Source organism: Bradysia coprophila, chromosome III (assembly GCF_014529535.1).
Source record: "Bradysia coprophila strain Holo2 chromosome III, BU_Bcop_v1, whole genome shotgun sequence".
Taxonomy (NCBI): Eukaryota; Metazoa; Arthropoda; class Insecta; order Diptera; family Sciaridae; genus Bradysia; species Bradysia coprophila.
In genome coordinates, this window is record NC_050736.1 from 3,814,029 (window position 1) to 3,933,296 (window position 119,268).

General features: G+C 35.4%; 6 protein-coding genes and 2 long non-coding RNA genes across 13 annotated transcripts; 4 read left to right on the forward strand and 4 right to left on the reverse strand.

Annotated features, from left to right (window-relative positions):
- Positions 1–422: 422 nt before the first annotated feature.
- LOC119078279 lies at positions 423–1,522 on the reverse strand. Its single transcript, XR_005087974.1, has 3 exons — positions 1,056–1,522; positions 779–1,003; positions 423–717 (listed from the first exon to the last, which is right to left on the reverse strand). It is a non-coding gene; the product is annotated as an uncharacterized LOC119078279 (long non-coding RNA).
- Positions 1,523–4,452: 2,930 nt separating this feature from the next.
- LOC119075450 (host cell factor) lies at positions 4,453–13,989 on the reverse strand. Of its 2 annotated transcripts, none has more exons than XM_037181901.1 (11): positions 13,084–13,989; positions 11,493–12,005; positions 11,238–11,429; positions 11,014–11,159; positions 10,232–10,496; positions 9,936–10,165; positions 9,098–9,872; positions 7,749–9,031; positions 7,441–7,683; positions 7,017–7,374; positions 4,453–6,707 (listed from the first exon to the last, which is right to left on the reverse strand). In XM_037181901.1, exons 1-11 carry the CDS (start codon positions 13,241–13,243, stop codon positions 6,544–6,546), a joined length of 4,329 nt encoding a protein of 1,442 aa, XP_037037796.1. In that variant the 5' UTR covers positions 13,244–13,989; the 3' UTR covers positions 4,453–6,543. The 2 variants fall into 2 exon arrangements, with proteins under 2 accessions (XP_037037796.1, XP_037037787.1); XM_037181892.1 differs by having other exon boundaries at positions 11,008–11,159.
- Positions 13,990–15,526: 1,537 nt separating this feature from the next.
- LOC119077808 (synaptophysin-like) lies at positions 15,527–19,659 on the forward strand. Of its 2 annotated transcripts, none has more exons than XM_037185121.1 (5): positions 15,527–15,767; positions 16,375–16,484; positions 16,555–16,740; positions 16,815–17,090; positions 18,649–19,659. In XM_037185121.1, exons 2-5 carry the CDS (start codon positions 16,425–16,427, stop codon positions 18,766–18,768), a joined length of 642 nt encoding a protein of 213 aa, XP_037041016.1. In that variant the 5' UTR covers positions 15,527–15,767; positions 16,375–16,424; the 3' UTR covers positions 18,769–19,659. The 2 variants fall into 2 exon arrangements, with proteins under 2 accessions (XP_037041016.1, XP_037041021.1); XM_037185126.1 differs by lacking the exon at positions 15,527–15,767 and adding an exon at positions 16,009–16,260.
- A 2,792-nt stretch (positions 19,660–22,451) lies between these two features.
- LOC119076458 (major facilitator superfamily domain-containing protein 12-like) lies at positions 22,452–25,518 on the reverse strand. 3 transcript variants are annotated; one of them, XM_037183227.1, is made up of 5 exons: positions 25,182–25,518; positions 23,959–24,390; positions 23,564–23,886; positions 22,793–23,502; positions 22,452–22,730 (listed from the first exon to the last, which is right to left on the reverse strand). In XM_037183227.1, the coding sequence occupies exons 2-5, from the start codon at positions 24,380–24,382 to the stop codon at positions 22,580–22,582; spliced, it is 1,608 nt and encodes a 535-aa protein (XP_037039122.1). In that variant the 5' UTR covers positions 24,383–24,390; positions 25,182–25,518; the 3' UTR covers positions 22,452–22,579. The 3 variants fall into 3 exon arrangements, with proteins under 3 accessions (XP_037039122.1, XP_037039138.1, XP_037039130.1); XM_037183243.1 differs by having other exon boundaries at positions 25,159–25,511; XM_037183235.1 differs by lacking the exon at positions 25,182–25,518 and adding an exon at positions 24,760–24,904.
- Positions 25,519–33,642: 8,124 nt separating this feature from the next.
- On the reverse strand, positions 33,643–37,975 carry LOC119077131. The gene is made up of 6 exons (XM_037184311.1): positions 37,762–37,975; positions 36,036–36,132; positions 35,608–35,957; positions 35,321–35,541; positions 35,137–35,254; positions 33,643–35,066 (listed from the first exon to the last, which is right to left on the reverse strand). Exons 1-6 carry the CDS (start codon positions 37,908–37,910, stop codon positions 34,988–34,990), a joined length of 1,014 nt encoding a protein of 337 aa, XP_037040206.1. The 5' UTR covers positions 37,911–37,975; the 3' UTR covers positions 33,643–34,987.
- LOC119078359 lies at positions 37,047–37,867 on the forward strand. Its single transcript, XR_005087999.1, has 2 exons — positions 37,047–37,129; positions 37,189–37,867. It is a non-coding gene; the product is annotated as an uncharacterized LOC119078359 (long non-coding RNA).
- A 1,651-nt stretch (positions 37,976–39,626) lies between the features above and the next one.
- Positions 39,627–41,811, forward strand: LOC119076718 (lysophospholipid acyltransferase 5). Of its 2 annotated transcripts, XM_037183645.1 has the most exons (5): positions 39,653–39,955; positions 40,179–40,436; positions 40,505–40,975; positions 41,096–41,703; positions 41,763–41,811. In XM_037183645.1, exons 1-4 carry the CDS (start codon positions 39,868–39,870, stop codon positions 41,674–41,676), a joined length of 1,398 nt encoding a protein of 465 aa, XP_037039540.1. In that variant the 5' UTR covers positions 39,653–39,867; the 3' UTR covers positions 41,677–41,703; positions 41,763–41,811. The 2 variants fall into 2 exon arrangements, with proteins under 2 accessions (XP_037039536.1, XP_037039540.1); XM_037183641.1 differs by lacking the exon at positions 41,763–41,811 and having other exon boundaries at positions 39,627–39,955; positions 41,096–41,712.
- Positions 41,670–118,449, forward strand: LOC119080070. Its single transcript, XM_037188290.1, has 18 exons — positions 41,670–41,811; positions 60,618–60,639; positions 94,838–94,891; positions 95,611–102,990; positions 103,077–103,925; positions 107,341–107,612; positions 107,829–108,035; positions 108,098–112,322; positions 112,389–114,767; positions 114,835–115,239; positions 115,295–115,570; positions 115,642–115,877; positions 116,015–116,308; positions 116,370–116,439; positions 116,506–116,770; positions 116,833–116,938; positions 117,005–117,082; positions 117,448–118,449. Exons 1-18 carry the CDS (start codon positions 41,809–41,811, stop codon positions 117,478–117,480), a joined length of 17,154 nt encoding a protein of 5,717 aa, XP_037044185.1. The 5' UTR covers positions 41,670–41,808; the 3' UTR covers positions 117,481–118,449.
- Positions 118,450–119,268: the final 819 nt, after the last annotated feature.

Genomic DNA, 119,268 nt, shown 5'->3' on the forward strand with positions numbered 1-119,268 from the left:
AGATTAGCCCATCGCCATGTCAACCTACATTGTTATTATAAGTTGTGTATAAATAGTTATTTATCTACCTAATAGCAGTGAAAAAGTGCTATTATTTCATATGGAGTATGTAATACAATGCTTTATTGCATGAGAGAAAACGAGACAACAACATGTATCGTTAATGACAGCTACGAGTAATTTATCATTTAGAACTCCAGGTAAGTAATTTTTCTGTCACAACAACACTCGAATGCAATAAAATAGCGTATTCACCTCTGTCCACATGTTTATTTAGACACTTGGGGTTATAACATTCGCCTTTGGCTCATGCCATAACTCCCCAAGTGTCTAAATAAACATGTGGACAGAGGTGAATAATCTACTATTATGACATCGAGTGCAAAGTACTTTATTAGGCTCTAGATGCGTAAAATTATGACACGAGACCGAAGGCCGTGTGTCATAATACATATTGTGAGCCTAATAAAGTATACTTTGCACTGAGATTGATACAACGTTTTATGCAACAGAGACATCTATAGTTCACAATTTTCGAACATTGTGATGCTGATTTGCATAAACGAATAAAATGCATCACAAACACAATCTCAATTTGAAGCATCGTTCCATTCATGCTGACATAAGATTTTCAAATGGAATTTCCTTATTCCGCGAGGTTCGCCTGGCTCGACAAAAGCATAAGTATAGGCTAAGAACAATGAGGACTGTCAATATCTGCAACGAAAATGATTAATTTTCTAATATTAATCAACGAACAAATTCAAAGCTTTCTCACAAAGGCAATTATGGATGTATCGATTCCGTATCGTTCCCATACCCAGCAGCCCATATCATGTTTAACTTGTAAGTTTACACGTCTTCCATATTCGGTTCTTTGCGCGCACCGCAAAATGCTAATATTATCATAATCCTCACCATCTGTACCACAAAGCATCTCCATACTGTAAACTGTCTGACATAGTTCTTCAGTCATTGTAACGATGTGCGAATTTATAGTATCCTGAAATGAATGAGACTCTATCCACATCTAAGGTTCACGTAAGAAAACTCACAGTTGCATAAATTCTCTATTTCAATTTTCGGCTCCTTTCCTTACTTTTCGTAAAAATCAATGAACTTATAATGTAACACTCAACAATTTGATATTTCCACAATATACGCGAAGAAAACAGTAGATGCGCATGCAACATTTAGAAGAGTATATCCCAATCAACTCAATGCAACGCACTTTCTTCACAAAAATATGCCCCTTTTCCGCTTCTGCAACGCACTTTATGTACACATTTGATATTTATATTGTGTTATTCGTTGCGCTATATCACATTTTTAAAGCTGCACTTGAAGGAGAAAATTGTGCATTTCAAGACACTCACTCAGCTCTTTCCCGTCTGAAATAGTTATTTCTTTACCAAGCAAACAAAATAGGAAATTCCAACACGAACGAAGTTTGCCTAATTTGCTCGGATTGGAACTTCCCATTCTTCCTAGAGGTGACCAGAACGGTTATCTACAAATTATATCACTCTACTTTACGTGCTAAGTTGCGGAATGAGGTTGTTTTGTCACTAGATGTGATACTAGATGTGTGATACTAGATGTGTTACTTTTTTTTGTATATGAAGGATGGACTTTTGCGCGGAGGGGCGAATTGTTTTTTTTTTGCGTATGAAGCATGGACTTTTGTGCGGAGGAACGTTTTGTGTATAAAGTCGATGGACTTTTGCGCGGAGGAGCGAATTGTTTTTTTTTGCGTATGAAGCATGGACATTTGTGCGGAGGAATGTTTTGTGTAAAAAGTCGATGGACTTTTGCGCGGAGGATACAATTGTGTGTGAGAAAAGTCTATATAAGCCGGTTGCAATATGTGTCTGTACTGTAGTTACTCGTTGACTACAGCCCAATCAACTGCAAAAAAAAAATTGTTTTCCGTAAATTCAAAGAGTATAACAATGGAGTCACACGAAAGTTGTGACCACAACGTATTTAAAAGACATTGCGAGTCTTGCCGGACCAAAAAATACCTTGAACAAGCCTTTAAGTATTCGAAGGAAATCGTGGAGGCTTCGATTCGAATCCGGCGTGTTGGCATAAGAACCAAAGTCGATCTGCACACCGTATGCACATCCGGGAAGACCCACGTTAGATCCTATGAAATCTTACGGCGATACAACCGTGAGATGCCTGATCAATTTGATTGTAATTGCAAAGGAAACTTGATGACCAAACGCAGACGGCAAACATTAAATTTTGATCGTGTAGTTTGCTTCCATTGCACGTCAAGAATCAAGAGTTGCACGGTTTGCAGAAGAAAGAAGAAAATTGAAGCCGTTTTTAAAAGATCGAAGTATGTGGTGGAAGCATGGATTACATCGTCCAAAAAAAGAGAGTCGATCTTACATACCATCTGTCAGTCGATGAATTTATAAACCTTTAATTGAAATCCAGAAACGAAAGTTCCAAACCTATTAATTAGTCATGATGTTTGTGTTAGACCCATAATGTTAGACGAATAACTTAACAGGAGGGTATACCATGAATTTGTAAATGTTTTTTTTTCCTCGGAGCTGAGCCCACCCTGAAAATCGAGGCTAGCTACGGCCCTGGAGGTTGTTTTGTCACTAGATGTGATAACATCGTGTGACAAAAACAACCTTATTTCGTAACGACTTGCATACAACGGTTTCTGCAATAAGTCTGCGGTTTCTGCGAAAAGTGAAAAGTGATAGAGACATAAAGACAACTTCTGAACCGTCACAGGCTTTCGCCCAGCTGACTGAGTGACGTTACAAACTTGTTGTTCATAGTGCAATTGCAATGATAGGTAAATATACGCGCGATTATCATTTGGTAATCTGGCTCGAACTACACTATACTGCACCATGTTATAAAAGGAGGCGTTTCTCATATTCAATTGATAACAAATCACCACATTTGTTTGATTGTGGAAACCATTTACATATTTCGTTAGTTCATCGGATGATAGGAGAATCAGCATCATTTTCCAGCGTTCGGTTTTTTTTTAGATTTCGACACCTTTCTCTAAATAAGTGGAGACATTCAGACAAGTTATTTTTAATCGACTTGAAACATTCTTCAAAACAATTGTTCTAGGAATACCGAAAACGCCCATTTTTTTATAGTACGACGAAACGTACAGCCGCCAGTAAAATATACTACCGAGCAGACCGAGCAGACCTATATTTGTGATTTTACATCGTTTATATTCTACTGATGGAAAATGTCGATAGATATATAGTCCTAGCTACTGGGCAATTCAAACCTGTTTATAGCGTCTACAAACGGCCCAATCAGGTTTTAAACGGCTGACAAAATGTATTTCATGAAAAAGCTGCATATTTTAGAGACATACTAGGACAAAGTTTTGCTTAGCAAAACATTCTGCTTCGAAATGGTTGAAAAAGTCGTAGTTATTGCATCTGAATGGGGAGTGTCAGTGAATAGAGTTCCACGTAAAAGCCAAATGAGGTATCACTAACGCTAAAACCACCATAGCAGCAAATGTTATGAAAATAATTAAATTTTGACTCTATAGATTTTGACCAAACAAAATGCCAGTGCGTGGCGTAAAGTAATTAGTTTTTCAATCGAACTAATGTCTGCCATGCAATAAGACTTTAAAATCATGGGGTGAGTAAGTCTAAAGTCTTATCGCTCGGCAAGTATAAGGTCAATCGAAGGTCAAAACTGATTACTCTTTGCCGGAATCCATGATCTCACTACAGCGCTACACACTGATGACATTTTATTTGACCAGGGTCTTTAGAGTCAAAATTTAACTATTTATATAAGATTTGCTGAGCAACTTGTGTCTTTTCAAGAAACACCAACATTTTTTATATTTTTAATCGATGCAGCTCATAATTCTAAACAAAAAATTGTTCTAAGACATGTCTCAAAATGCATAGCTTTTCTTATAAAGCTCATAAAATGGCTAAATTGCTGCCTCCCGATGCATTTTTTTGACATTTTCCTAAAATATAATTTTTAATCGGTAGACATGTTCATTCCAACTTAAAAATTGTTCTACAACTGTACTCGAAAACTTAACGTTTTTTTTATAAAACAAATTGAAGATGAGGAAGATTAACGATATTGGACCTTTACATCATCCTCTTAAAATAACGGTACATTTTCAAGACATGCCGTAGAACAATTTTTTGTTCAGAATGATAAGTAGCATCGAATAAAAACTGTGTTTGGATTTAATGTGGAACTCTCTGACGGTCCCTAATAGGGAATTACGGAACTATACTATTTTGAGTGGGGGAATATTTTTCACAACTCGGATACTTGAAAAGGTCAAACGCTTCTACGTCATTTGCGTGGAAGAAAAATGCAATAATTTTACTCCAATTTAATTCTCTTTTTTATTCATTTTTTTCATAATAATAATATTTATAATTTTACTTTATTTAATAAATTTATTTGTTTTTTTAATTTAAATTTTTATTTATATGAGCAAGCACAACTAGACATTTTTTGCTTGTTACAATTTTATAATTATACTTCTTCAAAAATAAAAACTTTTTTTTTCTTGTTAATGCACCACTTCATCTTTTTTCATTTATTTAACGTTCTGTACTGATGATGTTTTGTTTTGTTTAGTTTATTAACGAGTTCAGCTAGTATAATATTTATAGGTTTTTGTTTTCTTTTTTAGTAAAAGTTAAAATTAACTATTTCAATTTACTCGAATTAATATTTTTTATAATTTCGTTTTCTTGTTATCAAACCGTAAATTTGGTGTATGGGGGTGTGTGTGTTTGTTTGTTTGTGTGTTGTAAAATAGTTAAGTATTTTTATTGTAAATATTCACTAGTCACTAACTTATTCCCGATATTGATTAGTTTCATAATTCCTTTCAATTTAAATTATTTTATTTAACACAAAAAGTCCGAATAAAATGTTTTTTTTAAAATGGATTTTAGAACGAAAAAATCTTGACAAAGAAACAAAATGAAAAAAATAATAATCGCATTTGTCCTAACCTAAAGAAGAAAAACATAAAATAAAAAGAGAAGTGAAACAAAATCTATACATTTATGCTTTCATTTAATAATTTTTCTTTTCTTTTGTTTTTCTTTTTCATTTAATTTTTAATTTCTAATATTAAATTTTAGCTTTAAACTACCTTCATGTCCCTTTTCACTGTTGTTTTATTTTTTTTAAGTTTATTCAAAAGTCACATTTTGTATTGGTCTTTTAATTTTATACACATTGCTTCTGGCGCTTCTTTTCGTATAATTGATTTTTCTCTACAATTCACTACCTTCATACACGGTTATGTCTTGGCTCAACGGAACATAACGTCCATCTACAAAAATTCGATAATTTTCTTTGTTTCATTAGCGTCAGATTTGAATCGGCAACGGATAGGTTTTCAATTTAAATTGAAAATTGACAACAAGATCTCGTACAGGAAATCTGATCGATGGTAGATGATAATTGTATTTTCATGCTTCTGGGACGAAAATTAGTGTAATTTTGGATTTTTTTCGGCCCTTTGCATGAAAAATTACATGTGTCTCTGTTTGGGACGACCAAAAAGTCTTTCTCAGCACGAGTTTTCATGTGCATTTTGTTGATCCGAGGCGTAGCCGAGATTAATAAGCACACAAAAACGAGACTTTTCATTTTTATTCCGCGTGATGTAATGGATTTTACATGCTGGGGGTGTCGAAGTAGTGCTAGAAACATGAAATGTACGCTTTTCAACGTTTCTAGCTTGTAAGAATACACAATGACCGCGAAAATAATGTCCCATGTGACATCGTCAAATTTTATATTATTTGATTGAATTGGTCTCAGAATCTCAGTAAATCTCTTGAACGATTCGTTCCGACAATAAAGTGCTGACAGAAACGCTGCAATGTAACTGTATACGCTACTAAGCCAGTTTGGCATCTTGGCATTTCAAGCGTTTTATATTTGTTAATTCTGTGTGGGTTTTCGATATTAGAAAAGTACAAAGACTTCGATAAAATTTATTCTTTTGGTTTCGCATATGTAGGGAACATTTTTTGTTTAATTTATAAAATGACGCCGAGTGTCAAATTCACTCAATAGGTTATTTCTTTCTTCATCTTTTTCTAACGTTATAATTCTCTGTTTACTCGGTATTTTACAAAAAGGACTGGCCATGCCGGTCTACAATCCTACAATTGGTAAACAATAAATTGATTGGTGTGTAGTTAACAAAATTTAATCCTAATTTCTCTCTCATTTTTCTTTTCATTTTTTTTTTAACAAGACACGATATCTCTATTTTTCAAATTACAAAATTTATCATTCAATAAAATTAAAATATTGAAAACGCGTCGTCACACGAACGGCCTGTGACTAAATATGTATAATAATCGTCAATGAAAATTCAATTAAAATTAAATTGTTTCTTCCCCACACCCCTCGAAACAGGGTGTGCCAAGATTATCAAAACAAAAAATAATTAAAATTTTGTTTTTAAAGCATTACAAAGAAATCAGCTATGTTAAATCATGCGTCGATTTATTGGTCCTCCCATTATTGGGATGATTGCGATTGATATTTTTGTTTGCTGGCCGATGCTTTAGTACGTTTGGGTGGAGCGTGTGCAGATTTTTCCACGCCACGTTTCATTGCCATTGATGAGGGTGGCATTGCTGTTGCACCTGGACTTGCTGGTGTACTTTTCGCCGCTTGTGGATCTATGCAATGAGATAATAAAAGTTGAGAAACGCAATGGTTGACATCAATTAGAATTACACCGATGGACACCGATTTTATGGACATAAGGAAAAGAATTTCTTGATTGTCATTTCAGTGCGAGTAAAATGACTTTTGTAATTGTTTCGACATTGTAAAATTGAATAGTGGGAGAAAGTCTTGCGTTTTGGTATAAACTTCCCACTCCTCAATCACTCAATCTGCCCAAACAAGCAAAGCATTCGCGCTAATCTCAATGGATCAGTTTCTAATCAAGAATTTCTATGTCAAAATATTGTGTGTTGACTTACCTTGAAGCCACCTAACTTGTGTCGCAGGTCCATAGCCCTTGTCATTACGAGCTGCTATTCTAAATATTATAGCTGGTTTCGATGTATAGTCTACATGAGCCGATTGTAGCGACGAATTTTGTACAGTGCATTGATTATTCGGCCCACAGTACACTCGGACGAATGCCAGTTGGGCTGGAGGCGTTTTATCTTTTGGCGTTTGTGATTTGACAGCCAGATATACCGAATATTCTAATATTTCGCCCTGTGTACTCGGCGGAGGTTCCCATGATAAGTGTGCGCCTTCCGGTGACTTAGAGATTTTGATTGCTGATGGTGCACCGGGGAAACCGGGCAAGCACGTTTTGAACGATGACGACTGTTGCAGGGGAAAATTATCATAAAATTTCCGCTTTAGAAACATAATTTGCACATTTGAAATTACCTCTCCGAATTCACCAACTCCACAACTATTTATGGCAGCTAAACGGAAACGGTATGCCGTACCCGGCTCTAAGGGTGTCATTGTCAGTTTCGACAGATCGGGTAAATTATCCGATGTCAATGGTTCATCTAACATAGTCAAGTTCCATTCGTCGTGAGGAATAAAACCAGTTACGGTGTGTGTCAGACCTTTGAATATTCCGACTGTATGCCACTTACGTCCTGCATCTGCAGATGACTTGTTCTACAGCAGAAAGAAGTTAATTGAAATATTGAATGCGATACGAATTGCATGGCTCAAAGACTTACCTCATCCCGAGATTCTATTGTTGTTCTACGATGTCGAATAACACCACGTTGTTTTGTTGGTGTCGAGGCATTAAATTCGGTCGTACCGCCGGATGTGGGTGCATTTTCAGTAGTTTCATTTGACGCTTGCAGTGCCGCCGAAGCCAGAGCATCTAAATGTCCAGTATTCGATGTGAATCCAACAGATTTTTGAATAGTTTTTGTATTTGTTGAAGACACTGGCGATGCACTAACACTACTTCCTTTGGTTGTATGTGGTTCATTATTAAACAGAATCGTTACGTTACCATCGCCATTCGTTTGTCCAGTGGTTGCTGCTGTTGTTGGTGTCGTTTCGTCATTTCGGGATAAAAGTAATTCTCCACTTTTGATTATTGTCAGAATATTGGCTGCTTCCGTTTCGGACGCAGTGGGTTCATTGTCGAAACGTTCGTTTGTTTGATTTTCGCTTCGCTCACCGGTGCTACTAGTCATTGGCTCATTTACGTCTGATGTAGGCAACTCTTGATGCTCGTTTGATTGAGCATTTTGCGATTCTTGACTTGCCGCGTCGAATTCAGATTCATCTTGACTTGGATTTGTCGATTCTTCACTGTGATCGATATCACTAGACGTCGTGCCTTGACCACCGGTCGTTGCAACTGATGTTGCTGTAGTGTTCGATGCTGGTGTCGCTGGTGAACCACCAAATAGTCCCATTTTTACGAATCTCGGCTGATGTTTCTGCAGCACACCAATTTTTTTACTTTTCCGTGTGGCAGTCTTCTTCTTCATCAACCCGACAACACCCGGTTCGATTTGGCCGATAACTTCTTCATCGTCATCAGAATTTGAACCATGTTCATTGACGGATTCACTAGTCTCTTTAGCTTCAGTCATTCCAACGTTATCATGAGCGCCGTCCATTTGCTCGATTTGCTGTTCCGTGCCAACACTGGAATCCAAATTATTATCCATCATGTCAGCGTTGTACGCATTCAACGGTTCCGATATTGTCTTATGTGTAACCACATTAGATCCATCGTTTCGTTTCGGCTGTATCATGACAATTTTATGGCCAGGTGGTAGATCAGCCTGTGTAAGAGTTTTTTGGACGCCAGTCGCGGCTGCCGATGACAATATGGTTACTGTTTTCTGTCCTCCAGTTCCAGGCGCCAATTGAACGGTTACGGCCTTACCGCCAATTGTCAATCCTTTTTGTGGCATTGAAATCAGTTGCTGTCCGCCAGCTGTCTTGGCACCTTGAAGTCCACCAACAGGTAAAGTAAAGGTAATCGGTTTACCTGAGAAAGATACAACAAATTAAAGAGTTTGCTTTGATTGAACATTGGTTCGACGGTTAGATTTACCTCCGACACCAGCACGAATCATTTTCACGGTGCCACCTGGACTTGATACCGAATTCAATCCAGTAGATGTAGCCGAAGTCAAGGTATTGATTTGCGATGTTGATACCAATGAGACAAAGTTATTGCCCGCCGACGTGACAATCGATCCAGCTTGAACAGTACGTAATCCACCAGCAGTTGTAACAAAGATGATTTGCTGATTCGTACGAATTTGCTGCCCTTGTTTGTTTGTAATAACAAAAGCTGGTTTCCCGGCAGCATTTGTTGTCATTTTTCCAACTTGCATTAGATTCGAATTTTTCATAACAATCTTATTGCCGCTGACAGCAGCCGGTGACATCAATTTGACAACATTACCACCGATCAATGCAGTTTTCTGTCCACCGCTTGTTGTTACTAGTTGTGCGCCACCTCCAGTTGCCTGACTCAACGAAGTGCCAGTTTTTTGAAGTACTGTCATCCCTTGGCTAGTTTTAACTAGCTGCAAGCTGATTGGCTTCTGTATCAAAATTTGTTTTCCACCAATCGTTGCCGATGTTGTGGTCGTACCACCCGACACTTGTGTTATAGCTGATGTGCTCATGATACTAGTTTGACCTCGTTGCAATATCGTTGCAGCTCCCGCACCCGTTTGCGAAGTTGTCAGACGTACGGTTTGACCGCTGGATAAAACTCGGATTGGAGTATTGCCTGTTGTCCCGGACACAACACGCAATGCCTGTTGACTACTCGGTGTGAGCGAAGACACTGTTTTCATGGCCTTGTTTGTCATTGTCTGGAAAGAGAACCAAAATTTCTTAGTCAATCAATTCGACGATCTAATTAAATTCGAGCATACAACTTGCTGAGGAGTTGGTACTAAAGTAGGTAACGGTTGACTCTGTGAAGCTATTACAACCGGTGCCGGTGACATGCTAGAAGAATCTATAATTGACGCAGCCGATAGTGTACTAGAAGCATTTGTCGATAACATGGTATGTTGAGCCCCAACCAATGTAATGGCATTCGTCGATGAAGGGGCTAGGGCAGTCATTGCAGCACTCACTCGAACTGGTATGGTCATTTTAGCTAAATAGAAAAAATCGGAAAATAATTAAAGGATCTTCCTCCGGCAAAGCATCAAATGTATTTTACTTTGTAACGGTGTTATTGGTTCAATTGCTTGAGACTCAGATGTCATTAGTGATGTAGACAGTTTCACATTGCCCGGCGAAAACGATGTACTGGCCGCCGGTGATGGCAACGGATCCATGATTTCGCATTGAAGTAAATAGACGGTAGAGCAGGGTACGTGTACCCAGCATAGCTCCAATGTTTGCGTTGATGCTCGCACCAAAGCAACGCGTCCGCACACTCCCGGTCGGTCCACTTCCAAGTACCATAGATCTTTACAACAAACCTAAATTTCAAATGGAATCGGAGAGTATTTTAGTAAAGACGACCACATGCATAATGCGCTGAAGTGTACAAAATTCACTAAAATATTTTTATTTGACAACTGACATTCGACGGGTTCTCCGCTACAGACTCTGAGCGTTCAGTTCATGCATATAGTACCGTAGAAAATGACAGACAAATGAGGATTGCTTGAGAGTGATGCGTCTGATATTCGTACAAATAGCGTAACTCTACATAAACGTTCGTATACAGCAAATAGACATCGGTCGATCGTGTAGAAGTTGTGATTTCAAACACAATACACATCACAACGATGCGAAATTCATGGAGTTGTTGTTCTACTAAAACGTGCCAAATCAAATCGTTTTTACATTAAAAGGCTGTGGCTCGGTTGTTCAAATATTTTGAATCAATTTACGAGGAAAATAAAGAAATTTTAACGAAAATAATAAAGAAAAACGTAACGGAAATGCCCACATCGATAATCAAATTTGATAAATAAAAAAGCTCACCCTGACCTGGTTGTTCCATGCCTTTCGATATCCATCACGACCGGACCACACATACAAGCGAGAATGTATAGCGATGGCACAATGACCAGCTCTGGCTCGTGGCACAAATTCGTCAGCAAAATCCATCGTCATCTCTTCCCAGGTCATCGATTCTGAGTTACGGAAAATTATGAAAATTAGACATGCAACTCGGTACACCATAACAACAGACTGTAGAGTCAATGCCTTACCCAAATTTAAACAAGCTAAAGAATTTGTACATTGCCATTCCTTTTCATGGGTATCTTCTTTAACGTCGTCTATTGTGTATGGAACCCATCCACCGAACACAAACATTCTATGTCCCACCAATGTCGAACTGTGTAACGATCTCGGCAACGGTGTCGGGCCATTGGTTTGTGGACGTGTCCATACCTTGGAATCTAAAGTGAAAGTTTTCCATTTAGCCCTACGTTAAGAAACACTGACAGGCCAGTTCTACTCACCAATATCCAACAGCCACAAATCACCTAAACGACAACCGCTCATACCGCCATAAATCACCAGATATGACGTTTTCGTCTTTTTACACACATACGCAACGGCTGTATGCGATTCCCGCGGAGGTGGTGCCTCACCATACGTAATTGGCAGATCCCATTGCTGTTGCTCGCCCCGTATTTCCAATGTATACAAATCATGTAAGTACTTCGGAATGTTGTTCTTCGGGTCATCGCTTTCGTTGGCCAGTCCGCCAAATAAATAAATTTTATCTCCAATCATCGTAAAGGTATGGCCGAGTCGTGGACACGGTTCGTTGCCATCTTCCGGCGGCAGCGGATGCAATTTCCGCCATTCCCATTTGGTCGCTTGTAGCTCATACAATTCGTTTGAGTATTTACCGTATTCGATCATACCGCCGAATACAAAGATTCGGGTTCCATCTACAACAAATCCGTATGCAGCACATCCTGGAGGAATTTCGCCTTTCGTTGCTGGCACACACCATTGATTTAACGCTGAAAAAGTCGGAATAATCAAATTAGCAAACACTGGCTTCAAGTTTTCGATCACGGCAATATAACGCGAACGAACTTTTACTAATGGAAATTTAAGAGTGAACTAAACACGGACATTCGTCTTAAGTTTTTAAATTTGGCGCGTATTTAACAGAGAATTTTTACGATTATATTCATTTCAACGACCGAAACTACACCATATTCAGTGATTGTGAAATAAATCCCAATTTAAATAATCGTATTACGAAATGCATTTAATCGTCGTCTATCCTAAAATAAATAAAAACTTGAATCAAGTAAAATTGCCAACTGAAAACATTATTACAGAAGCCTGAACCAAACTCGCTCAAATACATGCATACCGATTGCGCATACAGTGACATTAAACAGCCATGTTTGAAATCCACAAAAAATACCAGCAACACAATACCCAGGTGTTAAACACTTCGAACTCAATATCTTTTTTGGTGTAACGAGTCGTTACTAACGATTTGTAGATTTTTTCGTTTTTGTTAGGTTGAAATTTCGTGCACTAAGACAGTTTTTAATACATTTCAGATTATTACCAACCATACCACAAATTGAGCGAAATACTTTCGAACCGGCAGCGGATGTTAACATTACCGTGCCATAATTAACGTCAAATATGCTTCTAGTTCTCCAAATTAATTAATTAAAATTTGATTCGTTTTGTAGAAAAAACTACATGTAAATTCAACTCGCCAAAGCAAAAAAATCAAAATCTACGTTTTATTGGTTTTGTTGCAGTTCGTTCAAAGTGTTATACCCCTGACACAAAAAATGCCAGCAACACAATACCCCATCGGTGATAGAGACTATGGTGTATAGTAATACGCATGTCAAAAATTATATATACAATATTCACGACGCCAAACATAAAACTGAATAAGAACGTTGAGCAAAACAGAAAACGAGATTGTGTGAGAAAATTCCGACGGCCATCTTTGAAAATTAATTTTCGCAAATGAATTTTTTTTAATTTTTTTTTTTCAAAAATCCCACAAAATTCAAAAATTAAAAAATGATCCAAAAAATGCTGAACTAAAGTATATTGTACCTGTATTGTATACATGAAGTTCATCGACAATCCCTTCATTTCCGCCGCCAAAAACGACTATCAGCTCTTTGATATTTATCGCTCTGTGACCGTGTCTTGGTCTCGGTTGTGGGCCTGTCGGATTATAAACTCTGTTCCACTTGAGTATAGAGCCCGCCATTACTACATCACACAGTTCCTCCAGAAAAAATTAATTGTCCGTTTTGTTTTTCTTAAAAAAATTGTTGGTTAAGCGTTTGATGTTACACCATCTATTATGGTGTATTATGTGTGGTGATGTTATGTATAAGCGCGAGGACAAATTCGAATTGACGAAGTCCGTCACTGTGGTAGCTTCTAGTTAGTTTTTTAATATCTTGTGGAAACACTTAGATATTTGACTTAATGATGGCAAGACACAGTCACTTAATAAAAACACTGTACATTGTGAATATCCAATTAGAATTTCAACTGATTTTACGCAATTTTCAAGGAGGTTAAAAACAAAAAGTCACAGGGGGCCGGCTTTCAAAAAAAATTATTTACAAAATTCGAAGCATTTCAATTAGAAGAAAAGGATATTCAGACTCCGAAACACAGGCCCAAATAATAAATGAAAATATTTTCACATTTTTTTTAAAACTTCAACCATCTACTAAATACGAATGAACCGCGAAACCGGACAGAAAAAATGGACTATTTTCTTCACTTGAAAATCGGTTCGATTGCAACACACTGTCGAAGTGTAACTGATGGAAAAACACAAGTTGAAATGTGCAGTTGATTAATTTTTTTTATTAAATTTATGCCCGATATAGTTTGATGTTCGATTTTTAATTTAAATTATTTTTAATGTAAATGGCGTCAGTCAAAATTTGTTTCTTTAGTAGCGCTAACTTCTTCGTCCAAACACCAGTATTGCCAATAGGAAAAATTTTTGTTTTTTAGTGTTATCGTTGTGGCGTTACTTGTTGTGCTACAAACATTGGCTGCATACTTCAACATTACAAACGTTAATGCTACAATCGCTACATATATTACGCAGCGATACCACATCGAAGTAAATATTTTATTTTTGTTGGATCTGTAAAGTGTCTTAACAAATGAAAATTAAAATAGTTGTGCCAATTTTCGACGAAGACGATGTATAATGTTTTGAAAGTAATGTCAATCGCCATTTTATTAGATGGCCCACAAATTTTCATATGAAATGATTCAGCTCAGCCCTAACGTCGTTTCACTGCTAAGCTACTCTATCAATACACGCCTCTAATACGACATAAGCCTAAACTAGACAATGGACAAATGAACTAATCTCAGAGGAATGTCTTCTTTATTGATGTTGATCTTCTCATTCATATGGAATTTGAATAATGTTAATATAAAAGTTTCTGATAAATGTGTTTCTTTGAGCCTTGCACCTTCGTCTCCACCAATGGCATCAAAAATAACAATACTAACATAATGCAAATAGCACTATTGTCTACTTGAACGAAATAATGCTCAACACACACGTCAAGGTGTACTAAAACTATAGCAATCCTATCCGATCTGAACAAAATAGAGCCAATGATTCAAATGTGTTGACAGAAGATGTCTAAGCCAGCTGTCAAATATTTTCGTGTAAGATGTAAATCTGAACTAAGTACTGCTTTTTCGGGTGCATTGAAATGTCAACATTCAGATTCAGATTCAGAAAAAGAGGCAAATATAAAAACCTTTGTTTCATTTCTTTCACAAACAACATACCTTCCGAATACTATTAACCCCCTTGCAGTACTATACTATACTATAGGTATCAACAAAATATTTCGACGATTACATACTCACTACATTGTCGAAGCTGCACACAAAATTATCGCTTACATCAACTTTACATCCCGCATGAAAGAAATTTGACAGATCGCTCATACATTTTCTGTCAAAATTTCTCAATCATATCGCATTGTGTTATTTCTTACTCGTCTTATATTTAAAGAAAAAAAAAACTCTCTCCCTTAGCATAAACAAATGAGAAATCCATCAAAATTAACTTAATTAATTAAACCATGTTTTATTTGGGAATCAAAATTTTTAAGACTAGCGTTTCTAAAAAGTATGCAGGCAAGTATAGTCATGATGCTACTATACACTATACCCTTGGACCCCTTGGACATGCTCTGAATGCTTTTTTATAAATGCAGCGTTTCCCGAAAGCCGTTCGCTTTGAGTTATTTTGTAGCGCAAAACTAGGATATGTTTGATATATTTTCGAATTGAAATTATTATTAATTAAGACGTAATATTGTGAATGCGAAAGTAATTAACAAATATATGTTACAGAACAGATAAATATGAAAGGACTATCAGTTGGAATCACAACCAAACCAAATTTCACAAAAGCCGCAGCCGCTTCCCAAATTAAATGTCAGATTCAAATATTTTTTGTCACATTTACATTTTCACATGATCTGTCAATGTGTGTGAATTTCATTGAAAAAAAAATATACCAAAACAGTAAAGACGTTGCGTCTTATCTTCCCAAATATTTCGATAATTTAAATTGAACATTTCAGAGGATACATTGTCTGTGTTTTTCCGTTTGTGTTAGCAGATGAAATTTATGTACTTCAATCGAAACATTCAATTACATCGTATAAATACAGCTGGATAAAATAGCAAAGTGGTTTCGGTTGAAATCAGAATTTGAAGGAATTTTAGGCGTGGTAAGCAATTTTTTTTTATGAAGATGATGTGATCATATTTGTGTGTAATTGATTAAATTGGTAAAAGTGCAATATTCATTGATTTAAATTGATGAAGGTTGAAAAGTTTGAGGGTTTGATTTTTGATCTAAGTGTATGTCATCTTGTCATCTGCACATGTGTGAAACGCGCTATTTTCTGAAAATTCACATTCACGCACACACATACTATTTTGGTTTATATATAAATACCTGATTGAAGGGGTTGCGATTCGGAGCAGTACAGACCAACTGTTATTGATATTTCCCCAAGCAGAGAACCTGCGCAAACATTCCTAAATTTCTAAATAGTTTCATTTCTCGGGACAGTGTAGCACAAAATCTGTTCCCATTGCAATTGTCATTTTTAAAAAGGTCTGCAAAAAATTACTCTGCTCGAATAGAAAAAAAAGGTGTTTTGAAAACGGCACTCACTCAAAAAGTCATATCGTATTTCGATTCGCTACAGTAGCAAGGTAACGATAACGCGATAATTATTTATTGAATTTATTTGTAAATCATGACAAACAATGGTGATTGTGAGTTTAAGAAGCCAAGAATAAATTTTCTTTTTATCAATTGCATTACAGGTGTGTTGTTTCGAGAGTTTCGTGTTAGAACTAATTCGTAAAACGTCACAATGAATTACTCGCTAACCGCATTTCAAGAACCCAGGGGGGTGATGAGAATATTGCAGTTTGTAAGTGAATGATAATATTCTAATGAAACACATATTTGGCACACTACTGACATTTCCATTTCCGAATCAGATATTTGCAATAGTCGCCTTTTCGACAACAGCCAATTTTTCGGTAGATGTTACGTTCACTTGTGTTACAACAACAAATTCTACGAGAACAGTAAGCTATCCGTTTCGGTTTTCGGAAAATGTCTGCACTGAGAAATCCTCGAATACCGCATTCTGGATGGCTGCTAATGTCAGCTCTGATGCCCAGGTAAAACAGCTAAGAGAGCATCTACTGGATACACTTTTATTCAAATTCAAATCTTTTTTTCTTCTTCTTATCAGTTTTATGTGGCCACTGGTGTCCTGTCCCTTTTATATTGCATTTTCATCATTGCTGTTTACGCCTTCCTGGACGAAGTTTACAAAAGCAAAAGTGAAGTTCCGCTAGCCGACTTTATGATTACTACAGTTTTGGCTATATTTTGGTTGTCTGGAAGTGCTGCCTGGTCGAATGGTACGAGCGCATTGAAGTCGGTGACCGATCCCATGTACTTGTATAAGACTTGTGACGCGTGCAACGTCGTTACTACCAGCTTTTCGCGGCTCAACATATCATTGGTAAGTTTTTCGGACAATTTTCATTGATTAGTCGGTAACGGGTTTGATGCAAAGCATATTCGTGAGGCTTGCCGGTAAAAAAAGTCCGTTCAGTTACCATATTTGGGTAGATTGATCTTCAAAAAACAGCTCACAATGATAACCAGCATTGTGCTTTTTGTACGAGGAACAGAAAGTACTGAGCTCTCGACTAAATTGTTTTTTGTTAATAGAGTGGACTACAGATCCTGGACAAGTTCTGAATAATTTTTTTAGTAACTCGTATCTGAAAGACCACCGTAGCTATGGATTGTGAGCGATCTGGAAAATATTTAATGAAAATCGATTCTAGTGCACCTTCGATTTATGTTGAAATTGCGGTGCATAGTTACAAACAGACTGTGTTTTTCGTCGCGTAGAATTTCTCTCTTTTTTCGGTTTATCTTATCTTATCTGAAACGCTTATGTTAAACGGCTCCACAATGTTGATTTTTTCTTTTTGATAAAACTCAATTTCATTGTTAGCCATTAAGTTCATTGATTTCGAGTACAATCAATTACAGCCAACAAGACTATCACAGAGACGTTTATGATTCGATTCGCGTCTCCGTTTCTTTAAATGCCAAATATTATCCACTCGCCTCGAAGTACTAGATTGAGTGAATATGAATATACCATCGTACACCAAGTCCACGTATTAACAAATTAAATGGCACGTCTAGGTCGTGTCTATGTAAAGTAAAAGTTTCTGTCGTAGTTTTGTTGACTGTATGGTTAATATGTTTACGTGTTACGGCATGTTTCATTTTCATTTACATTGCCTAATCACGTAAAGCATTGTACTTACGAGGTTCCAAGTTGTTATTTGACAAGTGGGGAATACAGCCCTCCCCTTCGGGTCGGGCTGTAACACCCCACTTATCAAATACACAACTTGGAACCTCGGAAGTAATATACTATTATCACATACGCGCGGTGTTCGAATGTCAAAATTACTTCACTAGAAGTTTAATTCAAAAATTACACTTCAGGTCTATGTTGTTGTCTCGTTTTCGCTTATGTGATAAAATAGAGTACACTCTTGTCACTATCAGTCTCGGCAAGCCTCGACTTCTTCGTGACAAGTGTGTAATATATATTACATGCTGAGGGCGTCGAAAATCTTACTTTTCATGTTTCAAGCACTTCTTTCGACGCCCTCAGCATGTAATATATATTACACACTTGTCACGAAGAAGTCGAGGCTTGCCAAGACTGATAGTGACAAGAGTGTACTCTATTTTATCACATAAGCGAAAACGAGACAGCTATGTTGCTGAAGTGTAATTTTTCAATTAAACTTCTAGTTGAGTAATTTTGACATCCGAACACCGCGCGTATGTGATAAAATCCATTACATAACTCGGGATAAAAATGGAAAGTCTCGTTTTCATGTGTTTATTGACCTCGGATCAACAAAATTCACAAGAAAACTCTACTTTTCATCTTTTTATACCTAGTCATGTAAAATACTATTGTTGCCACGATCTATGCGAGCTGGGAATAAATCAATAAATCACCTGAAATTTGTCTTCTTCAGATAATCGGCTTCCTGAACTTCTTTTTATGGGCATCGGATTTGTGGTTTTTGTACAAGGAAACAATTTGGTTCCAAGGCAGACAGGCAAACACCGCCACTGTAGGTACACCAACGGTGTAAATTGACGGAAGGACTTTCGAACCGATCTGGTCAAACCAATAAGGGTGAGGTAATTGAAGGGAAGTGTGGGGAGAGAAAACAATTGATTAAATAAAGTTATAAAATGGTAAAAGAAAAACGTATTCGGGTAGGAGATTATCATCAAATATAGTTGAAAGAATTAAAAAAAATAAATTTACAAATTTCTAGCAAAGATGAAGCTTATTTGCGCAAAAAAAAAACATAATAATAATTCGTTGTCCCTATAGAGTACCTACCAAAATATAGAAACTAATATTGTCATGTTTGTCGGTTAAAATGAGTATCAATAAGTAATACTAAAATCATTGTACTGTACATACAAGAAGGAACCAAAAAATAATTATTATCGAAATTTGTTAACTTATTGCCTGAATAGGTTTTTGTATTCTGTTTGTTAGAAACTTTTGTTCTTTGATTTTGTACCTTCCCCACAAGTATTTTTTGTTGTTATTTAATGTTAATATAAATTCGTGAACGAAACGTTCAAATTAATAATTACTCTGTTATCAAAACAACTTCTTTTCCTCTAATTTATTTGAAAACTTAAATGGTCTGATGCGCAGCTAGTTGACTGAATATGCTGGAAGGAAATCCCAATACGAAAAGTGCATAATTTTCGTACAACAATTTATTGACTCTTCAGTTACTTTTTCCTTTTTGTGAGACAGCTACATGCTCACTGACATTAAACATATATTTCAGTTACATCGTTCCAGTAGAACCATATTAAAAAACCACAATATCGGTGGATACATTTGCAGTATTTTCCCTTTCGTTAATTCCTTGCTCAAACTATAGTTCAAATAAACGGCACAACCGAGTGAAATCATTTCAATCAACATATCGTGTCCTTAAAGATTTGTTTTTCGCTTAGATGAAAAATTACCCACAGTTCAATTGATAGTTTTCTTGAGGTCGACTAACGGTCGTAATATTAAATTTAATCATTTACGTACAGATGGATGGATATTATATTGATTAGTTCAACACCTTCTCCTTCTTACACCTGAAACAAAGCCCAAATCTCAATCCAACTTATATACCGAGGGGTGACATGATTCTCTGATTTTTTTTTTGTGTGATGAGGTCAAAGATTTTGAGTTCCTTGCGATTAGTCCCATAGTCGTTTACTCGATTCGTTTACCCCTCGTTCGTCAAAGTATTTGCATTTTTTTGGCCATTTTATTTCAACATAAATTTAACCGAGAAATGTCTGATATGTCTTAATCAGTAGCTCAAATGTCTGCTTTTGACAATTGAGGGTCATGTTACATCTGTTGGCATCCGCTTGACTTGTTTAAACATTACCATACTCTCTCATATATTCATTGTCTTGCACAATATCCATTAAAGTGTGCGCCTTCTGTCGATGATATGCTCAGATATATTCAGAATATTGCCGCTTAACACATACAAAATAATTGCGGCTTGTCAACTTTCGGCACCCTGGACTTTACTTAAATAGTTGTGGAATACCTCCAAATAAATTTCTAAAAATCTAGAATTCAGTTTTGGATTTTTAGAAATTTATTTGGAGGCATTTCTCGACTATTTTAGTAAAGTCCAGGATGCCGAAAGTTGGCAAGCCGCAATTAATTTCAATGTGTTAACTTTGATGAAATGTATTCAAAGCGAAGGCACCAAAATAAAGATTCATTTTTTTAGGTAAAATTTTATGTTCGCACAAATACTAGCCGCTCGTATAGTAACAAAGGTATTTTTTCTACTAATTGTATGCATTCCTTCGACGGAAACTGGGTCAATCGTGAGAATACGAAGGAATAATTAAGGGCTTAAATTACGATATAATATTTTGCTGAAGGCTTATAGTAAAGGAACTGTTCTTTGTAACACAATTATTCCAAATTTAACATCAAACACAAATTTTTCTTCGTCGGAATTTCCACTTGACTTATTTTCTTCAAGATGAGATAAGTGTCACAGGAATTTCTTGATTTGAATTTTTGATGATTTTATCAAACAAACAAACAAACACCATGAGTATAATACCAAGACATTAATCGAAGTGCTAACATACAACCAAAACTAATGACCAACCAGATCCAGCCGACGCAACCAACTTCCGTGAAAGATTTGTATTTTTTCAAACCCTTTGATATTTCGTTTTCTTTTAGATTTTAGCGAGATTACGTCACTAAATTATCAGACAACTTATTGATGTCATAAAAACTGTAGGTCATTGAACTTCCTATAAACTTTATAAATTTCTCTTGATTATCCGTTTTGTTGAATCTCGCTATTAGCTCAGGATTTACAATTGTTGTTCTGTTAAACAATTCGAATCAATTGCAATGTAGTCGGTTGGATTTAATTAATATTTAGACAAGTGATGAGATTCATGAAGTGTTTATGTCGCACTTCCAACAAATAAATAGCGAAAATCACGAAACAAAGTCAATTTACTAATTTGATTTCGAGTTTTTTTGTTTATTGATATAAAAAAAACACAAAATTGTAACAATATCATACAAGCATTCAAATCAATTTTAATGAGATTGAACATATTATAAAAAAAATGAAATATTTTTGTTGAAAGATCTGTACATAGAGTAAAATTGGGTAGTTTAAAAAAAAGAGAGAAAAAAATGTTAAATTGATTAAGATGGTTAATTCTAATAGCATATTAAAACGTAAGGACAAATCATGTAGAGATAATTTATGTGAAAAATAAAATTGTGTCATTGAAATGGTCATCTGAGGACTTTAAAATCATTTTATTACCTGCGGCATGCGAAAGTTGACCATTACATAGCAATTTGCCTAATGCGAAAATGATGCATTACATATGGACTGTTTTCGATTCATTTTTTTCATATTCTTATGTGAAAGTGGAAATCAACTTTCGCATGGGGCATTTAGTCAGCAAGATCACATTGGATGCTGCTAAGTACTTCATTACTCCCGAAATAAATTTGTGATACTCGCAAACTCATTCGTGTGCTTTTTTAGCAACTTGTTTCGGGAACTGTTTTTCGACAAGTGCAATTATATACTTCGCAATTACAAACTGTACATTTGTCGAAAAGACTGTTACAAAAAAAAAACTTTTTGCGCAAAAACACACTTACGAATTACAGAATTGTCACCTCATGTAATGAACTACTTACGCAGCATCCAATGTAACCTACGAAAAGAACTAAAAAGAAGAAAATATAAAATCTATGAGCTCTGCTCTTCCGAGCCGTACAAATTCGTTCTCGGAATAATAGTGTTAACTGCTTAGAGCACAGCTCGAATCGAATAATTCTTGTGAAAGTTGATTCTTGTGAAAGAGCTCTCCACAAAAGCACTCCACAGGAATGATTCATCACCTCTAATCAGATATGCGGTAACGTCTTCCGCTGGACCTTACAACTAATACTACATTACTGTCTTGCTGAAACAGTTTTTGTTGAGGCGTGTGGGAAGGCTGTATTTCCCAGCAAGACAGTACGGTACTTTATTGTCTTGAGGTCAGAAAATGCAAAAAACTGGTTTTGTACGAGACAGAAATGAGTCGTTTTCTGGCCGCAAGACAATAAAATAAGTTACGTTGTTGGAATCTGCGCCAAAATAAAATTATCCAAACAAGAACGTAATCTACCATTGCACTAGTTCTCTTAACATACTCCCACACATAATTACACTGGTTCCAATTGACATTCTTAAGTAATTCCTTTTATTAAAAACCATATCTTCTTTGGGCAACAATTAAATAAAATTTGAATCTCTCAAGAATCATTCACACATATCGGAGTTAATTGTGACAAAATGACACTATAACTATAGCTTACGTAGCTAGCACCCGTTGCCGCGACGGTCGCCTCCTATTGCACTGTAATGTTGTTAAAATAAATAATCCTAAAATGCAAGCCGTACCACATGCGTACGCCAACACATTCTTATAATACTCTGGACACTGAGTGCGTGTATCACATTTGCTGAAACAGAAAAATTTGGAATTTCAATTCAATGAACTAAGTCTAAATCACAAAATACTCACAGTGCCTCGATGACGACAACTACAACGCCAGTGATTAATTTGTCCGTGAAAGTAACAGCTGAGTAGATGAAACCACTCTGATCGGCATGTCTCCCTATCATATCAGCTGTTATGCACAGACTGCTAATCATTGTTACTGAACTTCCAACACCGAATAGAATTGCAATGCAGTAAAGTCTAATTGAAGATGCGGTCGGTGGAGCGGCCAATGCTACCCAAACACAACCGGATATGCCGATAACAGAACCTAGTAGATACGAAACACGGTGTCCTATTCGATTTGAATATTTCATAGCCATTGATGCCAGAAATGATGAAAGAAATGAAACCAGCGGTACTGTAGCGATATGTTCAACACTTTTGTCCTCAGCATTAAAGGCCACTCTTGCTTCGTTTGTGCCCGTGCGTTCATCCAGCCACAAGGGAATGTAGATCAAAGCCGTGGTCATGAACAGCCGAGAGAATACGTAAAGGAACGCGTTCTGGTAAAGAAGCGGAGATTTTAGGAAATTCTTCTGTCGTCGAGGTGTTTCCGTTTCTGTAGAATTCTCTGATCGCTCCACCGGATCTCGCGTGTCTGAGGACCTACGACGTCGTTGGTTATGATCTAGAGCTTGTTGACGGAGGAGACTGTACCCACTCACAGACAATGAAAAATGAAAGCACACCGCCATTGAGATTCCAACTAATGTTAGGATCAGCGACACGTCCTTCAAAGAAATATTTACCGGTAAATAAAATCGTTCGGCGTAAGTATTAATCATGTCTTACTCTAAAGCGATATGCATCCCCCGGTCCTATGTTTGAGTCATTCTGTGTACGCGATTTCAGAACCAGCCATGTAACAATAAATACAATCACATTCGATGTAACCGATGCTGAATATCTAATTGCAGTTAAATCAGCTCGATCTCTTGCCGTTTTACATAGTTCTGGTATCATAGCCAAATGACTGATTTGAACCGTAGCCCAGCCCAATTGAAACAATAAAATAACCGCTGCGAAATATGTTGGCGTCCACCACACTGGTGCTGTTGTACACCATGGGCATATGGAAAATATGAGTGGAAACGTCAAGAACACTAGACCAGTACCTGTTGAATAGAGATAGTATACAATGTTTACCAGTTAGGCTAAACCAGCAATTCAAATGTCAGAAAACGTACCTGCTATGTGCCACTTTCTCTTTGTACCAAACTTATCAGCTAGAATACCTATTATCGGTGTCGCAATTGCATCACCCACCTGTCCAACCATAACCAGTGCTCCAGCTTCAGCACCTGGCATTTGCAATGCGCCTTGCATAAACAGCAATGTATAGCTAAACCAAACGCCAGCACACAGGTCGTTGTAAACATGGCCCAATCCAAAACCGCTTTTCTGCAGAAACGATAGCGTCGACTTCATTTGATCTATTGGTATGTTGCCGTTGTTCGTGTCGACTGTTTGTGAGTAAGTTCCAGTGTCACATAGAGGATCTATGGAATTTGGGTCTGGAGGATGTTCTGTTGTGGATGTGGACGGAGAACTTGTTGAGCCGTAGTTTTGTTTTTTATTTGATTTCAGGAGTGGTTTCTTATCGGCAGGCATTTTTGTTTCTATGGAAAAAATCGAAAGAATTAAGTGCAGTGGGTAACTATACTAACTTCGTTAGCGTGATAAGTTGTCCATCTCAGTTCAAAAAATTTTACGTAAATTCAAGCCAAGAAAACATTCGTGTTGCATTTGGCTTGCATTTGAGTCCAAGATCGGTATATGAAAAACTTTCAGCCTGAGAGTGACTAAGTTATTGTGAGGATAGACTGTGCACCGGAAGTTATTTAATAAGATGCAGAATGCACAATAATGACCTGACTATTCTTGAAAAATGTTTTGAAAATTAAAATTTGCATCAAAGTTATTTAAAGAACTAAGAAAGAAACGACCTACACGACTATATACAAAACAATGAGTCTTGAAATTCTTACATGTCATTTTCATTCGATTGCCAATTTTTGGCCTAACAACGCAAAACATGGAAAAATTAGAAAACCGATTCGAATGACCAAATAAGACAAACTATTTAAAAGTCTATAACTAAAGTCTCGTCTGACCGCAACATACTTGAGTGAAGATAATGTAACTATTGCATACGTATTTGTGACCACTTTACACGTGCAGGTATACCTGCAACGCATTGTGTGTAAGTTGATCATTTTTTGTATGAGAACGTAAAAACGATAAACCATTAGTGAATCAGTCCTACATGTACATAACAGCACAATTATTGAATAAACGCCCTTAAATTTGTAAAGCTCAGAGAATTATGCTGTTTTTTGATGACGCAATCAAGTTGACGTGTGTCTCATAGCAGACAGTATACGTACAGGTAAACTATACAAACTGTTACCTGAGTATGGATTAAACAGCCTTTCACTTTATAAGCACAAATGTTTGTTTATCATTGCCCGAAGGTACAATACACATTTATTATCACAATTTAGTAAACCATCACAGTATGAATAACAAATTCAATTTTATTTACTCTGAAGAATTTGGAATTTACGCTGCTTTATTCGAATAGTACTTCGCAAATGAATTGCTCGTCATTAGGAAGTATAAAACTTGCAATCAAATTGTAACAGCTTTAGTATATATTTGTTTACTATCACAAATTTGTAAGTTGATACTAAAACATTATCGTGCATGTATGAATGGTGTCTCCACACGAATAATGATCGTGTCATATTATTCCCTTGACTGAAAGTCAGGGTCTTATGAAAGAAAATACCCTTAAATGTCCGTAACGCTAAGTTCACTTTGATATTTTGAAAATGTTCTACATTGGCAAAAAACGTTAAATACAGAAAACGTCCGTACACTTGTGGACTCGATAACTCGAGTAATTCTTTACCGATTTGCAAAATTTTGGTTTTAATCGAAGGAGAATGAAAATCATGAGGTTAAGTTCGTAGATGGGCAATATTGGGGTAATGAGATGGGAGTAATTCTCAAGAGAATGTTATTCCTTGTTACCGCGATAACTTCCCTAATTCTTATCAGATTTTCAAATTTTGTGTGTTATTCGACGAAGATTGAAATTCTTGAGGTTAAGTTTGCAGATGGATAATGTTAGAACAACGAGATGGGAGAAATTCTACACAGACGCTTTTCCTTGTGGACTCGATAACTCGAGTAATTCCTTACCGATTTTCAAAATTTTGGTTTTAATCGACGGAGAATGAAAATCATGAGGTTAAGTTCGTAGATGGGCAATATTGGGGTAATGAGATGTGAGTAATCCTCAAGAAAATTTTTTACTTGTTACCGCGATAGCTTCCATAATTCTTATCCGATTTTCAAAGATTTTGTCTAAATCGACGAAGATTGAAACTCTTGAGGCTGAGTTTGCAGATGGATAATGTTCGAACAACGAGATGGGAGATATTCTACACAGACGCTTTCTCTTGTTACCGCGCGATAATTTGAGTAATTTTTACCCGATTTTCAAATTTTTTGTTTTAATTGACAGAGAATGATATTGGAGTAGTGAGTTTGGAGTAATTGTAAATATAACTTGTTATACCACGACATTTTTGCAACGGATTTCCAGAAAAATTTCTTATTTGACGAGTTGTGAAATTCTGGATTTCTGGTCTAACAATTAAGATATACTTCCCAAAAGAGTTTTTGCTTGCTTGCTTGAGAAACCGATAGCTCTAGTAATTCTCAGAGGCTTCAAAAATCAATTTCGACCAGTAGCGTAATTCATGTGGTTAAACTCGAACATTGGAATTTAATTGGACTAGTATACGACAATTTTTGCGTGAAATCCGTATTCTTAAAAGAATTTTTTTCGTTCCTAAAATGTTTGAACGAGTGTGAATTTTGCGGCCAGAGCGAAGCGAGGGCCGTAATTCACACGAGTTATATTTTTTCAAGAGGTAGGCAGGAAATACGCCACCTTTTCAGCGCTTTTTGTAGACTATATCGGAGACTAATATTGGGTGTTAAATGTACCTCGCTGGACCTTCCACTCATTGCCTCATTGCACTTTTAAGGAGACAATATTCAATCGTTGTAAATATTGTTTATTTGTATTCTTCTCAGTATATGTATAACATACTCAAAAATACCTCTCCTGATCACATCGTGTTATAATTTCCTATTTTCCATGCTTAGGCTTATGAATATTTGAACGAGTGTGAACTTTGCGGCCAGAAGCGAGGGCCGTAATTCACACAAGTTTAATTTATTCAAGAGGTAGGCAAGAAATATACCACTTTAAAAGCGTTTTTAAGTACTCATATTTATTGGATGTAAAACATCGCTCGCTGAACCTTCGATTCACGAAGCTCCTGAGAAAATTAAATTAATTTTGAGTTTCTAAACGCCCAGTGAAAATAAAAGAGATACTCAATTAATGATGTAGCAAATAGACCATTCTTGTTTCGCTTTTTCATCTGACTATAATTTTATGTTCTTAAAAACACCAGCTTTTTTAAAAATGGTAAGTCAAGGGAAATGACCCACCCAAGTGGTGGGGCCTAGTAAATAAGAAAGCAGATGTAGAAACGATGATGAAGAGTCAGCTGATTCATATCTCGAAATAATGGTAATGGTGCCTATTACTTCATACTCTACCGGTTCATTGTAGAATGCCTCTGTAATTGTATTGGGAATAATTCAAAGCATATTTGTTCTAGATTTTATCTTAAGAATTCAGCAGAATTTTCGACACAATGAACTAGTGAGAATTATTTCATTTCTCTTTAATCATATCGAGTTAGATTATATCCATATCGTGTCACATCAGGCATATCATGGCCAAAAATTACTCAAACTTATCGGGTGCTAGATGAATCGATTTGTTTGAATTCTGTGTCATCCTTTGTTTTCAATGTATGTAAATACGTTGCTATTATTTTGAATATAATTTATTTTGAACTGATAAATCGGTCAACGACAAAATTTACATGCTGTTTGAATTGTTATCAATAATCCTTCCCATCGTTTCTCTATAAAACACCGTATCAGTCATATTAGCGCTGACTCAAGTGGGGGTGTAAATCTCTATCTTTATCTGAAGAATTTTTAAACGTTCACTGGTTTAGTAATTGCAACCAAGTTTAATTATTAAAAAAAACTTAATTAATTGCTAAATTACATAAATCACTTCACCTGAATCTATCATTTCATGCAGATCTTTATAGCCGTACAAGCACTATGATCACTGAAACCGTGATGACTTTGTTGACTTCCGGACTTAATAGTTTACTTTTAACGCTTTTCAAAGTGGTAATAACAAACCACGGTTCAGCTTGTCGCTTCTCGCTGTTTGTAGGTACTTTTATTGTAACCACTTTCATACGGAAAACATATCACCATTATAATTATCGACTTTGTTTACTACTTTTAAATCAAACGGTTCAAACAGTTTGATATCGTTAAATTCAATAGCAACAGTGTTTTGTTATACAAAAGAACATTAATCGGACCTTGACATTAATGCTTACTTCGCATTCACTTTGTCGGCAACGGACGACTTACCCTTCTGTAAAGGTCGATGAGTGGAATCATAAAGCGAAGCCTAATATAAAGTGGTGTATGTGTAGACATAGACAATTAATATGTATCACTACCCTAAAGTGTCTTATAACAAAATTCAAAATTGAAATCTCTGTGCGATTTGTCGACCGTGGATATTATTCGTACGATAGTTCCCACTGATAAACAAATTTGGTTGACATTTTTTATAACGAAACCACCATGACTAATGACTATGCCAAATCTGATAAATTTGGACCCACGCGACACGTTACACTGGTCGATTAATTGTAATGGACAGCAGTATGGTGAACATTTTCCTGTCTGCACAACATGTATCAATTTCAACAGAATCCATATAAAAGACGGTGACTCAATACATTGGCGAATAATCGTAGAAATGAAACAAATTTGCAAATAGAATTCCTTTAGTCGAAAACGCACCATGAACGTTACAGTAAGTAAGTATATTCAATCAGATATTTTTCTCTGAATCTTTCTTTAGAATGACTGTAGAGCACAAAATTCTACGAGTACTCAAAGTGGTTCAATATAATAAATGGGACAGAATCTTAGCAATAAACCGTTAGGAGACAGCTAGTCATCTGTTGACAACGACGACACAAAATCGATGAGTCATCTACAAATTAAGTTAGAATTTTCCAATCTTTAATTGTTTTTCACTCATAATTTGGGTCGTCATTAAATAATTCCCAGAGAATCTGAAACTTCTTTAGCGATTGTCAATTCAAGTGTTTCATACAAAACCCTTTACTATACATTCGTTTGAACATTCGCTTATTTTTGTCATCGTTCTAGATATCAGATCGTATGATCGTATCTGAATTCAGTTCGTAAGGATTCATCATTTCAGTTTTCAAAATATTTTATTTTCTACCACTATGTTAGCACTCTCTCCAGTCGAGAAATGTACTATCGGAAAAAGTTGTATAAACCGCAAGAAAGACTTGTTCAAGAGTATATTCAAATACTAAATACTCACGGGCAATTCAAAATCAGTTTCAAATCTTCTTTTTTTTATAATTTCATGTTTGATGTTACAAATTTTGATAGAAACGAATTATCCATCCTACATCGGTATCGGTAGGATACCTGCCACAACAAGTTTCTATTCTTACAGATGGTTTATGAAGACGATGTGTGTGTTTACCAGAAGTTTGTTAATGCGTAGTCCAGGCCTAGAATTTAGCTCATTTTTTGTGACCCTTGTCGACGTAAAACTGCTAAAAATAGAGGTTTTTCAACGAACGCTCCGAATTTCACTAGATTCCTGAATTCTTGTTCTGTCAATCTAGGAGGGTAAGATGATTTTTTTCAATCACTAGCATTCATCATAATATTATTCCCTGAGTGAGTGTTGAAGCTTTATGAACATGATCAATAAGATCAGACATGCTGTCTGAGACAGCGTTTTCTAAATTCCCATCGAAGTTACAATAAAACATCTGTAAGTCAGGGTCTATTACTGGTAAATTTATTTACCGAATTTAGTGAAGTTTACCAAAACTTACCAAAATTTACTGAAAATTACCGAATTTATCAAAACACAATTACGCTAAGTTTCAATAAATTGGGAAGATGAATTTACCAGTAATAAGCCCTGCTGCAAATTACTGTGAAATTTCTTAATGTTATTAGTTGGTGAATCATGTGACAGACAAACGTTTCGCATGATTGACGTATTCTCTCAGCGTTTTCCAGTTGTAGAATAAAACGAATCATTTTCCACGTTATTTGAAAATTTGTTGGTATTTCCATTTTTTGTTTTTTTATTTTTCGTTTATTGTTTATTTCTATTTTCTTCTTTTTCATAATATAATAAAATATATATTGAAGGCTAATTGTGGCTTTACCATGTGTGGTTAATTACTAGAACATAAACGAAAAAATGAAATTTATTAAAATTAATTTTGAATCTGGATTCGAGATATTTGTTTTGCAGTTTATTTTTGTATATAATATATCTATTTATCATGTAAAGTTTCTTTTTAAATTACTTTTTTTTGTTATTATTTTATGCATCATTTTAGATATATAACGATGTTCTTAATCTTTTAGAAACGGCAAGCACATATCGCTATAAATCTGTTACTTATTTTGTTCAATGTATCGCTGATGTTTCGTACAAAATCGAGGAATTCATTCATTTTAACATACATTTGGTATATGAGTCAATGAGCCGTACTTAAGAGGCATCGATGCTTTGCTGAAAAGCATACATTTAGGCGTTTTTTAAATACTGGATATTAGTTTGCTTTTGATGCAATATTTACACCAGGATCCTTTTTCAAAAAAATAGTACCGCAATAACGACTACGAATGTGTTAGTTTTCAACAGAAAATAGATTTGGTTGTAACAGTTTGAACAGCTCTGAGAAAACTGAGAAGTTTATGAAAATTTCGTTAAATTGCTCACTTTTCTCAAAGCTGGTCAAACGACTACAATCTGGGAATTATAAGAAGTAACATTCACAATCCAATCGACGATATTCATTCCACATGCATTACCAACGTTCCAACATTTACGTACATATGCATTATAACGTGTAAATCGCATGTGGAATGAATAATTTCGATTGGATTGTAATTGTTGAGAATGTAACTTCTTATAATTCTTTCACCATACAACCAAAATTTATTTTTTATTTAAAGGTAACACATTCGTAGTCGTTATTGCGGTCGTACATTTTTCAAAAATGATATCATCAAAAATAAAATACGAGACACACAAATGTAGACTACAATTTTAGCTAAGTACCGATGCCTCTTAAACAAAGCTCACAGATTACTTTTGTCAACGTTGTCGATGAAACAGATGACTAACCGTTTCTAAGAGGTTAAATGTACTGGATATTAAACTCCATTATTACTTATGTTACAATGTTTTTATGTAGCACGTACAAATTTTCAGCTGTTTTTTGTCTGGATACTTAAAAAGAAAAGTAATGGACTGGTTTTTCCTCCTTTCGTAAATTAATTCATTTGTCAAATGATTATTTTACAAATGCTGATAGTGTATGATGAGTCTTTCCACTGCCAATTTATTATAAACTTGTTCAGGTTCCATTTTGATTTGATTTCAGCATTCTGAAATTAGGGTAGGATCACTGAAAATACGAAAAGCATTTTTACAACCACCATCCTTAATGTCTGTGATAAGACATTACCGGATTTTCACTTCCATTTGTCTTTGAAAATGTTGATGAGTGTGTTCGAAAATTAGGATATTGGTACGAATTTCAAACGTAACATTCCGAAAAGCTTAAAAGTCGTTTTATTGAACCAGCAAATCAATATTTATGTCTTGGAGCAATAGTACGAATTTCAATCCCATTAACATCAACACGCAACTTTGGATCGATTTTCGATAAGTCACAGTATCTCTACCTAGACATGCATGTGCTTGTCATTTTTTATCAATATTATGTTGCAAAGACACCGTTATCAGTAAAACATTATCGTCATATTCCGGAAAATGTGATAACAAACGAAGTGGTTCAAGAGTTTGATTTATTGTTTAAAAAAAAGTGTCGCATCACTACAATCTTAAATTAGCTATCCTCCACGGAGTGTGGGAAGACCAATTAATTCAAATCATTAGGTCAATAGATTTTGAAAAATCCCTTTAAAATAAATTGGCGATGGTTTCTTTTGCAAAACCCGAATGCATTTCATACAAAAAAAATGTACACGAACAAAAACTAGCTTTTTCGAAAGGATGTGGATGACCTGTCAGCTACATATAAGTTACTATAAGTGGAGCTAAATTACAATTACAGATTACATTTTAATTAGAGCATTACTTGTAAAAAAACAAAATCTTAACGGAAATTGAGATAGACAACGGTCATATCATATCATTTAATTGGTGGTCGCATTTGTAATTAATATTATTTATTGATAACAGTATTTTGTTGCTTGATGGGGATATAGTTTTGTTCGGACAGCTTTCTTAGTGTAACTATATGACCCGTCTATCTCACTTTAAATAATTCGAACGGAGAATGATAAAAATAGATTGTGAGTATTGTTGAGTGATCAATTCGCTTACAGTTTATACTTGTGTGCACGCACAAGCAACCGTTCGACACGTTCCCCTTCAAAATAACTACTGTTTGCATATTTGTTACTTGGAAATATGAAAAAGAATTTGTTTTGGTTGCCTTGGAAGCGAAGAAACAGTTGAGTTATGATAAGGAATTGCAAACAATTTTGATTAGAAGTCAATTTGTTTGAAACTGTAAAACTTTGTTTGCTAGCTACTTGCTACTCACTAAAAGAACTTCAACAACTTAAAACTATAAAAAGTAACTTACATTTGAAAGGTTTGATGCAAACAGATTGCATTTTCCCGACTAAATTCTGTTCATTTTAGAATAATTAATTCATTGTCCGGTATAAGGAAAGTCGGTAAAATAAATTCAATCAGTGAATTTCAGAAAAGTACACGACCTAACTTCATGCAAATATTTTCACGAATTTCGGTAGAATTTTGATAGAATTTAGCGAATTTTCACGAACAGGAAAATGAAAAAGTGTAGAAAATCGCTGAAGTTCGTGTAAATTCGGAAAAAATTGCGAACATATTTTCAATGTATAGACCTCGCCCGCAGAAGTTTCATTTCAAAACTTTTGTCGCCATTTTATTCACTATGAATATATGTTGATTGTCTGGATCTGCAACCCGCACATTACTCCAAATCTGAACCGAAAACCTTATGAACCACTGAAAATATTTAAGTTCCCTTGGAATGTGATGGAGTCGAGGTTGAGGTTACATCTTTTCATATCTATAGTCCATATTTTACCTATAGTAACTGCGTACCCAAAATTCGGTTTTGATCACATTGATTACCGAGAGACACACGAAAATTCGGTTCCACTTAGAGAACAGACTTTTTCGTTAGAAGAGGCCAAAATCATATACATGGAAAGTAACAGGGTGGAGAAATAAAAATACAACCAATTGAGGCAGTGACTAGCAAGGAATTGAAATTAAGTAACAAAAAGATTTTTTTTTAACTTACACGTAATGCTGTTATATTATTAATTGAAAATATAGAACTTATCCAAGTAAAAAGTTTTCTTTCTTTTCTTTTTTTCTTTTCATCATTCATATTCATTCGTTCATTTTTTGTAAATGTTTTTTTTTTGTTTACTTTAAATTTAACTTTTGTTAATTAAATGTAAAGAGTGAAGATTAAATAATAAAAAAAAGTTAAATTAAAAAATAAGTTTTTTTTGTTGTTGTTTTAAAAGTAAAAATCATCAAATTACTACAAACTAATAAGTAAAAAAAATTGTTTTTCCTTTAAATTAAATTGTTGTATAACTCCCGTCGGTAAAACGCACTAATATTCTGTGTTGTCCGAAACAATGTAATGTTTCGATTTCGAAAGAAAGTTTTTTCTTTCTTTTCGATTTGATGAGAAAATTTTTATGAGTCTGTTCTATCCATAGAGTTATGTGGGAGAGATGACATGGTGGCGATGGTGGCTACTTTGGGAACCATAAAATTACATGTTGGAAATAGTCACTGAGAGATGACACGGTGGCGTTGATGGTAATCAGCACATATAAAATTACATAAACACCCAGAAATGGGGGAAAATGACAGCGCCACCATAATCATCTGTCCAAAAGTAACTCTATGGTTCCAACGAACGAATTTTGATGAGTCGAAAATAACCGGTCATCCATAGAATTAAAACTAACCGCAACATAAACGAATTTTCATTTGTTTTTTTCTCCGTTAACTGTTCAAAGTGAGGTTGTGTTGGCTTCTGTGGATGACGTTTCGATGGATCTTGGAACAGACTGATATGCCAGAAGATGGTTTTTCTGTTTTTCATTTTTTTAAATCTTTTTTTTTTTCATTTTATCTTACATTCCTTTGTTGAATTTTTCTTTTGTTTTTTTATTTTTATGTTTTTTTTTATTTAAATATATTTATATGATCCTTAATGAATAATTTCTTCTTCCTTATTTTTCAGAAACGTAACGCCTTGTGTTTTCATGTTTTTTTCTTCTTTTAATTAATTAAACTAATTGCCAGATAAAGAGACAAAAGAGAAAAGACAAACAAACATAAGCTTAAAATTAATAAATAAAAAGTTAAAATGCGTTATAAATATATTAAGAGAAAAAAAAATGTTTTTTTTGATAAGAAAATGATGAACTGTGTGGGGTACGGGATAGAAATAAAAATATTTATAATTACGTAATTAATGATCTAGGATTTTGGGTATAAATTTTTTGTGTAATTTTTTCTTTTCCTCTTTTTTTTCTCATTATTTTTTTTACTTTGAATATAAAATTGTTTTATTGTTGTGTGTTGTATCATTCAATTAATTTCTATTATATATACCACTTGTAATCATAATTATTTTTCATTTTTGCTTTCTTCTTTTTTTTTTTAATGGATTAAACCTTAGAGTGCTTGTTTTAATTTATGTTTTCTTCAACTGTTTACTCGTCTAAAAACCATATGTTTAGTATACAACATATGTTCGGTCTAAGTTCATTTGAATGATTTCATTATATTTCTTTTTCATTTTTGTTATTTGTTTGTGTTTACTTGCGAATTTTTATTTTGCTTCTATTGAAAACTCTTAACATCATTTCACGTTTTCTATGGAAGCCTAAACTTCATTCGTCAATTTTGAGTTTTTTTGTATCCGGCTCACTAGTCTCAGTCTGTGATTCTGAACTTTCGCAATCCAGCGATCTGTTGAAAGAAATATTTTTATTGAATTGATTCATTCTACCACAATCAACTCTCATCAAAATCAACATACCTCTTTGCACTGCTCTGTGAATCACTATCGTTTGTCTCATCATTGGCTACGATTGGAGTAATTGGCTTTTCCAAGCTGTCTTCAGATCTTGTGCTCTCATCTAAACTGTCGCTGACGCCTGCAATAATCAATAAACAATCAAATCATTTTGCTTACACAATCAGCGCATTTGTTTCCACATTACCGTTGCCATTGTTTCCATTCGGTGCGGTTGGTGGTTCCGAATTACTTTCGTCTGACGGCTCGGATGGTTCAAGTGGTGCCGAGTTACCATTCGTGGTGGTGGTGGTTGTTGTTGTTATAGTTGCCAATGGGCCAGCTGATGCGGTTCGCGGCGGCAATCCTTCCAGCAGATCCGGTTGTAACTCTGAAGCTACGCAATGTGTCCAAACGGCCAATTCAACGCTATGTTTGTAAAGAGAAAAACGGTGATTTCGATTCCACTTCGTTTGAAAAATTTTGCACACTAACCGATGCGCTGACCACGACGAATTGTTATTGTCCTTTTCCATATTTAAACGCGTCACAGCTGAATTTACGTGATTAGCAAAGTTCAAATAAACCTTTGTCGTGTAATCGATGCCTTCGATATCCGGAATAGCCATCAAACATTCGTCTGCCATAAATGGTGCATTGTCTGGCGCAGCGGCTGTTAACAATGCCGAAGCCATGGTGGTACCAACACCTTTCAGATTTGTCAATGCCGTTAGAGCTTGTTCTAAATTCGGCAATTTACGGAATGCACGTTTTGTTTCTTGGACGACAGCACGAGGTGTGTTAATTTTGATCAGATTCAGTAACTGTTTGGAGAATTTTCCACGCTGCAACCGAAAGGGAATAAAAATTGGCAATTTAGTCATTTGAAATTAGTTGTACGCATTAGCCGATGGTTAATTTACCGATTGCTTCCATTTCATCGCTTGCACCAGTTCTTCGTGTAGCATATGAGCATCTTTACCCCGCTGCTTTATTCGTTCGGGTAGTTCATTTTGGTACCTGATAAAACAAGAAAGAAAATGATTGAAGATCTAAGTCTCTTAAAAAATGAGAAATTTTATAGGATGGTTCAACGAGAATCTCGTCCTTCGCTCCGAAATTAGTGACCTGTTGTTTATAGTGGATTTTCGTTTCTTCAGCCAAATTGTAAGAAATGAAGTCGTATCCTATCATTTCTACTACAGATTGAGAATTAACAGGTAAATTCAATTCAACTTATCCATTCCCTATACGATATCCACGTATACATACACTTAGCTTCGTACATGTCGTAATAATGCATGTGGAACGTACAAAGAGAATTGGATTGTATTTGTTTGAAGCTATCCATTCGGATAATTCTCAAACTGTAGACCCAGACGATGTTGAAAATTCAGAGTAAAAGAAACATGTGAAATTCCCTAACCCAATTTAAGATAAAACTGTATTGGAAGAAGAATGAACGAACGTTTCCCAGCTATATGCAATCCATTTAAAAATTGTTTGACCGACAAAATATCAAAATTCATCTCAGTAATTAAGGATAATCAAAAAATTCGGTTCGATGATTTTCAATGACATCAATGTTTGAACCTAAATCTGTTTATGTAACGTCTACAAAAATCTCGTACAGAAGGATGGACCGGAATAATTCAATTTAATTGCAGAATGGGGAAGCTACATATTAAAAATTCATTAGAAAAAATCGCAATTAAAAATAATTCTTTTTAAACAACGGAAAATTTTCATCTTTTCGCTCCAATTCGAAATGCCTTAATTGGGTCAACGTTTTAAGTAACAAAAAGACGAAAGTGAAGAAGAATATTTTCGCCTGTCAAAAGAAAAAATAATCAAAATTTGTTAATTAAATTGAATTGAACGACGTTTGAACGAAATTGAATTATAATTTATATTCAGTCGTGAATGACACATGATGTTGTCGATGTTATTTTTTTTTGTATTCCATTCGTTGTGTTGGCAAATGCTAGACGTATAAAATTTCGTATATGTGTGCTTCGTATGTGGTGGTGCATTTTAATGTTAAGTCGTGTTCAAACAATTTTTTTCTTGCTCTAGAAGTTAAATATATTGCTACTAGTCTTGGTCACGGATGAGATGCGATGACTTACAACGTCCTATCCAGCCTACAAGGTTGATTCACAGATTTTCGTTGGAACTTAATTTTTTTCGAAGTTTCTCATTCGCTCGAAAGTCACAAAATTTACGAAATTAATAGAAATTTCAGTAATTAACATCATTGACACGGTTACAAATCGAAAATCATGAACAACAAACACAACCATGGAAGTCTCAATTTCTGGGACGCTCTTAAATGCCATACCACATACACAGGGAAAACGTTCTCGTCACACAACACCACAGTAAGCACAAAAAAATCAATTAAAATTCTGTCGAAACCGAGCCCGACTAACAACTCCATTTTCTTTTTGAATTGATTTCTCTTTAAATTTGGGTTTTTCAATTGAAATTCCTACAATCCGTATGAACGACTCCCTGTAATCATCCGGCAATGCAACGTCCTACCACCGGCCTAGTGAAACGAAAATGCACCATATTTTTGGATTACATCGCAAGTCACACAAAAGCGAAGCCTTTCATTTCGGAGACCATTTTTTTATCACAAATTACCAATCATCCAATTTGATTAATTCCTCCGGTTTTTTGGTACGCGTTTCGGCCTTTAATTTTAACACTTGAGGATACAATTGCAACACATAATCGAACTGTTTAGAATTTCCATTAGCGAAAAACGATGCGGTTGTTTCAAGGGAAGCCATTTTTTGAAGTAAAAATTTATATATATGCGAGTTGACCAGGTTTGTGACACTTCGAACGCAATTGGTTAGATTTTTTGTTTTTGTCAGGTTGAATTTACATTTACAAACTGTGTAGTACCGGTAATACCTTTCAGACCGTTACCAACAATACCACAAATGTACCGAACTGTTTTTGAACCGGTGGCGGATGTTCCATTACCGTGTCACATAATAAACCCCGAATATGCTTCTAGTTCTCCAAATTAATTAACTAAAATCTGATTCTTCTTGTACAAAAAAAAAAAATTGGAACGAGTAGAATTATGTGTACGAGCTGAAATTTTGATTACCCACCGGAAACCTAGTCAAATAAATCGGCAAACATTTTAATTGCAACTAGTACAGTTTTTTGGAATATAATTGGAAATTTCTAATAAATATTATTTAATTCATTTCAAAGTTCTTTTTTAAAAATTTAATTATTAATTAATTTAATTGGAGAAGCCGTTTAACGAGTATTGTTCGGAAGACTAGCGGGTAATGGGTCCAATGAATTGGTACACCACACAGTGTCTACATGGAAATTCAACTTGACAGAACCAAAAAATCCAACAAATTTATTAATTATGCGAGTTGACTCGGGTCTATACCTCCTGTGCATAAACGAAATTAATGCGAAGAAGCGCCATCTCCATTTTCGTTCTGCTGTTCGTGAACAAACTGTCGGAAATATTCGAAAAAAAGCGCGGAGTATGAGTCAGCCACATAATTGAAAGCGTTGACTTTCGATTTATAGCATTTGAAATATGTTGTTATGGAAAGTTGACAAACTTCATATAATTCATAAAACATTTTATGCACAGTAGTACGATCAAAGTAGAGCGCAAATGGATTTTCAGATCCCACTACTGTGCATAAAATCTTGTTGCTAAGTTGTGCCTAAACTGGAATTTTGTGCACGTGTTGACAACCTCGGCTTCGCCTCGGGTTAATAATTTTTACATCTATTGGGCAAAATTTCCATTTAGACACACGAATTCATTTCGTATCTGGCTCTGAAGCTGGTATCTAAATTCGAACAGTGAAATTATATTTTATTTGAAAATCATTCACAGTGGAAACGGGTTGTTACGTGTTACGTGTTCGAACAGTTAAGTGGATATTTTCTATATAATTTGTCAGTACAATGAAAATTACCGTCTACGTTCGTAGAGGCGCCACTAGAAAAATTTTGTAGTTACTACCTTCGTGATCAACTTAGACATGTCTGAAAGCTTGCTTTATTCAAGGCTGTATACAGCCTTAGCTTTATTCGCAAAAAGGGTGCCTGTAAAGGAGGAGGTAAAGTCCATCGTTTATTCGAATGTAACGTTGCTCTTTTCGAATTTTATTACAATCTCATCATTGTGGGCATTGATTTACTAACTTCAGTATTGTGCTCTATGGGTGATATGTCAAAATGGGTGATATGTATCACCCATCGAGATCAGTTAAATAATCTAGGTTTTCCCCCTGTTCTTACGCTCTTTTAAGTTTTAATATAACCAATGAAAGTGTAAAGAGTTTTCATTGTTTTTAACACTGTATATTGTATTTATGCAGTAAAAGTAGCCCTGATTAAGTCTAATTAAATGTACGAATGTACGAAGCATGACACTACGTGGATGCGACACTACTTTATATAGAAAAAATCATGCGGATATTTTTGTGACACCTTGCACGGCCGCTCAACAAAATCGAATGACAAGAGTAAAAACGGTGCAACAACAAAAAATAAAATTCTCTACTGCCGCAAGAGTCGAACATCAAGAAAATAGATAGAACAGCAAAAAGTGCGTTTCAGTGAGCGATATCGACCTCCTATCAGTGCAAAATAGTACATATAGGACACAGTTGTGATTTGGACTCAGTTGTGAACAAATCAAATGAAGGCTTAGTTGGAAAATATTGGAAAACGTGAAAATTGTATGGCTTAACCATGGTCGTAGGAAATATCATCCAGCAACTGGCACAGTCTATTGGTGTAGGGGAACCTGCTTTAAGATTGATCTTGTCGATTTTCCTAGGTAATTGTTGTGTACTGAGGGTCAACGGTCGAATTATATAATTGTGATGTTTGCTGTTATCATCGTAACGTTTTATGGTAGTTTGTGATAACATTTATGCAAACAAAGTCAATGTTACAACTGATAGAATCGTTGACATTGATAAGAAAGTGATATTATTTGACCCACATTATATAATCGAACACGCGAAGTTCCACGTTTAATTGCGACAATTTCTTATCAGGTTATCCCTTGGCCTGTATTTATCGTCAGTTTATCTTCTCAACATCTAAGCTTATCAATCATCTGTTCATTATAATCACTGGACTGAGTATCCTTTACTTCAACTATGGATTCGATTTGTACCATGTCGTGTTGGCGATTTTTGTGGAATATATTCTGGTGCACGTCCTACGTGGAAGTGTGCTGACTACAGTCTCGTTTGCGTTCCACCTTGGGTATCTGTTAATCGGCTATTACTTTACTTCATCTGATACATACGGTATGATGGGCTGAATGAATTCTTTAATGCCGCAGTCAGGGTGACAATAGTTGGTTTCCTTGTTTCAGATATCAAATGGACTATGCCACATTGTGTTTTGGTCCTTCGACTCATTGGTCTATCGTTCAATGTTGCCGATGGACAGCGACCAGCCGAGAAACTATCCACTGAGAATAAGAAAACCTGTCTCGTTAAACCACCAGGGCTGCTGGAAATATATTCATTTGCCTTGTTTCCGGCTAGTTTGCTGATTGGACCACAGTTTCCATTCCGACGATACGATTCGTTTATCAACAAAGAATTCGCTCAATACACTGGCAATATGAGGGCTGGTCTCATTCGTGGTGGAATTGGATTAGCTTATTTGATCGTACACCAGGTTGGAGCAATTTTTGCCTCGGATGATTACATACTGTCTGAGGAGTACGCCAACAGCGCTTATATAAACAAATTGTTTATGCTTGGACTATGGGGTAGAGTGTCCCTGTACAAGTACATCTCCTGTTGGCTGTTAGCTGAAGGAGTCGCATCATGTTTCGGTAAGTTTTGCTGAATGTCTCAATAGCTAATGTTGTAATGCCACGTCAATGTGTGGTCTTTGTGCAATAATTCTTATCAGTCGCATCTATTGCAACTTACAAAACGTATCACGGTTACAGGTCTTACATTTGTTGGCGTTAAAGATGGCAAAGAAGACTGGTCCGGCTGTGCTAACATCAACCTATACTTGTTCGAGAATTGTTCCCGATTCCAGGACTACATTTCTTCGTTCAACATAAACACCAACCACTGGGTGGCTGAATACGTGTTCAAACGGTTGAAATTTTTGAACAATCGCCACATCAGTCACGGTGCTACGCTACTGTTCTTGGCCGTATGGCACGGATTCCATTCGGGCTATTACATGTGCTTTTTGATGGAATTTATAGTCATGAACTTTGAAAAGGACATCGAAACGGTGTTCAAGCGAAACGAACCGTTTATGAAATTCTGCTCAACGCCACCGATCAGTTGGATCTGCTTCGTTTTACTGAAGATCTACACCATAGTCGGTATGGGCTGGTCCTTAACACCGTTCGTTCTATTTGATGTGGAAAAATGGTGGCATGTTTTCTGCACGGTACGAATGTTCGGTTTTATTCTGTTTGTGCCATGGCCGTTGTACGCCATAGTTTTGAAAACTCTGTTGCCACCAACGAAATCGTCTAAAACGACTTCGGACAAACCGAAGACTAGTTAATTGGAATTGTGAGAGATCGAGAAGAATGTAAGTAGCGATGAACCAAATTAGTTTTCTCTGATCGAGAGAAGTTTTATTTTGTACAGTTCAAATGAACAAATTGTATGTTTGGTTTCGTAGGGAGAGATTGAGATGGTGGTTTGGACTAGGGTTCGTTTGTTATGTACTGTTAGATTCATCTTTTTTTTTACTTTCATATAATTTATACATATAAATGAGATTGAACGTCTAAATATTTTAAAATTATTCGACCAAAATTGTGATTATATTTTGTTAATGATGCACGCATGTAACCGAATATTGCTCACGAGATTCATCATTTAAATAAAATAACAAAAAAAAAGTCTAAAATTAGAATAAAGATTTTTTTTTTAGTCGCTAATCGTTGCTGTCGACTGATAATCCATAGGATTCGGAGAGTTGTTTTGCCCTCTACGTATTTTAAAATCTATGACAAACAAAATTTAAAAGTTTACTCGTCACCAGACCGTTGTGCTCGAGCATGCATGAAAGTTACTTAAAAGTCACATTTTAAATGGTGGTCATTCAAGTATTAAGTAACTTCAAAGTATGTTTTCGCTTAATCAACGACATAAACATAGCTAACGCCGACCCGTACGAAACACCTATTCGTATCAAAAGCCTTTAATGTGAAACTCTTCATTTCTCTTACTTCATTTTCTTCTCTGCTGAAAAACTATTCTCCCTTTAAAATCACTTACATTATCCACTCTTTGCCTTGTTATCATATACAACTAAATTGCCGGAGGCAATATAGACAGCCCCGTACGAAGACAAATTTCATAAATTCCTATTTAAACAGCTATATACCGCTATATTTAACTATATTTCACTATAAATAAACATTTCACAGATAAATACATGCTATTATATAGCTCTATATGCCTGTATATAGCTCAATATAGCTGTATATAGGTATATATAGATGTCCGTATATGGAATCCCTGAAACCCCACACACATAACAAATTATTTCCATGTTAACAGAAACTCTCTAAGTATCATTTTTCCCAAGATATTTCTATTTTACTAAAATCGAATATGGCCGCCGGCAGCCATTTTGTTAGGAGACCGGAAATAGTACCGACGCTTTACATTCGTTAATACCTTTCAAACAAAAAAAAATTCATGAAATTCGGTCAAAATTTACTCGAGATATTGTCAAAATACACCACGTTCACTGTACTTCCGAGTAGCCAGATAAGAGCTCACTCCAAGAGACCTAGCTCACGCTCCGGAGAACATAATTTCATAAAAAAAATTTTCCCTGATTGGTACGGTCAATACCTATCTAATAAAGCTAAAACAGACGAAATATGTTCAAATGTGGCCGACCTACAAGCAAAAACTGCTTGCCGCCCTGTGCCTGTTCCACACCAAGGGGTCTAACTCACGAGTCGGTCATCCGATTTCCATAAACTTTTTTTTGTCGATCGGTATTGTAAATACCTTTTATTTGACGTATCACTTACAAGTTTAACGTTTAAATGTCCGGAGATATCTTCGAAAAACCGTAAAGCACTTATTGGGCCACAGCTCGGGAGGGGTCGATCCAAAATCACTCATCTTCGAACTTAGCCTGTCTTTTGACATTACCAAACGGGGAAAAAAAGAATTTTCAAAATCGGATGCGTTTTACTCAAGTTATCGTGCAGACAGACAGACGGACAGACGGACTTTTTTTTCGCGGATTTGGCATCTCTAGACAACCACAATAGGTTTCCCCTTACTCAGGGAGTCCAATTCGACGTGTTACAAACGTATGCGTAAACCTATAAGACCCCAGTACTTCGTACGGGTCTAAAAACGTTTCGATGTCTCCGTCGCTATGTTTGAACCAACCCCTCAAGTGAATTTGTGTGAGCATATGAAGGTCTTGTAGTAGAGGTCCTTAGCATAAAAATAGTTCACTTTATAGTAGAATGGTGAGCTTTGGACCAGTGATTGATATTGGTAGCCTGAGTCCAAAAAGATTAACACCCCTCAAAAAACCCCACCCCACACCCCAACACCCCTCACCAAAGATTTTAGTGTAAGGGTCACTTCAATGAATTATTGTGAAGCGCCTGTCAATGCTAGACTGTCGATATGGGGCTTAAACGAAAGGTAAAGGTTCATACTTTTTTTATATGACCAAACGCTTTTCAATTTTTCATTTTCCACATCAATTTTCCGAGCTTTCCATGAAAATCTATGAAATCTCAAATATAAAGGGTGGTGAATAAGTTAAAAAAGTTTTTGTGCATACTTCCTTCTGCAATATGGTTATCCAAAGACTTCTTCGCTAATTTGACGAAAAAGAATTAAATAATGTGTCATAGACTTGGAGATAAGCTCAGTTTTCCACCGCCGGAAAATTTCATTGAAATACTTTTTTACATATAACTGATGAGATATGCGAGCTGTGTCATTGAATTTGCGAGATTATCATAGGATAGTTTATTGACGCATTTATTGAACTCTAGGAGAAGTCAATACACCATTAACCTCAAGTCACCCACCTCCCACTCTCCTATTATTGAACAAATTGTAGAAAAATTTTAAAATAGAAAGCAGACTATTTTTGAACTTACAAATTTACGCTGTAAATGTTTGGAATATTGCCTGCAATACCTTTTTCAAGTGGACAGTGGAAATAATTAAGAGTAAGTATGTAAGGTAAGATACTACATTTTCAAATAAATATTGTTGTGCGATTACACTGCAAAAATGCTCCAGAGGCAGTTTCTGTCTACGTAGTAAAAATGATTTAAATGTCCCACATTCAGCAATTATCACTCACATTCCACATTATGTGGTTTAATTATTTTGATATCATTTATGAGTCAATATGTTAGATTTACCAATCATTTTTGATCGATGCACACAGATCTTGTGATCTTTTGTACTACCCTGTCATCCTAAAAATCTTGAATCCGTTGGACATTAGATAGTGAGATTATAGGAAGAGTGTTTTATCAAAAGCAGTAAAGTCCACCATTCTCTTAACTCTTCTAACGTAGGTAGAGGAAATATAGTTGTCCCTTTCTGTCTCACGGTCTATATGGGCAGTGGACTTAACTGCTTTTGAAAATGGTAGATGCTTGGAGATGATTATAGCGAAGTAGAACAATCAACTTTCTTTTAAATTTTGCCGCATCAGACCAATAAACAAAACCAACCATGGAGATGATTCCATCAAACTTTCTATGAACAAAATAATCTACTCGCATCTCCAAACATCTGGTGTACCACTAGTACCCACAGCTCATCTCAAACTAAAACCATTGCCTTACTCCAGGCGAGCAAATGGGTACGTATGACAGTCATACTATGACTAGCTAATCTATAGGACCTTAAAAGCATACCTCGCAGTCCTAAGGCGATGGCTGACGGCTTAGGTCTTCACTATTGATAGCTGGTAAGACAAGATTGTCCCTATCATTGAAATTGACACAGCCTGTAACATTTAGTCCAGTCTTATATTTCAAAAACTAGCCTGTCCGAACGTAACGTTTCTCTGCATTGAACCAACATAACAGCCGAAGCCTGGCACAAAAGCCACTGGCGAGAGAGTGACAGAGTGTCCAGAATCAAGATAATCTAACGTATTTTGTTATGAAAATGTAGATACTTTTATTACGATGGGTATCAGACGAGTATTTTTGATTGTAGAGCAAATCAGATAGTAACGAGCTTCTCAATGGTAATGTTCCAATACGTCAGTTGTAAATAAAATAAAGAGGATGTTATTAATACTTATAATTAAAAAACTTAAAAATTAAACGTGAGCTCTCGACATATGAATCTTTTAGACGCAAACACTTCCTAATTCTTGAAGAGAATAGAAAGGGAGCTAGGCTCACCGCCACTAAATTGCAGTAGTGCTACCAGAAGCTTCATTTACAAAAGATATCAAAATAATTAAACCAGATAATGTGGTATTTATTTCTGCGTCTCAAAGGTTGGTGTCGAATAGCATCAGCTGTGTTGCCTAGCTAATCGACACCAGTGTCAATTAGCATCTACTGTGTTACGTGGCTAATCGACACCAGATGCAAATAGCATGCACTGTGTTGTCTGGTTATTCGTCACCGGTGTCAAATAGGATGCACTGTGTTGCTTGGCTATTCGCATCCGGTGTCGAACAGCCACACAACATGCATGCAACGGTGTCGAATTGCATCGGCCTAGACAGAAACTGCCACTGCAGCATTTTTGCAGTGTAATCAAATATTCATTTGAAAATGTAGTATCTTACATACTTACTCTTAATTATTTCCACTGTCCACTTGAAAAAGGTATTGCAGGCAATATCCCAAACATTTACAGCGTAAATTTGTAAGTTCAAAAATAGTCTGCTCTCTATTTTAAAATTTTTCTACAATTTGTTCAATAATAGGAGAGTGGGAGGTGGGTGACTTGAGGTTAATGGTGTATTGGCTTCTCCTAGAGTTCAATAAATGCGTCAATAAACTATCCTATGATAATCTCGCAAATTCAATGACACAGCTCGCATATTTCATCAGTTATATGTAAAAAAGTATTTCAATGAAATTTTCCGGCGGTGGAAAACTGAGCTTATCTCCAAGTCTATGACACATTATTTAATTTTTTTTCGTCAAATTAGCGAAGAAGTCATTGAAGAACCATATTGCAGAAGGAAGTATGCACAAAAACTTTTTTAACTTATTCACCACCCTTTATATTTGAGATTTCATAGATTTTCATGGAAAACTCGGAAAATTGTTGTGGAAAATGGAAAATTGAAAAGCGTTTGGTCATATAAAAACAGTATGAACCTTTACCTTTCGTTTAAGCCCCATATCGACAGTCTAGCATTGACAGGCGCTTCACAATAATTCATTGAAGTGACCCTTACACTAAAATCTTTGGTGAGGGGTGTTGGGGTGTGGGGTGGGGTTTTTTGAGGGGTGTTAATCTTTTTGGACTCAGGCTACCAATATTAATCACTGGTCCAAAGCTCACCATTCTACTATAAAGTGAACTATTTTTATGACTTTTGTTCTACAAGGACCTCTACTAGTAGAGGTCCTTAGCATAAAAATAGTTCACTTTATAGTAGAATGGTGAGCTTTGGACCAGTGATTGATATTGGTAGCCTGAGTCCAAAAAGATTAACACCCCTCAAAAAACCCCACCCCACACCCCAACACCCCTCACCAAAGATTTTAGTGTAAGGGTCACTTCAATGAATTATTGTGAAGCGCCTGTCAATGCTAGACTGTCGATATGGGGCTTAAACGAAAGGTAAAGGTTCATACTTTTTTTATATGACCAAACGCTTTTCAATTTTTCATTTTCCACATCAATTTTCCGAGCTTTCCATGAAAATCTATGAAATCTCAAATATAAAGGGTGGTGAATAAGTTAAAAAAGTTTTTGTGCATACTTCCTTCTGCAATATGGTTATCCAAAGACTTCTTCGCTAATTTGACGAAAAAGAATTAAATAATGTGTCATAGACTTGGAGATAAGCTCAGTTTTCCACCGCCGGAAAATTTCATTGAAATACTTTTTTACATATAACTGATGAGATATGCGAGCTGTGTCATTGAATTTGCGAGATTATCATAGGATAGTTTATTGACGCATTTATTGAACTCTAGGAGAAGTCAATACACCATTAACCTCAAGTCACCCACCTCCCACTCTCCTATTATTGAACAAATTGTAGAAAAATTTTAAAATAGAAAGCAGACTATTTTTGAACTTACAAATTTACGCTGTAAATGTTTGGAATATTGCCTGCAATACCTTTTTCAAGTGGACAGTGGAAATAATTAAGAGTAAGTATGTAAGGTAAGATACTACATTTTCAAATAAATATTGTTGTGCGATTACACTGCAAAAATGCTCCAGAGGCAGTTTCTGTCTACGTAGTAAAAATGATTTAAATGTCCCACATTCAGCAATTATCACTCACATTCCACATTATGTGGTTTAATTATTTTGATATCATTTATGAGTCAATATGTTAGATTTACCAATCATTTTTGATCGATGCACACAGATCTTGTGATCTTTTGTACTACCCTGTCATCCTAAAAATCTTGAATCCGTTGGACATTAGATAGTGAGATTATAGGAAGAGTGTTTTATCAAAAGCAGTAAAGTCCACCATTCTCTTAACTCTTCTAACGTAGGTAGAGGAAATATAGTTGTCCCTTTCTGTCTCACGGTCTATATGGGCAGTGGACTTAACTGCTTTTGAAAATGGTAGATGCTTGGAGATGATTATAGCGAAGTAGAACAATCAACTTTCTTTTAAATTTTGCCGCATCAGACCAATAAACAAAACCAACCATGGAGATGATTCCATCAAACTTTCTATGAACAAAATAATCTACTCGCATCTCCAAACATCTGGTGTACCACTAGTACCCACAGCTCATCTCAAACTAAAACCATTGCCTTACTCCAGGCGAGCAAATGGGTACGTATGACAGTCATACTATGACTAGCTAATCTATAGGACCTTAAAAGCATACCTCGCAGTCCTAAGGCGATGGCTGACGGCTTAGGTCTTCACTATTGATAGCTGGTAAGACAAGATTGTCCCTATCATTGAAATTGACACAGCCTGTAACATTTAGTCCAGTCTTATATTTCAAAAACTAGCCTGTCCGAACGTAACGTTTCTCTGCATTGAACCAACATAACAGCCGAAGCCTGGCACAAAAGCCACTGGCGAGAGAGTGACAGAGTGTCCAGAATCAAGATAATCTAACGTATTTTGTTATGAAAATGTAGATACTTTTATTACGATGGGTATCAGACGAGTATTTTTGATTGTAGAGCAAATCAGATAGTAACGAGCTTCTCAATGGTAATGTTCCAATACGTCAGTTGTAAATAAAATAAAGAGGATGTTATTAATACTTATAATTAAAAAACTTAAAAATTAAACGTGAGCTCTCGACATATGAATCTTTTAGACGCAAACACTTCCTAATTCTTGAAGAGAATAGAAAGGGAGCTAGGCTCACCGCCACTAAATTGCAGTAGTGCTACCAGAAGCTTCATTTACAAAAGATATCAAAATAATTAAACCAGATAATGTGGTATTTATTTCTGCGTCTCAAAGGTTGGTGTCGAATAGCATCAGCTGTGTTGCCTAGCTAATCGACACCAGTGTCAATTAGCATCTACTGTGTTACGTGGCTAATCGACACCAGATGCAAATAGCATGCACTGTGTTGTCTGGTTATTCGTCACCGGTGTCAAATAGGATGCACTGTGTTGCTTGGCTATTCGCATCCGGTGTCGAACAGCCACACAACATGCATGCAACGGTGTCGAATTGCATCGGCCTAGACAGAAACTGCCACTGCAGCATTTTTGCAGTGTAATCAAATATTCATTTGAAAATGTAGTATCTTACATACTTACTCTTAATTATTTCCACTGTCCACTTGAAAAAGGTATTGCAGGCAATATCCCAAACATTTACAGCGTAAATTTGTAAGTTCAAAAATAGTCTGCTCTCTATTTTAAAATTTTTCTACAATTTGTTCAATAATAGGAGAGTGGGAGGTGGGTGACTTGAGGTTAATGGTGTATTGGCTTCTCCTAGAGTTCAATAAATGCGTCAATAAACTATCCTATGATAATCTCGCAAATTCAATGACACAGCTCGCATATTTCATCAGTTATATGTAAAAAAGTATTTCAATGAAATTTTCCGGCGGTGGAAAACTGAGCTTATCTCCAAGTCTATGACACATTATTTAATTTTTTTTCGTCAAATTAGCGAAGAAGTCATTGAAGAACCATATTGCAGAAGGAAGTATGCACAAAAACTTTTTTAACTTATTCACCACCCTTTATATTTGAGATTTCATAGATTTTCATGGAAAACTCGGAAAATTGTTGTGGAAAATGGAAAATTGAAAAGCGTTTGGTCATATAAAAACAGTATGAACCTTTACCTTTCGTTTAAGCCCCATATCGACAGTCTAGCATTGACAGGCGCTTCACAATAATTCATTGAAGTGACCCTTACACTAAAATCTTTGGTGAGGGGTGTTGGGGTGTGGGGTGGGGTTTTTTGAGGGGTGTTAATCTTTTTGGACTCAGGCTACCAATATTAATCACTGGTCCAAAGCTCACCATTCTACTATAAAGTGAACTATTTTTATGACTTTTGTTCTACAAGGACCTCTACTATACCGTCGATTTTGAAAAACCGGGAAACGGGAAAAACGGTAAATGAGAAAAAATGAATAGTACATTCTGTACTCGTTTAGACATTTTTTTTGGATGAGTTGGGAGTTTGTAACTTGCACCGATGACAAATGCTTTTATCCTACCCCTACTAAGTGGCTTATTTTGCTCGCGAAGCCCTTCAGAAATGAGTTTACCGTTCCTTTATTTGCATTTTTCAGGATGATTAAGAATTTCATATCTACATATTTCAACAGAAATATCGGAAATCGATCATGTGAACTAGTTTCAAAATTTCTGTTGGACAGTGTAAAGATTGAATTTTTTACTATGCTGAGCGAGATGCTGAGAAAGGAAATAATGAAAGGTAAGCTCCTTATTGAACTGTTTTCATGAATTTTTGACGGACGTTGCTTCAATTGGTTTCTTAAAAATGTAGTAACACGATCTTCTAAACTTCGAATTCTGTAGACTTTCTAAAGAACATCAATTTCAGAGTTGCAAACTTAAGACTAAGTACAAATGACACATTTTGCGTTGCTCAGATCGACAATTATGCTGCCTTTTCTTTTGTTTGGACTGTGGTGAAAATTCAATTACAATAGAAATTACAGCATGATTGTCCAGCTCAGCAACGCAAAATAAACTGATCCTTTTTTTTCAGTCTAGGGCTGATCTTGAGGTGAAAATGTTCACCACGAGTTCAAATCAGATGTAATGCTGTAATGCAACCAGAAGAATAATTCAATTCAAGGTATTATTGCAAAGGAAAAATGTAAAAATCATTCAATTTTTGAAGGTCGGTTAACCGGTAAATGAAAAAAAAATTCCCGGGAAATGGTAAACCGGTTAACCGGTTTTTCCCGGTTTTTAATTTCCCGGTTACATTCCCTAAGCATCTTGCAATAACCATGTTTAAAGACATTTGACCCAAAACATTTGTAAAGGAAATTTTACAAAAAGAAATTTGCGTCACATTTCAGTACATTTTTTAACCATTTTCCTATCAATAGGTTCCTTAACATCTGCCACTTGTGAGTGTTGTATGGAGACTTTGGGGAGCTCCACCTCCCAAGATATGGATTTTTTCCAACTTTAAAAAAAAATTCTTACAGTCGAAGAAATTTAGTTTTCGGGTTTTCCAAAGGTATTAATCCTATTTAACCCACACTTTATCCCACAACAATGGAATCCACAAATTTAAATTTAGTTAACACAACGGTCACAATGACGGCGCTGCAGTCACGATTTCAAAATGTGATATAGGGTGGCTAAACTAAATTTTGGTTTTAGCTACATTTTCTCTTGGTTTTTAATTATTACATCAGGCTTTTAAATTAAGAGTAAGGTAAGCGAGGGTATAGCTGACCGTGCAGGTGTACCTGACCAGCTACATTATTTATCTGTTTTGGAAAATAATTACAAATGAGAATACGCAAATTAACGTTATAATTAATCTTTAGAGCCTAAAGATTAATTTTTTCATGAAAATAATGCGATTATTATGTTTACTTATTTGATAAAACCATAAAATGAAACCATATCAGTACAAAGTTGCACAATTCTTAAGAAAATCGAAAGATCGGTGTGGTCTAATTTAAGGTTTTTATTGACAAAAGAATTATTAATGAACAAAGTTTTGGTGTTTTTAGGTAGTAAATAGTTCGACAATTAATATTATTAACATAAATAGCGTCTAAAAGTTAATATTTGATTAATTACATGGTGGTCAAAACATTGCATCAAAAATATGCCATGTTTGTGTAGTTGACCGCACCAAATTCCGTACATTTTTCTTCATGTGACAAATTCACCTTCCATGTGCATTGTTGTGTACAAAATGATGTGATTAAAATTCGTTGATATTTTGTGTTTTTATGAGTTTTTATCATTGAAATTGGTTAATATCAGTGAATTAAGAGTGAAAATGTGTCGAATAATGCGAAATTATTGCGAAAAATGTGAAAAATGTCTTAATTTTGTAGCGGTCAACTACTGCAACAAGACTGGTCAGGTATAAAAACATCCGTTTTTTAGTGGTCAGCTACTGCATCAAAAACAGTGCTTCAGTAAAATCAGTTTTTTACAATAAAAATTAATTAATTGTCAATATTTCTGATATTCTACGGAATGGGAACAGATCAAATTAAATTCTGACGAAGGAAAAACTTAGCTTCATCGAAACCATCTTGAGATACTGATGACCAAAGTTGAAAAATTGCTTAGCCGGTCAGCTACTACCTCGCTTACCTTATCTTTATGCAATATAAACTGTTTGAGTTTGAAAAAAGATGTTTTGTATCAGTGAACGATATAGGAAAGCGTTCAGTACGTCTTAACAAACAAAAGAACGTAAAACATATTTGTACATTTAGCCACCCTACGTCCGTCATCGCATCTATTGTCTTCAAAAACATATTGTGTGGTTGTCATGATATGTATCAGAAGTTTGTTTATTTATGTGTCTCATCTAAAATGCTCGCCAGCAAAATTTTGATCATTAAATTCAACGGCAAAATTGATCTAAATGTTAAAATAATTGTGAATAATAGTGAAGTTACTGTGGTTTTGTTTTCTCCTCATAAAGGAATTTGCATCAGTTCGCTGTAAAGTGCGGAGCACCATTAGAAAAAAAAACTTATCGCTTAAGAATGATCAAAAAGTTGCTGGACGCAGTAGCTACATCTAATGCTTTGCAGGATCAAGAATAAAAATTAGAGAAACACCAAGAGCCGTCCATTTGAAATCTTCACAATCATCATTTCAACTAAAGGGCTTTTTTTAAATGAAACGGAAGTTCGCTCGCAGATTCGGAACTTCGGAACATTCTTTTTCGCCGAATTACAATTTGGCATAGTAAATAAATTCAACTCATTGTATAAGTGAAGCTCATGATTGAGCTAAATCATGAAAACAGAATCTGGTCAGGAATAAGATAAGAATATGAATATGACGAACTTCAAAGTTCCTGATTTATAAAGGCCTGCTCATGCAGTTATGCTTGTTGTTACGATTTCCAAAGAATTTTAATATCAAATTTTAGACAAAAGAACAATTTCCAAATCTGTTTTCTATTTAATTTATTGTATTGAACGACCTCGTTCTAGGGTAATAAAATTTTCTGTGGATAATTTGTAACTTCATGAAGATATTAAGATGAAAATCCTCAGAAACATTATTAGTCTTTTTGCACTCATTAGGAACTTCGGAAAATAACTACTGGGCAGTCGAGACGGTTTAGTTGTTGTCCGTAATTATATTTTGACTTCGTAGAACATACTGTCCCGTACAATCTTTTTCTAAATAAAAAGTTAAGCTAAGAGTTGCGTTTTTTGAAGAAAAAAAAATCTTCTGTAAGTTCCCCTCCATCCAGAAGCCGTGAAGTATCGCCAAAGTCAAATCGACAATATTGTATTTTTTGGTGATTTGTCATATTTTGGAGTTTCTTCACACTTTGGCGAAAAAAATAGACCTGAAGAAACGCCATAAAGACAAATTTTCAATTCTCTATGGTCCTTGAAGTTTCTTTACTCTTTGGCGATTTTTCTTGTTGATTTAACAAATCAACCATAATGATGAATTGCCAAGAAAAATCGACAGAGCGTGAAGAAGAGAAAAATCGCCTGAGTGTGAAGAAACGCCAAAGTGTAAAAATACGTTTTTGAAATGTCTTTACATTATCTTTCGTAAAATGATGGTTTCCTCGGGATCCTTTATTTCGTTAAAGTATGAATTCCTTAGGATTGAACAAGATGCCTTTACGTTACCTGACATAAAATAAGAGTTTCCTTAGGATCGAACAAGGCAGCATTTCGTAACTTTTATAAAAGGATAGATTCACTAGCTTCGAACAAATAACTCCTTTGAGATAAATTACGTAAAAGGATAAATTTCCAAGGATTGAACAAAATCATCATCATTTGTGGTTGATTTGTTTAATCACCACGAAGAATCGCCAAAGTGTGAAGAAACGCAACAAAGACAAATTTATCATTCTTTGTTTCTGTCGGCGTTTCTTCACACCTTGCCGATTTTTAATTTTTGGCGATTTTACTTTGGCGATTCTTCACGGGAATCTTGATTCATGACGGCTACGAGCTTTAGCGAAAAAAACCCTTTAGTTGAAATGATGATTGTGAAGATTTTAAATGGACGGTTCTTGATCCTGAAAAGCATTAGATGTAGCTACTGCGTCCAGCAACTTTCTGATCATTCTTAAGCGACAAGCTTTTTTTCTAATGGTGCTCCGCACTTTACAGCGAACTGATGCAAATTCCTTTATGAGGAGAAAACAAAACCACAGTAACTTCACTATTATTCACAATTATTTTAACATTTAGATCAATTTTGCCGTTGAATTTAATGATCAAAATTTTGCTGGCCAGCATTTTAGATGAGACACATAAATAAACAAACTTCTGATACATATCATGACAAGCACACAATATGTTTTTGAAGACAATAGATGCGATGACGGACGTTGGGTGGCTAAATGTACAAATATGTTGTGCGTTCTTTTGTTTGTTGAGACGTACTGAACGCTTTCCTATATCGTTCACTGATACAAAACATCTTTTTTCAAACTCAAACGGTTTATATTGCATAAAGATACTCTTAAAACCAAAATTTAGTTTAGCCACCCTATATCACATTTTGAAATCGTGACTGCAGCGCCGTCATTGTGACCGTTGTGTTAACTAAATTTAAATTTGTGGATTCTATTGTTGCGGGATAAAGTGTGGGTTAAATAGGATTAATACCTTTGGAAAACCCGAAAACTAAATTTCTTCGACTGTATTTTTGGGCCATTATTATCCTATAACCAAAATTTCAGGAAAATCTATAAAAACGTTTAGGAGTTGCTGCATCCACTTTTCCATAGGAACTAACTAACGTAGGCGATTTGCATTATCTGAAAATTCGAGATTTTGCTTATTTTCATACAAACATCAATATTTCGAAGTTCAATATCTCGGCCAATTTTGAAGCTGCAGTATTACTCGATATGTTCCGCCGTCCACAAAAAAAAAACTTTTTTGGTAGTGGACTTACGTCACGCCCGCTAAGTAACGTGCGGATATGATATGTTTTAAAAAAAAAATTAATAGTAGGTTACTATATTCTGCAATGGAAGTAATTTGCTATCTCGTATCTTCGGGCAAAGCCCTTGGATAATTTTACTAATCGTGATACGAGATAACAAATTATTATTAGAGTATTGTATTGGGTTTTATTGCCTATCCACCCGGAATATTGTTGTTACACGTACATTTCCCACCCGCGGAAAGCGGTCGTTACATGTGGGAACTTTTTCATTACATCACAAGTGAAGGAATATTCATATGAAAATTCATTACATATCAGGAGATTTTCATTACATACCAGCAGAATTTCATTACTTATCAGCAAAAATGTATCACATGAAATATTCTTTAGCACTGAGAAACAATACTCGCGATGTTATTTTAGTTTTAATATGACAAACTTTGTCACTTGAATTAATTGCACACCAATCTAAGCAAATTCATTAAAAACTTTCGAAAAACAAACAAAACACAAAAATAAGTGACGGCCATTTTGTCTATAGCCATAATTTCAATTTATTCAGTTTCGACGAACACCTATGGCCAAACAATTTTAATTTTTTCATTTTTCACTTATTTTCAAAAACAATCAGCACTTTTGTCTTTATTATCATGTATTCACTTTACTTCACAGCAAAATTTATTGTAACACCACCAAAATCGACAAATATTACGCAAAATATGAATCTAGCACTTCACAAAAACAAAACAGTCGAAGTAGTTTGTCAACATGTCATCAAAATAGTAGTGTTGCCAGTGATGCTTTCGGGATTAATGTTATGAAGAAGTGTGAGCCGATTTCATGAGCAGACTAGATTCGTTTATAAACATTTCAATGCAACACAATAGATTTGTTTTGTTGGTTTTGTGCTATCGGTATTTTTTATGTTTATTATTAGTCTGGCAGTGAATGAAATAGCGCGACATAAATGTTGTGAAATTATACATTAATTTAGAATAATCTTTGATATTCAAGAATCTGCTAGTTGTCTTCTGGAACACTTTTGGTTTTGAATTGTCAGGTCCTTGGGTGGAAAAATTTACTCGTAACAACAATATTCCGGGTGGATAGGCAATAAAACAGCATACATTGGATGCTGCTTGGTAGTTCATTACATTCGGAATCAATTTTGTGAACTCACGAACTCACTCGTGTGGTTTTAAGCAACTCGCTTTGGAAACGGTTTTTTTGACTCGTGTAGTGGCATACCTCGCCTTCGGCTCGGATATGCAAACTCTACACTTGTCAAAATAACCGTTTCCAAAGCTTATTGCTTAAAACCACACTTGTGAGTTCGGCTCGTATCACAAAATTGATCCCTAATGTAATGAACTACCTCCGCAGCATCCAATGTAATCTACTATTAACTTACGAGCGCGGTAAAGAAACTTTCCTAGGGGAGGAAGAGTCAATAGTTACCTTACTTTACCAAAAATCGAACTTTACAGAAATTGAAGTCGAGATTGACGTGTAATTTTTACTACATAGTTTACGTCAAAGTAGCTTTCAGCAACCGATTTCTCCTTGTTTGCAATATTATCGAACAATGTCCCCTTGAAAATTACGTTACGTTAGAAGTGTAATGAAATTTGGAAGCGGATTTCAGGTCTTCTAATTTTTTAAAGAATGATGCTTTGATAAAATTTCTGGTGGAATCTTTCAAAAAAGGATTGATTTGTTTTGACACATTTTTAGGAATCTCACAGAGTCCCGATTATGATTAAGCACTGTTTTAGTGGTATTTTTCTACTAGATAGTTAGTCGGTGGCGAGCTTAACAAAAAATTATTACAACGCACAATTGACGCAAACACCGAAACAATACATTTATTACTCAGGCTAATACTAATTTTGTTAGCTTAGGTGTTAGTTAGAATTTATTCTGTTGAATTAGTATTAAATTGCCTCTGCATTATTAATTACTATACCGTTTGTTCAGATGTAATATTTCAAGTTAGTATTAACTTATGCAAAGGTAAACGGCTAAAGGCTCACTATAAAAGCTAACTTTTTGCTGAAGCTTTTTATGCAAAATGTTTAGAGCAGTATTGTGTTCATTTATTGCAGCAGCATATTGATTGCTGTAGCAGCACATAGTAGTGAAAGCAATAGTCGCGAAAGCCATAGTGGTGAAGGTCATAATATACTTCCAATGAGGTGAATAAATAAACCGATTTTAGATTAATTTTCAGCATCGAAATTTTTCTAACTCTAATTATCATTAGATGCGACCAATTCCGCTCAATTATGACCAAGATAAGATCTTCCGTTTAATCTGAAGTTTCTCGTGATGCATTTCTGCAACGAATTGGATACACCTATAATGATAATATTTTCGGTGCTTCACCCACATACGATACATGTTCTGCGGTTACCGGTAAAAGTGCCAGATTACATACAATTGCTGCACAAATATTTGCTGAAGAGTACCACATATGTGTCGAAGATTATAAAACTTTAGTAAAAGATTTAATGAAAATGAACCGAAAGATGCGACATGCAGAACAGCGTCGGCGCCAGCACCTAAATATCGCCCAATTGACGGTAGGGGAAATAACTTGAACCATCCAGAATATGGAGCGTCAGACACTCCATTTGCACGATATGGCCGAATAGGTTTTGAAGACGGAATTAATACTGTCAAAAAAGCCGTGTCAGGAGCTGATTTACCCAACCCTCGGTTTATAGTTCAAAACGCTTTGACCGTAGCACCTCCACCTCTATTGGCATGCGGTGTCTTTGCGTTGATGACTGTTCTATTTATCACCCATGATGTACATTATCAAACAGCTGATAAAATCCAGAAAAAGAAATTCAATGCTGCACCGTCGATAGCAAATATAAGTTGGATCGAGATGCTTCCCATCCTTCATGTTCCCCAATCGAAATCGCACGAAATGATTCAGTAAATACGGAAGTGAAAACATTTGTTGCATTAATTTGGTGAGATCAGAGAGAGCCGAATACACAGACGAAATTCAACCCAGTCAAATCATGAATCACGCTACTTCATTCTTGGACTTGTCTGTCATTTACGGTTATCATGAGTCAGAGCTCGACCCAATCAGACTCTACGAAGACGGGCTCTTGCGAATGTGACCAAACAACTTTTTACCTGTAGATGCTAGTGGAAATCATAAACCTTCAATGAGAGGATTTACTATGGTTCCCATGGCTTCAATTTGACCAGCATTATTCGCCCGAAATTACAATACAATTTATGGAGAACTGAAGATTTTGAACCCATGTTGGGACGATGAAACTCTATTCGAAGAAACACGTCGAATTAACATTGACCAATACAATTCCTTCCAATACAATTAAAGAACATCCAAGACTGTTGAAGGGGCAGAAATGCAGTATACGGAAGCAGCTGGGATCGGCGATTTTTTGATTGGGAATGGTTGGTGGAGGTTGGTGGAGGCACCATTTCAGGCAAAATTTGGGCGCGGAAAGCAATTTTAATTTTGTCATTCTGTATAAGGAAAATCTATTTGACTCAAAGCAAATAATTTTTTGTACAAGGAAAATGAAAAAATTAAAATTGCTTTCCGCGCCCAAATTTTGCCTGAAATGGTGTCAGGGGACCTCCACCAACCATTCTCAATCAAAAAATCGCCGATCCTAGCTGCTTCCGTATACTGCATTTTAGCCAATGAACGAAGAGTGTTGCAATCTGATACGATCGGCAAAATCGAACTCTTAGAAGAGGATTTTGATGGTGCGTTGCGAGGATCGTTAGCCGAAGTAGTAAACTTCCATTGACATTCAACGAGCTCGAGACCAAGCTCGAGACTCAGGTCTTCTATCTTTCCTTGATGTTAGAAGACAGTGCAAAATACAGCCAGAGATTAACACCTTCGACGATATGTACCAAATTTTCGGTCCCAAAAACGTTGAACTATTGATAGATACGTACGATGACCCGCAAGATATGGATTATTATGTCGGTGGAATATTCGAAACATACGAAATAATTGGAAATCCACTCGTCGGGCCAACATTTGGCTGTCTCATTGCTTGTCAATAAGATAACTTTGCTGGTGGTGATATCTATTACTACTTTAATTCAGACAGTCCCTATCAATTCACCGGTGATCAAATTGAAGCAATTCACGCATATTATACTTCAGGTCCACTATGTGCCAATTCAAAAATGTCGGAAAGAGCTCAAGTTCGGTAATTTTCTTACAATCAGGAACAGAAAGTAGAATTCAGAAAATTAAAAAATCAAATCAATTTCAGGCCATATGCACCCGATGATGAAGTCAATCCATTAGTTCGCTGCGATTTATTTCGTCGAATGGATTTGTCGGCATGGAAAGTATAGAATGTTGCGAATAGAGTCGATTGTAATTTTAACAAATATAAATCAGAGCTTCGAGTTGAAAATGTTGGCTTTCTGTCGTCGTACGTCAGACGCAATCCATGACAGAAATTCATTCAAAACCTAACCAAAAATACGAATCCGAGCCAAGCAGCGTTCATCGAGTCATGTATTATAGTTCATTTGGTTATTCTCCGTTGCTGTGTTATTTTTGCATTGACCATGCGTCCGCAATGACTCCGTAGTATATCAAGCATACCATCCAACAACACTATATGAATGACTTTAAGCAGCAGATATTTACCTTAAAGAAATATAAGAAACACGAGAAATAAAATGAAAGGAGCGCAATGATGATGGAAAAGTGGGGAGTCAAGACAGCTATAACGTTGATCGGTCGCATATTTCTACTTTTATGATATTTTCGCCTCGTGAAGAAATTCAACTGCTGATGGAACATTGGTATCCAGATTGTTATTTAGTTGAGAAAGAAACGTTAAAAGGTCGATACGGTTCCTCCGGTTGTTGATTTATTTTAAAAAGATTTTTTTTTTAAGAAAAAAAAAATTGTTAAATTTCTTCTTGTCTTTCTTCACCATTACTTTACATTGTTTGTATGGATACACGGTTTTATTAATTTCTTGTGTGCTCTTTTCTCACTGAACATTTTAAATATCGCCTGCTGAATGCTGTGTTGAGTAACACAGTGTGCAGAGCGCACCTCTTTTTTTACCAACTTGAAAAACAAGAAAATTATTTAAATTTCTACAAATTTTTTGTAAAAAAAAAATTCAAAGTGAAGTTTTCTTAAAACGAAATAAATATTCGTTAGCGGTTTATTTCGTATTTGGTGTGTTTTTAAAGAGATAATATTTTTAAGTACACGCATTAATATCATGCATTAAATCAACATTGTGAATGTGAGAAAAAGTTCGATAGTTTTCATTTTGGACAAAGTCCAAAACATTACGCACTCATACAGTAATATGGAATATGCATCTTGATGTGTTTTATAACTGACCATCAAACAGGACGAGCGGTAATATGAACGTGTTTATTACATAACAATCATCGCATAGACTCAAAAAATAGGACAAGGATTCTAGTACAAAAGTGTTTTTATCGCAGAAAATAAGTAATAAAAAAATCAAACAGAAGCGTGGACTGTGACAAAAAGGATATACGCGAATTAAACGAAATTTTCATCATCTTTAACAAAATAAAATCAGCAGTAAAATGCTTCAACCGAGGGATATACACACGCACCGGAGGAAATCTCGATTGCACCGTGTTGCAAATTTTTGGGCCATATTTATCGTTGCCATTTTTGTTGGATCGAATCAGTACTGTTCAGCTCAAGTAACAGGTGATTAATTACATTATAGTATAAATTATGAAATTGGAAGCATGAAAAGGTCGTCCTTAATAAATATCCAATGCTCCTGCGGATTGCTGTGAGGTATCGCCAAAAAAAATCGACAGGACATTAGATGAAACACTTTTTATGTTACATTTTGTAAAGGGAAGATGATCCTTCCTCTCGCATTTCGTATAAGGAACATCTCACTTCGTACAGGGAAAATATTTTTTGGCGATATTTCACATGAATATCTTTGCGGCATTTCTTCAGTTTTGTTTTAGAAAATTATGTAACAGAAGAACTAAACGTCCTTCCTTTTAGTAATTCATATTTCTCAAGCAACAAATAATTTTTTTTAATAACAAATCGTCTTAAATAGAGGTAAAAACGATAAAAGACATCAACAACACAAGAAACCTCTTTCAGCGAAATAATTGATTCATGTTAACTATTGGCCGAGTTAAATCATACAGTATAATAATGCAATAATCACAGAAGTATTTATTATAGTAAATGATAAATCAATTGCAATTTTGTAATAACTGCTTAGTGTTGAAATTAGAATGATCGAATCACTGATGACTGATGTTTAAACCTGTTACCATTCCACCGATATGAAGATAGAGAGATGGTTTCTGTCATCGTTTCGATGAGATGATTAGAGATAGAGATGCTAATGAGCTAAAGTTTAGTTATACCTTTTGGCAGGCACACTAAATAGCGAATCGTCATCGAAAAAGGAATGTTAAATTAGATATTTAGGATTCGGATAAGTTGTTAAATAACCTAGGGGCCAAAGGATGGAAACGCGCCTTGTGTGTAAGTTGATCTAAGCATATGGTGAGGTCTTTATTCAAGAAGCCAGTAACAGTTGTATCGCGAAGACTTGAATCAACAAAGTTCTGGGAAATCAAAAACAATAGTTCGGTTACCCGGACAAGAGTCTAGAGAATGCGTATCTATTATTTTTCGATTTGTTTTTCAGCGTTTTTGAATTGGTTCGCGATATTACTCTTAAAATAATTTGTTTCATTTAAGTGATCTGGTATAGTTAGTGTAAAATCAATACCTTTCTATGTCAATGTTTCTATTTTCCGCTAAAATGCATTCATTTTACTAGAATTAATCAGGACTGATAAATTTCCAACCAAATAGATTATTTTGTAATTAATTGAGAAATTATTTAAATAAATTTACGTAACTTTTCGCTTCTGTAGCTTCTAATTAAAATTTCAGTATCACTATTTTCAATTCATTAAGGATTAGTCACTTTGTATATTATATTTCGCACACACCATTTACTCTAATTTGATTTTGAATTTTCTTTTCACTTAATGATTTCTGGTTATTTCTTTGCTTATGCAACAAATTGTTCAATCGTATACACACGGTGTGTTGGACCTTAACTATTTAAATAAAAAATAACAAATTAATTACGGTGATCTCATCAAACAGTTTTAACGCTTACTGATCAGGCATTGAACCAATTATAAATAAAGCAAATCAAATAGTCAGGAGAGATGGAGTGTTAAGCTCAGCATGTGTGAAACTCATTAAAATTATGTCCAGCAAAAATATATTTTTCGCTTTTTTCGCTAACTTTTTTTTTGTTTCTTCTTTTATCCGTGCCCCTTCAAGACTTTCAATTTTCCATTTGGCTGCCATTCAATTTTTGGCTTTAATAAAAACACTAATTACATGTTGACAATACATTTTGTACTTTTTTCTTTCGCATTAGCACTGCGGATCGCTGGACGTTTTGAATTTCGGAAATAACGCACTCATTGCCGGATACGTTGTTAATAAAATCGAAAAAGTGAAAGCATTTTTACAAATTTGTTTTAATAAACAAAAAAAAGATTTTATTATTCAGAATCACTTTACAGACAATGATTTCATACCTCGTATGTACCACAATTCGTTTTGGTTGTAGCTATTTCTGTTCACATTAATTCGGCCGCCTCCTCCAGCGAATCGTGATTTGTAGACCCACTAAAAATCATCTTGTTTTTTGTTCGTTATTAGAATTGAATAGTTTTTATGAAACAACCAGAGAGACCCATTGGATATTTGACGGAAATGAAGGTCATGAACGTATGGTCAATTTTATTTTGATTCGTTTCTGTATTTTGTTGTTGTTGTTTTCGATTCAGAAATTTTATCACGATGTGTGCATATACCTTCTCTTGCATTCAATTAACTAAATGTGTATGTACGATTGCACATTTCTATAAATTCGCAAAACATTTATTTCTTTCTATAATTTATACGGTTTTCTCTATAGCGTCAATTGAAAGTTTTCAATGGAATGAAACCTTCAGGTCCATCACATTCGTAGATTCGAAGGAAAAATAATGATAAACAACATTTAAATTGCGTTTTGACTTATAACCAAAATTAACTTTTTCTTCGAAATGGACAGAAATATTCAATTACTTGGAAAGAAATTGACTTGATTGCGAGAACAAAATTAATAAATATTCTCCTGTTCGGTGCCCGTCAACTCAAAAAAAAAACAAATTTATATTTTATGGTAGGTACACTTCGTACATACACTTCCATTTCGGTTCAATGAATTATCTTACCTCTTTTTCACATAACTTTTCCTGTTATGTTCTCGGTAAAAATCGATTTATTATTAACTCGACAAGATAAATAACAAACAAAATCTTGAAAATAAAATTTTGAAATAAAAACCAACAGAGCGCATTCACCCAAACAGATCATTATACCACCCGGCAGACAGAAATCGAAAATTATACAACATAAGGTGTAAGTGTAATTTGTGGTTGCGCCTTGAAACACATTAGAAGTTATTTTATCATTTGCGGTTTGAAGATTTATCTTATACCATTTCATTTCGATCGAGTTCTGCAATTCATTTTTTCTGCTTTTTTTCAGTCGTCGTCTAACACTTAGTTCTATTCCGTTGATCCACAATTACATACGACTTGTATCAGTACATTAAGTACATGTCTACCGTCTGTATTACATATTCTCTTTGTAATATCAATTTTTCTATCTTCATAAACGTTTTGGCAGTTGGAATGGTTACAGGTTTACATAACAATTTTATAATCGGTGTAATCACTCGAATTCAGATTCACTTAACCCAAAAAAAATAATCGAAAAAAATAATAATCAAAACGCAAGTGTAAATCGTTTTGTGGTAATATATCAGTTCGTTTGTGTATTAATTTACACGCGAAACAAGAAATGTTATGCGTTTTTTGGGACGATCTTCTACTGATGATGATGATGACGATGGCTCAATGGTATAAGAGTTATGACTCGGCGTGTCCGATGATAATGCGTGATTGTGTGGTTTTGAATTTTTATGATTTTTATTACATTTTGTTGCGAGTTTTATACACAGAGTTTTTTTTTCTACTTTTTATTGGATTTAAATTATTTTCTTTTCATAATCATTTATCAATATGATCATTCATGATGTGACAATTGTGTTAGATCATCAAAAAAAAAAACTTTTTTTTATGAATGATTTTCGTGTATGATCACACAGGTCTACCTAATTTGGATAGGTCTTGTATAAAGTTGAACCGAAAGATTAGCGAAATTCTTGCAATATCTTTAAAATTATATTTAAAATATCAAAATTATTGTGTAACAGTGGACACAAAGATTTTGATTGAATGATTTGAAAAGATGGATTGGGTGTCTAAATATAACTTTTCGTAATTTTTAACATATATGTTGACGTTGAACGTTGTTTGATCGATACATTTTGCGTATGCGAAAGAATAAGTAAACATTTGAAATGAATATTCAGCCACATATCGTTATACTGTTACTGTCTCATCATAACACAGTTTTATGATTAATTTGATGCTTTTTAGTGTCAGATGAGACCATCACGGCATTCAGATTGATCAAACCGTTAGAGAACCATTGATATGACTAATTTCATCGGTATTTCATTATTCAATTATGTCGTTTCACATACTGACATTATACATTTGAAATAATGACATATCATTGCTTCACACAATTTTTAAAATTGTATTTTATCTGTCTCGATCAGTTTGCTGTGCTGTGTGTAATTATGTCCCATTTGATTTCTATTAATATGTTTCCATTAAATCTCTATTAATAGTGAAGTGTTAACAGTTAACTGGTTGGGTTTTAATTTACGGTTTGCATATGAAGTTAAAGAATTTCTTGAATTCTAGCGACAGAATAACGGGTATATAGCACCTCAGAATATTAGGGAATTCTAATTACGAAATACACTGAGATTATGCCTGAAATCTGTTTTCTTGAAGTGATCAAGTGATCGACACACTATTATTGTGTCATTATGTTAGTGGAAAATGTTAGTTAGTGTTAGTGGAAAATGCAAAGAAAAATTAAATTAAAAAGATCGATTCTGAGGAGTTTAAGTACAACGTACACTGACAAAAAAGTTTCGAAAAATTCACATGTAGCAGGTATCTTTATCTTCAGGTAATCTACATTATCTGCCGCAGCTGTATTTTTTGTATGGCAGCTATTGTAGATTACCTGGAGACAAAGTTACCTGCAGCAGGTGAGTTTTTTTCTTTTTTGTCAGTGTATGGCATTTGTATCTGCTTTTAAAGAGCTTTCGATAGCTTTAAGATTCTTTAGTATTCCACGAAATATTCCACTCTTACAATCGAATCCACAAGAAGCTCAAAGCTCTCGAAAGCTCTCCAGAGCACACAAATAACGCGATACGGTGTTTTGCTTTAACACTGCAGATTTGAACTGATTTTATTGCATTGACGATGTTTATTCTGTGTAATCAAGCTTAAGCATGCGCACGTTTGTACCGGCTAGTCAAACCATTGAACATATTATACAAAATAAACTCTGCAAATGTGATAAAAAATAGTTCGAATCCTTGCTATCTAGGTCCATACTTGTTTGCACTCAAATTCTTTAGAATCGGTTTGATTGACTTTCCTTTAATCAAAAGCTCGTTTAAATCGTAAAAAAATATAGAAATGACATGAAAACTGTAAAATAAACATTTGCTCAGATCGTATGTAAAATTCAAGCTCAGAAAACATGTTAAATCGTAGCTTAAGCGATAAGATACGTTTATAACACAATTATCTGGAAACCAACACAACGGTCTGCTATGAAGTAATACAAAATATCTAAAGCTCTCTGTACCATAATCACCACAAGCCATTCATTTCTATTTTTTTAAGTCTGCTTAAGAAACATTTTGATAATCATAGTGCAACGCACGAAGAACCGTTTGAACTATTTCACAAAATAGTTGACTTTATCATATATACCTCTCCACATATGATTTGCAAACATATATATGGCACCACTGCACCAACTAGACAATACAGTTGAATTGAATATCAAAAGTAAGATAAAAGAAACACAAAATTTCCATCAACAATAACACAGAAAACTCTCTTCACATAAGAAGGTTACTCAATTAGCTATTAAAAGCCAAACAAACGAAATTCCAAATTTAAATAAGGTGTGAGAATTTCCATTTTCTCTTGCCAGGTACATTATTTCATATCATATATCGTTGTAAATAAATATCCGCATAGACTATCATCACATATACGAATACATGTTGCCATATATATGACTAACATTGTATGACTTATATTATGGTAATTATAATTATCGTAATATATGCAATAAAAACGAACAGCAGCAATCACATCAGCCATTCAAATCCATAAGACACATCTTATACCTCTTTCTATTTATTTTAAAGCAACAACAACAAAATCGTATGTTTACTTACATTTTTTATGATTTGACTCATTTTTTTCTCTACATCTGAAGCAAACTGTACAAACTGTACTGTGTATTTTTCAAATATATTTCTTTAATGACTCAATCAATCGTCAAATCTCGGTGTATAATGGGATGGTCAGACACAGATGCGTTATATACTATATGTAAATAATCAGACAAAATTATAGTTTTATTTTACGATAATCACGCTTGTTAGCACCGAAAAATTGCTGATTTCACATTAATCTACATGTTGAAGATTTTTATGAAATTTTTGGTGATTCGCTTAAGTGTAAGTGGTTGTTTATTTACCGAGGTAATAATCAAATTTCACTTGATCAAGCACACACTTGGGATTTCTTATTAATTTGCACACCCATTTTCAGCAAAATAGATTTCGAATTTAAATATTTGAGATCCTTAAACTGGAAATACAATCCAATTTATCGACAGTCATATCCAATCATTCCTAATATTTATTAGCAGTGCCAGTATTTTTAAGTGATCAACGTTCGGGTTTAATCATAAATTCAGACGCTTGGTAGGAGTTCCAGCCAATATGGCAACATTGTTAATTTTCCACGACAGTCTCCAAATATTATTTCTTTTTCTAAGTTATTTTAAAACAATTCATTCAATGAACAGCAATAAAATAAATGTGGACTATTCAAAATAAAAAGATTTGCTCTGAAAAGAACAGGTTATCTTTAACCCAGACTTCCTTCTTCAATAAACATTCCATTCTTTACCAACACCATGCAGTTGCACGATTTCAATCAGCACATCAGCCGGAAAAACTAACTCATCCACCAAACTACTTTTATTAGGTTGTTTCAGCAGAACTGTACATTTGTACCATTCTTGTGTGCAACATCAAAACCATTGTAAAATAGCTCGATGTTATCATGTCAAAGAAAACTTGTTTCGATCAATTTTTTTCTCTCTCATAAATTTTTTCTTTATTGAAATGTTCGATGTAATAAATTTTGTGCCAAACCACTTCGACTAATTTGGAAAATCGTATTATAAAATGACCAATCCAACGATGCCATACCACACACTCGGTCTATAATTTCATTAAAACACTGAATGCGGATGTTTTGCTTAATTCATTATATTACTACATACATATATGTATGTGCGGCCATATATATATATGAATATATTGTATACCGAAACGCGTTGATATAAGATTTTATTTAACAGAAAATACAGTGGTTATACTAAAGTTGCTACGACTATTTTTGATTATTTTAAAATTGTAGTAAATAGAAAAATGCGGTTCCACAATATGAAAAACCGGAGTGTTATATAAATTACAGACATAATAAATATATATTGATTTGTTGTTGGACTGTTATTGGATCAACGTTATAATTTTGCGAGGCAGTTGGCGTCTGGTTGTTTAACCAATTAGTATTTTAAAACCAAAAATGTGTTACGGAATCATGCATTTTTGTGGTCTAGTTTCTGGGACCAATCTACCAGAAAAATAACAATGCACTTTACCCACCGAATCGAATATCCAAAACTAAGTCACACTATCTTCGTAATAATTTTTGAAGACAACAAAAAAATTCGTTTGTCATTACTTTATAATAACTATGATGGTCATACCGTACATTTGATTTCTTTTCTGATGGTTGAAATGGCTACACAACAGTCACGATTTTCAAATGGTGATCAATTTGTATGCGATAAACTTCGTCGTCGATTCCGTTAATAAAAATTCTGATTCTAATATTTTACAGTTTAATGCAAAGAGGCTACAACTGTTTTAATATTCTTGGTCTTTCCGTGTTTTAATGATCGTTTCAAATCTACAACATCTTCTATTTAACGTATCGCCGGGATGTTGATACAAAATGTTTTAGTGTATTAGCATTGATTGGCATAAATACGTTTTGTTGCATAAGATAGTACCAGCTCGGAATCATAGTCTATTTTTGTTTTCTTCGTCGAGAATAGCTGAACAATCCTCTCAATACTATCTTCACAATTTGGGTGACACTTTTAGAACTCCGTTCCAAGTGAACGCAGTTTACACCAAAAACTTCGATAATTTCTTATTCATGCACTAAAAATTGACACATTCATGTAGGGAGTATGAATATATGACGGTGTCATAGTGTTGATGTTTCAGTTTAATTTTTAGAATTTGTTTTTTATGGTGATTACGACATTACAGTAGATAACAGGTTAGTGAATGGGGATTTTAAATACACGATATTTTGACGAACTCGCTTCGCACGTATCGGAAATGTCAGATCTAGTGCGAAAACCGACCCCATTTACTAACTGTTGAGCAAAATATCTATTTCGTTAGACTATTTCCTACTGTGCAATATATTTAGAACCCATATTTGCTTGAAATGAAGGGCGTACTCCTCCAACGTTAAAATCACAATTTCCACCTCATGGTCCTGATTATTTATTTAAGATAGAAAAATTACATTTTTCACTTATTTAAGAACCGTAACAAATGATCGTTAAATGTTAATTAATTGTGTTGTTTGGATAATCATTCTAAAAACAACAGATCCACAAATCTACCAGCTCAAGCGTGATTTACCTTTTTTTTAAATTGAAACATCTTAACAATCAACAAAATTATTCTACTCTATGAGCTTCCGCAAGTGATGTGTATCCTAAAATTTTCTTCCAGAGGTAAGATATTGTTTCTACATTCTGTAAATGCAACGTAAAAAGTACATTAAAACAACCATATCAAGGATGAACCGATCAATTCCAATATTTTCATGGTCACACAACTGATTTTGTAACATACTTATAACTGTATCTTATAATATTTATTGCTGTTTATGCTGATGTAAAATGTACTTTGTGTTTTTTTGTTCATATTCTTTATTGTTTCTTTATTTTTCGCTATGTGGTCATCCATTCCATTCAAGAATTTATTTATACACGAGTGAGCTGCTTTTTTATAAACTTTATTTTTTATTTTATTGCTTGCTAGATTTTGTGTTAATTACGTCTTCTCTCTTTTTGGTGATGGGAAAAATAAAAGAGAAAAACATGCAAGCACGAATTGACTTATCAATCTTTAACACTCGCAATATCGCCTCGAGTTATCGTCAATTTATTGAGAGCCAGTATAAAAGGCTACTCGGTAATGATTACAAAATTCAGAACTGTGCAATCAGGACTGATTAGCTATTCATATGCTACTGGGCATCCACGCGCTTGTGTACACATACAAGATGTGCAAGACATATTGTAGAGACCAATCATAATCATTTTTCAATTTTCATCAAACTGCTTCTTGGTATTATTTCTTTCTCGAACGTATAACTTACTGTTACTGCGGTAAAGACTTACTGAACTTCACACCCAATATCACTCTAAATCGGAATGGATGCTAAATATATCACAAGGTTTAGGAACTTTTTTTATTGGCACGTTGTTAGGTTTAGGTACATTGTTATTGGATTATTTTACTTAATTTAAATATATTTTAAAATATAACTGCTTGACGATGTATAGCTCTTTGTTGTATAGTCTTTGTGTTTCGTTATTTTTTAAGAAAAATATATATTTTGCCGGTGCTGTTTTGAAATGTCAAATTGTTTTTATAAAAATTTCGTAACGGCGAAAGGTGTTTTTAGGGTTACAGGTATCGTTTTGGTATGTTCTTAAACGCATATTTATACTGTTCGTGGGAATGTAAGCGATGCAAACATATGAAATTTTTACATTTCTGCGGAAAATGTTTTTTTTTTCTTCGTTATAACACAGCTAATTGTTGTTTTATGTTTTGGATGTAATTCACTCCTAAAGCGAACTGTAGTTTTCATTGAATTTTTGTTGTACTTGTAGTACATTTTCACAAACAAAAAATCAATCAAGATCAACTGGTTTTTTAACCAGATATTTTCGACTATAACGTATCATAAACTTATAGGTAAAATCACATATTCATGCAGTCGATTATCCACTTCATGTCTAATAAGAATGTCGCAAGTCGTTGTCTTGCATATTTATAATGATAAAGTGAAAGTATTTTATTGTGTTTGACACAGCCATAAGTTATTATATATATTGACGTCAGTGAACATTGTTAGCGCAATCAAAGGACGGCCTATGTCAGAAGTCAGATTGATCTTGATTGCTTTGATTTTCTGTAGACATCAAAGTCATTGTTCGCGGTTTTTGTAGCACTTTTACCACATTATACAAAACGAAGCCCGAAGCGATACGGACGAAGTGAGCACAAACAGAATAATTTGAAGAAATCTCAAAAATGTCTGCTTTTGTTCTGTTTTTAACACTTATTGTAAAGCCAATTGAGTTTGTAACTTTTATTTGAGGACAAAATGTTTTAATATATTGCGAAGCCTAATAGAAATGGATAGTCAATGGATAGTCATCTGTTACCGACAACGATGACTAAAATCAGCGATGAGCTCTGAATTGTGTTTTATATAGGAAAACGTATGTTCAGGCGAATGAAGTAACAGATTTCGCATCAAACACTGGGATGACTATAAAACAAGAGAAAGTAACAGATGTTTAGAGTATAATCCCGGTACGATTGCCGATTCTAAAAGTAAATTGTTTTTTTTTAGTGGATAACATAACTGTAGGAAATGAAAAAGAAAAAGCCTTCTCTTAGTAAATAATGTTTACAAGCAGTTAAACATTGGTTTAACTAAATACCTTTCCTTATTCGTGAAGTGTACATGCATCGAGCCATGCATGAGCTGTTAATTTTAATGGAACAAGTTTCGGAGGGTCAAATGTTTCACTGATTTAACTGCATACATTGAGTGGCCACGTGATCAATTTCAAAAGACTTGATTGATGAATTGAGTAAAATTAATTTCGACAGAACCACCGTCATATTTTCGTTATGTTTTTTTTTTATTAAAGAGTCGGCAGAAAAGCCAAAAAACGAAAACTTGAACAATTTAAAAATAAAGAAAAAAAAACTCTTCGAATTTAATGCTTTACGATCGATATGATTGATATTAAATGCTATACATTTTCAACATTGAATCCACAATTATCGCTCAATTTTGTTTAAAATTACTTTCTTAAAACATAGGTCACTTTAAAATTCATAAATTACTCTAAGTACATTTAATAACGATGATGAAAAAATGAAAATAAAAATTCTTCTTCCAATCTGAATGACCCACATTTCATAAAATAACAAGACACAAGAGGTTAAAATACCTAACTCACCTACTCTTTCAGTTTTGCTCTTTCTGCTGTTAAATACAAACAGCCATTTTTTTTCGCTGTATTTCGATTCCATTTTTATACTCATCAACTTCGTATATGCATTGAATCCAATACAACATGTTCCAGTGTTACGATTTAATGTGCTGATTTTAAAAACAGCTGAGCTGATGGTAAATGGAATTATTTTTTTAAGTCTTAAGTTTTATAATCGTTGACATGAAGGATGTTGTTGTTTCCAATAATAATTGGTTGGAAGAAGACACCTATTATAGTCATTTATCATAAATATAACATCTAACCTCCATGCATAAACGGTGTACGTTATATTCCCTTTTCTTCATTAGAGGCATAGCTTATCATTATGTCTTTAGGTGCTATTCTAGTGCATTTTTTCCGACAGGAAATATTAGCTTTGCGTGTATTTATTAGACATAAAATTATTTTTATTATGCTGAGACAAGTGCAGTTTGGAATATGAGCAAAAAAAATGCCAGAAATTTAATTATCGAAAGGTATTGTTCACCATCTTTATTCCAGCAAAAAATAAATGTGTCACGTTATTTATTATGACTCTATGGACTGGTATATGATTACATTATGATGAGATTTCTGTTGGAATTATCTTTTACTTTTTCTTTAAAGTTAGGTTGTTCTATTTATATATTACCTTAAGTGGTTTGGCAGTGGTTAGAAAACGAATAAAGACCGAAACGAGAGCGAGATCTGCGTAATCAAATATTTGTTTTGCAAGTTAAATCCAAATTAGAGAAATGAGTTACTTTTTATGAGTAAGCACACGAGTATGCAATTAATATGGAATAGTTACAGTCAAGATATTACAAGCATATATTTTTTAGACAAAAATTGTAGCCGCTCTGCGTGATTCAAAAAGTCTACGTAACAACAAAATATGTTAACCGGTACAGTGCTATTAGAACAAATGCTACCGAATATGACTCTCGATGAAATTCAGATATTTAAAGATTACGGCATGTAAAGAAAACTTTGTTTAGGATTTTAGTTAAATTAAGATGTGGAGACACACCGTGTTTCTACGAAACTTATGATTATAGATTAAATGTTATTAAATTATATATGTTTCCCAAATGGTTTATGCGATGGCAGCGTTTAACAACTGCAAGCATTTCACCATTATCACTTATCGAATATATTACTTCGATCGAAGTTTTAGCGACACATTAAAACCGAATCTATGACTTCAGTATTTTTAACATCTATTTTAATTAAAGCTTATTCTGTCGTACCCGTTGATAATCGATGACATACCGTAAAAAACTATTATTCCAAGGGTTACATTTTCTAGCACTCTATTAACGCAACTGGTAGTTTTTCGATAAAATGTTTGTTTTGTGTACATCGAATTGGTAGGTAGATACTAAAACCGATGCAGGTAGGATGGTTTTCACATCTTAATTCAAATAAAGCAAATCGACATTAATAGTCCGAAAACTGTGCGTTTTTTGTACTTTGTGAATTTGTTACACTTTTTATGCATTAAATGTAGAATCGCTAATGTTTTATACGCGAAAAAGTGTGAAAAATGTCGCGCTTGTGTGGTTTTATAACAATTTATAATCAAATCCACAATAACTTAGTGTCAATAAGACATTGACTCGTGTAGAAAGAACAAAATTTTAGTTAAAATGGAATCATCCGGACATTTACTCCGCAGGCGTATGATAATGATATTTGATTCAATTGCTGACAACATGAAACAGGTGCGGTTCGCTTAAATATTAATTATTATTCGCCAGACGACACAAACTGAAACCGTTTTGATCGATAATCTCTCACACGACAACATGATTTATTGCCTTGAACCTCATAATTTGAACAAGTGCTATCGCACGTTACATCGAAGAGAATGTGTAGAACTTAAATCACTTAAGTGTGCTACTTTTTTTCGATGGGACATCACCTTATCGACTTGAGATCAACACAATTCTTGAAAGCAACCAATCGTCAAAGGTCATCAAAATGAAATTCTTCCGATTAAAATGTACGAATCACTGTCTCTAAACGCTAAAAACGCGAGTCATTGACCATTTCAGAATATTGTGGTCAAACAAAAAAAATTCTTCGTCAACAAAAAAAGTTAATTTTTTTTTGTTTTGAAATGTTATTTTTACCTCTATTTAAAACATTTTGCATAAAACGTAACCAATAATATTGCCTAAATTATGTAAGTAAAAAAACACACATCAAAAGATGTCTATCGAGTGATCCGTTATCATTATAATATTCAATCGACCAATAATGAAATTTTATTCACATTTGATTTGGTCACAGTTTTTTTCTCTAAATAACTTTTACATACAGAGATGTGTTACCTACATTAGTCAGCCATAATTTAATTTGTTAGAAGTGAAATATGAATTCGTCGATATTATTAAGTTAGATAAGTCTTAGTCAACAGACTGGGAATAAAATTACTGTGTTGCTCCACTAAAATTTGAAGAAAAAAAAAATTAATCGTTTTGTTAATCCAATCATTAATGGGCTACTTAATCCTCGTTTTACTCTGTCTATTTTAATCTTAGCCACGCACCTTCTTTTGCTTCATGAACATTAGTATAGAGGGGTTACAAATAAATTACCAAAGGTTATCACACGTTAAATTGCGGATGCTGGAATAGAATATTAATTTTCAGCTGTATTCCACTAAGTTCGATAACACAATTTCAAGCAAATCGTTACTCAAACACAACTCTTTATCGTCAACTCTAAGTCATTTCGAAACAAGAATGAAAATGCTTAGAATATAAAATTGTTTCGAATTTTAAACTTATCGAAGAGAATTGTGAACTGAGAATAAATTAAAAGTTACTAAATCGATACCGTTACCTTACATGGATGTGATAACATATGCATTAGTAAATGCATTCGGAAAATTATGCACATTAGTTGACAATGATGTTGAATGAAGTGGAAAACTATCTCACTGGGACTATTCAATCATTTAATAGGCGCATAAAAATCGTTCTTTAGTTAAAGCGAAAAAAAAGAACACTCAACACAAGATGTGAATAATCAAACAAGTCAAATGTAGGTAAAAGTAGAGATATAAAATGCGCAATCATGGTTCAGATAGTGAAGTGACACATCTTTTGAGAAACTGGATTTCCGTTACTGACCTCCTTGACTTCGTAATATAAATGCGATGACTGAACCAAAGTAAATATACACACAATATACACAAACAACATTCTGTTTCTTTACTCATGTTCATATGTACTGTAAGGTATTGATGCGAACTGAAAGAAGACATAAATGGTTTTGACCACGCTTTGGGTTACTGGAATTTGTGCGAAAGGTGTGTTTGTTGTTTGAAATGAATGGAAATGAATTTTTTTTTCATAATTTCATTCTCTTTTTTTCTGTGCGACGAAGTGTGGATATTTAACATTCATAGCCAACGGAGATAGAATAGTCGATATGTTAATATTAAATTTGTTTCTAGATTTGACCACCCATATATAAAATCGAGTAGATTTTTTTATATAAATTAATCTGTACAGACTAACCTACTAATGATTCCTAACCGACTAATACGAATTGATTATGTGATTAATCAAATCAGCGTAAAACTGAAGCACCATTTTCAATTTCTATTTTGTTACTTGTAAGTTAAAGCATCTGTTGCTCAGTAAAAATGATTTCGTTAACATGATTGCAATGATGTTGCCAAGTAATTAAGAAACATGTGAAAGGACCTACTACAACATCGCAGCATGTGACTTAATGCATTTACAAACAATAGTCAACTGCATATTAACTAAGAAATAATTGAATCAGTTTTTCCAAGCCAAACAATGTCTCCAGTCCCAGACTATTTAATTGCCAGGAAGCAGACATTTCTCGAGACATTTACATTGTATGACTTCGTAAAAACAATCCATTTCTCAGATGTCACCAGCAGGGTCGGACTGGCATAAAAGACCCTACGGGTGATTTATACAAAAAAATTGCAGAAGTCTACGAAAATTGAAACTTTCACATAAAAATTGAAAAACCCCACTTGGCCATGCCAGTCCAGTATGGTCACTCCGGCCCTGGTCACCAGTCGATTCATTCAATATTGAAAGAAGAAACTAGAGCATCTCCAAACTAGTAAAGAGGAAGTAATAATATCTTCAGATAATGTAAACTCGTTTGTAAAGAATGAGCCAGCTCGCCAATTCACTACTTTAATGATAAATTATACGGCACACCATTTCGCCTAATGTCAAAAATATTAACATGTTGACTGTTTAGAACCACTTAGATGTAACATCATATCGTTTGTAGATTGTGGATGGATAATAGTTGTCTATCGGTGTGACCTTTAGCAGCCACCTACAACATCAAATAATACAAATTTTATTATACGCAAATTTCAGATAATTTCTACACTGATGTCGGATCAAAATTTGATTTTTTTATTCAAATGTCTTCACATGTATTATAATACTGTAAAAATGTGTATTGTATATATATGAACTTACTCAACATACCGTACACTTGCAACTTACTTGCCTACATTCTTCAGATGAACAACAACAACAACGAAAAATGAAAAGAAGTACAAAAAAAAATATTGAGGTTATAAACACCTACGGAAAATCACGTTTATGCGAAGATATTATTTTCGCAATATCGAATAATTAATGATGATACGGCTAAAAAAATCTTAATGGTACAGCAATAAAAAAAAGAGAAATATGTACGACAATATAACATTTATCAGAATATTTTTTGGTAGATCAAATTTCGGCGTTATATATCATGTTACTCTCACCATTTAAACTTTAGGAACAGAGTCAAACGATCTTCGCTAAATTAATTTTCTATTTTAAATTTTGGGTGTTACGCATCCGAAATTATTGGATCGTTTCATTGAATCAAGGCACTTTTTTCGGCCGATTTCGGAAATAATAAATAATTTTTCCTACGCAATATTTAAACGTAAAAATTATTCAATAACGAAAATTGAAAGTGACACTAAGGTTACGAATTTGAGAAACAAAAAACTTATTACCGGAAATTCCGGTTGGAACTCAGATTACATCCGAAATATTTCAAAGGTCCATACCTCATAAATTTCTCTAAATTCTTATGACGTATCTGAAGCGTCGGCGTTGCTCGTTTATGCATGGCCTTGTTCTGTTTAGGGAACCGAAGTTTCTCTTCGATAGGCTGGCTGATGGAAGGTCGGTGCGTAGTCGTCAGTATGCTATTCCGAGACATGTTTCTGCCCAGTACAACAGGTCGTTCTTTGTTAGAACCGTCGCTGACTATAATGCGATTCCTGTCGGTGTGAAAATGCTTAACTCCCTGTCCAGGTTTTCTGACGCGTGTCTAAATCTTTTTCGTCCTCACTAAAGTCGTTCTCGATCGGTTTGTACGGATTGAGCTTGCTTGTCGGCTCTGTGATTGGGAAAATCCGTTTTTGGACTATTTTGTTCCGATTCATCGTATGTTAAATGTTCTTGGACGTAGTGTGTGGTAGCACCTTGGAGTAAGTTTTTGTTCATTTATGTTATTATTTTCTCATTTATTGCCGCATTGAAGTAGTTTTGTGTTTTTAATGTTTCTCGTTTTAATTTGTTTTTTTTCTTTCCGTTGTGTTGATAGAGAGAGTTTTATAGTGTGAATTTAATCGTAAGGATATTTGTACAAGGTTTTTCCTTTTTGTCCTGTGATAAATAAAGTTGAATTGAATTGAATTGAAATTATTTTCTCAACTTGATATCCAGACTTTTCTCATTGGATAGACATGTAGGTCTGCCCAAAGGCGAGTTTTTATAACTGAATAAAAAATAATAAAAAAAACTGAATGTACGATCGACTGAAGAATTCACTTCAAATTTTCGTCTATGTTTGATTTATTCCCTTGACTGAAAGTCATGGGTCTTACGGATGATAAACACCCTAAAATGTTTGTCACACAATGATCACTACTATGATTGAAAATGCATGAATGTATGACCAAAAACCTTAAATACAGAAAATGTTTGTCACACTTTGATGATTCGTTGATAACACGATAACTTGATTAATTTTCAACGGATTTTCAAAAACTTTTTTTTAATCGACGGGGAATTAAATTCCTCAGGTTAAGTTCGAAGATGGGCTATTACGGTCGGGTGTTCTTAGAGATATTCCCAAAAGAATTTTTGTCTCGTCCCTTGATTCCACGATAACTCGAGTAGTTTTCGACGGATTTCCAAAAACTTTTTTTTATTTGACGGGGAATTAAATTCCTCAGGTTAAGTTCGAAGATGGGTTATAACGGACGGGTGATCTTAGAGACATTCTCAAGAGAATTTTTGTCTGGTCGCTTGATTCCACGATAACTCGAGTAGTTTTCGACGAATTTCCAAAAACTTTTTTTTAATCGACGGGGAATTAAATTGCTGAGACTAAGTTTGAAGATGGGTCGTAACGGGCTGGTGATCTTAGAGATATTCCCAAAAGAATTTTTGTCTCGTTCCTTAATAACACGATAACTTGACGTAATCCTCAACGGATTTCCAAAAACTTTTTTTTAATCGACAGGGAATAAAATTACGAAGGCTACGTTCGAAGATGGGTCGTAACGGGCTGGTGATCTTAGAGATATTCCCAAAAGAATTTTTGTCTCGTTCCTAGATAACACGATAGCTTGACGTAATCCTCAACGGATTTCAAAAACTTTTTTTATTCAACGGGGAATTCCATTCCCGATGATAAGTTCAAAGTTGGGCTATGACGGTCGGGGGATCTCAGAGATATTCCTAAAAGAATTTTTGTATCGTCCCGTGATATTATCGTGTTATTAGTTGAGTAATTCTTAATGGTCCACAAAAGACAATTATCCCACTAAGAAAGACATTTTTGGGTTAAGCTCGTTAATGGAATATACTGGAGTAATATTCTAGGATTCATTCCAAAATTTTGTGTGTGTAGTAATATCTTTATATCGATGATAAGAAAAAAATTAAAGTTTGGACGAGTGTGAACTTTGCGGCCAGAGCGAAGCGAGGGCCGTAATCACACGAGTTTCATTTTTATTCAAGAAATTCGCCTCTTTCCAGGGTCTGTATCTCGTGCTGCCTTTTTGATGGTATCTTTTCATCAGAATCCTTTTTTCAAAACACACGACCACGAATGTATTAGCTTTCAACAGAAAGTAGATTTGGTTGTAGTCACTTGACCAGTTCTGAAAAAAGTGACCAGTGTACCGAAATTTTCATAAACTGCCAGTTTTCACAGGGTTGGTCAAACTGCTACAACCAAATCTATTTTATGTTGAAAGCTAACACATTCGTGGTCGTTATTGCGGTCGTACATACTTGAAAAATGATAATTTTGGTGGAAATATATCACCAAAAGACAGTATTTAAAAATCACCCAAATGTATACTTTTCAGCAAATCATCGATGCCTCTTAAGTAATGAAAATACGTATGAGCCAGTATATGATCAAGTGCTGGAATTTCTCATATACGTGTTTTGTATCGAAAGTAGGGTACGCATACCCTGGTATACTTTTATATACTTTTAGAGTGATTTTTTTTTGCTCGCATTACAAAAATCTTCTTGAGAAAAGTAGTCAGTCAGTCAAGGGATCTGACCCATCCAAAAGATGGGGCCTAGCTGTAATTTGCATATTAAATTAATAAGTTCAGTCTCCGAAAATACTTAATTGATAAATTGTGGTACGCACGCAAGGCGGAAATTCTCATCTCATTTCAAGTGATCAATTGATATGTTATTTTCTTGCCGAAACCTTCAGTCGAGCCTTCACCATATTTCGTTCATTCAACGCAATATAGGTATATGGTGCCACTTTGCATGGTTATGCAATGAAAATTTGCGTCTTATTAAGAATAAAAATAATTTGTAATTAACAATAAAATTCCATTTTTATGCAGCGAATGCAATTAAAGATTTTCAAATTGAGAAAAAATAAACACATGAATGGATTTACACCTGTATGTATAGCGAAAATGTTGCGACAAAACCTTCACGCAAATTTAAATGGTAATTTTTGTTGTGTATTTCTGATGCATTAAGCCTTCCGAGAAAAATTCCGATTTACCATGTCTGTTAGTGATGGTTTTTCATTATAATTGCATTTCAAGGGCAACACTTATAATCTCTACATTTTGATAAATTTATTGTGTGTGAGAAATATTTACACATATCTCATTAGACAGCAGCTGTATTTAACATTGCGTCGATCGATTTTATGACAAATTAATTTGTTGATAAATGATCGACACTACGGGATAATGTTTAGTAATTTTAAAATGTCCAATTATTTAGTTAAATTGAATTTTGTACAATGTTTTATTTACTGTTGTTAATGTCCAGCATATTTATTGCATTTCGACATTAAATTGAGTCGTTAAAAAGTAATGGTCGAAAGTATTTAATGATTTAATTCTACTTAGGTTTGATTAGCCTAAGCTATCTCTACAATTTTATGATGAATTTGATGACTTGTTGTTTATACCCTATCAAAATTTATCGATCAATATAATTAATAATTTACTTCATTAGGACTTCTTGAAGCGTTTGTGTCGACTTCATAAACAAGGAAGTAAACATGGGATGCTGTTTACTTATAAAAAGTGAAAATAGAAAATTTTCATGGAACCACAATTGATACAAGTTCTACTATTGAGAATTTTATTTTCTAAAATTACTTAAATTTACAGAAAATTTCCTAAATTTACCGAAAATTGACCAAGTCTACCGAAATTTATCAAATATTTATCGAATCTACCAAAACTTCTTTTTCGGTAAATTTAAGTAAATTTCGACAATTTCTCCCGCGAACTGAAGTTAATGACCTTTTAATACATCGCTGAAAGCAAGGCAAAACCTTTTCCTAAGATTCCATTCAGTTCATTCGCTTTTCCAGAGCCATGTACGATTCAAAGAATTTTCCGATTCATATCATATCAATCCAAAACCAATTCCAACCTAGCTCAACATTCTATAAATTATGATAGGTTAAACATAATAATATTTATTTCCAATTCATTATGCATTCCAGCAACAACAACAAAATCAAACGAGGTATGTTTATCAGTGGAAGCACAACTCATGAAAATTATATTGTGTTCTTTGACGATGCGATTTGAATAAATAATTTATGTAATGCGTTTTGTGAACGCCAATATGTTGTATGTTGTACCGCAAATGGTTACTTGCTCATGATCAAGATGTGATGAATGAACTTTTAATGTTTGAAATGAATAAATTTTTTTTCTGTTAGTTGCAATTGTATTCTGCACAATCATTACGTGATATTTCATACAAAATTTGCTTCAAAGTATTTTTCAATTAATTCTTCTTTTATTTATTTATTTAAGCTGTTTGTATGCAACGCGTAATTTATGCACTCGGTGTAATGATCTTGTTAATTCCGATGAATGACAATATGTCGATTTGAACGAAAATTTATTGATAATAAATCCAACCGTTTAATCGCAGAGCTGTTTGAATTGGTTATACCAAAATTTCATAAACATATTTTGCAATGACTCCGGTTGATTCTCACATACAAACTACCTGCTCAGACTGTGTTACCGTAATCGCAAAACTTTTTATATAAAATAATGAAAGGAAAAGTATAAAAAAAAAATTCATAACAAATTCTGTCACATATACCATTTTATTATAATTATAATCAGAATCGCATAGAGATTAGCAAATCCCCACAAAGTAACAAAAGAGGCGCTCACAATTATTATGTTTTATGTGTCTCGGTTTGGGTATAAATTAGGCAGATAAATAATAAAATCTCGTCTATGCGATACGCGATAGCGATATATATTACTTCATTTATTTTATTGTAATTTCTTTGACGAAATTTTGTTCTTTGTATGTTAAATGATATTTGTTATTACTATTCATTGTCCCAAAAAAAATGTGGTGAATATATTCACAATACACACAACTGTTTATTAAACATTATGGTAAAGAATAATGGGATGGAGTTGTTACACTGAAGTAAAATGAATAGCTAATTTTATACCAGAAAACAGCTGGTCGTTTCTTGCATTCATTTTGATATGTGGTTTTGATACAATGCAAAGGTTGTGAGATGAATCACTCTTTACAGTCAGCGTGCTGCAATAGTGACTCACTTCTTGAAATGTAACAATTTACCTACACGAATTTTTATGTGTAAATGGATGGAAGTTTCCTTGAACGTCAAGGTGTCAACTGATTTCGATTTTCATTGAAATTGCCTTTAGCCAACTAATCTCGCTAGTTAGTGCTATTAATCAGCAACACTCTTCATTCTTTAAATTGTATTCAAAAAAATTTCTTTCTTCTCCAAGTACTCCATAAATTAAATTAAATTCTTATGTAATACTGATTAGTTAACTGTACCATTTACCAGTTAGTACAAGCTAACACCAGCCTTGAACGTGATACCCTACATCGCAAAGCAAATACTGAACAATTCGTTGTTTTGATCTGAAATAATTGCCATTTGCGTATGAATGTCAAACAAAAAAAATCGTCAAAATGGTAATTTTCTGAAACCAATGAATTTTCAATTTTTCACAAATGCATAATGGTTGGGAAAAAAGTTTTAAAATTCCAAATTAACTTCCAAGTAGAAACTTCAGATAATCATCTGTGTATTTTGTAATTCAAATTTCGTTAGGGCGGAACACAACGCTGCAATATTTGTGCTCGTTAATCTAATGTATTCTAACATAATAAGAAGTATTTGATCAGAATCTGATGGAAGAACATTACTGAAAAAAATGCAAATATTTTGAAAATTAAAATTGTAAGCAAGTCGATATGTGAACTCTGTAAGTTGATGAATTTTCTTCTTTCCTCATATTATAAGCATTTTAAATTAGCGGTCGGGGACTGAATCAAGGTCACCATTACCAGATATGCAACATTTAAACCCAGTTATGTACGTATATACCAACTGTGTGTAATCGTTCTTATTAACTGACGATTACCAGTTACCAGGTATCGTGTCGTATTGGATACAGCCAGATTGCGTAAACCATTCACTCTTAAAGTCGAAGAAAATATTTTCAATAATGAGTATCGAGTATCGTTTCAGCTACGACTGTCTATAACACTTTCAGCAAATTTACATGTAGACGCTGTTTTCATTAGAGTTAGAACAAAAACCGCAGTGTAATTAACCTTTCACCTTACTTATACTTTCGTCTTTGCATGGTGAGAGCCGATTGAGCGGATATTTCCACTTGCCATAATATGAGAAATATGAGAAAGGTATACGTGTGTTTCCAGTCAAACATTTTGATTATACAAATAATTCATCATAAAAAAAAAACAAAAATGAAAAGCTAACCAAAAGCCTGTTGTTCAGATAAAGTATAATTGGTATGTGCATTCATAAGTATTGAGTTAAAAACAAAAAAAAAAACTCAACTCTGCTGCACTAAACGACGACACAACAATATGTATGTGAAAATCACCTGCCAACCGAAATGTATAGTACACAAGCAACATTTAAAGATGTATCCGTGATTGGCCATTGTCCAATAAAATTTTTTCGATCATCGAACAAAACCATCGAAACGTAATTATTAATGAAAGTTTTTGAACGATGGTTTAATGCGATTATGTATTTATTTAAACATTTATCTCCGCATTTTACGTACACTTATAATCGTGCATATAGATATAAAAGTAATACTTGAAAAGTATATACCGCAAAAATAATGTTACACTCATAAATACCCGTTTGGTCATGTTATGTAGGTACATATTGACTGTTGTTACATGTACGTTCATACATTTAAAATATTGCCTGAAACTATACATTGCTTTAAGCAGTAACCAATATCGACGTCATTATTGACTAAACTTAAGAGATAAACGAAAGAAAACGAGTTCAAACACACAGAAAGTTCCATATTTTTTGTATCAGTAAAATAATTTGGGTTGGGCTCAGGTTGGAATGTGCGAATTTAATTAATTTTTTTAAATATTCTTTATAAGAACTTGCCGAACTCACATGAAATATTCAAGTGTGAAGAAAGTCTTTAACATGACGACAAAAATACGGCAATGTCTGACTGAATGTGGCAATATAGAAAAAATAAGAAAAAATCATGTTAAAAAACGAAGTAATAGATTATTTCGCACAGTTAAAAATTGTAAGAACAAATGAAGTAATAGACCCGATACCACTGTTCCTGCTGTATATATTATATATGTGAAAGGTTAAATAATCCAATGAAATAATGATTGAACACGACTGACTCATATATCACGTTACTTCCTTCGAAATTCCTAATACTTTTGTTGAATATAAAGTAATTGTAATTTCACTGGCATAATTACTTATTAAGTACCCCTTCATCTGGCTGTGATATCAATCGATCTGATAATTGTTTTTATCGCATACGCGGTGTGATTCCCCGAAAAAATTATTCACCTAGGATATGTAAACAAACATTATACTTCTGTAAATTGTCAAAGTGTCATTCGCATATCTTGTTGTCTCGTTTTCGCTTATGCGATAAAAAAGAATATGCACGTATGACAAGCCGTCTCGGCAAGCCTCGACCGCCTTGTCATACGTGCATAATATTTATTAATCAAATATAGTTGTTAGCAACATGTGCAAGTTCTATTGACCGAGAGACCGAGAAGCATCTAAGACGAGTCTCTTTTATATATTTCGTTTTATTACACTTCTTATCAAATTTTATTAATTCACTTCTGTATCGCCTACAATAAATAGCACTTGCTGTACTTTAACGCATAGCATAAATCGTTGTAGGCCATTCAATGGCCTCAAGCGTACCTAGTTTCACATATCCACAGATTGATATAATTATTCTAAGCAGTGCAAAATGTTCACTTGATCAAAAAAAAACCTGTCTCTTGGAACTAAATTCATTTAAATCACCGTGAGAGATATGTAACGTAAATATAAATAAGAAAACCATTGCGCATATTGATTAAACAACAATAACGTCGAAACGGTACCCGAACAGCTTTGATGAAAAGTTGTTGTTGATGAAATCGTTCAATTTCGGTGTCTTTAAATAAAACTTTAATTTTATGAAAATATTTGGTTAACGAAGCTGAGGCACAAATGTTAAAACTATACTTAATATCCATGCATTGGTACACTAAGCGTTCAATGGAGAAGTTTATTTTTTTGTGATTGGATTGTAATTACAATTAAATACGTTTCTATACTCGTACTTGGTATAAATAAAATGTATTTTGAAGATTTCTTGAATGGATTTGGTTGTTGAAACGAAATTTCGTTTGTTGATTCGACAAAAAAGAGAATTGATTTGGATTTAATCTTTCTAATTACTCGCACCTTTCTCCAAAATTTGCACCTCTATATTGTGTTAATTGTTAAGTATTCCATCTTTTTTTGCTATAATTAATCTGTAGAAAGACTCTTTCCCATGTGATCTTCGAATTTCGCTGAAAGGATAATATATACGTTCATGTTGATAGACTAGACATATGGCGGTAATGATCGAATTTGTTGAAACTGTTTTGCCGTTGAATGCATTCTACTCTACATATTTGCAAGGTCTCACAAATCGAAAAAACCGACCAGTAAACAAGTAAAATAATTAAATAATACTGCTTTGTCATTGACCTTGTCCGGAATGCATTAGGGATTGTCTTTCATTTGTATGGGTGGGGCAAATAGTTTTTCAGTTTTTTTACAAAAAAAAACAACTGAATTTTGAAAGTGTAACGAAGAACAAAAAGACGACTACAAGCCTTATCTTATCACCTGTCCGCTTTAAAACAATTTAGTTGAATGAACTCTACCCGTTTTACCATTGAAAAAATGGAGAACTAAAAGTGATTTATTTATGAAGTACGCAAAACATAACAATATAAAAACACACCGTGCAACATGGTATGAAATCAGAATCAAATAAGAGAAAGAAAATTAGAATAATAATGAAGCAAAAAAATCTACACAAACAATTGGCAATTTGCAAGAAATCTGTAACCTGAAATAATAAATCTCAGGTGTTTGATACGTACAGCTGATAATAAAATACTTAAGTGCATAGAACAAGCAGAGCGTCATAATTTGAAAGAAAAATATTTTTCTTTTTGATTATTTATGGAAGTATAAATCGGAAATCATTCATCTCATCAAACATAAATTTTCATTTGAATTTATTACAAATCGTATCATTGTCATACCTGTGTTTAGTCTGGAAATATCAATCAGTTTCATTGCGGGTCGACTAAAATGAACAGCCTGGCCCACACATTGCATAGTATTTTGTAATACCTTGTTGTGTAGAAGTTTCTTCATGGTTAAGTAGGAGTTAATGACTCTGGCTGCAGCAAAGTTAAAAGAAAATTAGTCTAAACTTAGTAATTGAAAATATTTATTTTTACTTGGATTTTGATTACTAGTAGCATCCAGAATCTTGTACTTCATTATTTTGAACAAATATTTTCCTAACGAAAAATCAGAGGACGTTGCTTAATTATGTGTTCCATGTCCCACGGCAGAGTAAAGTAAACCAGGCAAGAACGCTTGATTTGACTTGGGACCTGAATAGTCTAGTAGCCTTTTCTTGGCGAATAAAATTATTCAATTTATATGTATCAGTGTCCATTTGAGTTCATTTTCATACAGTGTATTAGGTCTCTTATTTGAAGTTTCGAGATGAACCGCTCCTGCCTGGTCTATTTTACTCTGCCTTGCTGTAACTCATGATATTTATATTGTTTTAGACTTTTTTCTTTACTTAATGTTAAAAATTGTATCTACTGCGTCCAATGGTCTAACAGTCACAATACGAAACTGTAAATATATCGGTCTAACTTTTATGTGAATGTGAACGACACCGGTCATAGCAAAAACCATCTAATACCAAACCAATGTATGTACACGGTCAGTCGAAGCACTGAACCTTGATCAATTTTTAATTTTCTTTTGTGTGCACCTATCGTAAAACGAAGATTTCAATTAAATTCTCGACGTGGAAATACTGTACAGATATAGAATGAATCAACTGACTATTCTAGGCGTATGTGTATGTGTGCGCTTATTTTCAGTGGCTCATATTATATTTATAGGCTGATATTGATCGCAAATGATTCGCACAGTGCAGTCCTCAAATTTAGAGGTCTTCGAATAAATTCACATAAAAATGACAAACAAGGTCATTAATCTGCATTTCGATTCGATAAACTATTTGAATTTACAAGGTTCGTTTCTTGATTGCATGTCTTTTTATTTTTCATTTATTTGGAGTAATTTTACACAGACTTTTTATTGATATAAAAATGTTAATTCCCATTTTCTAATTCGTAAATAAAATTCTTTGTATCAGGTTACATGCGGCCAGAATATTTTGTTTTTCCAGAACCGATGAAGCGCTAAAATTACGTTATATAAGCAATGACTTGACTGAACCGCAAACGCAATTAGCTTGTTAACTCTTATTTACAAGTGGCTGTATGAAATGGAGAACGAAAATTGCAATACATTTCCAATAAATTAGAATTTAATATTCGAAGATACTCAAGACCGAGACTAAAGCCTTCAAATTAGATTTCGTTCGAATTAATTACAGCAAATACTTGAATATGTATCAAAATGAAATAATAATTTCAAGTGCAATAATACTTTTCGAATCTATAAATACGTTCGGTAGAAGTTTCTACTTTCTGTTTAAACTGACAAAAGTAGACTACAAATAAATTTAGACTCTCGCCAAACTTACACAATATTCATGTTTCATTGTTTCCAGTTTACCATAAGCCGGATTCTGTCCGTTTATTTTCTCTAGCATGTATGCATTTTACGTGAATGATTCATTTTTTATGAACGATATGTGTAATGCGAACAATGGATAGGCTAGAATTTGTTTGGTTTTGAGGCAGTCAGCTGAAAGGTATTACGAACGATGTGAAGCTTAGAATTAAAACGATTTCTTTGTGGAATTATAAACATCCATAGGAAATAAAATTCTGTGGAATCTACATTTGCAAACAAATTAAATTGAATTAATCTCGGAATTAATTATAATTTGTTGATCTACCAGCAATACAAGCAACAACCAACCAAGTTTTTGCTACAAGCATTATTAGGTAATAATCAGCGGGTTTTTTTCAGCGTTCAATTTATCGTGTTGTGCATTCCTGACTCAATCGGGGTATTTTTAGCACCAACAAAATTGACGCATGACCTCGACAGAAAATATCGATTGAAAAAAGAATTACATAATGGTGAATTGCCTTGAATTCTTTTTAGCGTTAAACCAAAAATGACTAGTTTCTGAAAGAACATTAGCACAAGACCTACCGAACGTGTTATGGAAATAATCGTGTAAGATGCATAAAAATAACTTAATAATCTGAAAAAAAAAATATTGAAAGAAAAAAGCCTATTCTTCAACACACCTGTGAGAATTCAATATACCGGGAAATGATTACATCGTCGTCGGTCGTGTTGATTATGTATCATATCATATTCGACAGATGAAGACTTAGCCGTGCTCGGTTAAAATATTGTATTTTCCTAAAATCATTTCTAAATAAGTGGTTTCAACTCGGATTACAATTACATTCGCAGTGAAAGAGAACTTCCGATTAATTTCGAATTGGAATAGAAATCAATACGGAACTATGAACCATTGAACATTCGAGAGACTGAAGGAATTGGAATGGGAAAATATTTTTATTCACTTTTCGTTTGAAATGGCTGGTGGTCGCGATATTACATAAAAACAATTTAAATAAATTGGTAACATTTGATCCGAGCCTGTCGGACGTTTTCTTGTGTCTCGATGTTTCTACTACGATTTGTTTAAGATCTGAGGATGCCTGTACCATCCAATATCCAATATTAACCGTTGGTTATTAGTTATGTAAAATAAATATTGGCCTCGGTGGCACCACACACTTCCAAAACAGAAAAAATTCCACTTTGCTAACAGTATTACTAGTATTGATTATGAAACTAAAAACTTGAATTTTAATCTATCAAAATTCTATCACTTCCTATTCAGAATTCTGTTCAATTTTCAATTTGTATGTAAAATTTCTTACGTAATCTTACCGGTACCGCTTGGATTCTCAAAAATTAAAGCTAACGTTTTATGTCATTTGCCGAATTGGTGATTATTTATGGATAAACGTGTTGTAGAATTGGTCGTCAAATGTGTAATTTAAATTCGTAAAAATTGGTTATCGACTGAAACCGTGTCCGCAATAATACTCTTTTGTGCGTAAATATGGCACTAAAAAACCCATTCTGGTTAGAAGGCTGTTATTAAATAGGAATGTTGAAATGTAGGTAAGATTCACGGTTGTAAAAAGTAAAAAGTTTGTTTAACTATTAGTTACTATAACTCGAAGCCAAAACCGAAGACAGTACTGTCAACATGATTTTATCCATTTTTTACGGCACATATGTGGTGAGACGTAAATCAATTTTTTTTCTATAATTTATTTACTTAAAAGCCAACGGCTGTTGCTAACTGGCTTTGTCAATACAATGGCATCATTACACGGCTAATATAACATTTAAACATTGACTAGCGCGTCAATATAAACATTGACAACGAATCCGAAAGTGAGATGAGTACCCAGTCGACCCGTCGGAGTCCCATTCACCCTTCGTTGTGTGAGCCATTTCGAGCAGCGAAAAACAATCGTCACAGGCTGAACCAATGAACCAACCATGACAGCGATACGATGTACGATACAAAAATGGTTCCAATGTGTCGTTTTGATCGGACATGAAAGAAGAGAGAAACAAGTTATCGATTATACAACTAGAAACAGCACATCAAAATTAACGAACACGCAGATCAACCAGCTGACACCAAAAAACCGTGCTTTTTCATCTCTTCATCGGTCAATCTCGTCGATCTCACTAACGTACGGAACACTCCTCGAGTGGTCGCGACTGCACAGTGATGCGAAAACAAATTGAAAATCCTCGACAAATTGTTCACCGGTTCAAACAGACCATAGTTGGAACGATGTCTGGCTAACACCAAATAGCTGGTACCTCTGAGATCTCTAGCCGGCACGTTAACCCTAAACTTCCCTTGCAACGCGGGACAGTCAACGCGACCGGTCAAAACGTCGTAAACAAACATGGCCGCCAGATTGAACCGCCTGCGGGACAAACTTTCCAAGCGAACGGACTCGCACCTGCTCACATAAGACGGGAGACGATAGTCGGGGCCTCTCCTCACAGAACGCCTAAGAGCGTAAATTAAAAAATCTTTCTGAATGGACTCAATGGCATCTACGTGGTTCTGGTAATAAGGCGACCACACTACTGAAGCGTACTCAAGATGGGACCTCACGTATGCAAAGTACAGACTTTTGAGCGCCTCAACGTTACTAAAGTCGCGACACACTCTCTTCACGAAACCGAGCATCGAATATGCTTTCGCCACAACAACCTCCATATGTCTATTGAACGAAACGTTCTCGGTGAACACGACTCCGAGATCACGCACCTCAGTCACTCTCTTCAGAACCGTTCCATCGACGACATAGCCAAAACGAACCGGATTCCGAATCCGGAAAAAGGATATCGTCGCACATTTCCCCACATTCAAGCAAAGAAAATTGTCCGCACACCACTGACTGACTGCGGCAAGATCGTGCTGTAACTTTAATGCATCTCCAAACGACTTCACCTCGCGGTACACCTTCAAATCATCAGCATACAGCGCACACTTGGAGTGCCTCATCACTTTCACAACATCATTGAAAAAGATTAGAAACAGCAGCGGGCCGAGATGGCTGCCTTGGGGAACGCCAGACGTGACTGGAAATGACTGAGACCTGCACCCCATTACCCTGACATGCTGGGTACGGCCTTCAAGATACGTTTGCAACCAGCCTAACATCATCGAATGCACGCCGAGCTCTCCTAGCTTACGCAACAATGAACCGTGATGTACCCTGTCGAAAGCTTTACGCATGTCAGTATACACCACATCGACTTGGCGACCACGTTCTACCGACTGTATCACTTCACTCACAAAATCAACTAAGTTCGTAGAGGTAGAACGTCCTTTCATAAACCCGTGCTGCTTAACCGATATAACACTTCTAAACTTGTCCGACAGCAGGTCGCACACTAGAGACTCGAGGAGCTTACCAAACGTCGGCAATATCGCTACACCACGGTAGCACTCCACATCCGATCTAGATCCACTCTTGAATATGGGAACGACATACGAATCTTTCCAACGACTCGGAAAACTACTTGTGAGAGACAGATTGAAAATCCAGAGCAAAGGAGAACACAAAGAAGCAGAACAATTTTTAAGGAGCAACGGCGAAACGTTGTCTGGACCATCTCCTTTCGACGTGTCAATTCCTTCCAGCGCAGCGAGAAGCTGCTCTTCGCTCACGGACAGTGATCCAATGTCGACACATTTTCCCAAACCGAACGTTTGGTTGACAGGCGTTCGTTCATTAACGAAAACGTCACGGAAAAACTCTGCGAATAAATCACATTTGCCTTCAGCAGTCGTTGTTCGCCTGTTGCCTCGACGCATGAAACTGGGATAACCAGTCGTCTTCTTCATTGAGTTGACGTATTTCCAAAAACTCGTCGGATTCGTGACCAAATTTTCTTGTGTTTTGTCCAAGTAAGTCCGATACGCTCTGGACTGAGAAACGTCGAATTTGTTACGCAGAGCACAAAACTTCACGTAACTCGCCGTGTCACCCTTATCCTTAAACTTCTTGTGAGCTCTATTTCGTCTATTCTTCAGATTCAACAGGTTTTTACTGTACCAAGGTGGGTGGGCATTAGAAAGTTTCTTCCTGATGGGAACATAACGCTCAAATCCAGCCGACAGCAACTCGTAGAAGCGATCCACCATAGAATCAACGTCCGTTAAAGCATGAAACTCTGCATTCCAGTTTATTGACTCCAGGTACGCATTTAGACCAACGAAATCTGCTCTCCTAAAGTTATGCTCACATTCTTCAGACTCATTGATAGCGACATCATCAAAATCCACCGAGAATTCAATGTCTAAAGGCGGGTGATAGACATCCACATTAACGAACGGAAAATCCGACAATTGGACCGACGTGTCAGGATCGCTGGCAAAGACGAGGTCCAACGATCGTCCCTGGAAATTCCTAATTCCGTTGACCTGGCTCAAATTGGCACCCAACAAACAATACAACAAATCGGCAATCGTACCAGAGCCAACATCACACGGCAGAAACGCATTAGAAGATGGATTCAACAGGCTACCAATCGTAAAGCCTCCGTCATCATCCGCCTCGCGGATCCAGGAAACTTTCTTCATGTTAAAATCGCCCAACACGTACAACTTGTCTTCAATGCTCATGTCTATAAACTCGATAATCTTGCGCAACGCAACTTCGTACTCATGATAAACAGAAACCTCCGATCCCGACGGAATGTACAAGCAACAAACGTAGACCGACAACTTGGGAAAACACATTTTGACTAGCACAAGCTCTACGTTGTCAATATTCGGAACATTTACTCTTTCGCTAGGAATATGTGACTTCACTGCCACCAAAACTCCACCAAAACGCTCGTGGTTGCTATTTAACACTGACCTATCACACCTGTAAACACTAAAATCAGTACAATTGAACAACTCACCATCGTAAATACCAGGGTGAATGCCAGATTCGGTTACGGCAATTACGTCGGAATCGCATGATGTTGATGATAGCTTGAATCGTTTTGTCTTGCCACGAAGTCCTCTCACGTTCTGATAGCGAATCTTCACTGTTTTCGTTGTAATTCGAGTTATCAATTCGGCTGGACCAGCGTTGTCAATGGTCGATAATTCACCACGGCTAGATGGTTCGTCACAATCGGTAGTCACGTACTCGTGACTCTTGTCATTGATCGATGAATCGATGTACACAACTGCAGCAGCATTCGCATTGTCATGAATGTCAGCATTCGATTGAATGCTTACGTCAATTATATCTCCAGATAAACTGTCTGAATCGTCTAACAACAACGGCGTAACGTTCCGGTAATAAAAAACTGTTTCGGGTAGCACAAAACATGCATTGTCGATGATGGCACTTGAAATGATTATTCCGGATTCACTGGCGACGCGATGACGATCGTGTCCATTTGATTCACTGTGGTCGGTACCGATTCCGTTGTTACCGGTGATACCTGCGCCGTTTGATCGGATTCCCTCGGTGGATTCGCTTGGAATTTTCGGTCAAGTACAGCACAACTACACATTGTGTAGTTCCTGTATGAATTCACCTTAACTCGGCTGTTTATTTACATTCTTTGGAAGAGAGTTTATCAAATTGTTTAACATGTTCCATGATGATAAATAGGTACGACCAACCCAATGTAATTTAGACACACATTAGACCTCACAGCCAAAAAACTTTCACTTATATCTCTGCAACTGACTGTGCTCATACCATCGAACATGTTGTTGATTTTTTCGTTTATTTTTTGATTTTTTTTGTTTCACATTTATAATGATCGATGCTAATGAATGTATATTATACACAAACATACATTGATGTGTATAAGATGCATACAAGAAGCTGTTAAGTGGTATATCTATACAGTCATAAAATGTGCTACAGATGAAATCACGAAAATAATAATCGTTGAGAAATCCTTAGCGCTATTCAATCGTTTAATTATATGGAAATCTTCGTTTAAATATCTTGATATGAATTATTTGGCACTTTATCAATTTTCAAAAAAAAAGTTCGAATTCAGTGTGTGTGTTTCAATGGTAAATTTTTTAGTTATAAATCGTAGGGAACGAAATCTATGAAGATTGGATAACTTGTCTTACCATTGAAGCGTTCATTATCTCCCTACATTTTCTCTTATTTATGATAGTTCTTTAAACTACTTACACTGTAAAAAGATAGAAAAGTTTGTCATTAGTTTAACTTCCGTACACTTCACACTTCATTCGAATTTGTTTTTTTTTTCATTGATAAAAATCAGAAGTGTACTATTACTCTGCATAATATGCCATGTACCATGCGAGCACCAATAAAAATAACAAAAGAAATTTATTTTACTTTGATTAACTCTGGTTTTTTTCACATGGCGTGTTGTAAAAAAAAAGTATCGAAATTCGGTCATGAAATATTAAAGAGTGTGTGCTCTCGTTGTAGGTTAACAATGCCAATGTTAATTATTTTAAATGGAAAAAGTAACGATAATAGTCTGTCTTAATTACAATCGGATTGAATTAATTCATTGGGTGTTATTTTGGTACGTTTCGCATAAATTAGATAACTATTAAACAATCAAATACGGACCAGTACACAGATCGTGACATTGTTGTAAACCAAATAAATAAAACAACAAGTGTAGCTCATTGGAAATTGTGGGTTAGTTCTTTTTACCACAAATTTAAAACATTAAAACATCAAAAGCGACACTGTAACGCACTAAATTTACTTATCGAATTTATCGCATTCAACAGAAAAACTATCTTCTTTGTGAAAAAAACCTAGTCTCTAACTGTACTTTTTGTAATAAATTTTCGAAAGGTTGGCAAATAGTCTTACCACATTAAACTATGTCTTGTGTGTACAGTAGAGTGTACATAGCATTTCAATATCTTGCTGAATTTAGAAACTATCGAATCAGTTGACATTTTACCAAAGTAAATAAAAACTGATAAAAGCAAACAATAAATGGTTCTGCACGCAGCTAGTGATATACGATAGTTTTTATTTGCATACACTTTGCACAAGTCAATTTAATACATCATGATATTAAAATATATTTTCATCTTATGCGAAGATACTGAAATAAGTAATTTGATTTGCGTAGAAGAAAAGAAAATTCTTTCTCTCGCAACACTCCAAAAAGAAATGATTTTTTACCTCATACAATTTGCGGTAATTTTTACTTTCCGTGCGAGTAATAGTAGATTACATACTTGTGCGGAAAATCGTTGTTTTGAAGAGTGTGGAGTTTATATGCCGAGCCGAAGGAGAGTTTATTAGTTTATTTTACCTCTTAAGTGCGGCGAAAGTGAATTTTTCTTTTGCGGGTCACTCGCGAAAAATGAATTTTCGCAGTACGCAGGAGGTAAAATAATTTTCTTAAATGTTTGGCCATTGTTATTTTGACTAGTGGTTTTATAGACCTCCGGCTCTGCCTAGGTTCACACTCAATTTGTTATTTTGTATTTATTTTCGAAATTACAATAGAGCTTCCATCAAAATCCTAATGTTGTTTTTCTCTCTTTCAGAAAATGAGTTTGCAGCAGTTCAACCAACAAAAGCATTACGATCGGACGGTTCAGGTATGTTGATTGTTCCACAAATCCAAACTTAATTTCCCAATGTTTTTCATTTTTCTGATTACTATTCTTGACTTGTTTATAGAATGTATATAAATTGCATGACTGAGATATTAATAATAATTTTAATAAAACTCTATTTTTCAACACCTGTTCGATTACATTGTCGACTTGTATGAATACCGCAACAAAGTTTATCATCCTTTAAACTACCTCATTGTAGAGTTTTTAAACTATGAATCATTACATGTTTGTACTGGACGAAGCTATAATAATAGATGAAAAAACAACTCAATTTTGTTGCGTTCAATAATTTCCTACGATTAGAATCAGTAAAGTAGAAACATAATATTGCTTCAGTGTTTTATCCACTGTGGTTTAAATATGACGCCTCAAATTCCCTTTTCCTTTCATAACACATTGTCTGTTCTTCTTTGAAACGGTCATAAATATTTAAATATAAAATAATCGATCGTCACGTGTCGAAGCATAGAATTACATTCGTTTTACAATGTATAGAAACTAGACTATAAAACTATTAACAATCGAAACCAATTCTTGTAATAACTATCATGTTAACATTTGTTTATTTTCTATTTTTTCAATCTACACCAAAATCTACTCTTCTACCTGTTGCTGTCTTACTATAAACTATGGGATCTAATCGAAAAAAAAACCATCGCAAAAATTCCACAAAACTCCTCTTTTCAACCTATGTACAGATGTCACAACCGTTCTTTTGGTTGACAACAATAATCGGTCATCACATGGGCGATTTTTAAATGTTAAACCGGCCGTTGGTTTGCTAACATCAACCGCAAGAACGTTTATCCAGGAAGGGGTTACCACCGAATATGCGACAAAAGTGTTGGGAACAACACTAGACAATGGACGTTTGTACGCACAACTACTTACGAAAAGTTCGCGTGTTCTTTACGATCACGAAAATTCCCCAAATCCCACAAAATCCTATTATTCCCAACTTAATGACATTGTATCAGATAGTGATGAGGGTGGCGATTGGCCGCATAATAGAAATGAATATGATAATCCGGTGACATTCATTAAAAACACGGATTATATCTCACCAAATCAGCCCTTAAATGCGTTTTTGGTTTATCCGACAGCTAGGCAATCGCCGATTTCTGAAAATGATGAGGTTGTTGACTACAGACGTAACGAGAAAAAAGAAATTGTAATGGCTGATCACATACGAGCTGAAGCGCTGGTTGATCGACAACCAGAAAATACCCTTGATAGTGTACAAAACGTCAAGGAATCGTTCAGCGTATCGAAGAGTAGCAGTCAAGGCAACCAAGAAAATGATGGTAAAATGAAAATTAAAGTGGACAAAGTTCAACCTGCTAATAATCTTGCGACCTACACGATTAAAAATGAGTTTGCTCCCAGCGGATTTTCTTGGGACGATTCGGATTACGATGTGCAGACAGAAAAACAATTTCTCACTACAGCGGATAAAAGAAATGGCAAAATGTTATATCAAGTAGGTCTTCCCAAAGAAGAAAGAAAATTGCCTACGGTGACGTATTTTGGATTTGCTGATTTCACTACCATTGTTGGCGACACCGTTATCGTTTTTTCACCACAAACGGCCTCCCCAGTGAATGTTGGCCAAATCACTTCTATCAAAGGTGATGCTACACTTCATAACGATCCAGCAGTGGTTGTTTCAACAGTAAAAACATTTTTATCACATGAACCAGGAATGGTGACAGAAACAATAAAGGGACATACTATCAATATGGAAACGACATTACCAACTATGGTCATTGAACCAGTCACACCATATCGCCAAAGTAAAGGTGAAGATGAAATGGACAATTCGGGTCACACAACACCTTTATCGTCGACTGATAAATACGAGGTCACAACCATAAGTGATGAAATGATAGAGGAGATGATGGAGAAAGAAATCGAGGAGGGAACGCAACGCATTCAAACTGTTAGTCCAAATATGATACAGCCTTCTGAAATAACATCAAGTTCAGTAACTTACTCGAAACCATCCGATGACGATATTGCTAAAGCTCTAGCTTCCATAGCAAGTGTCAAAGCAGCACAAGAACATACAGCCACCGAACCGCTAGAGACTCAATTCGTTGCATCCGAAACAAAAGTATCTGGAGGCGTTACAACCATTTTCTTTGAAGATGATCCATTCGATCAATTTTTCCAAACTTCGCAGACTAGTGAACAATCGATTGAACCCACGCCATCGTCGGTGATAGAAGTACCAGTTAAGAGTTCAGAACCTGTAGCAGAAAATGATGTCGAAGTAACAACAATAGGAGCTGATTTGACAACAACTGAAGAAAGCTTGCCAGAAGCCACGACATTTAAACAAAGTGATAGTGATAGTGTTAATGACGAAGAAGAAGAAGAAGCGGATGTTACGACAACAGCACCCAAAATCGACGAAATTGTTAGCGACAAGAAAGAAACTGTAGATGCGAAAGAGACTGAAGACGTGAAAGCAGCTATTCCATCGTGTATAGAAGATAGCATTCTGTCATCTGCAACACACCTTAAGACGTTGACATATCTGACAACGTACTTCATTCCTTTCGAGGATACCACTACCACATCAATACACGCTCGTGAAGTTATATCAACTGACGTGAATTATGCATGCATTGCACCAACATCTGCTGTCATTGAGCCAATCATAACCACAGCCGTGATAGATATTCCAGAAGTGAAAAAAGAACCAACAACAGTACCTATAAATAAGGCTGAAAAGGAAGAAGAAACCACCGAGGCTGTTATGCAAATTTCAACAGAATCGAGCGTCACCGAAGCGACAAGTAAAGCAAATGATTCTAATGAAAAGAAAATTGAAGCCGAGGACGGTGGTGAAGGCGATGAAATTGAATTAATTTACAAAACACTTTACACAACCTACACGTACTTAACAACATTCTTCCATGAATCTACATCGAGCATATCAAGCCGCAAAGAAGTGGTGACGAACGTTATCACATCCACTTTAGATATGGGACAATTGAGTACCGATGATGCGTTATCGAATTTAGTAGCACAAATGGGTGGAAAGGACGCAATTCAACCAACTTCTGTTGGAATCGGACGACCAACAACATCCTTCCAACCAAATGAAAATAATCTGCATGGATTTGATGATGTTTTTTTGGAAGGAAATCGTGAAGTTCAAGCTACTCCAGCACTTGATACACAAAATCTCGATTTGAGCGATATTAAGACATACTATACAACATACACATACTTTACGACCATTTTTGTTGATGGAGAAACTGAAATTTCGAGTCGAACCGAGGTATACACGAATTATGTTGGAAATACCATAACTCCAACTGCCATGGTTGATGCAGCCAAAGAATCCATCTCAACAAGAACATATGACGACAGCGATGACGTTGAAAACAATATTTTGGAACATACATCACCGGTAAAATCCTACGACAATACTATCCGTAGAAATCCTTCTGGGCAGAGCATTGTAAACGAAGATAGTACGGAAACATCGACTGAAAGTGACGACGAAGAAAACAATGTCATACAGCCAAGCTACAGCACAATGTTAAGAAGCGGTGATGCGTCGTCCGTTGATGACAATACTGAGACCCCAATAACAATGGTCACAGACGTTAAATCAAGTAGTTCCGATGGTGATAGACAGATCATTGAAAATGTCAATCGACAGTGGAATGGTCTTTTAGAAGATCAAATAAGCTCCGAAAGTAATACTGAAGAGATTGTACCATCGCCCACACTGCTATTGCAGACTAGCTATACCACATTTACCTATTTCACAACAATGTACATTGGAAAATCATCGAGCAATATTTTGAGCCGTTTGGAGACAGTTACAAATGTAGTAACAGAAACACTTCAACCATCTCGAGCTGTTCAAGAAGAGGAAGCTTCGCTGCCAATCACATACTTTACCACGTTCACATATTGGACAACATTGTATAAGGATGGTGCAGTCACTACAACTAGTCGAGAAGAGACCATTTCGAATGTCATTTCGCCATCAGTTTCGATTGAGCCGACAACCGTGGTTGAGCCGATATTAGCTACCACCATTCCAACTCTAAGTGTTAATGACGAGGATGCACCTCCAGCTCAAGTGGTAACTACTATGCCGTCATCGTTATCGCCAGTGGTGAACGCAAGTGAACCAACTACGTATTACACAACTTATACGTATTTCACAACTTTATACGTTGGTGACGATACAGTTCTAAACAGTCGATTCGAAACCGTCACAAATGTTGTCGAACCTACAGTAACACCTAGTGCGCGAGCTATCAATTTACACAACACAAAGAATGCTATTCCTGCTGAGAAAATACAAAAAACGAAAGTTTTTGCTCCAGCTTATGTTCCCACGCCAGTAAATGAGCCTATTGAACCCACTCAACCAGCCGTAGTAAATTCTGAACCCACTGGAATTATATCGCTGAATCAAGGCAAAATAATTGATGCTGAAGGTATAAGCACCATATTCTATACAACCAAGGCTGTAGGTTCTAACATCAATGGATTGTATGCTCAAGTCATTGAGAGCACATCATCGGTTAAAGTTGATGAGGCTAAAAAAGCTGCACAAACTTCGTCAACTCCAGAAGTGCCCGGCAGTAGAGTTCATAAAACGGGACTAGTTCGATTGATTGAGGGAACAATAGTTTCTAATCGAACCACTACTCTGTACGAAAGTAAGGTAATTGGAACCGTAATTGATGGTCGTTACGCTCAGGTGATTGAAAGTACTTCGAGTTTCTTGATCGAAAAAACTCTCGAGCCAACGGGTGTGCTACAAGGGTCAATTCAGCCTACAGCTACACTGTCAATTGAATCAACAAACATTATCAGTCCAACGTCAAGCGTAGTGCAAGGATCAATAAATGAAAATGGAGGTGATGATGAAACTGAGGAAGGCTACGAAGATGATGAAGAAGGCGAAGATGATGGCGAAGAGGATGACGGAACCGGTAAAAAGAAGTCACGTTTAACATTCCAGTCGAGAAAACGAACATTTACTCCTGTTATTCGTCCATTTGCATCAAGAGCACGTCCAACATTCGCTCCTAAGCGAAAAAATTTAAGTCCAAGCAGTGCTACGATTATTACTCGATCCGACTTCACACCGACGATTACCGCAACGCCAGCAATCAAGTCTGAAAGCTCACGTGGTAGATTTACGAGTAACAAACGCCAGAGCAGCTCAATATCTGTTCCAAACAGCAGCGTTGCTTCTTCAAGTAGTTCCAGACGATTTTCACGACCATCTCGTACATCTGTTGCACCCGGAAGTGGATTACCATCTAGCACATTACCCAGGTCACGTTCATCAGCATCAAGTCGTATTCAACCAACATCGACTAGTCTACCTGGATCAAGTACTAGAAGACCAAATATCTTCAGAGCAAGTTCACCTATTGCTAGGCCCAGCATTTTACCAAGCAATTCAAGATTCCGTATAAATCCAACACAGTCATCTTCATTTAATCGCGGAGGGCCAAACTCCAGTATCAATACAACTCCTCATTCAGCAGATGTCGAGGAATCCGATGAAGATAATCTGACTACAAATGTGACAAATTTCCCTACCGATACAACAGGAGATGATGAAGTACAAACAACGACCGAAAATAGTCGTCGCAACCAAAATCCTCTTCTCCGCTTCAGACGACCTCTATCTTCAGGACGCGCACAATCTATAAATACAATTGGAACGACATCACGTCCTGCGACGATAACCACTCGTCGATCTCCGTTACTCGGTCGCGGGCGAACGACATCAACAACTTCAACAACCACAACAACTCCAAAACCAAAACCAAGAACTTTCCAGCGTCCAGCATTCACACCTCAATCACCTTCAACTCTACCCGGTACTAGAACAAGACCTGGCAGTAGCCTTTTCCCACCAAGAGGTTTATTCCGTCCATCAACCACAAATCGAGACCTTGACAAAGAGGACGAGAGTAGCGACAATCAACTAAGTGATGAAAATAAAGACATCAACGATTTGACCAATGAAGGTGAAGCAAACGCTGAAGACAACACTGACGACAGCAATACACGAGATACAAGAGAAAACAAGAAATATACAGTTGGATTTCGCAAACGTGTTAAACGGCAGGTTGACTATGGCACAAGAACGAATAATTATTCGTCCAGGTATCGGCGTCCAACACCTATATCTAGAAGCATAGTAGATGAGAGTGAAGAGCAAGAAATACAAACAACTAGACCAAAAGTTACAACAATTGGTAGATTTACACCAAATGATAGAACATCGAGATTGCAAAACGTAAACTCAAACGCGAACTCGGCCAACAAAAACTCTCAATCCAACAATAGAATCAGACCAACCTCATCGTCAAGTCAATCTGGACGAGCACAATTTACGCTTCGAGAGAAAGACAATCTATCAACTAATTCCCGCTCGAATTTTCGTAGAGGAAACAGCAATAGTTACTCATCAACAAATCGACGAAAAACACCAACCACTGTCTCTTCGCGTCCAAAATCTCCACGGCTTCGAAACTATTCGGGAATAGTTACAGAATCGCCATATAATTCCAGAAATACAAATAGCCGATCTCGAGCATCTCGAGGAAGACCTACCAGCCGAACAAGAAGTCGCAATGGTCAAGATAATTTGGATTATGCCATCCAACCGAGTTTTGATGGAACCATTACGGTGACACATCACGTACCAACTGAGATCACTATTCCCGTAGTCAATGGAAAAGTGACAGAATACAAAAATATCTTGACTGCTAAAGTAAGCACCGAAGTATTAGGACCTAAACAATACTCAACCACCATTGGCTCTAATGGCAAAAATGTTATCGTTCTGAACAACGAAATAACAGGAATCGGAAGTCTCGGCGCAACAGAGATTACTCAATTTTTCCTACAAGAAACACCAACCACATCCATTATTTTCACTCCCACGACAATTCGGGGACGAAAAACGTCATTCTCGCACGTGGTTCCAAGTACTGTGTACAATGTAGAGGAAGTAATTAGTACTATTCAGCCACAAATCGCAGCTAATGCACCTTTGGCAAACATTTTATTGTCACAGTTGCTACTCGGAAATCTTGGTATACCACAACAACAACAACAAATTAATCCATTACTTGGAGTACCTCAGCCAATGATACAACAAGGACCTGCTGTCCCACAAACAGAGTTCAAAGTACGAACTACAACCTATGTGACTACCGTAACCAACGTCATGTCAACTGTGATTCCACTTACTTTCCGCGGCAAAGAAATTCTAACAACTATTGTCGATAACAGTGTGGATGTCATAACAGCAACGGAATTTCTGACAGACACAATTGTTTCAACGCCAACGGTGGTACAACAACCGCAACAAATTAATAGTTTGTTCCTGAATCAATTACTTCTCCAACAACAGCAACAGCAAGCACAACCACAACAACTTCTTCAACCCTTGACAAACGACCCGATCGCTCAAAATCTTTTTAACGAGGGTATCAAAGTGGACAGCGATGACTCGACACAGTCGAACAAATTATATTCAGCAGATGTGGACGACAGAGAATATGACGATTATGCAGAACAAGATCAATTAGATAATGTTCCAACAGTCAATAAAGTCATGGTACAGCGAAAATCGAATCGTAAATACAACAACAATCGTGCCCAGATTTCACAGTCACCCTTAGAGTCAAGTGTAATAACGCTGTATGTGTCAGGCCGAAGACCAGGTGAATTTAGCACTGTTCTATCGACAGTAATCTCTACTCCAGATAGCTCACTACAGAAACGTGCTGTTGTTGAGTATGAAGAAGTTAAACCTTCAGTAAGCATCAATGATATCGATTTATATGAATCGGAAGGAAGTGACATTGATGAGTACATTTTACCAGCAAGTGATATCAGAATCGAATCCAGTATCGATGACAACCATTCGGAAACTGCGAGCTTAGAGAGCATCATTGGGGATGTGAGTAAATATATAAATATGAATGGAGATATCTCAAAAATGGGCATAACAACAACAACCGTACACGCCCAAAAACAACAAGCACCCAAAAATACTGCTTTTTTAGCGTAAATGACCTTGATGAGAATCTCCCGCTCATCTGGCACTACGATCAGTCAAAGGTCAATAAAAAGCAAAATAAACTCAATTTTAAAGACTATTCCGACCAACCGAATAATCAAACTACTATTCATCGGGGAGAAATTTTAAGCGACAGCAATAAAAACCTGCTGATCGAAATGATGGATGGCAGTGATCAATTCAATGTACAAAAGTTCACACAACGTAGATTTAAGAGAGATAATTTATTAGCAACAGAGGACAGTGACAATCACGAAGAACAGAATATTCCTCCAAAACGAATGCTGAAAGTTCGTCGTAGAAAAATCACAAAGATAGTTACTGAACCGGAAATACAATCCACAATGGAAGATTCTTCGCAAACAATTTCAGTAAATCCGACAAGAAGGCGAATCGTTGTGACAAAATCACGACGATTGAAAACTGAAGAACAGTCGAACGGTGAATTATTGATGACATCATTTTCACCAGATTATGTTAAGACTGACGCAGAAACGCAACAAATACCAAAACGTTTGCGAAAAGTGACAATAACCAAAAGGAAACTTATTAAACCAACATCAATGCAAACTACCTTAAACGCAATTGTGACCACATCCACATATCAATCAATCGATGTGCCATTTAAAACTGATGATGAAAACGATCGGCCAATTGTAAAAGTAAAGAAATTACCATCCAGTAATAAGAAACATATTCCGATCACTACATCGTCATCACCAATTATCCCAATTATCCAAACTCCATCCCATTTATCCTACACAACCACATCCGAATATTATGATACTACTGTTAAAACAACGACACGTCCACGCACGTTTACGTACGTGGTAACGCGTGTACACGATAACGAATCACAGATCATGTCAACAACAACGGTTCGTGAACAGACGAAACCAGTCACAGAAACTCTGACGAGGACTAGTACTTTTACACTACAAATACCAATCGTTGTAATACCGACGACAATAGACAAATCTAACAGCTACATTCAACAGACTACCTTCAACGATATGCCACAAGCGATTTAAAATTGACAGACAGCTAACGTGACGACTCAACTGTTTTCGAATTTAATTTTTTATTCGTTAAAAAATGATGAGAAGCAGGTGAGTTTATGTAAATTGTATAAATAGTCACGGTGATGGGATTGGGATATTTTATTAACAACGAAACCAATTTACTTTTCTGAAAATTTCGACACTGTGTCTGCACTTTGAAAATATTGTAACTCGTTTCAAAAATTATTGTCACCTGATATTTCAAGACGTATGATTTTAATCTTCAAATATGCCAACGATACAGTCAGAGGCTGTAAAATTTCAGCATGAATTTGCTTCACTTGTTTTTCAGCTGATTTTCAACTGTTTACATGCGCTTGATGGTGGTAAAACCGTATCAAAACGTTTAAGCAGTTTTGATTGTTTGTGTGGATCAGCTGAAAAACAGCCGAAACAAAATGTTGAAATTTCACTGTCTCTAACTGTAATACGACTTAATGAATAATTGAAACTTATCAAAGCTCTGATCTATCTTTTTATCATAGTTTCTTCTGTAAAGTAAATACGAAATTTTCAGCTTAGAGATACTAGAATCGAATTGGACACATCATGTGTTGTACCAACGGTTCAAAATTGGATTTGAAATGAAAATGTCCACGGTAGCTCAATTGGTTAGAGCATCAGCCCGGCAAGTTGAAGGTTGTGAGTTCGTGCCTCACCCGTGCACATCAAAATTTTTTATTTCAAATCCAATTCGATTCTAGTATCTCTAAGCTGAAAATTTAAAAGAATTCGTCGCGGAATATAGCGTTTCTCTAGAGTAAATACGAAATTCATCTCAAAGTTCCTTGTTTCAGCCAGAAGATCATTTGTCGCCCATAATACCTTCTCAGATTTTTTTAAAGAAAAGAATTTTCAGAAAAGAAATACAACTATAGGGAGAAAAAAGTGAAATTCGACATGTTTTCCATTTTGGAAGGTGTCGTGGTTTGTAAATGTTTCCACACAAAATTTGTTTAACAAATGAAAATCTATTTTTGTTTGTTTTAGTGTTTCATTTTCGTTGCGAGCACATGCCTAACCAAAATTCAAAAAATGAGAATCTAGATTTTCATTTGTTTAATGATTTTTATTTATTGTAAAATTTATTTTTTGAAAAGATCGATTTTTTACTGGCTGCGCAGTGGCTCACAGTGGTGAGCAGTCTTTTTTTTTCGCTTGTCAATAAAGAAATGTTACAGATTTAAAAAAAAAATTATTCAACGAAATTCTTGTGGAATCATTCTAGACCACAACAACTCCCAAATTCGACATTCACTTTGCTCTCCCTGGAACAGAATTATTTTAGAGACGTTTTTCTTCTTCTTTAAGTTAATCTACAAATATCAGATAGATGCTGCTAATATGACGTTTGGGTCGTTTTGACGGATAGAGGGAATATGTCGAATGATTTTTAATTTTTCTAGAGAAAATGTATTGAATTCTCTCTTAAAAACCAACTGTCATTCGACATATTTCCTCTATCAGTCGAAACGATGTCCCAGTTGTCATATTAGCATATCTCTGACAAATATTATCCACATATATTAGGATTATTGGGGTTGAAGTACTAGATTTAGTTGAATGTGTTGCGATAAATTTATGTTTTAAATATATGCCAAATCTAGTGCTTCGTAGTCAAAACTTAAGTTAACTTGTGGACTTTATTGAAGAAGAAGAAAAGTTTCTAGCTAAGTTTTGTAAGATGCATCTTCGTAATGAAATCTTCGTTGTATTTAGTAGAGATTTTACAGTATTTATTGTAAATTAAAATGACGTAATGTTGTTGACTTAGTTGAAGTAGTCGGTACTTTTGAAAAAAACATTTTGCCGTATAAAGTTTTTAATTTTTTTGTCGCTGTCTCGACCTGAAAATGTTTTATGTTCGATTAATTACGAAAGCATTCTTGCAAAATTTATTTACTAAAACCAAATGTAAAATATCTGTTTGTATATTAAAGAAAATAAAAATTTCCTTTTATAGGTCATCCTCCATTCGAAAGATAGAGGAAACTATCGTTGTAAAAAGCTACAATTTCTTCAACTTCTCTTCTAAATAAAACATTTTGTTTATCTTTAGCTTAATGTACTGTAAGTCTAACTTAATTTAAAAAATTAAAATAAAGACAAAAAAAATAATAAAATTGTTGTATATAATCTAAACGTAAGAAAATACTGAGAATCCGAACAAAATGGGTGGATATTTAGTTAATCACCAAACTTTTTTTTGTATTATACTCGTATACAATAAAATGAAATAAATAACCGACTTTAATTTGGTTTTCAATATTATTGAAAAGTCTACTTCTGACTGAATATCTCCGGTCATAGATCCAGACAAATGTTTTAAATGATAAGAACAAATTGTTTCTGAAAACGGTTAGTATAAATCACGACACTACGCTTAAAAATGGAAATATCGTAACGAGATGGGTAACAGTGTTGGAGGCCTTCTATTCGTGGCACTTTTGCCCACAGTGTATCAAGATATTCATCTTAAATATTCAATACTTTGTGTTACGAGAGTTTCAAACATCAACAGAACAATGTAGAGATATTATTGCAATAAATAGTTATTTATTTTGTGAGAAAAACAGCCCGAACGAAGTGAGGGCGACAAGCGAAAGTGCCTAAAATCAACCGTTTACAACAGATACTTATACTTTTTGTCCCGTGGCATGAAAATCTCTGTTAAGATGATCTCGTCTTATTTACTTAGTTTTCCCTGGTTTCATGTGAGTAGATCTAACTGTTCCGTAATCAAATCTTGTTAGATGAACAGGCTTAACGAAGATATATTTACATAGACTGAAAGACGTTTCAGATTGCTCCCTCCGATATAATTTTACATAACTTCCTCAAAAAATCTAAAATTAAAAAGAAAATAAATCCTTAAAAAAATGCGAAACTAAGCAACAAGGAGGACACAAAATACCGGTAAGTTAGTAGAGAAATGGTGCAAATTCAACTTTAAATGGCAAGTCGACTTGAAACTCGCTCTTTCGTAATATACAAAATTTCAGTGATAGATGAATGCGATATAACTAAAAGCTTAGGTGTGATATTTGTAATTTATTATTTTTGTAGTAACATTTAAAATTGGTCAGATCTCAACCAGCCTAGAATGTATTGTACAAAAAATGTATGTCTTTTCGCTTAGTAACTTAGTGACTACTTACTATCCACAACACTCAACACTTTTTACACTATTCTATCTTACCTACTCTTAAATCCCCGAAAATCATCTTCAAAATATTTTTTTTGGCGAAAACACAATCTCAAAACTATTTCATAAAAAGAAACACCAAGTACCATCGATAACGGTCGAGCATTGGGGTTTGGCTTGTATATGATGGACAGCAACAATAATGGCGACGAAGCAAGGTATAATTTAGCTACACGCATAATGTCGAATGGCGTAGAGGTTATTGTAGCTGGTGACAAAAGTACACTACCCGGTGAACCGAACGTTTTGAGAATACTACCGAGCAGCCACTACAAACAAACAACAATGCCGGCTAGTACATTGAAAGGGGATCATATGGTGATGATGCTTCCAGATAATTTAGAGGTAATAATGAGAATACACCAGGAACTGTTTCTGGGAAGACATTTTCCATATTTTCTGAATGTTTCTACATTTTCCCAAAAAATATTTTTTTAACGAAATTCTTAATTTTCGGATTTTGGGAAATATGTGTAAAAATTCAAGAAAATATGGGAAAATGTTTTCTCGAAAATGGTCCCTGGAATATGAGCACTCCATTTAAAACTGCATTCACAACAGATTGACGAGTTGTCCTCTTCGCTATACGATTTAAATAAATTTGTAACGCGAACTTGTTTGACAACTTATACATTCTTGACGACATATCTTCAAGATGGTACTACAACGGTCGAAAGTAGAGAGAAAGTTATATCGAATACAGCTACAGAGGAACGAAACTTGTTAAAAATAAGTCCGACACCGACTGCCGGTTTGACCTTCACACAGGTAGTGAAGAAGACCCTTATTCAAATAAATTCCCTGTCTACATTGTTTTTTTAAATTTACAGACACCAAAACTGGCTATAGGAACTTTTCCTACAACCTACACATATCTCAATACAATTTTCGATGGTGATCAGCCAATTGTACTTACTTCGAAACACACTGTCACGAACACTATTACCGCTCCTGATGATTACCTCTCGTTATTGCAACCATCAGAATCTGTTACAGCTATCCACGACACCAACACCTATTACAGTACAGTAGCTTTAACGAAAACAATACACGATGACGATCAGACAAAACTTATTAGTACAGACACTGTCTTTACCCAAATCGTGATTACCGAATCACTTCCATCGAAAATGACGTCCGTTATGACCTCATACGTTGCATTTGATGTTGATGATCCACTTTCCAATGATCTTAAAGATTTAGCTACCACTGATGTTGTTAAGACTTACTACGTAACTTACACTTACTTAAACACTTTACTTGACAACGGTAGTATGATAGTGCGAACAAACGTTTCGACATCATCCGATATAGTCACCGAGAAACTATATTTATATTCGAAAAGAACAGAAGCGGTTCAGGCCACAACACCACCTCATGTAATTGACTCTAAGCCGTCAAAGCCATTCGATTCGATCAATATTTACGCAACGAAAACATATTTGACCACATTCACTTACTTTACAACATTGCTCCAAGTTAACAGCAACGAAAGGCACGGTTCCTCGACAGTTGTTGATTCGCACACCAACATTGTTGAGAATGTGATAACTGAATCGATTCCCAATAGTTTATTCCCGACTGAATCCTTGAGTTCGTACTACTCAGCCGTACAGACAGCCAAGAATCCAAATGGAATCGTGACATTAGCTACACTACTAGAGGGTCAGACATTAGAAGTTACAGCCGTTGCACCGTCAGAAACTATAAAAATGAGTTCTACGACCAAATTTGTGGACAAACTAGTGGAAGAAAATGTTGACGAAAATATAATTCCTGATGACGCTAGTGCAGAGGCCCAGCCTGCAACAAGCAACACGAACGGAGGACTACAAAATAACAAAATTGAAAAAATCGATAATCCAGTGAGTGATTTGATTGGATCGTTCAACTTAAACAGCCTAACTGCATTCGGACCCATGTTTAATGCTTTAACCGGATTGATCCAGAATAATTTTGCCAAAAATTCCAACGACAGAAATACAACTATTGTGAGACATGTTCGAAATGGAACAACTACCATAAAGGATGAAAAGGGAGAAAGTATTGTTCCAGCTGCTTTGAATGATATTAGCGGTAGAAATCCTATTTATATTCCTGTTGGTGGCATAGGTGATGAAGATATAGAGAGTGCTGAAAGTCAAAATATTCAGCTGCCACAATTGAATTCATTTGTTCCTCCTTCACCTCCCTCTGTGAAATGGATTAATGACAACGGAAAACAAGAGTTAGTTATAGGAAAACCGAGTCCGTTACTAAGTGGAATCGCTATTTCTCCAGGTGAGGTCATAACCGCTAATTCAGATGTGATAATTGGACGTCCGACTGTTGGTGTTAGCCCCAGAATACCATTACATTCAGATCTGGATGATAAACTGTTTTTGGATCCACCACCAATTCAACCGTTGCCTCATCATCCCAATAAAAATATTCGAGATTCGATTCCGCTGCAATCCATACAAACGGAAAGCTACATTGGCCCGCCGCCTCCCTTACAGCAACAGAATCAAAAAAATAGACAAAACGTACACAAAAATCAAGTTCATGACAGCCATCGACCGCCCGTAATTCCCTTCAACAATATACAAAAAGATCGTGGTCACCAAGAAACTCGATTGAGCAATTCAAAGAACATTTTATCGAATTCTTTCTTGCATCCTCCTCCATTGAAACCACAAGTGAATTTTCACCAAGAACATCAATTCCGACATAAACCGTCGTCACCGAACGTCCCGAATATACCGTTTATTCAATCAAATGATCATCATCACCCTCAACCGCAAATAAATCATCATAAGTCCAAGCAGCAACCTCAACAACTATTCAATCACTATCAACAACAGCAACTTCAAATAATTCCAGTGCCAGCAATACCAGCACAGTCACATCCTAATGTTCCTCCACTTAAGCAAGATACACTATTCGAAATACAGCGAATTCCAGAAGTGTTTAGTACAGATTTGCCACCGATTCATGTATTAGAGTATCCAATCGAACCATCATTACAAGCCCAGGTCCCCCATCCATCAACATTCTTGCCTCTACCAGAAATTCAACAGTCAACGGGACAATCATTATTAGTGGATATACAACCATCGCAAATTGCAAATGTTATCATTCCGCATGGAAGTACAACTGCTCTTATCTATGGAGGAGCGAATGAGTTGCATAAAAATGGACAGTATTTTGACGAACCATCTCCATATATCGATGCCGACATCAACTTATTCTACACGAATAAGCCCAACAAGACTAACAGTAATGTAATAAATGTGGATGCACCTCATAACCATCAAAACACTCATGTTAACATCCAGCCACATAGACCGATCGCAGCAAATCACGAAATTAATATGAATGCTAATGTATTAAGTCAAGATGTTGACTTACACGCTCCTCCCATCAAATTCACTTTGAAAGAAGAAAATTATGCTCAACATCCGTCTGTTAATTTGAATCAACACGTTGACTTTAATGGCGTTAATACCCATATAGAGCACGAGGTTGAGATTGATAACGTTGTCAGCTCATCAATACATAAAAATGAACATCGACCAGTGTTGGCCCAAGGTTCAACATCCACGACACCAAGCGATTTGACTGACTTATTTAATCAACAATCAAATTATGTTGTCCCTCATTACAATGGTCAAGACTTTAATCGTCAACCGAACACATACAATTATTATAGCCAAAATAACGGTGAGCCAAATCAGATTAACATCAACGAGCACATCATCCACAATGGTTCCTATGTTTCCAATAATATTCAAAATGGAAATAATTATTATCACAAGAATTCACCGAATGTTATAGAATATAACGGTCCACCTCCGAGCAGACAGAGACAACGTCCTAACGTGGCACCACTCAATGAGGTCAATACAAAGTCTCAAACTCCTCCATTCTACCATCAGTACTATCCGCAGCAACATGTAAATCGACCTTCTGGAACGAACACATTCTTCCATTCAAATGTACCACAGCAATCTCAGTCAAATCGTCCAACGCCTGGTAGAATTGTTAACTATGAGCAGCCACCTCAAGTCCACCAAAAACCGGTATATATAAATCTTCACGAGCATGTTGACACTCATGTTACTCAGCCTTCGAATGCTCCCTCAGTGGAGGATGTAATCGTGGACGAACATAAAGACGACGATTTAGAAAACGAAGAAGGAGAAGTCATTCAAGAGTCTAATTCTGTTCCAGTTGTTCCTGGACAGAGACCGAAAGATGTGTTTAACGTAGAGGTACCAACCTCATCGCCAAAGACAATGTTTTACGAAATACATCACCCAAGCTCGTACGGCGACAACAGAGTCATTAATACACAAACTGAAAGCAATCAAATATGGAACGTATCCGACATCAATAATGTAAACACCGGTATTATTGGAAACAAGAAACCTATTCGATACCCGACAGCTCCACCAGCTATTTTAATCAATGAACTGAGTCCTAACAATTTGTATCTTTCGACGACGGTGCCACCAATAAATAAAAATCGTCAGGAGTACGGAAACCATCAGGAGTACGGAAACGGTCAGGAGTATGGAAATCGGCACGAGTATGGAAATCATCAGGAGTATGGAAATAATCAGGAGTACGGAAACGGTCAGGAGTATGGAAATAATAAGGAGTATGGAAATAATCAGGAGTATGGAAATCGGCACGAGTATGGAAATCATCGACGACCCACAGTTCCTGTGCGTCCATTAGAGAGCCCACCTTTGCATCCTCACGGAAGCTCTACTGCAGTTATTTACGGTGGAACGAATGACGTTGCTGCTCCTGAACGTCCATTAGAAAATCCTCCCTTGCATCCTCACGGAAGCTCTACTGCAATTATTTATGGTGGAACGAAGGACGTTGCGGCTCCTGCACGTCCATTAGAAAATCCTGCCTTGCATCCTCACGGAAGCTCTACTTCAATTATTTACGGTGGAACGAAGGACGTTGCTGCTCCTGCACGTCCATTAGAAAATCCTCCCATGCATCCTCACGTAAGCTCTGCTATTATCATCGGTGGAACGAAAGGAGTTTACAGTGGAGGTAAGATAGAAAGGATGTTGTTGAAAATGCCAAAAACGTTTTACGTAAAATCATTTCATTTTTTAGTTACTAGCAATGGCAACGTACACGAACCTCGTCCATCGCTACAGCCTCCACCAAGACCAGCTCCAGAGCGCAAACCTATCAACCTACCAAGACCATCTTTAGAACCGCCAACTCAACGCCCATCGACAAATCCTTTCGTAGTATCTAAAAACACAATTGGTTTCAGCAAAAATCGGTTGCAAATATCAATGCCTATTGATACTACTGGTTTGGACTTCTTACCAAGCTTAGGTCAAACTGAAAAGCCATTTAATCCGCAATACACATCAACAGCGAAAGGAAATCCATTTGTTACGAGAATACCAACATCATTCACAACCGTCAGACAAACAACTACGATGAGTTCCACATTGTCCTCAAAGACAACAACAACATCAACAACTCCATTACCGTCTACTAGTCCGGAACCGACAACAACAAAAGCGACAGTAAGAAGACCAGTTGAAAAAATTCGATTCGGCACCCAGACAACACAAAATACAGTTTCTAAAGTGGAGATTAGTTTGAATACCGGTGAAATTACCACAAAGAAACCGATTGAGAATTACGTTACTACTGATGAAAGTGAGCCATCGGGTGGCATATTCCATGTTCAGGAATCAATTAATCCGCACAATTTTGCATTTGTGAACGAAGAAAAATTACCCAATCGTATTCATCATCATCGTTTTGATGCGCAAGATGACAAAGCAAAGCACCAACAAGATAATTTGAAATTGAACTACCCAGAACCTTCTGCAGATATGATGCCTCCACCTCCGACTAAATACCATGAAAATATAGTTCCAACTTCCACAGAAGAGGTAATGGGATTGAATCCACCTCCACTGCCCACAAATGACGTAATTAGTCAGGGTGGCATAAAAAGTTCAACATTGCTTCCACCTTACACTCAAATATCAAACGCTACCACACAAAATGGATTCCGTCCAACAAATCGCCCTTACAGATATGAAAATGTATACCGTACACCGCAACGAACGGAAACAACAACTATTAGAACTCGTACACGCGGCACTACCAACCAGCCTTATCAACCAGTCACTCGAGGAACGCTGAAACCAATTCCATTGTTAGAACAATCAGAAACAAACAGTGATCTCAGTGTTCAAAAACCGCCAAGAATATACGAAAATCGTAGGCGTCCGGATATACGACCGACTCCAAGTGTAACCACTCCGAAAAACTCAATAATTTCACCTCAAGTAAACGACGATAAGCCGGACCATCAAAATCAAACAAATACAAGACGATACGAAGGCCATAATCGTCAATATACTCAACTAAACACAAAGTACAGATTACCAAGCGAGATTCTCATTCTCGGCACGGAACAATCGTTTAACGAAGATCAAACGTCATCCAGTTCAACTACATCACTACCGACAAGACGGACACAGATATTAACGAAAGATGAATACAAAACTATCTTATCAACGCCTATTTCTACTGAAAGGACGACAGGAACCACTGTTGTAGAGACACCAAATGATTCTGTAATCGACCAACCTGCTAATTCCGATACAACTTCCTCACTATTAAAAACCAAATCTCCGCTAGTCATTCTGCCCACTAGATACATCACAAACACTAAAACACTCACTGTTACGACCACGAAAACGACAGTTATTCGAAGTCAAGGCATTACAACCACCTTGACATTAACTTTAACTAAAACGTCAACAATTATCGATACAATCACCCATCAAATCACTCATACGCTGGTTCAACCAACTATTGTTACGACATCACTAATGCCAGAAGATAAAATTGTGGCTACATCTACTGTTCAAGAAGTGCCAGTTTTCTCTCATTATCCATCCTTCCCGGGTCAATCAAATTTGAACTATGGCGATAACGCTGAACATCATCCGACATTCTTAGAAGATGAAGCGAATTTGGATGAGTTCATAATCAATTACGATGAAGAAATAAAAGTAAAAAAATCGTCAAAGCCACATCAACAACAAAATGTCTCACAAGCAAATGAGAATGAAAGTATTTTTGTGGTCATGACTGACCAAAAGCAACCATCCACAATTAACATCAATCCTTCAATGATTGATAAACCCCATCGAATTAACGCAATGTCTGACAATGACAAATTGAATGAAATAGAGGATTCGGGTGACTCAAATAATGACGACGTGGTTAATCGAGACGAAGATGATATGACGAAAGATGTGAATAATGTATTATTGGGTGGTATTCTGATTGCTTCTCCACCCCGATCGGATACACCGAAAATGTTTAATACAAACGAATGTCGACCCGATTGTAAGGCGTCACGAAACGAACTATGTCAGAAGATTGAGGGACAAATGAAATGTGTTTGTCGTCCAGGCTTTGCTAGAATGTTCCCTGATCGACCTTGCAAACGTAAGTGTAATTCATAGTTATGCTTGAAACGAGTATTCACGACGAAAATTCAATTTTCTTTGTGCAGCTACATACACGTACACCATTAGTCTTCCACTTGTAAGGCATGGCAGCGAAAAACTAACGTTTGAGGAAGCCCTGACCAAAAACACTTCCCCGAAATATACTCATCTATCTCAAGTTGTACATGATGGACTTGATCGAATGGTTATGCAATCTGATCTTCGCGATATTTATCACGGCGTTCATCTTATTGAATTTAGAAATAGTTCCGCACACAGCCATCCTGAGCTCGATCAACAAGCCGATGGCAGTGGCTTGACAAGTGTTTTTTATCTCCAACTATCAGACAATTATGATGATATGCGTCTTTTGGACATTTTCCATAAATACTTACGGAATAATAATTACAGCCTCGGCGGTACTGATCTGTATTCATCGAATGCCCTCATTGATGATATGACCGCGACAGGTTGATATTATCAAGCCAGCAAAATTTCAATGATAAAATGGATGATCCATTTCAGATTTCGATGAATGCGTCAACTTCAACACTAAATTCAATGATTGTTCGGAAGATGCGCATTGCTTCAATTTGCGTGGTACATACACGTGTAGTTGCAAAGAAGGATTTGCTGATTTATCGGGTAATCCCATTTTTCCGGGACGCATCTGTTCGGCCGAATTAATTGGCTGTGAAAAATGTAACTATCACGGCACATGTTATTCACGCGGCGACGATCAAATGCTATGCGAATGTTTCCAATGGTATGCCGGAAACAATTGTCACGTTAATTTGAAAGGTAATATTTAAGACTTCCTGCTAGCTTGAGTGAAATTGGTACAATTTAACAACTAATGCGTTCGTTTTAAGTGATGCTGATTGCGCTTATCACTGTTGGATTGATTTTGTTCTTATTGTTACTCATCTGTTTGATAATGACGTGCTGCAAGCGTAAGCGACCGAATAATCGAACATTAGTGGGAATGGGATTGGTTTCGAATAAGTTGGTGACGAATCAGCGAACTATGGACCGAAGGGCTATGATCCAGGAAACCAGTAGTGAGACTAGTGATGATACACACACATTGCCATACGACAGAAATAAGGTAAGGGATCGTCCACGAAGAGCCCATGATGGAAAATTGTAAATTTAGATTGGATCCATGGTGTTTATATTGGAAGATCCCGATTTGAAATAATTTAAATAGTTGATTGTTTGCACAAAAATTTCTCATTGATTTAGCAAAATCAGTTGAACAAAAGCCAACAAAGCAGGAGCAATTTGTCGCTCAACAATAAGTTCACTATTGCAACGCAAAATTCGAGTGCCGGGCATAGTGGTACACTGGGAATGGAGCAGAAAGATAGATCACTCACAGTGATGATACCACGCGCAAAATATCATCCAGCTGCTCCACCTCCGCCTCCAATCGTAGTAGCAACAACTCGTTACAACATGGACTCAGCACCTTCGGTGTGCAGTACCACTGAGGCAAAGTTACTAAGTTACTTGGACGCAAGTCCGACAGCAACAACTGTAAGTGTGAAAAAAAACCGTCCTTGTTGTATTCTTAGTACATATGGAATTAACGCCTCAGGATCATCCTCGCAAAAAGTCAACTACAAATCCTTTGAATAAGCACGGTGCATTGAATACTACTTCAACAGGTATTTAGTGATCTAAGTTAGTTTAGTGATCTCAGATTAGAAGTTATGAATTCTTAATCAACTCAGGTGCACTTATATCGGCTGGCTTTGAGGTGTCAGCTACTGTTGGCACGGAAAACGATTTATTCGAAAAGATTTGGCTTTACAACAAACTGAAATCTGATGAGCCCGGATTCCAACAACTACAGGAAAAATCAATAAAAAGCGATGATGTTGACAGTCGTCATTTAGATGCAAAAACAGAAGTGGCGTCGACCATTACTGGGAACGGGGAAAAAGTGCTGATGAGTCCGATGGGTGAATGGATGGATATTGACACTCACAACGAAATGTACGTACAATTTAGATACATTTTTTTAGTCAAACGTTAAACATTACTCAAATTGCTTTTAGGACAATGTCCGAGGCGAGGTCATACTATGAGACAACTATTCAACCATCGACAAAGACATTCCGACATACGGCTGGTAGTAATAAGGCGCCATCACGAAATAATGAGGTAAACGGAAATTCAGTTTCTCTTATTATTCTCGAATAAACTTACAAGTGTCAATTACGAAATTAGGAGGCAAATACGATGGCTGAAAGAGATTTGGGATCAACTTTTTTGCTGCCGCACACACATTTGTATAAACCAGATCGAGTAAGTAATCGTTTAAGGGACCATTCATAAATTGCGTAACACTCAAATCCCCATTTATAAGATACTGTCACGCAAAATCTGTGAGACTTTCAAAAAAATTGTATGGACTGTCACGGAAGTCATAGACTCTAGCGTTGCATAATTTATGAATGGCTCTCAAGGCGAAAACATGACAGATCTAACATTAAATGGGTTTCCGAGTTAAGCTAAGGTCTTCAAGGCACGTCTTGCTTAAAGACAATATATTTTAAGACCAGCCAGCGGTGCATCTTCTTGAGGCTTTATTTTTACTTAGATTATTATTCGCTAGACGTTCTATACGTGCACATTTTGCCATCATTTCAAAAATTATGTTTCGTTTCTAGGGCAGCGACATATCTGGATTTGATTCTCTATAAAGAAACGATTTTCGCCAGGTATTCAGAGTCATCAAAACCGAAAATACGAAACAGGTATATAGAAAATAGACACATTCAAAACTCGAATCGTTTGTGACGTAAGTCCATATTGTGACGCTAATTTATTTAATTTATTTGTAAAAATGATTATAAAACAAAAAACAGAAAAAAAAACATAATTTTGCGTATGCAAACGGCTATTACAGTGGAATCAAAATAGAATTTTTTTTTTAAACTAACTAGTCCATTGAACTCAATTCATTGCAAATTTTACCTAAAAATTAATTCGATTTAATAGATTTATAAGTTAACAGCAAGAACTCAGTGAAATTGATGAAAAAAACAGCATAATTTCTAATTAATTCGCATACTAAGAGTCAGTATTCTTTAAAAAAAATTATGATTAGAGATCCAGCTCAACCAGAACATGACATCAGATGACATCATTCACATACCTGATTGGTAATATCAAGATTAATAATAAGGACGAATGAGATGAGAATTGATTTGAAATTCAAAATTTAGTGATAAACGATCAAAAAAAATGTTTTTCTGACTCTTCTAAATAAAAAACCGAATAGATCGATTAACTGACTTTGAGACTAGGTCAAACTGTTGCATACGCTGTAAATGATTAAAGTGACACATAATTTTGTAAATTGATGTTGAAGTGTGCCAAAATATGAATTTAATTTCTTCGCATGAAAATAGTTTATTATTAATAACTTATCCGAGACAGATGAGCGCTGACACTGTTTAATTTAAATAAATGTTGTTGATAAAAATCGGCCAGCGACTCAATGAGTGGACTTTTTTGAATGTCTGTCTTGAGTATGAGAGTATTATGTTTTGAAAGCCTACCACTTTTGATGTTTCACAATTTTTTTCTTTTTAATTTATTTAAACTAACTTTTCTCCACTTATTTAATTTATTTATTTATTTATTATTTTGACAACAAAAATTGTGTATTTGCCATTTTGTAAAAAAGATTTTTTATAAAAAAATAAAATTGTTATAACAAAATAAACATCTTTTCGTTTTTATTCATACTGAAAAACCTTTACATTATCATTTTCTCGAAATAAAAGTACACCAAACTACCTCAACATGTTGAAAACTGTAAATGAGTATTTTTTGATCTGCCACAGTACCTCTGTCGCCTTTATTGTCAGCAACAATAAATAAGAAGTACATCGTGCCCCTGTCCCATATAATCTATGTGAAATTGAATCACAATAACATTTCAATTACCCGCAATTTCAATTCAAATCTATAGCAGATGACATTACAGTAAGCAACGCTCCGTCGCCGTGCAGTGGAATCGTTATTTCATTAAAAATTTACAAATATGTTCGATGGCAGGGTTCTTTGACATTACGATTTAGCAACGGACTACAGAAGCATTTTACAGAACCCAAATCATGAAAACTGAAAGCACTTTCATTCCAGAAATTCAGTTGATAAACCAGTGTCAACGCGAAGATTAACGGGGATTCAATTCACTTTCCTCTTTACCCTGTAAAGGTTCATGTAAAGTGAAATTTGAAAGCGAAAGCTATCGAGACATTTGTACAGTAGCGATCCCGGCTAGGTAGCACTCACCAGTTGCTCCACTGCACGTCACTAGACAGAAAAGCATAAAAAACAGTTAAAATAAAATGGTTTGTTCCGATGCAACGAGATTTACTCTCAAGTGTTCTAGAGTAGGAAGTTTCAGAAAAATCTTATGGTTGACATAGCGCCTGTCTTAAGGAATTACATTTTCAAAATTCCTAAAAATTTAAGTT

Coding starts and splice junctions, on each gene's coding strand:
- LOC119075450 (XM_037181892.1), bottom strand. CDS start 13,243: ATGGCGGGCTCTATACTCAAGTGGAACAGAGTTTATAATCCGACAGGC. Junction 12,006..13,083: donor ACTTCATGTATACAATACAG/GTACAATATACT, acceptor CGACTTTTTCAG/CGTTAAATCAATGGTGTGTG. Junction 9,032..9,097: donor GATTCGTGCTGGTGTCGGAG/GTAAATCTAACC, acceptor TATCTTTCTCAG/GTAAACCGATTACCTTTACT.
- LOC119077808 (XM_037185121.1), top strand. CDS start 16,425: ATGAATTACTCGCTAACCGCATTTCAAGAACCCAGGGGGGTGATGAGA. Junction 16,485..16,554: donor TGATGAGAATATTGCAGTTT/GTAAGTGAATGA, acceptor TTTCCGAATCAG/ATATTTGCAATAGTCGCCTT. Junction 17,091..18,648: donor CGCGGCTCAACATATCATTG/GTAAGTTTTTCG, acceptor TGTCTTCTTCAG/ATAATCGGCTTCCTGAACTT.
- LOC119076458 (XM_037183227.1), bottom strand. CDS start 24,382: ATGCCTGCCGATAAGAAACCACTCCTGAAATCAAATAAAAAACAAAAC. Junction 23,503..23,563: donor GGGATGCATATCGCTTTAGA/GTAAGACATGAT, acceptor ATTTCTTTGAAG/GACGTGTCGCTGATCCTAAC. Junction 22,731..22,792: donor GTTGTCGTCATCGAGGCACT/GTGAGTATTTTG, acceptor TTTCTGTTTCAG/CAAATGTGATACACGCACTC.
- LOC119077131 (XM_037184311.1), bottom strand. CDS start 37,910: ATGGCTTCCCTTGAAACAACCGCATCGTTTTTCGCTAATGGAAATTCT. Junction 35,542..35,607: donor TCGTCGTGGTCAGCGCATCG/GTTAGTGTGCAA, acceptor TTACAAACATAG/CGTTGAATTGGCCGTTTGGA. Junction 35,255..35,320: donor GAATGGAAACAATGGCAACG/GTAATGTGGAAA, acceptor TGATTATTGCAG/GCGTCAGCGACAGTTTAGAT.
- LOC119076718 (XM_037183641.1), top strand. CDS start 39,868: ATGGTCGTAGGAAATATCATCCAGCAACTGGCACAGTCTATTGGTGTA. Junction 39,956..40,178: donor GATCTTGTCGATTTTCCTAG/GTAATTGTTGTG, acceptor ATTTCTTATCAG/GTTATCCCTTGGCCTGTATT. Junction 40,976..41,095: donor AGGAGTCGCATCATGTTTCG/GTAAGTTTTGCT, acceptor TCACGGTTACAG/GTCTTACATTTGTTGGCGTT.
- LOC119080070 (XM_037188290.1), top strand. Junction 107,613..107,828: donor TGCTTCCAGATAATTTAGAG/GTAATAATGAGA, acceptor CATTCACAACAG/ATTGACGAGTTGTCCTCTTC. Junction 117,083..117,447: donor ATTTGTATAAACCAGATCGA/GTAAGTAATCGT, acceptor TTTCGTTTCTAG/GGCAGCGACATATCTGGATT.